Below are 123,699 nucleotides of genomic sequence, written 5' to 3'. Positions count from 1 at the left end.
GTTTCAGAGTCAGTAGTCAAGCTTTTAGTAGCGTATTTCCAGGCCTTAAGGAGGCAGATGTTTCTGAAGGGGAAACAGGATAAGAATGGGGAGACTGATCTGCAGCACTGAGATCTTCACATGGAAACAAACTTCGTGATTCTGTCTCATGAACCAGGCCTTGATGGATGGGGCCTGGTCTGAGAAAACATTCAGGTGCCCATGCAGGTGGTGGGATAGGAAGGCTTTGCTGTGTACGAGGGGTCTTCTGTCTGCAGTGGCGAAGTTGAGTTTCTTCACCAGGAAGGAATCGGGCATGTTGTGTGAGGCACTAGATTTCCTGTCAGGCAAGAGCTGCTGAAGCTGGAGTCTTCCCTTCTGCTTTGCATCCACTGCGGAAACTTTGGTCATGTCTTGTCCCATGGAGGACATGTGTGGCATGAGGGTGTGAGCAGCTCACGGCCTGCATGGTGGAGTGTTTGCTCTGAAATCTCCTCAGAAGCATGTGCTTAGCAGGGAACTCCACACAGAGAAGTCGTAGATTCTCTTCCTCTTTTGAAAATACAGAGAGAGGGCTTCTCGTTATGTGATAAATCGAGCTCAAGTGATGAACTATTCCCACAGTGTAAACACAGCCCGGGAAAGGGGTTTTGTTTGTGGATTTGGGCTCTTCTATCTCCCTGACTTTCATATTGACACCGTTTAAAAAAACATATCCACAGGCTGGTCTTGCTTGGACCTTGTAAGGACACTTTGAACAGAGAGGACCCAACCCGCAAATGTTTTCCTTTTTGTCAAAGGTCACCTAAGGTCACATACCAGGAGCTCCAGGGAGAATCCTTCTGGACCGTGACTACCCTTGAGAGGGAGGGACACATTCCAGAAGAGGCTAAAACAACTCTCACCTGACAGGACCCTGGCTCAGGGTGGTAACTGGCGTAGTCAGGAAGTCATGTAGGGTCAGGATTTCTGTGACTCAGGCAGAGTGGGCCTGTGTTCTATCACTCTTTAAAAAGTTGATGCGAGGTATATACAACACAAAGTCAGTTAATTTACAATCTATATTCAGTGGGACTTAGTGTATTTAGGATGTTGTAGAACCACCACCTCTGTGTAGTTATAGGATATTTCCAACACTCTCAAAGGAGATCTATCAAGTTCTTATTCCTGTTCTCCTCCTTCTATAATTCCTGGATGCCTCTAGCATACTTTCTCTTGCTTACAGGTTTACGTATTCCTGATATTTCACGTACAAGGAACCATGCTATGTGTGATCTTTTCGCTTAGTAATGTAATATTTTCAGGCTGATGTGTTAGTATTTTTAAAATATCTAACAATATTCCACTTTAGATTATTCTACATTTAGTTTGCCATTCATCTGTTGATACTCATTTGAATACAATTTTGTAAAAATAAAAAACCTCAAGAAACATGTTATGTAAGTATCTTCTAGATAGAGTTTAGATATCATAGACCTGGTTGTCTAATATAGCAATAATTTCTGCAGTTCAGACCTTTCGTTCAGCTATGTCTGGGGAGAAAGAGCTCTGGAGAGTTTAGCAGGACTGTTTGTCAGTACACATTGCCTGGCACAAGCTCTCTGCCCTTCGGTCAACCCTTACAGAGATTGTCTTCCTTTGTAATCCTGGCATTAAAATATAACCATGAGCATTATACATGGCCAGATGCATGGGAAATAACTCAGACACAATTAATACATAGTGTGTTTCTCTCCATTCCCAGTCAAATAATCAACAGTCCATGATTTCTGTTAAGTTGCGCTTACAAGTATGTGGCGATGACATACCACTACTCACATGTCACAAAGCACGAAAGTGATATGTTCTATCTGTATTGAACTCATCTGGCAAGTGTTCACAGAGTGGTTTTTTTTTTTTCCATCAGATGCCAGGTGCTGTGTGTTCTAGAGCACACATCACTGTGTAAGCTACGGTGGGTGCTTTAAAAAAAAAGTCAGTTCAGTGAGAAAAAAGGAGGCAATGATTTTGGTACAATCTGATAAAGAAAATGGGAGAAATTTTCAACCAGGATGTTAAGACAGGATGGAAACAGTGTCTGCCCAGCTGGGCCAAAAGAGCATAAAAATGCATCTAGATTTCCAGTGCTGCATAGAAAGGGTTTTCTCATTGTGAGACAGGTGGCAGACTTCTCAGATTCATATATTTTAATAACTAGAAGGGCTGGTGACAACTTTTAGTATTCCTCAGAAAAGGATTTAAACATGGTCTGAGGTTAAGGGCAATTGGCTATTTTCAAAGATATATCCGGATTTCTCGGTAGCAGGATCCACCAGGCTATCTTCGGCACTTACTTCTAAGTCTTCCATAATTTCCTTAATAATATTGGCCAAGTCATAAATGGGCTTCAATTTTTTGGTATGAAACATCTTAACCCATCTTCGAAAGGTTTGTTTGATGGTGGAAGAGGCGATTTGATAGGCTATTTCTTTAAAAAGCTTACGGGTTATTTCTGCCAACCTCTTGTTCAGGGGATCTTCATCCCGAGCCACGCGTTCAATAACTGTAACAGCAATGGAGTCCTTAGTTCAAGGTCTCTAACTCCAAGAAGCATTAAGTCTAAGCAACCACCTTTTACCAAGATGCTCTCCCCCATATTCTCCCCGTGCAATTCTTCCTCTCTTTACTTGACTAATAAGATCTATTAAAGAAAAATATAAATGATTGCCAAATTTATGGCATACATATGTGCTAAGCATTCTGCTCGATATCATAATGAGAGACTTGTGTTGGTGATAGTCGTGTAACACACTGCTTACCAATAGAAAACTGATTAAAATTAAGATTATCATAAAATAAAATAGCACATATGTTTTAATATAATGAGTCAATGTATATTCATTGTCATAAAAAATGCACTTATGACAAACAGCCTTAAACTTGTGGCAGTTCTGCCTCCGTCATCCGAATGCTGGAACTACAGGGTGAGCCATATTATTATTATTATTTAGAATAAAAGAAATAGAATGAAGAAGGATATTTTAGAAAAGAAATGGAGAGAAAGAGAAGGGGAAGGAGAAAAGAACAATCTTGAGAGGGGTTAAGAAAGAAGTGTAGTGCTTGGCGTTTAGTAAGTCGTCAGAAGTGTTGAATGAATGAAAGTGACTGATTGAATGAAGGAGAGCTAATGATGAACCAGGTGGGCACAACTCTTTATAGCACCTGGCCCACCCAGGAGGGAGATGCTGATGTGTGAGGATACTGCATGAGTACAGTGTGGAAGCACGTGGGAAATCCTTGAACCTCCAGCAATGCTGTTGTGAACCTGAAATTTCTCTGCACAATAGTAGACTTTATAAAGACAGACAGAAGGAAGGGAGGGAGGGAAGAAGGGAGGGAGGGAAAAAGGGGCAGACAGCTATCCTAGCTATTTTCTTTAAGCTGTTTTTAGATTCATTTATTGTATTTTATGCCTATGAATTGTTTGCCTGAGCATATGTATGTTCAGCATGTGTACTTGGTGCCTGCAGAAGTTAGAATAGGGTGTTGGATCCCTGGAAAGGTGTTGTAGATCGTTGTGGGTCACCATGCAGGTGCTGGCAGTTGAACTTTGGCCCTCTGCAAGAACAAGTGCTTCCAACTGCTGAGCCATCTCTTTAGCCCTGCCTCCAAGCTATTTTCTAATAAGGCAACAGAGAGACACAAAAACAGAGTGATACCTATTACCCATGCCCTTAGAATAAATAACAGTAGCCTTCTTTAACTCCTCCCCCTATGAATGTAATGTATGCTAATACTCCCTAAAATGTAAAATCCACAAGGAAAGAGCCAACTTTATTGACTAGGGTAGCCCAACAACTACATGGTGCTGTCACACAGGACTTGGTAGAAAAAAAGATTTGCAGGATATGTGAGTGTGGTGTGGGACCATGGTCTGTATTCTGCCAATTATATTTTAAATAAATGCTGATTGGCCAGTAGCCAGGCAGGAATTATAGGTGGGACAACCAGACAGGAAGTAGAGGTGGGTCAATGAGAACAGGAGAATTCTGGGAAGAAGGAAGCCATTCCTCTGCAGTCCTCTCCTGACCAGAGAAGAAGCAAGATGTGACTGCCTCACTGAAAAAGGTACTGAGCCATGTGGTTAACACAGATAAGAATAATGGGCTAATATAAGTTATAAGAGTTAATAAGAAGCCTGAGCTAGTGGACCAATCAGTTTACAACTAATGTAGACCTCTGTGTGATTTCTTTGGGACTTAACGATTGTGGGAACTGGGCAGGAAAGAAACCCTGACAACATGAGTGAATGACTCCTGAACTTCCAATAGCTTCTTAAGGCTCTGGCATGATGATTTAGATCCTAGACAATAAATGGGATAAACTTGGAGAATTAAACAGGGACAGTAAGAAAGAATAGGGAGAGAAACAAAAACAAATGCCCCTTAACCTAGTCCCTCTCCTGATTTTCTCCCTCGTGAACCCACTACCACCTGATTTCCATCCTGTAAACTCTATATAGAAATCTCATTCAACTAGAAACAAAAGAGTGAACTTATTTCGATTTATACACAAAGACCTCAGTCTTACCCTCAATCATGACATCAACTTCATCCCTGAGTAGTAGATGTGCTCCGGATTTTCCCAAGTACCCTATGTGTAAGGGATAAGCAAAGTTAGGCCCAAATAAACTATTGGCTACATTTCCATTGTTATCTGGCTAGATAATAGATTCTCCTTAAAATATCTCTTAGGGATTTCAAACAATTATTATTTAATGAAAAATTAAAACGTGTCTGAAAAACGACCACAAAGTGAAATTACCTCAGCTACATATACATTCACAGAAGACCTTCACGAGCCCTTTACAGTTTCCTTCTCCACATTTCAGAATGGATTTTAGGGCTCTACTATCCTTATTCAACATAGCTTTGTGAGATGCACCCACACTCCTTTTTGAAGAAAGCTCATGCATTGCCATTTTTACATGCAGAGCGAAAATTCCTTGAAAGACAACCTGGCTATTGACTCATTCTGTTCACGTATCACCTGTTGTTTACTGCTCTAGTTGGCAGTAGGACCACAGAGAAGAGAGCCAAGGATTAACTGCTCATGGAATAGTTCACTTTGTTCAAAGCATCAAACAAGAAGAGTCACATGACTAAAGCGTTCATATGAGACAAGTTAAAAAGTGTCACATGAGTAAGGAGTCACAGGAGAGAAGTTAAGAAGAGTCATGTGAGTAAAGGGTACAATTACAAGGTCAAACCTCAAGTGTCAGGCAAGCTGCATGTGGTGGGCAAGCCTCAAGTGGTAAAAACACATTTTTTCCATAGAGGCATATAAACAAATGGCATTAGCCAATTGTAATTAATAATCTGTAGTAAACTCACTCCTATCCAGTACACCTTAGAGGGGTACAAAAGCAAAAACTAACAACAATTCTGTTTTTGAAGAAACTGTGGTCATAAAACTCTTGTCTTGGTTTCTTGGAGTTTTCTTCCAAGCACTCAGAATTCCCCTCACAGGACGCCACTCTTCATTGGTGTAACCACTTATAAGTAACTTCCTACCCATGCTCATGCAGACACCCCTATTTAAACTACCTCACACATAAAAGGTCTGAGAAGTAGGAGGAGGTCTCATTGGGGAAAAGACTCTCTGTGAGAGGTCAAGAGATTAGATGGGGCAACAGAGAGCAAGGAGGAATGCAGAAAACTGTCAAATAAAAAATAGAGTTGGGGTCGAACTCTTCCCCTGCGTGGGTTATGAGTCTCGGCCCCAGGGCACTGGTTCCCATCCCATGTCATCATTAAAGCCTCATGTGATTGCAGCAAAAAAAATAGAGTTGGGAATGTAGCCCAGTGGATGAGTGCATAACTATCACAATCCCCATAACCACGAGTAACAGTAACAGCAATAAGAATTCTTTCTGCATTTCCAGGGGCATTACCAAGAAGTTCTTCTTAAGAAAGGTAAAATTTCAGAGCATCACTATGATGAGAAATCATTTCCATTTCCTTCCAAAAGGATCAGAGCAACATAACACATCATAGTAAAACAACTGGGACTCCAGATTCCTAGATGCCCATCAACCGATGAATGGATAATGAAAATGTAGTACATTTATACAATGGAATATCATTCAGTTGCTAAGAAAGATAAAATTGTGTAATTTTCAGGTAAATGGATGGAGCTAGAAGCACTCAGTCATTTTGAGAGAGGGAACTCATACCCAGAAAGACAAACATTGTATGTTTTCTCCTATGTGGAAGGAGCTGCCGGCTGCGTTCCTGCCGCCCAGCTCCCAGCCACCTGACTAGCTTATGCCCCAAAATAACAGCACGGAAACTGTATTCTTTTGAACACTGCCTGGCCCATTATATCTAGCCTCTTCTTGGCTAATTTTCACATCTTGACTAACCCATTTCTAATAATCTGTGTAGCACTAGTCTTACCGGGAAGGATTCAGCATGTCTGACCTGGTGGCTGGCTCCATTGCGTCTGACCAGAGAGGAGAGGCATGGTGATTGCCTCACTTCCTCCCAGCATTCTGTTCTGTTTACTCCACCTACCTAATTTTCTGTCCTATCAAAGGGCCAAGGCAGTTTCTTTATTTTTTTTTTTTTTTTATTATATATTTTTTTTATTCTTTTTTAATTAAAATTTCCAACTGCTCCCCGTTTCCCATTTCCCTCCCCTCCTCCCACACATTGCCCCCTCCCCCCTCTCCCCTCCCCTATCCCCACTCCTCTTCTCCTCCCCCCAGTCCATTCCCCCTCCCTCTCGCTACTGAAGAGCAGTCCAAATTCCCTGCCCTACAGGAAGACCAAGGTCCTCCCACTTCCATCCAGGCCCAGGAAGGTGAGCATCAAAACAGGCTAAGCTCCCACAAAGCCAGTTCATGTATTAGGATCGAAACCTAGTGCCATTGTCCTTGGCTTCTCATCAGCCTTCATTGTCCGCCATGTTCAGAGAGTCCAGTTTCAACCCATGCTTATTCAGTCCCAGTCCAGCTGGCCTTGGAGAGCTCCCAATAGATCAGTTCCACTGTCACTGTGGGTGGGTGCACGCCTCGTGGTCCTGATTTCCTTGCTCATGTTCTCCCTCCTTCTGCTCTTCATTTGGACCTTAAGAGCTCAGACGGTTGACCCAAATTGGGTCTCTGTCTCTCTCTCGATCCATCGCCAGATGAAAGTTCCTGTGCCATTCTCCTTGGCCTCTCGTCAGCTCTCATTGTCCGCCACATTCCGAGAGTCCGGTTTTATCCCATGTTTTTTTCAGTAGCAGTCCAGCTGACCTTGGTGAGCTCCCAATAGATCGGCCCCACTGTCTCAGTGGTTGGGTGCACCCCTCATGGTCCTGACTTCCTTGTTCATGTTCTCTCTCCTTCTGCTCCTCATTATAACCTTGGGAGCTCAGTCCGGTGCTCCAGTGTGGGTCTCTGGCTCTATCTCCCTCCATCGCTAGATGAAGGTTCTATGATGCCCTTCAATGGAAGAATGGATGAAGAAAGTGTGGAATATATACACATTAGAGTACTACTCTGCGGTAAAAAACAATGACTTCTCGAATTTTGCATGCAAATGGATGGAAATAGAAAATACGATCCTTAGTGAGGTAACCCAGACCCAAAAAGAAGAACATGGGATGTACTCACTCATAATTGGTTTCTAGCCATGGATAGGGGCCACTGAGTCTATAATTTGTGATCCTAAAGAAGCTAAACAAGAGGGTAAACCCAAGGGAAAACATATAGATATCCTCCCAGCTATGGGAAATAGTCATGACTGATGGGCAAAAAATTGGAATCTTGGGGGTGGGGTGGGATGGGGATGAGGGGTGATGGGGAGAGAAAAGTGTGAAGGAGAGGATGAGGGGAACTGGGGGAATCGGGGTGAATGGGGATAAAGAAAGGTTGGATAGGGGAGCAGGGAAACTCATACCTTAGGTAAGGGAGCCACCTAAGGGGTGACAAGAGACTTGAACTTGGAATGGCTACCAGATGCCCAGGGCAATGTCCCCAGTTAGTTCATTGGGGCACCTGAGGATAGGGAACCTGAAATGAACCTATCCTATAATCTTACTGGCAGTTTCTTTATTAACCAATGAAATCAACTCAAAACAGAAGACCCTCCCACATCACTTCTACATGCAGATGTTAGTTCTTATGCTTTAGATAAGAGTGCTTAGTTCATAACATCCACAGAGGTTAGGTAGTTAGTAAGAGCATACAAAAGAGAAGGGGATCTTCCAAGACAGTGAAAAGAAAATAGTCTTGCATTGCTTTTTTATGAAGTTGTGAAAATGTTATGCTTAAATGTCAACTTTTTATGTTCTTTGCATTTTTTAACCAGATTGTTTTCTAATTTGGATTTTAATTTGTAGTGTTTTTTTTCCCATTGGAAAGCATTTCAAGTTTACAGAGTTAGGAATATTTTCTATGACTTAGTTTGTGACTTTCACTGTGAAAGTTCTACCCTGTGATTATCAAGAACATTTTTCTATGTTAGTTTGTCAAATTATTTTGTAATTATGGTTTCAGGATAGCATTGACTCTTCTTTGACCATCTGGAATTTGTTTAATGTAAGAGTGAAAAAATTATGTATATTGATTTACCAGATGTCACTACATTTAAAGAATATTCCATATTTTCATCACTGTTAAAGTTTGTGGCTCGCCCTTTAATATTATATAATGTGGGGGTTATTTCTTGATGTTATTTTGTTCAATTTTTTTCCTGTCTGTTCCTTGCATATGATATTTAATTACTATAGCCAAGCTGACATCTGGCACAGATTGTCTCCAGATTTTTTTAGATTGGAATCTTCACTGTTCTTGCACATAATGTTTTATATTATCTTGGGTGTGTGTATTATATTCAATGTATCAACTTTGAGAACAAACTGTTGATATATGTATAGGTTTTTAAAAAGCATTGAACTTTAAATCTTATTCCTTCTTTCTCAAAATAGAATTTACACTCTACTCATTTTTCCAATATCATTTTCAGCAATATTTGTACGTTTTCTTCATGTTGCAGTGCACGCACTCAAAATTTGTTTTTCTTCCCTCCTCGTTCTCTCAATCCATCCTCCCTTCTTCCCCATTTCATTCTCTCTCATCTTTTCCAGCTTCTGGAAAAAACTTCTTTTCAAGCTCTCTCCTCCTATCCCACCTCCTTTCTTCCTTCTCTTCTTTCCTCCCATTTCTTCCTTAATCATTTTGTAATTTGAATATAATTAGCCCCCATAATCTCATAGGGAGTGGCACTGTTAGGAGGTGTGATCTTGTTGGAGTAGATGTGGAACTGACAGACAGGCCACTTAATGTTGCCTTCTGATCAAGATGTTCCCAGTACCATATCCTCCTGCACACCACCATGTTCCCTGCCATGATGATAGTGAATTGAACCTCTCTGATCTGTAAGCTGGCAATAAATTAAATGTTTTCCTTTATAAGAGTTGCTGTAGTCATGGTGTCTCTTCACAGCAATAAAAACTGTAAGACACTCATTTTCTTTCCTTATTTCTTTTTTTCCCATTATAAATAGTATCTTTTGTTTATGTATATTTCAACCATTGATTTATAAGATCTGTGAGATTTAAATTACATTTTAAATTAAATATATATTCAAGGAACTATACATAATCAATATCTATTCTAAAGTATCACAGGAATTTGGACCCTAATCTCACCTGTGTGACCTTTGCTCTGGTGGGGGATTGGCTTATTTCTACTAACAAGGCAGATTTTCTCATTTGTGGGTCACAGCTGTTTTCCTTTTCTTTGATGGTTATGTATCTTGCCTCACACTTTTCCCCTATGCTGTAAAATCTTATTTTCATGGTTTTTGCTTGTTTAATCAGATACACCTGTATATTTTTAGATACATTCAATCTTTATTTTAAAGTTTTAGGTTCACAGAATTATTTATTGTGAGTCTCAAATGTTTGGTAAAAAGTATATTTTCTATATTTTTCCCTCTTCTTTTCTGTGTTTTTCTCTTCAAGTACTGCTTCAGGAAAATGATGCTGCCCTTTTATGAAATCGTGATTTATTGGGGAGTCCATAGTTGTTACACAAAGAAATGGAAAGCTCCAGGTTATTCAGGAGATTGTACTGGTTTGAAATAGAGTTATTACAGAACTCTCTGTTTTCTTTCCCTCCCCCAACCCTGCTCTGTGAACATCGCAGATCAGAATCCTACTGCCCATCTCGGTTCAGTTTGTCATGTATCTGGACTGTCCTGATTCTCTACAGGGTGATATGACCATGAATGTCCTCATTCCTTTCTGTTCTTGATGGCATAGGGTCCTAGATATGGACAAGGGGCGACCTATCCCCAGCCTTGGAATTCCAGACTCTCACAGTGAGAATGTCATGAGGAAAACCACCACTGCCATTGGTCAGATTTGTCCAAGATCAAAACTTCAGTTGTCTTCCCCTCTGAGTGGCTTTCTGGGTTTCTCCCATACATATTTTATTTTTAAACTTTACTGGATCTTTAGCTCTTCCTTATTTTTTGTTGTTCATAGTTACAGGCATTCAGGTTGTGCTGAACATGATGCTTATGTGAAGTTTTAAATCACTCTTGCTATTTAGATAGTGATACAGGTAGTGGAGGGAATGATATCACATTTTGAAATCTTATTATTCATCTTGTTGAACACATTTTATGTAATAATCGATCAGACAGATATACCTACTCTGCTGTAAAATAGAACTTGATTGCAATCACACATACTAACCCCACTCATCATATTTATCTTTATATTTATCATATTCATACCTATTCACCATGCCAGGTATTGTCAATCACAAAGATTTGTAAATATTTTAATGAATAGCTTTAACTTAAACCCTATTTTGTACATTCAAAGACAAATTAAGAAAAAATAAATTTATTTACCTACTAATATAATGGCTCCTCTCTTCAGAAAGTATCGAGAGCTCCCCAGGAACCCTAAGGTGTCAGATATTAAGTCTGTAATGTAACTTTCATAAGAGGGAAGCTAGGAATAAAACAGGAAAATTACTCTCTTAACTGTTGATAAAACATATGTGTTTCCTCCAGAAAATAGTCAGTGAGAGATCTTAATTACTTAATTGCTAGTATGAAATTAAGACCAATATAAAACTTGGAGATTTGTCTGTATGAATTCTACTGTTGGAGCTGTTGGCAAGGATTAGTTTCTTTATCATATCCTTCCTGATGTTTCTAATCTGGGGTTGTCATCTTCTCATCCCCACCTATTTACTCTTGTTCATGCTGGGTTTCAAAAGACTAGCTCATGCAGTCATGGCAAAATAATTCCCATTTTCCTTTGGTGATGTAGAGTCTTCTACTCAAGTTTATGACCACCCAAAGGTCAAAATGGGAGGAAGATAGAATGATCAATGTTGAAAATGTGAAAAATTCTCTTTCTTACACCTAAAGTTTGTGCTGTAAATGTAAATATTTCCTTTTCTTCACATTCTTTCTACAAGCTCCTCCTGTTCACCCCTGCACCTCTCACCGTGTGTGTAACCTTAAAGTTGTGCTCACAATAGTTAAAGCAGAGGTCTGCTTACAAGGTTGTTACAGATGCTGAGAACCACTGACTCAAAATTGTAATTTTCCTCTTGGAGCAGATATGATGTTGGCCATTTTAGTTGTGAGACACAGATAGTTAATGTATATCGGCAAGCCTGAAAGAGAGAAAAGATCAGTGAGATTTGATTTGTTGTTACGTAAAACACTGTGCTGGGTTTAATTGGGAGAAATAAGATCATGTAAAAAATTTTAAGAAAGAAAAAAGCTCTTACATTCGCAATTCTTGTTTCCGTAGACTCCAAAAACAGGATCATGGGTACAAGGCTTCCTAGGATTATATGGTTCAGCATCCATTTGTATTGGTTCATATCCACAAGTAATTCACCAAAGTGACGAATGGCCATGCACTGAATGCCACCATTAACCTGGAACATGCACAGAAGAAAAGACCAAGACTTCAGTTGAGCAGGTCAGTGCTACTCTCTTTAATGGTGGTACATATATGCAGCATACATACATACATACATGCCTGTCATTTTTAGTAAAGATTGGGCTTGTTAGAGTTTCTTTTCATGATAAGATCTGACTAACCATTATCACAATAGCCAAGATATAAATGCCCATTAATAGATGAATGAACACACAAATAATCTGAGACATAATAAAAAAATAAAGATCATCACTGCAACCAGTATAGCTAAATCAGGAGGACATTACACCAAGTGGACTCAGCTAGTCATAAAAAGGAATGCTTTCTGATCTCACATACTTTGTCTTCAACTTGAACTTACAGGAACAGAGGCTCAGGTGTTGTGGGATATTTTGATCACACTCTGACACTCCCAAGACTGTCCAGAAAGTTTACTTTAAATCAGAGGGCAGAGCAAGTTCTTAGATGATCAAATTAGCCATAGAGGTATTAGAGAATGAAGGACATATATAGAGAGACACAGGAAGTGGTAGGGAGGGGTTTGGAAAAATTCTCAGCCTTTTTTGGATCAAGGAATAGAGAGAGAGAGGAGGCCACTGGTTGCTTCTCCTCTGCTTCTTTGATCATTCAGGTTCTTACCCTGATGTCTGACTCTCCAGCTTTTATTGATAAAGAATAATTAGATAAATGATTAAAACTGGTGTTCAACATAGGGCATGAGATCACAAGGCAGCCACTCTCTGCTATGGCTAGCTTTCCCACCCTCCCTTCATGCCCTCCATGGAAACCTGGGATTTTCCCATTGCAATTTCTCTATGGTAGCCTCCAGCTGATGCTGGATCCCCAAAATCATTGAAGTTAGCCACCCACAACATTCTGTCATTCTGGTGGCTGCATGCCTTCATTTCTCACCACATTCTTTTGTACATCCCCCTGTGTTGTCTTTTCAGGCTACTGGCTCCTTCTTCCCATGGGTTGTGGGCTTCCCCTCAACACCCTCATTGGGCTATTACCACATCAGGTGGGCCCCTTGATTCTACTCAGGCTTTTACTGCTTCAGCCAGTGCCACACACTCTTAGACCCCAGGTACACGCTAGCAGCTGCAGCTGCCCTTGGCCAGGCTGTGCACTTCCTGCATTCTCTACCCAGCTGTGCAGTGCAATAATAACCAGTCTCACACTTCATTGTTATTGTCAGCACATCTGGTGAGATACTTGGGAATTTTTTGTTTGTTTTTCGAGACCGGATGTATTTCTCTATGTAACAGCCCTGACTGTCCTGGAACTCAGCCTGTAGACCAGGCTGGCCTTGAATTCACAGAGACCCACCTGTCTCTGCTTCCCTGAGTACTGGGATCAAAGGTATGCATATGCACCACCACTGCCAGGTGACACTTAAAAATTCTTAATTAAATTAATTAATTAATTGAATTAATTAAAAAAACAAAAACTGTTGCCCTTGTTAAGAATGGGGAACAAGGGAGTGGGACTGAACCAGCTACCTAAAACAGAGAGCGAACAAGTTCCACCCAGAGCAGAAGCCAGGAGCAAATCCAGCCCCAGAAGCCAACCCAGTCCCAGAACACTGGCGGATCAGGATTGAGCCAGTGACCAGATCCTCCACTGGAACAGGTACAGGTACAGGTACAGGGAAGTAGACCGGAGCCAGAAACCTTTGCAGGACCAACTCCAAGGCAGGGACTTCTGCAGGAGGGTTTCCAGACCAGGATTTACAAAAACAGAGCAAATCCTGCAACCTAGGCCAAAGTAGGCCTGAGACAGCAAACTTTAAGTGAGCAGAGCAAAACACAGAAGCCCTGAGCTATCTCCAGGAACACAGAGTAACCAACAGGGTAATTAAAACTGTGACACTGACTGTATGTACCACGAGGACCAACCATCTGAGCTTTGGATTCACTGGCACCTAGAAGATTATTCGACAGAATCTCAGACAGCCCCAACCACACCTATTAGAGGAAAAGATGAGTAGAAAAGGTAAGATCACATGTTACACCACAAAGAGCAACACAACACCAGTAAAACCTAAAGACCCTACAACAGCAAGACCTGAACAACTAAATATGGATGAAGCAGAAGAAAATAACCCAAAAAGTAACTTCAAGATAATGTTTGAAACTCTAAAATAGGAAATGAGAAATTCCCTTAAAGAAATGGAAGAAAGGGGCTTGTCCCTGACCAGCAAGTGGCCCTGATCCTGTACCAGAAGATCCATCAGAGAGGTGAGTGTGCTCCTGACTGGCTGGCAGATGCCTCGGAAAGGTAGCACAGACACCCCTCAACCCCCTAAACTTTCTGGTCATTCTGCAGGGGCTTCTCTCCCTGGCTACTTCCTCTCTCTTCCTATCCCATCCCAGCTTGCTCCCAGGCACCCCTTCCCTTCTGTGGGATCATAAGATCCCCCAACTCAGCCTGTTTTGGGGCTGAGGCTCTGGGGACAGGGTGGTGAGTGCAACCGGTCAGGAGTTCCTTTGTTTCACTGAGCCTGCAAACAGCAAGCTAGTGCTTTTGTCTGTGAGGTCCCTGGTCAGCAAGTGGCCTTGATCCTGTACCAGAAAATCCATCAGAGAGGTCCCTGGCCAGGAAGTGGTCCTGATCCTGTACCAGAAGACCCATCGGAGAGCATTTGAAGGAAGAGATGGGCAGGCGCCAATGCAAGAATTCCTCCAACAATCTGAAAAACAACATCATAACACCAGAACCCAGCGAACATACAGCAGGAAGACTTGAACACCCTAATCCAGAAGAAGTAGAAAAAATAGACATTATGAACAGGATCTGAAAAACTCCCTCAATGGAAGAATGGATAAAGAAAGTGTGGAATATATACACATTAGAGTACTACTCAGCGGTCAAAAACAATGACATCTTGAATTTTGCATGCAAATGAATGGAAATAGAAAACACTATCCTGAGTGAGATAACCCAGACCCAAAAAGATGAATATGGTACGTACTCACTCATCTGTGGACTCTAGCCATAAACCAAGGTCATTAAGCCTATAGTTCACAAGCCCAGAGAAGCCAAATAGCAAGGTGAACCCAAAGTAAAACATTTATAGATCCTCCTTGAAATTGGAAGCAAACAAGATTGCAGGGCAAAAGTTGTGAGCATGGGGGTGGGGTCATGGGTGAGGGGTGAGGTTGGGGGAAAGGGGAGAGGAAAGGGAGAAGGGAAGGACTGGCAACAGCTTGGGGGAGAGGGAGAGTGGAAATGGAGGAAGGACGGATATAGGAGCAGGGAAGAAGATACCTACATTAAGGGATCTATTTTAAGGTTGGCAAGAGACTTGGCTCTAGAGGGGATCCCAGGTGTCCATGGGGATGTCCCCAGCTAGGTCCTTGGACAGCAGAGGAGAGGGTGCCTTGCCCCACTATCACACTGATGATTATCTCGAATATCTCCATAGAATCTTCGTCAGGCGATAGATGGAGATAGAGACTCTCATCAGAGGAAGGGACTGAACTCCCAAGGTCCAGTTGAAAGGCAGGAGGGAGAAGATGAGCAAAGAAGTCAGGACCGCGAGGGGTTGGTCCACCAACTGAGGCAGTGTGCCTGTTCTAATGGGAGCTCACCAAATCCAGCTGGACCGGGTCTGAATGAGCATTTGGAGAATGTCTCTATGCCTGGATACCTGACTTATCTCAATGATGACCCTTGACACAATTCCCTGCAAATGTTTTTTCTTTGCTGCCCATATGGTAATCAGGTGACATGCTCTAGCTATTTTAATAGGGCCATGCTGCTACTATAGATGAATGTCTATATGATAGAAGCATGCCACTTAATGAAAATTAGGTGACTGCCCAGATACAGTCCCCAATCCTATATAACCTCTATACACTAGAATAAAACAGAGCTGCCTCACTGAAGGCTATTTCTGTCATTTTCACAGAGACCACACAAAGCTCTCACTTGCTACTTCTGCCCCTTTGTTCTCATGGATTGGTGGCAAACAGACCATGAAGAAAGAAGGGGCCCCACATTTGAAGATGAGATAGTTATAGTTACAGTTTTCCTTGATACCAAATTCAGAATATGAAATGAACTGTGCAGGTAGGAAAGTGGGGAGAGTGTGGGAGGAGTTGGGAGAGGGGAAAATATCATCAAAGTATATTGTGTGAAAAAAAATTAAATAAAAAGACAATTCAGATTGTGTAACAAGTGAGTTTCTTAAATATACGAAGATAGGAGGTAAGAACATTTAAAAAATATAAACTAGTATAATCTGTGTAAGGTCGGGGAGTCATTGTATAAAAGCACTCAGAGTTGTGTTAGGCATGCTGTGTTCAGTGCTAGAATCCTGAAAACTAATTAGAAGTTTGCACATTGGCACACAATTTAGTTTCCAAGGAGTAGTTGTTCCAAGTAGGGAAAGATAAGGAAGCTGTACTATTGCAAGTTGGAGTATGAAACTAATTTAAACAATTACATCAACATATGTTAAGGAAGTATTTATGATTTAACCTTGAACATATTTTTAAAATATACCAACTGTTTTATCAGCTATATGACCTTCTGTGAATAATGAACTTGTTTGCCTCACTTTCCTACATGGAAAATGGATAAAATAAGAACACTCAAAATGCACAACTCTGTGGTGAAATTCTGTTTAATTAAAATTTTATCTGTTTTCATTTACATTTACTGGGTGGCTAAAGATGTTGAATATTTTAAACATATTTCTTGGCTATTTATATTTAATTTTTAAAAACTCTGCATAGTCTCATACCTCAATTTTTAAAATTGTTACTTTCTTATGAATAGTTTTTTTTTTTTAGTTTTTTGTATATACTAGATACTAACTCTTTGTCAAATATATAGGTCCTAAAGATTTTTTCCATTATGTAGGCTGCCTTTTCACTAGAATGATGACAGCCTCTGCTGTACAAAGCCTTTTATTTTAATGAGGTCCTATTTGCAAATTGTTGGTTTTAATTTCTACACTGTCTGGGTTTTATTCAGAAAGTCATTTCCTGTGCCAATGAGTTCAAGCATATTCCCTACTCTCTCCTCTATCAGGTTCAGAATATCAGATTTTATGTTGAGGCTCTTGATCCATTTGGAGTTGAATTTTGTGTAGTGCGAGAGATGAGAATCAAGTTCCAGTCTTCTACACCTATCTATCCAGTTTGAACAGCTCTATTTGTTGAAGATGCTATCTTTTATTCAATGTATATTATTGGCCTCTTTCTCAAAAATAGGTATTTATAGGAGTGTGAGCTTATGTTTTGGTTCCTTAAGTCTATTTCATTGATCAATATGTCTTTTTTAAACATAATTTTATTGATTCTCTAGGACTCAATAAAACATCAAGCATCCCAATCCCATTCATTTCCCACATCTTTCCTTTACTCTTGTAGCATCTCCCCTCAAAGATTTTAAAAATCAATTAAAACAAAATAAAACAACAAAACAAACAAACAAACAAAAGCCACATTGCTTCTCTGCCTTTCCTACCTCTCCATCATCTCTTCATTTATCTTAGTGGCATTGGGAGCTGTATTGTGCGATGCAGTAAACCCTTTTGTCCAAACAGCTTTATTTGTAAATGTTGATTGTAACATTGGACAGGTTCAAGGACTTTGGCCTCTAGTATACCATCAATACTGAACCTTCTCCAAAACTCCCTTCAGACATCCCTTTGTTGCCTTGAGTCATGCAGATCCTATGGGTATGGTTCTGCAGGACTGGTACCTTGCATGTCCCAGCAGGTCATAGATGTGCTAGATGCTGGGATGGGCCAACTCAAATCCCTGGATATGGGCCTGGATGGTAGTTAAGTTGATCAGTCCAGGCTGCTGTGACCATGAGAGGCAGAATCAGCTCTTTTTTTTTAATGCCAAGGCCATGTTATTTCAACTGTGTAGTGTAACTTGAAATAAAGGATAGTGATAGCATTAATATTTTTTAAGTGATTCAGGACAAATTTGGCAATTCTGATTTGTTTGTGTTTCCATGTATATTTTAAGGTTAAATTTTTTAATTTCCATGAACAATAGAGTTTAATTTTTGTCAGAATGGTAAAGATTAAGAATAGTTTTGACAAGTGCTGCTGTGGATGTGGGAAAAGGAGACACTTATTTTCCACTGGTGGTTCCTCTGTGGAAACCAGTGTGAAGGTTCCCCCCACCAAAACCAGAAATATATCTACCATGTGATCTACCTATATCACTCTTGGACATATCCCCAGAGCACTCTGTATTTCTTTTATGGAGGTTCTTGTTTATCCACGTTCATCTATTCACAATAGCCAGGAAACGGAAACAGCCTAGATGTCCATCAACTGGTGAATGGAAAGTGGAAATGTAGTATATTTACACAACTGAATATCATTGATCTATTAAGAAAAACAAATTATGAGGCCCAAGGCAGTGACCTCCATAAGAGCAGATATAAGGGAGCAACTGCTGAGGGAGCAGGCCAAGCCAGACACCTCTGTGGGTCCTGGCCCAAACCTCAACATAAAACCAACCACACTGAACCTCATAGAAGAGAAAGTGGAAAGTTCACTTGAACACATTGGCACAGGACATCACTTCCTAAATATATCCCCAGTGGCACTGACACTGAGAGCAACAATTAATAAATGGGACCTCCTGAAACTGAGAAGCTTCTGTAAAGCAAAGAACATGGTCAACAAGATAAAATGACAGCCTACAGAATGGAAAAAGATCATCAACCCCACAATGGACAAAGGACTGATCTCCAAAATATACAAAGAACTCAAGAAATTGGTCATCAAAAGAACAAATAATCCAATAGAAAAAATGGGGTACAGACCTAAACAGCGATCTCTCAACAGAGAAATCTAAAATGGCTGAAAGACACTTAAGGAAGTGCTCAACATCCTTAGCCATCAGAGAAATGCAAATCAAAACAACTCTTTCATCTTACACCTGGAATAATGTCCAAGAATAAAAACACTAATGACAGCTTATGGTGAAGAGGATGTGGGGTAAAGATGGAACTGGTACAGGCCCTTTGAATATCAGTATGGCGATTTCTCTGAAAATTAGGAAACAACCTACCTCAAGACCCAGTAATACCAAAGGATGCTCAATTGTACCAGAAGGACATGAGCTCAAATATGTTCATAGCAGCATTGTTTGTCATAGCAAGAACCTGGAAACAACTTAAATGCTTCTCGACCAAATAATGGATAAGAAAATTGTGGTACATTTACACAATGGAGTACTACACAGCAGAAAAAATAATGACATTTTGAAATTTGCAGGCAAATGGATGGATTTAAAAAACATAATATTGAGTGAGGTAAGCTGTAGTGATGAGGTGAGCAGGCCTGCTTTTCGTCCCACCCGGCTCCTGCATGGCTAGCTTAGCCCCAGAAATAATAACATGGAAACTGTATTCATTTAAACACTGTCTGGCCTGTTAGTTCTAGCCTCTTATTGACTAACTCTCACATCTTGATTAACCCATTTCTATTAATGTGTGTAGCACCACAATGTGGTGGCTTACCGGAAAGATTCTAACCTGCGTCCATCTTGGAGAGGAAAGCTATGGCATCTGTCTCACTGCCTTCTTCCAAGAATTTTGTTCTGTCTAGTCCACCTATCTAAATTCTGTCATATCAAAAAGCAAGGCAGTTTCTTAAGGAGCAGTGGGCGGCATTCCTGCTGCCCGGCTCCTGGCTGCTTGGTTAGCTTCTGCCCCGAAATAATTACACAGAAACTGTATTCATTTAAACACTGCTTGGCCCATTAGCTCTAGCCTCTTACTGACTAACTCTCACATCTTGATTAACCCCTTTTTATTAATGTGTGTAGCACCACGAGGTAGTGGCTTACTGGGAAGATTCTAACCTGCATCCATCTCGGAGAGGAGAGCTATGGCATCTGCCTCATTGCCTTCTTCCTCCCAGCATTCTGTTCTGTTTACTTCGCCTACCTAATTTTCTGTCCTATCAAAAGGCCAAGACAGTTTCTTTATTAACAAATGAAAGTAAAACATAGACAGATGACCCTCCTCCATCAGTAAGCCAGACCCAGAAAGACAAATATCATATGTACTCACTAAGTGGCTTTCAGACATAAAGCAAAGAAAAACCAACTCACAGGCCACAACCCCAGAGAAACTAGACAACATAAAGAACCCTAAGAGGGACATACATGGATGTAATATACATGGAACGTAGAAAAAGACAGGATCTCCTAAGTAAATTGGGAGCATGGGGACCATGGGAGAGGGTAGAAGGTGTTGGGAGAAGAAGGGAGGGGAGCAGAGAAAAATATATAGCTCAATAAAAAAGACAAAAATGCTTGTTTTTTTTCAGATTATAGAAAATATAGTTGGTTTTGAAAATATGTTATGTATTAAGGAGCAAAGAGTTCTTTATGACAAGTAAAATACATCTTAAATGTTTCTATAAAAAGGAAAAACAAATGATGACATTCAGAAATAAATAAATGGAACTGGAAAATAGTGAGTCGATAGAGGTAAATATCATGTATCTTCTCTCATTTGTAGACATTAGTTTTAAACTTTTCGGTGTAATGTTTCATTTGGAATGCTTATAGAGGTCAGGAAATTAGTAAGTGCCATAGAAGAAGGGCTTTAAAGTGGGGATATGTAGTAGGAGCCGTGGGCTGTGTTCCTGCCGCCCCAGCTCCTGGTCGCCTGGCTAGCTTATGCCCCGAAATAACAACACACAAATTGTATTCTTTTAAACACTGCTTGGCCCATTATATCTAGCCTCTTCTTGGCTAACTCTCGCACCTGGACTAGCCCATTTCTAATAATGTGTGTAGCACCCCAAGGTGCGCTTACCGGGAAGATTCTAGCCTACGTCCATCCTGGGTCGGAGCTTCATCACATCTGCCCTCAAGAGCAGAGCTATGGCATCTGAGCTCACTTCCTCTTCCTCCCAGCATTCTGTTCTGTTTACTCCACCCACCTATGTTCTAACCTATGAGGGTCAAGCAGTTTCTTTATTTTTAACCAATGACCTTCCTCCATCAGGGATAGAAAGCAGTAGCAAAATGCTTAAAAAATGGATTACAGGAACACAAAAGGTTAAATTTGTATGGGAGATGGGAAAACAGGGTAAAGGAAGAAATATGGGGAATGTTATTTAACACTAATGGTCTTTCAAAAAAAGTAATATAAAATCTACTGCTGTAGACACTTTCTATGTATGTATGTTTATATGTATTATATATGCATTTTTATATATGCATACTAAAGTAGTCAAAATAGAGCTACCCTACAATGGGAAGACAGTACTTCTACTAGGCAACACAGGCTAAGAAAGGAGAAGCTCAATGGCAGGATCTTGGCTAATGAGGTCTCATAGATCCATAGGCATTACAGGCTATCGCCAGTGCCTGAAATGACCACTCAGGACATGACTCTCTTGCTGAAGACAACATGTACTTGACCCACAGAGCTTGGAGAATTTGAACTGGTACTCTTTTGGAAGCTCCATTCCTACTGGATAGTTTTTTATAGTTCCAGAAAAGAAAAGGGAATGTCCGATCTTATCCAGCTGTGAACATGTGAACTACAATAACATCTGGCCTGGCAAGATATGCCCATTGGTGCAATAGTGGCATGGTTATTAATTAATCAAAAAGCTAATTGGATTTAAGTCTAACCAGTGCCACTTTCAGTCCAAAAGCTTGAGGCCAGACAAGTCACAGACCCTAAGGGAATACCTAATACTATTCTGCTGATATATCTATATATCTCTATCTCTATCTATCTATCTATCTATCTATCTATCTATCTATCTATCTATCTATCTATATGAAAATGACTCCTCACTACTGGGAGTTTAATTCCTGAATCTGACTTTGAGACTTTCTCCACTTCAACTGTAAATTTCAACAAAGATTCTTAGTCTTGAAAGAAAAGCTGTGTTCTATCATTTTAAACACTATTATTTAATGTAATTGTTATTAAGTGTTGCCAGTCTTCCTCTCTTCTATTTTCCTTTTTAATTAATATAATCTATTTAAGTTATTGAAGAACAACTCTACAACTAGTTTAGGCTCAGAGTTGAGGTTATGTCATGTATCAGTTTTGATGCTTAGTTACTTAGTTCTTTGAATTGGGCTTGTTTTCAATAGCTTTCCCAGACAGCAACTGAAGTCAGTTAGCAGGAGTCTGGTTCATAGAAAGCCTCTCTAAGTTGTTCTTTCTTCTCACACATCTTCTGTGTTTACAGTATGATTATTTTAATATGACAGCACTAACAAGTGGGTATGAAAATAAGACAAGAAGCTAGGAGGGGGACCTGTTGGGAAGACATAGAGAAAGTTGGGTGGGTGCTTATATTTGGTTATATTTCATTATACACATCAGTGGTTTTCAACATGTGGGTCTCGACCCCTTTGGAGGTAGCATATCAGATATTCAGCATATCAGATATTTACATCAAGGTTCATAACGGTAGCAAAACTTACAGCTATGAAGTGGCAACACAATAATTGCATGGTTGGGGGGAGGGTCACCACGACAACATAATGAACTGTAAGGGTTGCAACATTAGGACGGTTAAGAAACACTGGTATCCATGAAGGAAATTCTCAAAGCTAAAGAAAAATTGAAACAAAACAGTCTTATATGTTAATAACAAACATTTGAATAACAAACATTTACTGCAGCCGTTGTTCCCTTCTCATTAGCATTGAGAAAATTCAAAGTTAACAAAGCATTATGTAACCTATTTCTGAGGGTGTTTTCCACCCCTTTCTGTTTGTTCAACATATCCTTTATAGTTCGATTTGATCTTTCTATGACTGCTTGATCTGTAGGATTGTATGGTATACCTGTAACATGCTTGATATTGTAATAATCAAAAAACCATTTCATTTTCCTAGAGACATAAGCAGGACCATTATCCGTCTTGTTTTGTGTAGGTATACCCATGATAGCCATGACTTCTAATAAATGAGTGATTACTGAATCAGCTTTTTCTGAACTTAAAGCAGTTGCCCACTGAAAGCCTGAATAAGTGTCAATGGTGTGATGAACATATTTTAATTTGCCAAATTCTGCAAAGTGGAACACATCCATCTGCCAGATTTCATTCCTTTGGGTGCCCTTTGGATTAGCCCCTGCAGGCAGTGGCGTTTGATTATAGAAAGAGCAAGTAGGGCATTTCTTTACAATCACCTTAGCTTGTTGCCATGTAATAGAAAACTCTTTCTTCAAACCTTTGCTATTAACATGATGTTTTTTATGAAATTCAGAGGCTTGTAGCACACTACCAATCAATAATTGATCAATTTCTGCATTCCTTTGTGCTAGAGGACCTGGCAGACCCGTATGGGATCGGATGTGTGTTATGTACATAGGGCAAAGCCTGTTCCTGATCAAATCTTGAACCTGGAGAAACAATGAGGTTAGTTCTGTATCATCAGGTATAAATTCAGCAGTTTCAATATGTAAAATAACTCTTTCTGCATATTGTGAATCAGTAACTATATTGATAGGTTCTTTAAAATCCCTTAGCACCATAAGAATGGCATATATTCCACCTTTTGGACAGAATCATAAGGGCTTTGTTCCACCTTACCCAAGTCTTCTGATTTGTAACCTGCCTTCCCTGATTTATTGGCATCAGTATAGAACGTACGGGCTCCAGTTATTGGAGCATCACGGACCATTCGAGGAAGAATCCAAGAAGTTCTCTTTATGAAGTTAAGCCTCTTGCTTTTTGGATAGTTGTTATTAATGTCTCCCAAAAAATTAGCACAAGCTCTTTGCCATGGTTCATTATCTTCCCATAATTTCTTTAGTTCATCATCAGTGAAAGGCACTATAATTTCTGCTGGGTCTATGCCTGCTAGTTGACGAAGTCTCAGCTTGCCTTTTATAATTAACTCAGAGACTTTTTCCACATAAGTTTTCAGTTTCTTACTTGGTTTATGTGGTAAAAAGATCCATTCCAAGATAATATCATCTCTCTGCATTAAAATTCCTGTAGGAGAAATTTTTGATGGTAGTATGATGAGAATACAATCGAGCTCTGGATTCACCCTGTCCACATGTGCCTGTTGTAATTTTTCCTCAATCATTGTCAGTTCCTTTTCTGCTTCAGCTGTTAATTCTCTGGGACTGTTTAAATCTTTGTCACCATCCAAGGTTTTGTTCAAATGAATTATTAGATCAGGTGTTATCCCAATAGCTAGTCGTAGACTGGAAATGTCTCCTAACAGTCTTTGAATAACAAACATTTGAAGTGTACAACTTTGTAATCTTGTAGCAAAAACAGTGCATTTTAATGGAGTGCCATAATACAGAACAGGAAAATAACTTCAAAGCAAAATTTGAGTGAAAGAGAATTTTAAGTCCCTACTTTTTGACAAATCAGTTTCCAACTGAAGGATTTTTTTTATTTGTTTTTATTCTTTGACAGTTTCATATATGTGTATGATGAATTTCAGTCATTTTTTATCTTCTGTCATTTTCCTCCTTCTCTTCTTTTTGATGAAGACCTTGTGTTCCTCTGCAATTCTTCTACTTTCACATCTCATTTGTGTAGTGGCCCCTAAATTTAAGAGAGACTGCTTGCATGAGTGTGGGCAGGAAGTTTCTTATTGGAGCATGGGTAATTTATCAGTGGCTATCCCCCTGAAGAAAGCTACATCCTTTTCTCTAGACACCACAAACTGGCTTAGTCCCTCAAAGGAGGGTGGCCCTTATGAGCTCTTCCTCCTTCCTCGATGACACATTGACGAGCTTAAATCTTGTGCAGGTCTTTTGTGCCTATCCACAACTTCAGTAAGTTCATTGGCACAGTGGCCATATCATGGCCAGATGATATCATTTTTGCAACACTGTGCTCCAGTCTCTGGCCCTTGTGTTCTTTCCAGCCCCTCCTATGGGATGTTCTCTAAGCTTTGGAGGGGTGAACAAATAAACTCTTAACTTTATAATAAACCTACTTCTGTGACTGTTTTACAGGTTGAGAAACTGATGCACAAAGACTCTGAAGAAATATCTGTTATCACCATGATATCAAAGGTAGAAGAGGGATTAACACTCACCCAGCCCAGGTCCAGTGTTGTTGTTGTTTTTGTTTTTGAGACGTGGTTTCTCTGTAGCTTTGGAGCCTGTCCTGGAACTCACTTTGTAGACCAGGCTGGCCTTGAACTCACAGAGTTCCCCTTACCTCTACCTCCTGAGTGCTGGAATTAAAGGCATGCACCACCACTGCCCAGCTTTCAGTGTTAATCAATGTATCCACTAAGCTGAAATGTATCCAGGGACAGATAGCTGTCTTATGCCGGCTTATTCTAGGATATAAGATCATCCTGCCATCTGGGGCACAAAAGCTAATGGTCTTACACAGCTAATCACATGATGTCACTCACATGATCCATAAGAGGGCAGTAGCTGGAAGCGATCCTGACACACACTGTAGAATACATGGCCTTGTCCAGTTTGCTCAAAATGTTTCGGAGAGTGAGCATGGCCCGGATGATAACAGTGTGCTCTTTGGAGAGAAAAGCATCCAAGATTGGGAGTAACAGGTTGCAGACACTTTCTATCTATGCAAGAAAAGAAGAGAATGGTAAAACTTTGGGACTAAGAGACTTGAGCGGATAATTGGTATGTATGCTTCTGAGTTTAGCATGTCAACTTACAAGTCCTCTTTAAAACCGTTAAAGGTTTTTGTAAACTAAATGCTGTAAAAAGTCATTGTTAAAAAGGAATCACATAAATTTATAATTAAGTATAATCAAAAGTAGTATTAAACATGATCAATTCTAACATCTTTTGCTAGTATGTATTTTAATATTTTCTACATACTTAAGGCTATTTATGAACTGTATGTGGATGGTTGGAAGAATAAATAAAGTCATATTATGCATTCCTGCACAATTCCATGTTTTATAACATGCATTTGAAATGAGCCATGGTAAGAATATTCGTATTAGAAAAATTTTTTATCTGGTTTTTCAGAGAGTTGGTACTAAATATTTAACCAACATATCTGCTACTGTGGTCTCTAAACATGAGAGTAAAATGTTTAAAGAGAGGAACTGAAGAGCCCCAGAGGCAAATCAGAACCAAAGAGAACAGAAGGGGAAGAAAAAGTGGGAGATATTAAAGAAGCAAAAGATTAGCTCTTCACAATATACATATAGTCAAGAGTTAGGGACTGAATCCATGCCTAAAGGTACGTTTGTCTTTCTAAGAAGTTTAGATCTGTATTTCTCCACCACTGTCCTTCTTACCTTGGCATAAAATCTCCCTGTTATGAACACCATGAAGAAGAATTTTGAAGAAAGCAGCAAATAACTTTCTGTTTAATAAAGGAGCAAAAATAAACCCTCTTAATGACTAGTATGGCTTTTTTAAGCATATGGACCACAGCTCATGAAATTAAAAATGCAAAAATAGTTATTCACAAACAGGCTTGAAGGCTATGATCAAATAGATAAAGATTTATTTTTAGGTCCACTATTGAATCAGCGTTGATTTGTGGGTGTCTACAGATTTAGGATTGTGCAAGAGACTTTGAAATTTGGAATAACAAGACATGGGTCCTGATTAAATTTATTAGAACTGGAAAGCTGCTCACACGAGCTTGTGAGAAATGTCTCTCACTATCACCTAGGGACTTAAACAGACAGACCTGTGAACCACAACCCAGAGTTTCTGGTTCTCAGGCTTGAGGAGGGCACAGCAATTTGCATCTGTAACAAGTTTCCAGGTGAGTCTGATTCAGGTGGTTCGAGGACCAGACTTTGAGCATCACCGTTACAGAAGAAATGCTCCTAGATGGGATGGCCTTCAGAGTGAGGAGCCTGCTAGAGGTCAGAATATTTAGTGAAGTCTGACTTGAGGTGATCGTTCAAAATGGCAAAGAATGTAATCACATATAGGTGAAGGGAGAATGTCATAAGTGGATGGAAGAGGTCTGGTGGGTACCCCAAGAAGGAAGTCAAGGAGAACACAAATACAGAGAGGGAATCGACAGGTGTCTATGATTTGACCTGTAAGGGGGGTACTTACTCTGAGCAATGATTCTAATAAATTCTGAGCACAAGACATGGCTTTATGGAAAAAAAAATATAAATAAGGTGGACAGAACCCACTAAGCTGATTTATATTCTCTCTATTCCACTGAGTTTCAGACTTTGATGGTTTTAGCTGTACAGAAACTAGAAAAAGCATCAACATTTCATAACAAGACATCCAATCATGACACGCATCACACTTCACTCACATACTTTGCTGAAAACGGGTGCCATGCTTGCGATTTTCTGAAGGCTCATTTTGGTAACTGAAGGATTGGAATCATTAATCCAGTTTCTGAAGAGAACCAAAAATTCCTCGGGTAATGATTCCTTGAAGAAGTTGTTCAGTAACTTTAATAAAAAAAAATGCAGTTAATACATTAATGAGTAGTCAGGACTCCTTCCCACCTCCCCCTTTGACTTTATATATCTTTTTTTTAAAAAAAAAATTACTAAGATTCTGGCAACAGCTTTATGTAATAAGATATAGCGTATGAGGCCTGTCACTCAACTTATTTATGGTAAAATGTCTTAGCTTCAATATGAAGCTGTTAAAAACAAAAACCAAAAGTCCTGCTTTTTACGTGCTAAATATCTGGTGTGCCACTAAACATAGTAATGAACTCAAGACAGCAAGTGTACAGGGTTAAAAGTTAAACACTGCAGCCTAAACAAAATCTATACAAGACATAAAGTAGCTGCTCTCACTGGCTACTTAACCCCTTCTGACTGGTTAAAACCTGCATAAAACATCCACTTTAGAATTGTTAGCTATCAGTTCAGAAGGTACCAGTGTCTACTAAACACTTCCTCTCCAAAGTCAAAGTGTAGGCAGGCTCAAATCAAATGACATAACACAATCTAACCCTAAAAAATTCAGGCAGGTATTACTGAAGTGGAGGTAAATACCAGAGCTGTGGGGCCTTTCCAATGCTGCAAAGGGCCGAGTATCTCTGGGTCATCAAAGCAGCATACAATGGATATCATTAACCTCAGTCAAGGGCAGGACTGATGGGGTCCAGCTCTGACCTCCCAGGAAGCATGGCGACTGTGTCCACAAGAGTAGTGTGAGATCAAAGGCGCACTGTTCTGGTAGCTAAAGAGATTGCAAACCACCTCCCTTTAAAAGTTCCTTCCCCAAGTGAATCAAAATATACATGGGGAGAAATTAAAATACACTTATCTACAGCATAAGAATTTTGAAATATTACTGTAACCCCTACTTTGAAAATTTCCCTAGAGTCACCTTATTATTTCTGGTCACATCTTGGAGATGGATTCAAACTGTTTCTGTTGACGTATCCTTAAGTACATCTAGTAAAAAATATTAGCTTTATTTCAAATATCTGAACCACTAGTATGACTGCAAAGTATGGTTTCCCAGAGTCATCGAGCACTGAGAGAGAGGAAAAGGTGTTTAGGCAGCAGGCAACAATCATGGCCTTTCATACAGCAGCATTCAAGTGGCTACTGAGTAGTCCAGGACAAGTCTAAACACATGCGCGTTACTACGTATGCCACAATCTTCACAGTTAAGAGCTCCTTCAATGTTGCACCCTGTAAGAGACCCTGGTTTTCCTGATGCTGTGATGAGTCTGAACTGAAGCTGGCAGCCTTCTTTTTCTTTTTCTTGCTGTGTTTCTTATGCTTCCTTCTCATTTTGGCTTTATCTTTATCTGTTCTCTTGCGTGCTTCCCCGCTTTTCTTCCTTTTCGCCTGCACCTCTTCACACCCCAACTCTGACAATGACTCAGAAGTCAGCTCTATCTTCATACAGCTTTCTTTATTCGCTGAGTCCTTTAGTGTCCTTTTCTTTCTCAGTCACATCCTTTGACTTCTTTCTCATGTTTGAACCATTCTTGCTGTCCGAGTCAGAGTTCAACACTGAGCTCTCAGGAGACTTATGGCAACGATTCTTCTTTTTCTTCTTCTTCTTTGTTTGCTTCTTATCCTCATCTTCAGAATCTGAAGAAGTGCTGGAAGAATCAGAGCTCAATGAAGAAGATGAATACCTACCAGATTTCTTTTCTTTTTTCTTTCTCTGTCTTTTTATTTTTTATTTTTTTGGATGAGCTCTCATTTCCACTTAATAATTTTTTCTCTGTGTTTTTTCTAGCTCTTTTTTCTGATTCTCATTCATTTTTTTCTTCAAATTCAGCCAAAGCTTTAGAACCCTTATTTTTCTTTTCTAGTTGTTTCTTTACTTCCTCCCAGTTAGGCCATGGTCGATTCAGATAATCCTGGATTGTTGGCCCTGAAGATTGGATTGGACCCCTTGATGGATTCATGTAGGCGTGCCTTTGTGATTAAGTTGTGACTTCAGGGAAGTCACGAACTTCCGTGGGCATAGCAGTCTGGAACACCCCGGAGCCCTCATCTCTGCATCCCCTGCCCCCATGCTCGGGTTGCATGGTGCCTTGACCTTGGCCTCTCACCACCGGTGGTCCTCACTGCAGTGGGGAGAGCGGCCCCAGGGCTTGGACTTTATATATCTTTTACTTTATTAAATTTTCATGAGAAAAATACTTAGGCAGATGAGATGCTGGAGTTTTGGTTTAAGTTTATTCAGGGAATGGGAATGAAAGAACACAGTTGGTTACAATGTGCTATTAAAACTTACTTCAGCAAAGAATATTATTGTGACAATACTGTCTTCTGATCTTCTAGGACCTTCTACTGCAATCTTGTAGACATAATGTAGGGTCTCTGGGAACTGTGGGAAGTTACATTCACTGAGAGTTCTTTAAAGGAACACAAGACACCAAATTAGCAAAGAAGAGAAATATCCTGCATTAACAAGGACAAGGACAAGCTATCTGTTCTTACTGTTGACTACCCAGGTTAGAAAGAAAATCTTTTCAAAAAATACCCTAATCTAAGGTAAGCTTCAGCATCACTACAAAGCTAGAGAGAAATAATTCTTTCCTTATCGTCATTCCTTTTCTTTTATCTCTTATTTTTTCCACATTAAGAGAAGTCTTATTTTTACATAAGCATCCATTAGTCCTTGACCAAAGAGAGAGAAGAAATACATACATATATATGTCTTCCTTTGGGGACAACTTTGAGGTACTTCAGAGAAGGGACAGTAAGTTCAGAATCATTAAATCATTTTCCAGGAACACTTAGTTGGTGGCCAAGCTTAGATAGAAAACTTTGAAAGTCTGAAAATTGTCTTCGCCTGTATGGGATCATATTTTAATGGACTGTCCATATTTTCCTTGCATTCCCACCTGTTGTGGGAAGCTGCGGGGTATGTTCCTGCCGCCCCAGCTCCTGGTCGCCTGGCTAGCTTATGCCCCGAAATAACAACACACAAACTGTATTCTTTTGAACACTGCTTGACCCATTATATCTAGCCTCTTCTCGGCTAACTCTCGCACCTGGACTAGCCCATTTCTAATAATGTGTGTAGCACCCCAAGGTGCGCTTACCAGGAAGATTCTAGCCTATGTCCATCCTGGGTCGGAGCTTCATCGCATCTGCCCCAGAGAGGAGAGCTATCGAGCCTGAGCTCACTTCCTCTTCCTCCCAGCATTCTGTTCTGTTTACTCCACCCACCTATGCTCTAAACTATGAGGGCCAAGCAGTTTCTTTATTTTTTAACCAATGACCTTCCTCTATCACCTACCTTTGAAAACACCTGTTTTTAAAGTTGCAAAAGGTCTAGTTTGTCAAAGTCTATAAGGATAGAAATGGATTTCCCTACACAGTCCTGTTGTAGGAACTCATCCAGTTGTGGGATTTTTCTTAGAACTCCATCTTTCTCCAAATGTTTATATAGTCAAAGTACATGAAAAGTAAATCAAAATGATAAAACTTACTAGCTACATTCATTAATAAATGCTATGTATTTGGAAATGATCTAAGTCATATGATGTGACTTCTTTTATCTGTTGGGTTTTGCCAATTTAAAAAAATCTACATAAATACAGTTTTCATTTAAAAACATATATCTCCAAAGTACATATGCCCACACAGTTACAGTTTTAGAAACATCTAAAGCCCATGGGCCACAGAAAAAGTATTCTCTGAGTCAGTCACAACTACAAAGACTCTTTCATGACACCGAAACCCTATATTCTCTGAATTCTTGAATTTTATTGTGATTGTCAGAAAATCTGATCCCTATAATCAGAAGGGTTAAATAAAAACAAACTGAACAACTCCTCAAAAATATTACTACTGCAGGATTTTTTTTTTTAAAAAGTATGTTCCATTGTTTTTTCCACAATATGATTGGCTTACTGAGCATGGACCTTTGGTAGATTTCTCTAAAGCTAGAAGGCATTTGGCACTTTTGAGTGTCCACAGAGCAGAGATCAGCTAAAATCAGAGAGTAAAGCATCACATTTACCTTAAGCTCTTTGTATGTAAGAGAGGCTATTTTATGGGTGGATGAAGAAGAAAAGAAAGGGAAAAAAAGAAAAGAAAAAGAAATTGTCTCAGAATAAATCTTTTAAATCACCAAAAGATCAAAAATCAAGTTTCAATGTAGGCTGTTAGGGAAGCTTTTGGGAATGTGTTCCCACATCAGAGCCTGGAGGTAGATGCAGAGGAGAAGATGGGGAGCTAGAGTCCTACCCAGAGTCCCCTGTTCTTACTTGGCAATGACCTGGATCCCGTACTGGTGATCCATGACTTGAGAAAACTGGTCCCAGAAATTTTTTTTCTCTAGAGCATCGTGCACTTCTTCTAGTCCAGAGCAATTCAGCAGAACCTTTAGGCCGTCTCGTACGTAGCTGAGGCCCAGAGAAGAAGAGACAGTCTAGGACAGTGACCCACATATAACTGAGTACATGCAACTTGACTTTCCATCTATCTCAGCAAGTATATAGTTTTAGAGAGAAGGATGCTTCAGAGGATGGTAATTGTTAAATGGTTTTCATCTTCCCTGATGAACAGTGTGTAGAAGGAGCGACGGGATGCGTTCCTGGCACCTGGCCGCCCACATGGCTAGCTTTACACTCGAAATAACAACACACAAATTGTATTCTTAATTAAACACTGCCTGGCCCATTATCTGTAGCCTCTTATTGACTAATTCTCACATATTGCTTTAACCCATATTTAGTAATCTATGTAGCACCACGAGATGGTGGCTTATCAGGAAGGATCTTAACTTGTGTCCATCTTGGAGAAGAGAGCTATGGCGTGTGTCTCACTTCCCTCTTCCTCCCAGAATTCTGTTCTGTTTACTCTGCCTACCTAATTTTCTGTCCTATCAGGCCAAGCAGTTTCTTAATTAATTAACCAATGAAACAACAGATAGATAGAAGACCCACCTACATCAACAGTGCATGGATCGCAAAAGTTAAAATATAAAATGGTAGCACATAAAATTTAGGTTGAATCACATTAACAAGCTTACTATCTTACCCAGAAATGTAATGACTTGGTAGAACTATCATTTTTCTTTGGTTGGTGGGGGGGATGTTCTAAATAAGCAAGATAGGTTTCTGTCTTCTTAGGGGTGGTTTGGTGTGTATCTTTTCTAGAGGACAATGAATGGATTAAGTATCTTAACGAGATCAGCTGTGCTCTGTTTGGCTTAGATGGTCATACTAGACACAGCAAATAACTGACAGTTGTACTTTGACTTTCCTTTCAGGGCAGGAAAACTAGCTTTCTTGTCCAAAAGGAAATGGTGACCTTTGTCCTGAAACATAGGGCAATTGTCACACTGCTCTCACCCACATCATATCCACATCAAACTATGATAGCCTTCCAGTTTACAATAATATTTGCACCCACTCTTCTGTTTTGTGTGTGCAGCAACTCTGAGAGGTTGCTATTGGAGCATACGGAATGGCAGAGTTTGAATAGGTCTTGCTTTGGACTGAATGGCCCTTTTTGCTTCTTCCTCTTCTCATTGACCTGACAGCAGGAGCGATGGGAACAAACCGTGTTCTGAGCTCGTGACTCTTCTCTGTGGTGCAGGTAGAGAGGAGAGGTCCTAGTGAATGGTCATGTCCTCAACATGATTGCTTTTCTGAAGGCACACTACCCTTAGAGTGGAACAAATGTGAGCAGAACCTCCCACGGTCTTATAACAAGTCCCACACTAACCCACGTGAGATGCTGGACCCTTCTCTCCCCACAACCCCAAATAGCATTCTCTTACAGAGGTCTGTCCTTGGCTGTGTCTTTTAGAAGCTGGCTGCAGTAGAAGAGTTGAAGCATGAGGGCCATCAAGAACTCGGGGAAAAGCTTGGTCACCACTTTCCTATAGGAATTCACAGGTAGAAATGTGCACAGGGCCTGGGATGCCTATTGGGGAAGGAAAATGGAATTAAAAAAAGGCAACCGTCTCCCTCCAAACATTGTCAGTCATAAAGAGGGCAAGAAAGACTGCACACCTTCCCAGACTTCTTCAGCACGCATGTGTATTGGGAAGCAGGTAAGGAAATTCCAAGGCACTGTTACTGGTTCCCTCCCAGCCACCAAATTTGTAGAAAGAAAGCTGATCCTCATGGAGGGCTTATATCCTAAGGTCTCCTTCCTGTGTAGCCATGAGGAATAGTCTGACTAGTAAGCAAAGTCTTCATTAGGTTTCTTAAAACCCCAGGGAAGTGATGCAGTCAACAGAAGGTACATCAAGTCATCCTTGAATAGCTTGAACCCTGCATAGTGACCCCGACAATAACCACTACCATCCATACGCACATCCCAACACCTCATATCAATAAACAATGGCACCCCTGTTCATTACATTTTTCTCATGGCCCAAACATCACCACACTTGGGAGGAAACTGGTAGACAGAGATGATATCAGTACCGACACGACCACCGAAGTTTCTATGACTTAGCTGGTGGCTATCTCTCTAAAGTCAAGTACAGGTCTGCCCTTGGGAAGTTCCCTCAGATTCTTTGGCCTTCTTGCCATGTCAGTTGCATCCTGATAATTTTGAATGTAATTGGTCCCCATACGCTCATAGGAGCGGATTAGGAGGTGTGGCCTTGTTGGAAGAAGTGTGTTACAGTGAGGGTGGGCTACTCCCAGTGTCACAGTCAGCTTCCTGTTGCCTTCTGATCAGTGTGTAGCCAGGACCATGTCTGCCTGCATATTGCCAGGCTCCTGACCATGATGATAATGGACTGAACCTCTGAACTGTAAGCTGCCACCTGAATTTAATATTTTCTTTTATAAGAGTTGCCGTGGTCATGGTATCTCTTCACAGCAATAGAAACCCTAAGTAAGACAACAGGATTTGTGTTCTGCTCTCTGTCTTTCCAAGATGCATATAAGTACTATCTTGAACCATCCCAGGATTCTGATTTTAAGCCATTTCCATATGGAGGTGTGCCATGTCCTACTTACCTTAAACCATCCCTGTCACCCTGTCTCCCTCACATACACTACCATATATTTATAGTCTGAATATAAATATTAATTCCTTATCTTTGTATCTTGGCAGATTACACGCGCTATCATCAAGATGTATCACACAATAAATGTGTTTTAGGTGGATGCATGCATGAAGGAGACCGTGCCAAAAAGGCGTGGCCTAATCAGTGAGGATAGGGGATTCACCATCAGGAGGACAACAGGGAGCAGAAACACTCATGGCAGCATTTACCGCCACAGGCATCAAGTTGGTGGCGTCCAGGGAGAAGCGCCTTTTTTCTACCAGGGTTTCCTCCAACTCCCCAGGCTTTCCTTTCAGTATGGACAAGATCGTCTTTAGCACTTGGGGCGCGACACTTGACTCGGTGCTCGCTGCTTGCCACATCAGAAGCAGAGCCCTGCAAACACAAGGTGTTGAGACCCAGGCTTGCTAGTCGCTGTTCTAAGTTCCGCGCAGCCAGTAGAAGGGAAGTGACACCTCCTCCCCCACAGCGTAGGAACTGTAGAAGTGGAACCCTGGGATTTTTCTAAGTTCTTCTAATGCACTTGTTAGAGCTGCACTGGCCCATAAGCTCCAAGTAATCGGCTCGGTTCCTTAAGATTTCTTGTGGTCCTAGGTCATGAGTTTCAGATGAACAGTTAATGGGCCGAAGATTCTCAGTCTTAGTAACAATAAAATAAATTTATTTTATGTTTTTACTTGCATATATGCATGTGGATGTCTGTGTGTGTGCACACACATGCATGTGGGTGCCTACGGATGACAGAAGAGGGCATTGGATCCCCTGAAGCCAGAGTTACAGGTGGTTGTAAGTCACCCAGTGTAAGAGCTCAGAATTAAACTCTAGGACTCTGTAATGGCAGCTCTTAACCACAAAGCCATTTCTTTGGCCATTATTTTAGTAATTAACTTTTTTTTATTCTATTGGTGGGTCTAAATAGCGTAAGTTTATTCTTTATAAATAAGATAATCTCTATGTCTGGGAGATTTTTTTCAAGGAAAAAAATGATTAAATTAACACAGGCAAGAGAAACTCATTATCTTTTTGAAGCAAGTTTCCTTTGGTAAGATTTGTAACAGCATATAATGTAACACCCTCCCCACAGTGACACTGATAAAATCTTGGGGTCCTACTGTGTGCTAACCATTACCCAAAGTTATGCATTACATATGAACATACTTAAATCTTATAGCCAGCATAGATGGTGCAAAAAAAAGGAATTTTTTTTCAGAAAAAGAGATTATGCCTAACTACAATAAAGAAAGACTTTAGCTTGGCCATATGACCATGGAACTTGTGGGTAAGTGTTTACAGAAGGGCAAGATGCGGGATGCCTTACTCGTCTGCAGGGACTGGGAACTCCATGAGTTGAAAGATCACCTTCTTAGGGGATGCTCTTATCAGCAGGCTGATGACCCGCAGCAAGACATTCTTCATGGTGTGGGAAGAATTCCAAGTGAGCTGCTCATAAATGTCGTCCACAATTTTAGACACCTGGAAGAAGAATCTTTGTAGGTCAGCAAAACTGTCACCTTCTTTGTTTACCTTTAAGCCTAGCTATTTCTTGGTTTTATGAACTCAACCTTTATTGGAAGGACCAATGTAGCAATTAGCATACAAATAAGCAATAGCTGAAAGTATATTTATATTATTACAAGCAAAATATTTAAGGTCAGGAACTATAAAGTCAAGTAGTTATGGATATCAGGGGAAATATCTTTTAAAACGTAGCTGGGTTGAGGCGATAAATTGCCAAACCATACTTCTGTTCCGTTTCTCTTTGGCTAGTGATTTGCTGTAGTAGAAGCTAGTTTTACACCCCTGGTTTTCTTTTTGACTTTCCTTCCTGCCTCCAGCGATATGCTATGGCTTTTTCTAGGCTCTCTGAGTGCTCTCTCCTGTTGGAGAATTCCATCTGGTTAAGAAGATGACCACAGACCTCCCATTTCCCTCAGGTTGTATTTGCTCTATGGAATGTCTTGCCCACAGCAGCTCTGAGAACTCTCTACAATGCGGTCCTTTATCTGGCCTGCTCTCTGAATTTGAATGACTCCCCTTTTCTACCTTCTTTCCCAGCCCATGATTATATCAGGAGAGGAAACTGTGAGTCCCATGTGTCCATCATTGTCAGGACTGTCTTCATGGGTCTGTGACCTAAGGGTTTGTATGGGGATCCATGTTCAGATCCTCTCAGTCTCGTCTAAAACTTAGATTTTTTTTTTCATTTTAAAGTTTTGCAGTTTTTGAGATTGGGCTTTATAATTCAATTCCAATGGGACAATTACAGGGTATCCTTGTAATATTGTGAGATTTGCATGGTTCCTGGTGCGGGACAATTCTATATTCTGTCAATTATATTTTAAATAAACAGTGATTGTCCGATAGCCAGGCAGGAAGTATAGGTGGGAAAACAAGACAGGAAGTAGAGGTGGGATAATGAGAACAGGAGTATTCTGGGAAGAAGGAAGCTCTTTCTGCAGTCCTGTTCAGACACTGAAGAAGCAGGATGTGACCTGCCCCACCTAAAAAGGTACCAAGCCATGTGGCTAACATAGATAAGAATAACAGGTTAATACAAGTTATAAGAGCTAATATGAAGCCTGAGCTAATGGGCCAATCAGTTTATAACTTATGTAGACCTCTGTGTGATTTTCTTTGGGACCTAACGACTGTGGGAACTAGGCAGGACAGAAACCCCAACAAGCAAGCCCTCATGTTACAAGTTCCTGCAGCCCAGTTACATGTAATGGTCATTGTGCTTCTTCATGTGCATAGGATTGCCATAATTTGTGGAAGTCCAGTGGGAAAACAAACTGGATACCAAAGGCATTTAACTGCAACCACTTAGCTGGAAAATGATGGCGTAGAAAGGAAGAGGTTTTTTTTTTTTTTTTTTTTTTTTTTGATAAGGTGTGTTTGAGCCTAAAGGCTGCTATTTTGGCTAAACAAAGGAGCCCCAGGTGAATATCTATAACTGGACTAGAGTTTCAGGCATATTTCACTGTACTTGGCATTTATCTAGGTATCGAAATCAGGTCTGCATCATTGGCCAGCAAGCATTTTACCCACAGTCATTTCATCAGTCTGAGATGTGAGGCCTTTAAGAGATGACTATGTCTTGGGCATCAGTGCTTATGAGGTTACTATGGTTACCCTTAAGAGTAGGTTCCTTGCTCTTGGGGTAGGTATATGATTAGAGAATGAGTTTGGCCCTTGCTTCTTTGTCTTGCAATGTTCTCTTGCCTTTCCTACTTCTCCCAGCAGATAGCACAGCAAAGAGGTCTTTGCTAGGTAAGAGCTATGGGTTTCCCAGAATCAAACACTGTAAGAAACGAACCTCTATTCACTATAAACTGTCCATTCTAAATGTATTCTGCTTTTGTAATACAACAGCAATCTATTTATTCTTTCAATCTTTCCTTATTTGTCAGGACAGAAAATTTGAAGGCAGAAAATTCTAATAAGATATGTGAATGACAATAAGTGAAATAAAAACAGTTGAGTTAATTTTGTGCAACTCCTGGTAAAACTGACATGCTTATTCATGTATGAACTATACAATACAAACCTCATTATTTTGTTGATTCTGCATTTAAGTGAATTGATGTGGGAGTGTCATATAGCAATCTGTTGATTTCATTGGTTAATTAATAAAGAAACTGCTTGGCCTGATAGGTTAGAACATAGGTGGGTGGAGTAAACAGAACAGAATGCTGGGAAGAAGGGAAGTGAGCTCAGACACGATGCCACTCTTCTCCAAGGCAGACGCGATGAAGCTCTGATCCAGGATGGACGTAGGCTAGAATCTTCCCAGTAAGAGCACCTCAAGGTGCGACACACATTAATAGAAATGGGCCAGACAGTGTTTAAAAGAATACAGTTTGTGTGTCATTATTTTGGGACATGAGGTAGCCAAGTGGCCGGGAGCTGGGTGGCAGGAATGCCAGCCCGCAGCTCCTACTAAAGTTAATTATTCTTATATTCATAAATCCAATTGTCACTATACAAGTACATATGGACACAAGATGCTAATAATGAAAAAGTAAGTTTTCTCTTCATTTAGACATCTAATAGCAAATAAAAATGTCATAAGGAATTGAGAGAAAGAGGTCATAAAGTAAAGGGAATAACCCAAAACTTCCATCTTTTTAACTTCAAATGAGATATAGTTCTATATTTCATATTGTATTGGGCTGCACAAATTCCTTACCCAGTGTTACTCCAATATGAGAGTCTTTGAAATGTTTCTTAAATGCTACATGGGAGACTTCAATTACAAAAGTATTTGTTATTAATACAATTCTCTATTAAAAGCCAGCAAAGTAAACATGGCAAAATGTTCTAATTTTTCATGATTGGTAAATGAATATTCATTATAACAGTGCCGACAATTTTCCCTGTTTGAAACATTTCACAAAAGCCTCATCTGATTAAAGTGACTCAGTGAACAATAGCAAGAAATTGGGATATAAAAAAATAGATAACAAAGCTGAAAAGTGGACTTTTGAGAGCACTCTCTGTTCTCCTTAGCTCGTTGCCAACTACATCACCATGGTGATCTTCTGAGCATGATATTCCAAAGTCAGCGTCAGTAAGGATGCAGCCTCCGAGGCTGTCTCATCATCAGGAGAGGAAAGTTTCTTCAGGAGGGTCCACACAAAGTCAGTCAGAAAGGTGGGTAGTAGTATTTGTCCCACACTCTGAAACCAAAAGGACATTTGTGACCACCAGGGTAAGCGAGACACCGAAGCTTAGATATTTGGGGGTAAGGCAGAGTTCTAGACCAGGCAGAAGTATAAGACATTCATGAACTATGGAACCTGCTTTTTTTAATTAAAAAATGATGGAAAGTGTGTTTGTGGTAGTGTTCGTGTAATGACAATCAAAACTCAGGTATTATACAAAACCCAGGTATTATACAAAACTTACTTCTGCTTTTAAAATAATTCCAGTGCTAAATATTACCAAGATGCCTTCAACATGTGAGAAACAAATGTGGTTCACAGAAGATCCTGGAGAGATAGGCTGAGAGAGTCAAGGTGATGTGAAAGATACATTTTTCTTTTCAGTGAGACAGAGAGAGAGAGAGAGAGAGAGAGAGAGAGAGAGAGAGAGAGAGAGAGAGAGAGAGAGAGAGAGAAATGGGGAGAAAAGATGAATGAACGTGACCCAACGCAGAAGTTCCATATGCCCATGACTGAGGTCTAATGATTGCTATGGAAACAGCTCCTTTTGAAGTTTGAGGACTATCCACAAACTATAAATGATCACAGGAGTAGAAGGGATAAAGGTGTCACAATTTCTATTTTTATCTTTTCTTTTTCTGCCTTTGTATTTGCCATGCAATTGGCAAATACCCTCTAATCTCATCAATAAAAGATGATACTTGCTGCCTTTAAAGGGGTGGAGTCCTGAAGTTGGATAGATTTTGCAGGAGCTATGAGCACTTGCTGCTCTTGCAAACGACCTGAGCTCTCTCCCCATCCCCACACAGTGGCTCACCACTACCCTAACTCCAGTTCTGGGGGATAGGATGCCCCTTTCTGACTTCTGTAGGTACCAGACAGCCATATGATAGAGCAATAGAGTCAGACAAAAACAGAGAGATGAATTACTGTTCCTTTTGCTCAATAAGGCAGGTCTGAGGTCCAAGACAACAGACTGCACCCAGCCCTCCACCGCTATCCTACAGCTGCTCTACAAACCAGTGAGGGATGATAACCTTGGAAAGCTGTGGAGGAAACCCCAAGTCTACTGTGGCTGGGGGAGGTAAGTGAATTGCCACAGACTGTCCTATTTGAAGAAAGTCAGAGTAAATTGTAAAAGTTAAATTTTTGGAATATTACTGGAAGTGATACTTTCTTCATTGAAATATTTGTTTACTCAACAATGGTTTCTCTAATTTCTACCTAAAATTACAGGGGAAAAAAAAACAGTTCCCAATGAAATCTAGAGCTGGTATTAGAAGATTTTGTCTTATAAAGCTGTGGATATGACACTAGGTTGCGTGAAAAATTAGAGTTTGTGGGGACTGGGGAGATGGCTCATGTGCAAGCATTAGGGCCTGAGCTTGGATGGCCAGCAGTCATGTGAAATCTGGGGACTGGTGATGTGTATCTGTGAGCTCCGTGCTTGGGGCTGAAACAGACAGCTAGATCCTTGGAGGCACTGACTAGCAGGTCTAGCTGAATCAATCAACTCCAGGCTCAGTGAGAGACCATGTCCTAAAAAATAGAGTATCAAGACAGACATCTGATGTCAACTTTTGGACTCCATGTGATCATACAAGGATGGATGCTCCTCTCCTCACACATGTACATGCATGCACATATACATGCACACCCACACACAAACATGCCCATGGGCATCTAGAATCTAGAGATCACCTCATCCATTTATTACTGTTACATTGCAGTGCTATGCATTCCTGATGCCACTTCAATTAGTGACTGGAAAATATACTATAAATTGATATTTTATAGCGTGTATATAAAATGCTATGTATTCACGTGTTATACATACTAGTTAAAAAACAAAAGCAAAATCTCTGCTAATCTTGCCATGGAGCAGGGTGAGGGAGTGGGCGTGGCCAGCAGGAAGTCCCACCCTAGCTGAGGAGCTGTTGTCATTGGATAGCTGCTGGGACGAGAAGGGCCAGTTTTAAGACTATGGCCTCTGGTAGATCAATCACATTTTAGGGCAGGCCCAGCACTCAAGAGTAATTTGCACAGAACGAATTGCACTTGATGTATTTTAATTTACTTTTATTTGAGTAAAAAATAAACAGGACCCAAGATTGGGTGGGTAAGGAGGTAATGGTGGATCTCTGAAGAGTTGGGAGAGGGGAATGAATGTGAACAAAATATGTTGTACAGAATTTTCAAGGAATAAAAATATTTTAAAAAAATGTCGTGAAGAACAGCATTTCACAAACAGATGAATTATTCTGAGTTTCTTTCTATAAATTTCTGTGAGTAAAATTACTAGTTTGTATTGTATGAACTTGTTTTGGTGAATGATATGTTCATGATCCTCTGAGAATTATTGATGAAGTCTTGGCTTCACCAACAGTTATATAGAAAACAGAAGTGACGACTTACAAAGCATCTTCATGTTCAATACAGTCTTCACACGTTAGTGCTGTTTTGTACCCAGCTCTCTTAGTGAACAACCTTGCTGTATCTCTGCTTGCATCTTTTGAACTTGACCATGGTCTCTTGAGTGCATTGGTACAGCTTTGGATTCCTCCCACCCACATGTGGGTATTCTTGTAAGAACCTTGAATTCTCTCAGCCCTGTTTTATCTACTCTGGAGGTCTACATCTGTGTTGCCTAGTCATTGCTCTTCCATGCCTCGATACCCTTGAACTTTATGTTGTTTAACAATAAGAAACTGAACAACAAATCCTAAACACATGGTTCTAAGACACTCCAGCCGAAGGATTTATAAACCTGATAAACACTGAACTCAGATGAGAGAGAATTCAAACCCAGACGTGTTGCTAGTAAGTCTCTGAAGCCACTGGGGAAAGACTCCCATATTCAATAGCCTAATCATGGTGTTCAGAGATCTATCCCCTGACATTGCACTGGAAGGGAGAGTGTATAGATGAAGAAGGGTTTGTTCGCAAGCTTACATAGCTTCCCAGTTTCCTTTTGGAAATGGACATTTTCATACTTAACTAGTCTTGCAAGTTTTGAGGTTATGTATGTAAGAAAACCCCTTGTCTTTGTAAAGAAGCATCATCAGGTTTGTACACACACACGCGTGCACTCACACACACACACACATACATACACACACACACACTGCAAACACCTGTATGGTATCTTTTGACCATGTATATCATTTAGATACATTGCTTTGGCATGTTCTAACCATGTCAACCATGGGAAGAGAACCACTGCACTATATCTGAAGTTTGGAAGGAAGAACACCCTAAGTCTTCTGATCCTAGAATATAGGCTAACCTGAGGATCCTTCCCAGAACTTATGTTTTACTGTTGGCTCAGTATGTCTGTCTGAAAGTTGACAGCCCAACCGGGACCTAGTAGTGGGGAGCCTTAGAAGGTAAGAAGTTTTAACTGTGAAAACTGAAAGAGTTACAAATCTTAATGGTTTCTCTAGGATTAGCATAGGGTAAAAATTATTTGCTTAATACTGAGACTTATCAGTGCACTGTGTAAATAGCCTTTTCCCCTTAAGATGATATGTTTATGCAAGTCAGGCTGGCCTTGAACTTGCCATACTGATGTTTCAGCTTCCAGAGTGCTAGGATTATAAGTATATATTATTATGCCCAGCCCTTTTTGTAAAACTTCTAAATTTTTAAAAAATAAAATCGAAGTTAAAATGTCATTCTGATATTTGTGGGGGAAATTATTACATGTTAGAAAAGAATTGTTGACTCCATTAATTTCGTCAAAAAAATTTGGAACTTATCTACATATAGAAGTCTCATTAAGAAACATCTATATAATTTATGTTTTATAACAAGTAGTATGTTTTAATTTGCTGTGTTTGAAGATAGTAGACATAGTTCTTAAGTGGCAAGAAATATAGGGAGTCACATGCTCTGTGCTTCAGTCATTTGTATTTCTGAATAAAGAAAAGGACACTGAAGTTATTAAAAACATTAACTTGAAGGAAATAAACTACGAGTAAGGGCAATAACACATTTAAAACTACATAGAACATACCTTGGCAATTTTGTTTCTGTCTCCTTGTATGTCCTTGGGTAGCAATTCAAATTCAGAAGCTATCACCTTGGGGTTATCGGTTTCTCCAACACTTGACCTGTGTTTTTCAATGTTAGCTGTGTTAAGGAAAAGAATATAAGGTTTTCATTCAACTACTGTTTCAACCTAAGATGTAGTTATTTCCAGTTTTCTACCCAATTCTGGATGCCTGCTAAATGCTGATTACTTAACACTCTGCTCGTGGCCTATTCTCATAAAGGCTTAAGGCGGCATGGATCCAGAATTTAAAGCCCTTAGATGAGGCTGTTTTTAACACTTGTAATTTGAGTTTTCTATATTTTGTCCCCATGATCATCCCAAAGAATCTGTCATTTCTTCTTCCTTGCTTTTTTTTTCTGTTTTTAAAAAAGATTTATTTATTTATTATATATACAGTGTTCTGCCTGCATGTCATAAGAGGGCACCAGATCTCATTATAGGTGGTTGTGAGCTACCATGTGGTTTCTGGGAATTGAACTCAGGACCTTTGGAAGAGCAGCCAGTGTTTTTAACCTCTAAGCCATCTCTCCAGCCCTTTTTTCTGTTTTTTTTTTTTTTTTAATTTCAGCTTTTTTCCTGTTTGTTGTTCCTCTTTCCTGCTTGCTCCAGCTTTCTTTGCTCTTCTCTCTCTGATTTTCTGAGACCTTGTCTTTATTCTAAGACAGGCCTATCAACCTATGAATTACCCTCCTAGTGCTCCTTTATCTGCGTGCTGCACATTTGGATACATTAGATTTTTCACTTTCATTCAGTTCAGAATTTATTTCCTGTATCTTCTGTATTTGAATTGCAGGTTATTTAGGAGCATGGCATTTTGCTTACAAGTGCTTTGGGGCTTCCAGATATTTAGTATTTTGATTTCTCATTTAAGACCATTTTGTTGAAAATAATTTAATTATTGTAGCCTAAAATATATATCTCAAGGCTTATTTTTCTGTTGCTTGTGCAAAATTCTGTAAATGATTTTCTGTGTGATTACTCATTGCTGAGAGAAGGCTGTTGAACTCTCTGACTGTAACTGTAGATTTTTTTCTTTGTTCTTACACTTCTATTTTGGTAAATTTATTTCTATTTTTTATGATAATACATTTTATTGCTTTTAGGCACCTGGGTGTTCAGGATTATTATTTATGCTAGTTGTTCTATTATTGTATCATTATAAAACTGCTCTTTCCCCAGAAACATTTTCTGCTCTGAAATTTATCCTTTTATATTACTATAGTCCATATATTCTTTTGATTACTATTAGTATTTTTTGGTCTGTTCTAATTAATGTTGTGTCTTCCTATGTGTCTGGAACTAGCTCCCCCTATTAACTTGTGTTTTAAAATCTTAAATGACAAATAGCATAATTTAAGCATAGATTTTCTTCCTAATACGACAAAACCCTTCCACATGACTTGTGAATTATGAGATTTTTAAATTCTGGTTTATACATGTTTGGCACTCAATAGAGCCTTTGCCTGCTCCTTGAATCTTTCTCTGTTATAGCCATTAGCTAGAAAACATGCCTCTTCTAAATGCTTTATTTGTAGAACTTCTTCCTCTCTCTTCCTGACCTGTTGTCCTTGCCTGCACCATCAATGGTCAACATCGATCAAGAAGTATAGATAGATCTTGAAGTACCAGGTATTCAATTAAAAAATCTCCTCCACAAGACTGAAGTAATGTTTAAAGCCGTAGTTTAGACAGTAAGGTCACAGATCTTGACCACAGATTTAAGTAATGTTTAAAGCCATAGTTTAGACAGTAAGGTCACAGATCTTGACCACAGATTTACACATAAATCATAGGCACAGGTGCTTCTTCAAAAAGTCAAATAATTAGAGGAGGTTTTTAGTAACAGAAGAAGATGGCAAGGCATACTTACAGTTCTGACATATTCCGATGTAGAGGACGTAATTCATCCCTGTGGTTGCTAGCTGTACGACTGAGGGGTTTTTGTGGGAACACAGGAGTGAGAGCTCTGCTACCAGGAGACCTAAACACGGGGCATCGATGCTTGGCTAATTGGATAGCAAAGGAGAAAGTTCATTAGATTTGCATTGTCAACATTAAAAGTTTGTAATGAATCTGGTGCAGGATTCCCCTGTGTATGCTGTGAATATCATTGGTTAATAAAGGAACTGCTTTGGGCCTATAGCAGAGCTATAGAGGAAGAGAGCTAAGTGGAGAAAACTAAACAGAATACTCGGAGAAAGGGGGCAAAGTCAGAGAGAAACCATAGGAAACTTTACCTGGTAAGCTATGGCCACATGGTGATACACGGATTAATAGAAATGGGTTAAATTAACATGTAAGAGTTAACAATAAGAAGCTAGAGCTAATGGGCCAAGCAGTGATTTAAATAATATAGTTTCTGTGTGAATATTTTGGTTCTGAGCAAACGGGACAAACAAGCAGTTCCAACCGGGACAAACAACAAGCAGTTTCCTTACTACATGGATCCTCTTAAGTAGGAGGGTACCATTTAGCAGCAGTTTTGAAGCTATGGGTCCTGACCCCTTCGGGGATGAATAACTCTTTCACAGGAGTTGTCTAAGACCATTGAAAAACACAGATATTTACATTAAAATTCATAACAGCAAAATTACAGTTATGAAGTAGCAATGAAAACAAGTTTTTAGTTGGGGGTCACCACCACATAAGGAGCTGTATAAAAGGGCCATAGCATTAGGTAGGTAGAGAACTGCCGCCCTAGAGTCTTAAAACCCTGTACACAGGTCCCTGGGCTCTACTGTTGCAGCTCAGTTGATGTGGGATTCCCCTATGTATGCTGTGAATACCATTGGTTAATAAAGAAACTGGCTTGGTCTGATAGGGTAGAACAAAACTAGGTGGGGAAAACTAAACTGAATGCTGGGAGAGAGAAGGCAGAGTCAGAGAGAAGAAATGTAGCCCCACTGGAGACAGACACTAGAACTTTACCCAGTAAGCCACAGCCACATGTGATACACAGATTACTAGAAATGGGTTAAATTAAAATGTAAGAGCTAACTGATAAGACGTTAGAGCCAATAGGCCAAGCAGTGGTTTAATTAATACAGTTTCTGTGTGATTACTTCGGGTCTGAGCTGCCAGGCAGCCGGAAAATGAATAAGCAGTCCTCTTTCCTTCACTGTGAAATGAAAGCAAGCATTGTGTTTGTAACAGGTGCTGTAGGGACAGTGGTAGTGTGTGTGTGTGTGTGTGTGTGTGTGTGTGTGTGAGAGAGAGAGAGAGAGAGAGAGAGAGAGAGAGAGAGAGAGAGAGAGAGAGAGAGAGAGAGTTGGGGGTTCCTAGAGAGCTGCTTGAGATAATTGTAATTCAACATCAGTTTATAGTTCCTAACCCAGGTAGCAATCAGTTGGTAGCAAACGGCTTGCTGGAGGAGGGAGAGAGCGATGGGCAGAGATCTGTAGGCATCTCCTATTGGTGTTCTGCTCAGTTCTGAAGTTTTGAAGAACTTCAGACTATTGCAAAGTTCCACTTTGCCCATAGGAAAATGCTCTAACTGACTCTCGGGGAAAAGGTGAAGATGTTGTCTTCTCAGAGTTTGTTGATGCTTGCCAGAGAAATTGATTTTGAAAAGAACTCACAAAAACGAAACCCTCAAAGCATACGCTTTTCCTTCCCAAGCTGTTGTAACAAGCGGTTGGTGCCATCCCTCCCTACAGTTCCTTTGATGCATCAGCTAATTGGATATTTATATTTTTGTCTTGAATAATTTGTCTGCTTCGATTAAAGGCAACTACAGAAACACATAAAGATGATGAGATGGCGGGTGTGTGTTTTTATGAAGATATGAATACCATTTATCAAGTTTGTGGAAGATAGATTTTTAAAGACAAAGTGCTTCATCAGTCTGTAGTTTTGTACACTAGTGGTATGTATGTCAAGATATTTCTTGTTAGCAAGATGATTGATCAGTGTCCTGGGTTAATGGTTTTGGTGCTTGCTCTTGCAGGTGTTTGTGGAAGAAGTTAAACTCCAAATGCACCTTTTAGAAAGATGCCAAGACCTGGTCTATTTCTTTCCACACTTTCTGTGCCATCCGCTCTGTGTCTGTCCTCCTGGTGTTGCTGTGAGTCCATGTGCGTCCCAAGGCCATAACTGAACTGGGGGCCTCAGTAGGAGAAGGGAAGACAAAAAGGAGCCCCTTCTTCCTTAGGTGTTCTTAAACTCTTTTCACCCACACTTTGGTGTGACGCTATCCTGGTACATTCCATTTTAGGGGCCCTACAACCCAGAATCTCTAAGTGAGTAACAGGACCCATCTAGTTCTAGGGAGATGTGCTCTCATCCCCTGGGTGGCCCGTTCTTTGGTTCAGCCTGCCGACTTTCTCAATTCTATGGACTGGAAAGATCTTAAGGACCACTCCTGAGTAATGAGCCTAAGAAGTGGTGATGGTGAAAATTTCGTTCTATGTTGGACCTGATAAATAAATACTTCATAACTTAGGTCACTGAAGCCAGGGGCAGACTGTTTACAAGGGAGTTATTAAGGGTACAGCGCATTACAGTTTTTGCCTTTCATACTCTCTGGTTATTCCTCCTCATGAACACATGAATGTAACTTCTGAGTTTGCAAAGAAAGCAATTGGTAATTTCTCTCTGTAGCATGGTAGGTGTGGCTGTCTAGATTGTTATCAGGGCAGGTGTTAGGGTTGGCCGAGGGAAGAGGAAGCCTACTGCTGAACCACTCAGAGTCCTTACAGACGACATCAACTACAGTTTTTAAAATTCAGGCTTTTGGAGAACTTTTAACAGGCTATGCTCCACTTTTGTGGAAAATCTACCCAAAGAAGAAAAGGCCCAGAGAGAAGTAGCTTTGCTGCTAAAGTGAAGGACTTGTGATCAAATTTCTGCCCTCTCCCTGTTTAGTGTAGACATTTACAGATCCTATCTTTCTTCAGTTCCTTATCCTAGAAACAATGATGGATTTAGGAGCTAGATGTCAAAGGGAACCCCTTCTAAGTATTTCAGCAGTTTCATCTGGAAGCTATACCTTCATCTAACGATCAGATTCCACTTCTACTTTCAACACCAGGTGGACAGGTTTTGTGTATTTATTCCCGATACAATAAATCCCAATTTAACTCAAACACATGTTGTTTTAAGCTACAACTCTTTTGGTAGAGTCACTCCTTCCCTTTTTTTTAAATAAATCTTGTAGTGTGCGTATGTGTGTGCGTGTACCTGTGTGTGTGTGTGTACGTGTGTGTGTGTGTCACAGAGCATGTGCCGAGGGCAGAAAATAACGTGTAGGAGTTGGTTCTCTCTTTCTGCTGTGTGGGTCCTGGGAATAGAACCCAGGTGCTAGGTTTGAAAGCAACTGTATTTCACTCGCTGGGGCACCTCTAATGCTCAGGCTTTTATTTCCTGCTGCATGTGGCAGAGCTATCGTGTTGATCAGCTATTTTATGACAAACAGTTTGGACAGCCACTATTTCTCCTCAACTCCCGCTCTGCAGCTTCTAACATCCTCTTTCTACTAACTAGACTTTTCTGTCTTTTATCATGGCCATACACAAGACTTGCCATTTTTAGCCATTGTGAGGTATGTAATTTAGTGACATGAAAGTCACTCATGATGCTTTGCATCTAGTTCCAAGTGTCTTCAAGCAGATAGTCATCCTTTGCCTGCAAAGCAGCTACTCATGTCACTTCCTTATGGGTTCTGGCACCCACACGTCTGCTTTCTGTATATAGGTTTCCCCACTGTAACGCTTACATAAAGGAGATTATGCCTGTGAAGTTGTTTCCCGCTGGTATGAAGCTTTGGTTGAGTGATATGCCATTGTATCATGTCACATCTTTTTAATCCATTCATTAATTGGTGACTTTGGGATGCTTCTACTTAGCTATTTTGAATTTTCCTGCAGTGAACTCTTTCAAGCCAGTGTTTATGTGAACACTGCATCTCTCTTTTTCTTTGTCGAGTTCATAGCATTTGTATTATGTTCAGCAACTCTGAGTGTTTCAGTGTTTGGTATTAAAGTTTAAAATTTATTAAAATATGGTCTGTGACTAAGTAAAAAACTTCACTGCAGAGTCATGCTCATTTCAATTATTACTACTTTTTAAATTCCTCTCCTCACCACCTTTGGGGGAAATAAGTCACCATCTGGACTTTGAATGACATATTTTGATAGAAATTTTTTCTCTTGACTTAATTTGTCTCTTTTAGTTATAGGGTTTTTTTTTCTCAAATATCAGGTAACTTTTGATTATCTACCCATGTTTAAGAATGTAAATGATAAGCCGGGCGGTGGTGGCACACCCCTTTAAACCCAGCACTTGGGAGGCAGAGGCAGGCGGATCTCTGTGAGTTCGAGATCAGCCTGGTCTACAAGAGCTAGTTCCAGGACAGGCTCCAAAACCACAGAGAAACTCTGTCTCGAAAAACCAAAAAAAAAAACAAAAGAATGTAAATGATATGTAAGACTCTCTTGCTGAGAATACTGCTTGCTTTGGTTGCAGGATACAGATAAATCAAGTTAGGACTGAATTGGAATCTCGCTTCCTGCTGGCTAGCATTCATTACGCCAGGAGGCCTTATACAAGATGCAGGACAAAAAAACATTATCAGTGCTTTACCTAGCCATGGACTCTGCACACTATAAAACTGATCTATCAGACAAGATATGCGCATGGGTGAAATAATGGTTCAGCCAACTGGTGCAGGGCGTAACCAATCACTTTCATTGGATTTGAAGCTCTTCCAAAAGAGGAAATACATGCCTAGTACTATCGTCCTCAAATGCCTGTGTTGAAGGGGGGCACAGACTGTATTGGGAATCTTCATCACCAACGTGTTGCTAAAGAGACACGTGGCCAAACATGTGCTCTTCTAAGTATTTTTGTTTATGCCCACCTAGTGGCGCTTTCCTCAGCCGTGGTCAGAGGAGCTGCTCTTTGCAGCAGGCCATGGTCAACATGGAGACCCTTAGCTGGTCAGAGTGCCAAGAACAGTGACCACGGAGAACCCAGCCCTAAAGAACACAACTCCATCCACTCTCCACCCTGTTCCAAGCCCCAAGACTCTCGGAAGATAAAGAGAAATGGTTATAGGACCCAGAGGACAGGGAAGATTGCTTAGAAATACTATTCTCCGGATAGGCTGTGGCTGTCGCAATCATGAAAAAGGTAGCTTCGCCTTCCTGTACAGGACTTGAGCAAAATGATAGGGTATGAAGGTGGGAGGGAGACCACTGTGGAAGGAGGTGAGCAAGAGGGGAGCGTGGTAGGGAATCACAGGGGCATATATATGTATATATATTGTACATGTGTGTGAAATTGTCAAAAAGGTATAAAATGGGGAAAATTCCTGTAATAATGCTCATGGTGGAGGTTGATTGGAAGCAAGGCTCATCACCTAGGCACTTTGCTTTGGAATGGTTAAGGCTTCCCCCCTCCCCAGAATGCTTAGCAAAGGTTTTCAGGGGAAAGTAAGTCCTCGTTTGTGCCTACCGGCAAGCTTCAGCTTATGTTAAAGACAGGGACACTGAGTCTTTAGTATAAATTTTCAATTAATCCTTTCAATTAACACATACATTTCATGTCCCTCTGTTTTCTTGGCTGTAGATTTCCCCCACCCCCGGTGCTTTTTACAGCTGTGCAATCCCAGTGCCCATGGCTGCTACCCATGAGCTCCTCTTTAAGGGGTATTGCTTATCTCTCTTTGTTTGATCTGCCTTCTGGAGTTCAAAAGCACTATCTGCATGTATGCCTTTATGCCAGAAGAGGGCATCAGATCCCACTATAGATGGTTGTGAACCACCATGTGGGTACTGAGAATTGAACTCAGGACCTCTGGAGGAACAGTCAGTGCCCTTAACCCCTGAGCTGTCTCTCCAGTCCCCATCCCCCCTTTTTTTGTTTTTTCAAGACAGGCTTTCTCTGTTTAATAGTTCTAGCTGTCCTGGAACTCACTTTGTAACCCAGAGTGGCCTTGAATTCACTGAGATCCACCTGCCTCTGCTTCCCAAAGGCTAGAGGCAGGCACCACTACCACCCGGCTAATTTTTGTTTGTTTTGTTTTGAAACAGTGTTTCTCTGTGTCTCTGTGTCTCCTGGCTATTTTGGAACTTATTCTGTAGACCAGGCTGGCCTTGAACTCATAGAGATCTTCCTGCCTCTGCCTCCTGAGTCCTGGGACTAAAGGTGTGTGCCACCACTGCCTGGCATTCATCTTTAAATGTGCCAAAGGAATGAAGATGGGAGCCTTCTTTCTATTAGTGGCCCAATATGACATTCCTAGCTTAGGTGTTTCTGCCTGTAAAATGCAGCCACCTTTAACTGAATGAACAGGGAATTTGTGGAGTGCAGAGGTGCTTTTCTGCTCTAATGGCTACATGGTCATGTGAGGGGAATCATCACTTTAAAAAGTATTTTTAACAAGACACAAGTGGTAGTCAGGATTCTTCAATAGTCTACCTTGGCAAGAGTGGTTTATAGAGGATAAGTCTCCACCTAGTACCTGGACAATACCGTAGCACAGAGTGTATAGTTACACATAATTAGAAAAAAGACAAATACTCTTGTTCCAGATACTCAGAGAGACACGTTAGACCTGTCAGAAGCCTAGGTTTTAATTTATTAGCAGTAGTTTGGATTATGTTGTTAAATGAATGTAACTATTATAAATATATAAATGTCTTATATATAAATATATAATATAAATATAGCTCTAGATATGTTTTTATAAAAATTTTATTGATTTAATCGTTTTTCTAAGACTTTTTTTTTTAAAAAAAAAAAAGCTAGCTTAATGAGGTTTATGTCCTCAGGACCATAAGTCAGCAGCTGGATCTCTAGCAACGCTCTGAAAAATGCTGATGTGCTGCCACCTGGTGGCCTTTTTTGACCACTGCAGACCATTTCACTATTAGGCTATTCCATTTGGACTTGCCCAATCTGTTTTAACGAACAATGAATGTGTGGTTTTGCGTTCACACCTGAATGTGTGTGGTTACATCTTTTCATACCTGAAGTGTCCCGTGAGCAAAGGAGCATGTCCTATGCCCAGTAACGGAGAGAGAAAAGGGAGTGGTAGCATAAGAGACATCTCCCAAATGTCTGACCTACTCTCTGGATGTGGCTTAACGGAATCTATCAATATATTCAGAGAGAAGCGTGTGATTAGACTGCAGACAAACAGCTGGCATCAAGTGATTGCTGCGTGGATAACATGTGTTAGGAACTCAGAAAGTAAATGCGGAATGAGCTTTTCTTAATCCTAAGCCTCATTTAAATAATTAAACGAACAATTAGTAGAGCATATATAAAAGTTTTACATGCAAAGACAAACGAAGGACAGATTCAGCGAGATTGATATTACATCTCTTTAGCCTCAATCAGCCTTTCGGCTGAGAACTGCACTGTGACCCTGCGAGAGGTTCACCAGCCAGAGACATCTAGTTATTGTACCTAGACCCTTGACCATTTGGAAATGACTTAGAGGATAAATTAGAAAAGGAGACACCGAGATAAGCATCTACAAGAGGGAAATGTCCACAGTGTGAGGTTTCTGAGAAAGAGGACAATGAGGTAGTCAAAGCAGAAAGCTTGACAATTGGGACATCTCTTCAATTTCCATGTGAAATTCAACAACCAAGCCTGCTAATATCCCAGTGTTTGTGAAGCTGTGAGGGAAAAGGACACGCTAAGAATACAAATCATGTTTTAATGAACCTTAGCTACTCACATCTTTCTCCTAATAATTGCTCCACTAAGCATGTCCAGATACACATCCAGACCTACACAAAATGCTTTATTTAAGATAGAAAAATCAAAATGCATCTTGATAATTATCAACCAGAAAGTAAGATACATCAATCATAACAAACTGAAACCTTTAGACACATGTCGCATTTAGAAATGTGAAATAAAGCTACATGTATTGAAACATCAATGGGACACAGTGTTTACAAGCCCGATGAAGAACCGTAAGCAAGCACAGGGCAACTGTGGTAAAGCAAAATGAGGCAGACGACACGTGGCTCGAAAGGGCGCATCACACTGACAGGGACAGAGTGTAGTAAGAGAAGAGTAAGGGAAGGTGAAGACTTTAGTGTGGTTAACAGTAGACAACTCAAGGATTAGTTGTTGGGAGCACAAAGGTCCTTGCACTCACAGATAGCAGCACTACAAAACCCTGGAATGTTAAACACATGGGGCTGGGGCTGGAGAGGTGGCTAAGTGGTTAAGAGACCTGACTACTCTTCTAGAGGTCCTGAGTTCAATTCCCTACAACCACATGGTGGCTCATGACCATCTATAATGGAATTTGATGCCCTCTTCTGGCCTGTAGGCATACAGGCAGGCAAAACACTCATATATTAAAAAATAATAAATAGCCGGGTGGTTGTGATGCATACCTTTAATCCCAGCACTCAGGAGGCAGAGGCAGGGGGATTTCTGTGAGTTCAAGGCCAGCCTTGTCTACAAGAGCTAGTTCCAGGACAGGAACCAAAAAGATATGGAGAAACCCTGTCTCGAAAATTCAAAAAATAATAATAAATAAAATTAAAAAAAATAACACCCACGGTGTTTTATGTTTTCAAGAAAATTATGCACAACCTATTTTTCTCTCCAGAAGATCAGAAATGCAGATGGTTAGTAGCCTGGTGATCCACACTATCTGGACAAGCTCCCATGTGCAGTATGGGAGTTGGCTAATAGTCTGGGTGATCTTTGCATTATCTGTATGGCTAGGGGTACCCCCTAACTCCCACAACCAGTACTGGGTGTGGCTAATAGCCTAAATGACCTTTACACTATCTGGTGATCAAGACCACACCAGATCCTTAAGATAACACAGGTAGCCTAGCTCTAGAACCCATCTTCTTAGAAAAAAGGACATGCACTTTGAGAAGAGTTTTGATAGAATTGTGTTGTCTTGTGCACAAGGGACTGTATTACACAGGGAAACTTTGCCCCCAAAATCATACTATACATAAATATGTTTACAGTAACTGCTTGGGGTCAGACTGTAGAAGTTTGAACCAACATTAACTAACTAACTAACTAACTAACTAACTAACTAACTAACTAATTAATGTTGAACCAGATTTCCTTCCTGCCTTATGTGGATTGTTACTCTATAGGCCATGTCATTTACCAAGATCCCCTCCACTCGCCAGCTCCACAATTAGTTGTATACATTTAAAATAAAAGTCTTAAAAATACTTTAGAAAACAGGAAGAAATATGTGACATTACCGATAATGCTGGGTCAAGAGTCTAGAAAGCAAAAATCTAGGGTTCTAGCATGCTCATAGTATGTGTATAAAGTAAAATGCTGTTTACTCAATCACTGAAAAAACACTGCTTTAGCTGAGTCACAGTTATGTCGGGTGTGGCCACTTTCTAGATAGCCCTGTCTACCATCCCATTGGTACTAAGCCAGGATCAGTGATCTCAAGCCCAAAGGCCTGTAAAACAGTCCTGATATGGGAATTCCCCTCTGTATGCTGTGAATACCATTGGTTAATAAACTTTGAGTCCATGATAGGGTAGAATAGAGCTAAGCGGAGGAAACTAAACTGAATGCTGGGAGAAAGGAGGCAGAGTAAAAGAAGAAGTCGTGGAGCTTCCACCAGAGGCAGACATGCTGGAACCTTGCTGGTATGCCACAACCCTCGTGCCAAAATATAAAATACTGGAAATGTCTTAATACTAGATGTAAGAGCTAGCTGTCATTACACTTAAGTGATTGGCCAAACAGTGATTTAAATAATATAGTTTCTGTCTGATTATTTCGGGAGTCTGGGTGGCCAGGAAATGAACAAGTGGCCTCTTACAACACAGCCCTCTAGAAACTCAGTCTCGAGTTGACAGCATTCCTGAAGTCAGTGACTTACATATTTCCTGACTCTCTTGGCTGCAAAGATCAGCACTCTGGTGATGATCATCATGGCTCGTTCTTGCAGGTACTGTTTATTCTGATTTATCCACATGGCCATTTCCTGTTGGAAACATAATGGCCATTTTAGAACCACAATATTTTCATTTTTGAAAGGTTCATCTTTGTAGTTTCCAACTTTACCAAGGCAGGCAGCGGCACCTATTTATTAGTCCATATTTGATCTCATTTTATCTAAATCTACACCAAGATCCCAACCCTTCAACCATTGTATGACTTTCACTATTATATTGACACATTTGTGTTTTATTGATTTTATTCAACAGTTACTAATATTCACTATAATCCAAACTTTCAGGTGTCATTAAATGTCTTGTATAAGACTATGATGTTATGCTACCTCTTTGTTTAAGTTCATATTTTCCCTTTAAAAGTATAGTATTTGTATTTCACCTTTAAGAGAGTACTGAAATTGCATCTGATCTAGAAATGGCAACTTACTTGAGAACTGTTCCATCTCTTGATTTATATATTCTGGAGACAGCATCGTGGGTTCTGTGTGCCTGCAGAACTACCACCATGAGAACACTGCTAAGATTTATGGTTCATACCTCCCAGAGATGTGGATGGAGCCACACCTCGATCTGCTTGGGTCACAGCCAGGAGAGTGGAAGATCCAACCCACTGTGGTGGCACTATTTCCTGGGTGGGCAGTCCTAGTCTATATAAGTGGAGAAAGCTAGCTGAGCATAAACAACCTAGCAAGCAGGCACCACAGGGGTATCATTCCTCTTTGCTCTCTGAATTCCTGCCATAGTGACTTCTCTGCAATTGTGGATTATAGTTTTCAATTGTAAGTCAAACAAACCCCTTTCTCTCTTAAGCTGTATTTGCCAAGGTGTTTAATCACAGCTACAGAAATCAAACTATGACACAGTCCTTAAATCCAGCAGTGGTGGGACAGGAGGCAAACAGGTCTTCCCACAGAGTAGCCATTGTTGTTTAGACTCAAGCTTATACCAACACTGTTCCTTTCCACTCCCAACTTCCACAGAAGACACAACTTCTCAGTAGTCATTAACACCATTTCCTAAAATTTAATCTTTTAATAACTCAAATAAAGGAAATGGGTAATGATGGAGGAGGGTCATCTGTCTATCTGTTGCTTTCATTGGTTAATTAATAAACTGCTTGGCCTGATAGGTCAGAACATAGGTGGGTGGAGTAGACAGAATAGAATGCTGGGAAAAAGGGAAGTGAGGCAGACGCCATGGAGCCAGCTGCCAGGTCAGACATGCTGATTCTTCCCGGTAAGCCACCAACTCGTGGCACTACACACATTAATATAAATGGGTTAATCAATATGTGAGAGTTAGCCAGTAAGGGGCTAGAGTTAATGGGCCAAGCAGTGTTTAAATGAATACAGTTTGCATATTGTTGTTTCCAGGGCTAAGCTAGTCATGCGGGAGCCGGGTGGGACGAAAAGCAGGCCTGCTCGCCTCTTCACTACAGGGTAACTCTGTGAGTTATTTCACACCATCAAAAGTCTAGAGAAAAATTCCAGCCTCCCAGTACTAGATGGAGAGACGAATATGGCCAATTAGAAATAAACAGAACGTGCTGGACTATTTATATTGTAACAAAACCATTTGCTTTGCTTTTACCTTTAAGATCTGTATCTTGTAGAAATCTTTAGACACTAAAATAATAAGAGTATCTTCATACATGTTGAAAATATTTTCATATAAATTCTGAAATACAGAACAGAAATGTGCAGTTAGCCAGCCAACCTTAAAAAATATTTCACCAAATGTGTATAGCTTTGCAATTTAAGCACCCTAGTTTCCTCTGTAAACATAAGATGAGAGAGGAGGGGGGAGGGGGCAGCTCTGCTGCTAAGACCTGACTCACTAGCATCTTCAATCCCTCATGAGCATCCTCTATTGCTCATTAGCAACTTCTATCAGTTGCAGCTTCGGCTTATGGCTCCCATGCACCATGTAGAAATGTGGACAAGACAGAAACCACAAATGTTGCTGATCTTGATCTTAGGCTCCTCTGTATCTACATTTTTATGTTTCTGCCCCCATCCTGCCTTTTAGAACTCTTCTACAAGTTCCTTTGCCTTGCTAAACCAATTAAGTCAAACTATCTTCACTTATCTGTTCCTATAAACCTTGCACAATCTGTTAAATCCTTATCGTCTTGAGGATGTCAGGGATATGGGTTAGTAAGACAAACAGCAATGCAAGCAGGAGATTCTAACCACAGGCGTGTGCCATGGAGCTTGCTGTGGTGTGTGCCAAGGTCTTATCATTAGACAAGGAAGGAAGAGCCTACCTCCAGGTCCTCGGCGTCCTCAGAGTTCCTCCCCAATGCTTGAACTGTGCTTAGATCTGGCAAGGAAAATACCTTTCTGAAAGATAGCTCTAATATCCCCAACTGTGACTCAAACTGCAGCAGTGGATCAACGAAACTGACAAGGAAAAGGAATATAATGGAGTCAGTGAGATTTCAAACGTGACCTAACTCGGTTGGAGTTTTCTTAGCATAAAATGTACAGTTTTGGGTTTTATGTGACATGTAGATTTTGATGTTCTCTTAACAATAGTGCATTAACTATAAAAAATGATCCTCTTTGAAAATATGGTATACAGTTATTTAGAAATCAGAATCTATTTACCTAGAAATAAAGTTATAGACTGATTACATGCCCAGCCAAATCCATAAATCCCACAGTGTACTTCAGATAATTGGGCAGTATTATTACCACATTTTTCTAGCCTGTGATACTCTGTTTTACACATGTTAATATTTCTTATGTTGTGTGCATCTTCAAGTTGATTGCAAAAGAAACCTGTCCACCACCAACCAAACAATATCTGATTTTCAACAAAATCCAGAAACTCTAAGAGAGACCCTAAAAAGGAAACAGTGTTTGCTGAAACTGGTGAATGGAGAATGATTAAGGGTTTATTATGTTTTAAATCTGTAACACTTGCAAGATATTTAGTTAGTGAAATCAGGGATCATTATAGCTTACATACCTAGAGTTCATGGACAAGATAATGGATTGATCACTTAGCAGGCCTGAGTATGCATCCATTAGCATTTCAGCTTCAAACTCCTAAGGACCACAATAAAAAACAAAAGCCAATGAATCAAGAATTACAGAACAGTGATATTCCCAACACCATGGCTAGGTCTCCCTTTTACAGAGAATGAAGGAAGCAGATCAGATGGTAAGAGTTTATAGGATTAAAACTAGAAGTTCTGTGAGTCAGCCACAGTGTTGGCAGCTTTTTACAGCCAGCCATTCTGCTTTTATAACATTTCAGACTATCTTTGTATGGGATGCTCTTTACCAGGTGTGTGTCTATATACCACTGAAAAGCTGAGTGCAATCCATTCGGTATAGGGTCAACCTATGGAAATGTTAGCTAGGTAACTGAAGTTCAGTCAGGTATCAACACATTGCAAAGTGATGAAGGAGGAGATCTGAAAACACCACCCTCCCCTCAAAAGATCAATGAAGTGAAACTGAGATTTCAAAATGTTTTGTTTTTAGTGCCAACAGCCTTGATACTAGGCTACTGTCTCTACCACCAGACTTAGAGTTTTCTTACTGGCTCTATCACTTAAGAATTACGTCACCACAGGAAAGTCACCTTCTGCCAATTTTTGCTTCTTTTCAAAGTGGGAATAATTTAGCACTTCCCCTAGAGGGCTGTTATGAGGCGTGGATGTTTGCTCATTTTAAGCATTCAGAGATGCTAACTAGCATGCCTTGAGTGTTTCCTGTGTATTAGCTGAAGTTGTTGCTTGAATGGCGAAGGTTGCTCTGTCTCTCTGTGACTCCCTCTGTCTCAATCTCTCTGTCTGTCTTTCTCTCTCTTACTCCCTTCCTTCCTAATCTGAGGCTGTACCTCTAAAACTGAGGGCATTTTTCCTTCCTTCCCCCTACCTGCCGTTCCTTCCTTGCCTGCTTCTTTCTTTCATCTTTCTTTTTTCATTCATGACACAATATCTTATCTCCCTCCTGTTGGTCCTCACTTCTGCTCCAGTAAGTGGTATAAGTAGCAGTAGCAGGTAAATCCCTGTTCATGAGAAAGTCATTCCCTTAGGGCAGTGCCATGCATGTTCTGTTCTTTGCTTTCTTGTATATCTGTGCTCCATCTTCTTCCTGGGATGCACTTTGATTTCAACTGGTTATTGCTGTCCTACAACATCCATTTAAGTCTTCTCTAAACACAGGTAAATTCGAAGGGCCCTTCAAGCATGCACACATCTCATTGAACCTGCTGTACCTTTTTTATAAGTTACTGACATTGCTTAGCAGTGACTTAAATCACTTCTCTGTTGGACTCTGAGCAATTTAAAAGTAGTCTCTGAATTTCATTTTGTGCTACATCTCAAAGCTGCAGCGTCATATTGGACATGCTCCAGGTACTTTAAAGCTGCTTTTGAATAAATGAGTGGATGAGTGGATGAATAAAATACCAATAATTTCTTTTTTTCACCCTTTGAGTTGGGAATGTTGGAAAATAATTTCATGTCATAGCGACATTAAACTCATCCATCAACTGTCACCAATCCTTTAACTTTAATTATCAGTGATATTTTTATACCTAGGATTATAATGAAACTATGCATAAAAGTTTTAATATCTATATTGGCCCATTCCTGAAAGATTACACATTTTATTTTGGTGGTGTTCCTTGTACTAATTTTGACTTAAATATTGATACTAAAATGGTGATAGAGTTTGTTAAAGGTTCAATAGTTCAATCCATGTTTTTTTGAAAAGCTGATGGATGAATACTCATTAATACAGCGGGTATTTTACACACTTAAAGAGCAAAGAATATACAATTAATTCTCTGACCTCTAGTGGTGAAGGACAAGAAAAGTGTCCAAAGGCCTAGGACAAAAATCACCGAAGATAAATAGAAAAAGAAATGCAAAGCAGGATGACACATGAACAGTGAGATGATGTCATGTGAACTGAAGCTGGGAGGGAGGGGCTGCGGTTTGGTGATTTCCACAGTAATGGTATCCGAGTGCAGAGACTTGGAGAGCCATCAGGCTGTGGTGGTGGGTGGAGAATCAGTAGGCTTGGGTTAGACCCTTTAGGCTTGGTGCTGAAGGTCATTTGCAGAAGTGCTGGAGAGTGATTGAGAACATAATGCTATAGCGAAGGATAATGTAAGCGATAGTTCCCCACCAAGCTGTCTTCATCTGCCTATGCAAATGAAGTATTAATTTCAACATATTTGTAATAGAGACAGTGAGTGTGAGTTTTCCCTGAGGAGGAGACTTCTGATGCATTAAGGAATGTCCTAGAATATCACATACCACTTGGCGCCACTTCATAGTGGACTGCAGGGTCTGGAGACGAGACACTAGGCAGACAGAGGAGAGGGTGTGTAAGGGTTGGCGTGATTCTTTTGTCACCATAGATCTTATCTCTAAAACTAAAGTTGTACCCACTTGGATGGTAAGACCACACACATACAGATGCACACACACACACACACACACACACACACACCCGACAGATAAATCCATTATGTGTATTCCAGAGCAACACTTAACAGAAATTAGTAAATGCTAGATTGTCACATGGAAAAGCAATGTGTCAGAACTAAGTGGCATTTATTCTAGACAGAGGGTGTGCAGAAGCCTAGGGTCCAAACTATGATTCTAATTTTAGCATTAATTTTTATAAAAAGAAAACATTCATGATCATTTTCATTGTGGCAACATTTCCTGATAATGCTTCAATCTACTCTTGTTGACTATTATGAATGCAATAGATATGTAGTTGATTTCTTAAAATTGTGAACAGAAAATAGTCTTCTGTGTAGATATCACCCAATATATCAAAATGTTATATATATATACATATATATATGTATATATATTAAAGTTGTCCACTTCTATTTTTTGCATATGATCAGGGAAAACTTGTATTACTTCTCTTCTTAAGGAATTTATACTATCATACAGTGAACTGCAAGTGCTATGAATATCTTATTGGGCAATAAGAGCAGATTGCCTGTGTTCATGGGTAGGGTTCAATATCTGAATCTCCCTGTCTGTATCTTACACACACACACACACACATACACACACACACAACCACATACACACATACCACACACAAATATGTATAAAATATACCATACATCCACATACAGAGAGACACACACCACAGAGATAGACGCATTCACACCACACACATACCACACATACATACACACCACACACACACACACAGAGATACATAGAACACACACACATAGCCACACACACATTCTCACCACACACATACACAGACACATTACCGCCACACACAGAGACACACACACACCAGTATCCCTCCATCCCAATAGTTCCTCTATCCTAGTAGTTCAGGCCCAAAAGCCTTACTTGTGCTTGAAATTTCTTGTACCATGCTGCCAGGTGAGTTAGAATCTTCCAACGATGCTGCAAGAGAGTGCAGGGCATTAATACTCAAGCTGGGCCTTTCTGCCCGTTGGGTATTACTCTGTCCATTTGACACTACATTGTTATAAGATGTGAAGCATACATTAATTTCCAGCTTCTCTAGGTCCAAACTAAGCATGGGCTCTTCATGCCCTCTGCTCAGGGTTCCTCTTTCCCAGACACAACGGTGTGAGCTAGGACTGCTGTCTCATCAAGCTGGGTGGGCATCCTCTTCCAAGCTCACGTAGGTTATTGGTATAACTCATTTCTTGGGCCCCTCAGGCCTGCGCCTTGTTCTCTGGTGGCTGTGGCTCAGCTCCTAGAACCCACCTCCCATTCCCCATCATAAAGACCATGCCATGGGCTTCCCACACTGTCTTGTTTCCAACAGACTAGAGCAAGAATTATAGGGCTTGTGAGGTTAACTTGGGCCCAATTGGATATTCTCTCTTTAGATTAATTCAAAGACGATTTACCATTGCCCTTCATTATAGCTGTGAAACCCTTCGTCTTAATGAGTAATGAAAAGAAAAGCTAGTACATTCAGAGACTCAGTTCTAATCTTAATTTTATGAGTCAGGACTGCTGGGACCAACAACATTGAGGTTTGTCTTTAAATTCTTTTACAGACTTTTCACTGTATTCATTACAAATTGTACTTTCTCAGTGTGTGATTCTTTGTAAAACAATAACAGCAGCAGTAACGAATCCATATCCACCACCTCAAAACCCACTTGCCCTCTTCTTACTGTTCCCTTCCCAGTAGCCATATCCACCACCTCAAAATCCACTTGCCTCCTTCTTACTGTTACCTTCCCAGTAGGAATTTTCCCTCTTTTTCTTTTCAACCTTCGGAAAGATTCCATTTGTAGCTGCTACCACTATAAACTGTATTGCTGGGATTTAGTTATAATTTAAACAGATTTATGCCTCTTAATGATATCCAATCCATAACCATTTATTAACTCAGGGGAATGTCACCACAGTTTAAGTTAGGTTTTGTTGTTGTTTTCAAATCTTTTATTACATTTTCACAGTGTGTGTGTGAACAAGAGAGAGACAAGAGACAGAGAGAGAGAAAGAGACAGGCAGGCAGACAGATATTGAGACAGAGAGACACTGAGACAGATAGGCAGACAGGCAGAGAAGGGACAGAGGCCAACTCACAGACAGTGTTCATGTGCTTTTTTAATATGAAGGCTCTATATTTTTGAAATAATGATTAACTGAGTTACTTTTTATTCTTTAGGCTCTATATTTTTGAAATAATGATTAACTGAGTTACTTTTTATTCTTTTAAACTTTAGGCGGAACTTGTTACTTCCCAAGTAGGAACAAATACAAGATTTTCCCACTTCTATTTTCTCCCCTTTCTCACTCCTCATAAACTCTTTGACTGTTGCTTAATAAAATCTCTATGCCTTTGTGTTTGTATTGTATTACTTGATTAATAATCATCTCTAAGTGTTAGCATGAAGCAATCACTATGTAACATTTACACACAGTTTGCTGATGGTACTATTGTCTTTTTCTGTGCTTTAGCCCTGGATTTCAAAGAATTATTTATCTTTTAGAATGTAACTTTAAGAGGGTATAGGTCACCACTGATGGTTTTAAGGTCTCTAGAGGGACAGTGAAATTTGTTATTGATCATTCAAGGCAAATTTTAGTTAAGTATCTTGACTTGTGTATTGCTGATTAGTGTGTGTGTGTCCAATTCTTCAGGTCCTTTTAGCTCTTCCTGTTCTTTCCTGCATGTTTAGTATCTTTCTGGCAGCTTCCTTAGTTCTATTTCTAACATGGTTCTTATTCTGGCTTTTCCTCTACTTCTCCAAGCTGCAATGTTTGTTCTCTAAATTCTTCAGTCTCTACTTTGAAGCTCACTTCACACGGATAAAATCCATTCATTAAATGTGAAGATCTTGCTTACTTACTCTTTAACAATATGTTCCCAGTTATTTAGTTGGCATTTGTTACTTCTTTTTTAATGGAGTCCCTGTTTCTATCCTGCATTGTCTCTTTCTAAGGGTATTTCACATTTGCAATAAAGATGGAGCACTCATGCATCAAATGCTTTGCCTCATCGGAGGATCACCTCAGACCAGAAGTAAATATGTAAATTTGATAGTTTACTTTTGATTAACATATCTCAATTGTACTGAATAAGGGGTTTCATTACGGTGGTCTATGCATATGTACAACATGTTTTTATTACCTTCACCGCATGTTGCCCACTCTCTTCCGCCTCGCCTGAAGCTGATCTTTCTCTTTGCAATCGTCCCCTCTCTTTTATGTCTTAAAGTCCAGATTCTGCTCCCGAGAGAGCACGTGGGATATTTGTCTTCTGAATCTGCCCTGCTTTGCTCCACATGATGCTTGCTAGTCCTACAGACTGTTCTGTAAATGACGTAATTCTTTATGACTGAACAATGCTGTCCATCCACTGATGGGTGGCTAGACTTATTCCAGAACCTTGAGCTTTCCTCTCTGCCTGCTAGTTTGCTGACAGCCCTAGAATGACTGTAGAATTGACCTTCCGCTGCCCATTCTCTGTCTCAGTAACTTGTCCGTGGTTTCCTGTTTAGCCCAGTCTCACTAGCTTCCCGCTAGTCCGTCATCAAACCATGAGTACATTTCCTTCCATTTCTCTAAGGTTGTCATCTTTTCCTCACTGTTCCCATCACCTGAGACAAAGGCATCATTTGCATGCAGTAGTCATGGACCTCGGTGTGGATAAAGTTTCATTTCTGACATGTCATTTCACTCTCAAACCCACCGTTACTTCACGTAACAGGAAAACGTGCATATTTTTCTTTCTAAATAAATATTCCATGTTTCATGAAAGGAAATTAGTGATAGATCAAGGCTTTGTTTTAGTGGAATTTTCTTCCTCAAAACTCCCACATGAAGTTCTAGGAAAGTTCTAGAATTTACTCCATGATATAAGTTTTACTATCCTGTATTTATGTGTGGTTTATTTTAATAAATGATGACCTATATTTTCCTTCATGTTTTTGAAAGTGGGTCTCTCTGTCAGCTTACACTGGTACCGAACTTGTAACCCTTTTGTCTCAGCTTCCCAAGTGCAGGCATGTACCACCATACCTAGTGTACTGCCATGCCTAGTGTACCACCATGCCTAGTGTACCACCATACCTAATGTACCGCCATGCCTAGTGTACCGCCATGCCTAGTGTACCGCCATGCCTAGTGGTGTACTGTCATTCCTGATATACTACCCTATTTAGCTCTTTTATTAATCTGTCTAGTCTCTTGAGTTTGCCACTATCTGATGAATTTACTGAAATTTAGCATTAGTGAGGGAAAAATGTTTTCTGAAGAGAAATAAAATTTTAGAATGTAACTGTTTAGGGAAGACATTTTTTTCTGGGGGGCACCTGATGATAGCTGGTGAGGTTACAAGTCAACCCAAGGGCACCCAATGTATGCAAAGTAGAAGATAAATGATCTAAGACAGAAAAGAAGTAGACTTTGTAATGGTGGATTTTGTGTGCCAACTTCCCTTAGTTATTGGAGTCTCAGCTAGGTGTCCCTGTGAGAGTGTCTGTGGAAGCGAGGGACTGCCATTTCAGTTGGTGAACTGTAGCAAGCAGGCAGCTGTTGCTAGTATGGGCGGGCATCACCCAGTCTGTTGAGGACTGCAGAGAGTGGAGCAACCACCAGGTGCTCAGTTTGTTTTCTGTCTGGCGGTTTAGCCAGGACACTGATTTTCTCCTACCCCTAATGTTCTTGGTCTCACACCTTTAGAACTGACTGCAATGTTCTCAGTTCTCCGGCTCTCAGGATCTCAAACACCACTCTGTGCCATTGAGTTCCTGGGTTTCCAGCTTCCACACTGCAGACTGTGAGACTTTTCTGCCATGAGTCTCTGGCAAAGTAATTTCCTAACTTGTCTGTAGTTTTTTTTTTTTCTTTTAATAAAACAACAATAACAACAAGTACAAACCAGGAGAAGGGGAAACAGGAAAAGCCGGCCTTTGACTGCATACAGACATAATGAAACTACCACTTACTTGTCTACAATTTCTCTGTAATTTCTGATGACAAAGCAGTGAAGAGAAATCCTGTTACACGAAGGTAAAGTGCTTTGAATAGTTATCAGCAAGATTTCTTGGAAATGTTGACACCTGTCATGGCAACCAAATGTTTCAAAGATTCCATTCTAGAATGGTTCTGGCACTTGGCCAGAATGTGCTGACATAGGCACAGGGTTCCTGATTCTCTTGGTCACGACTCAGGGGTACTTCCTGATTTCTAAAGAGAAATTCTTTATATGATTCAATAGAAGTTGGGTCGATTGGGTAGAAGGTTCACAAAGATGACCTAGTGGTTAATTAGTGAATGGAGCATTACTCATACTTGATTTTGTGAAAATACAAACCAATTAATTATTATTTTGCAGTTAATAAGTAAAAAAAAATGAAATAAGAAAGTAACAATCATTTTAAATATTGGCAAGGATTTTTTAGAAAACTGAATTTTCTTGCTCAATTGCTGGAAGGACTAATGGATATAAATAAGTCTAGAGCAGTTTATGGCAAAATTGAAGCCTACAATCTAGAATTCCCCATTGTAGGCCCATTGACTACAGAAGGATTTATGAAATTCATGTACAATGAGCTATGGGAGCCAGTGTTTATTTCAAGATTCTCTGGTCAGCAAGGCTGATGCTAAGTTGGCCTGTGTGTGTACCTCATGGCTAGTAGGACCTAATTAAGATCCTGAGTATCTGCGATTGCGGGCCTGCACCGACAGCTGTTACCTTCTTTCCTGATAACTGCGTTTACTGTCGCAAATGTTGTCTCTGCAGTCTATAATGCTTGTTGTGTTACTGAGTTATTGAATAGTATCCTTCATTTTTACCTATTATAATATTTATTTATTTATTATAGGAAGTTCTACTACCAAAACAAGCAAACAGAACTTTTGTCCAAATGTCTTCAGTCCTTCAGTTTCAGGGAGCAGTTTTGCTATTTTTAGAAATACTGGTTAATGCTTTTTTTCTGGTGCTTTGAAAATGGCCTCCCATTGCCTTCGGTCCCTGTGGTTTCTGATCACGGGTCATGTTACCTTGATTGATGAGGTCCTGTTCTAATACAGCGCCTTTTACTTGTTTCTTCCAGAGATCCTTTAGAACTCATCAGAGATTCTCTTTGAAGTTTGCTGAGTTTCTTAGAATTGATGGTTTTCATTAGATTTGGAGAGTATTGGGCCATTATCTTAACAGATTTTTTTTTCTACCCTTCATTTTCTTCTCCCTCTGAGTCTTGTATTATGCATAAGTTAGCATACTTCATTTTTCTCTATTTCTGTTCTTTCGGCTGGATAGCAATAGACATATCATCAAGTTTACTGACTTTTTTCTTCTCTTATTCAAATATGCTATTGAGGTCCTCAGTGAACTTTTAATTTACATTGTCTGACTTTTCTCTTTTGTGGTTTCTATTTGATTTACCATAGACAGGACCTCAAGTAGCATTTGATTGTTTTATACTTTTTGTTGGACATTATTCTTGTACTTTCAGCCATATATGTGTGTGTGTGTGTGTGTGTGTTCTTTGGCTATATTTATAATGATTTATTAAAAGTCTTGGGCTAAGGGCATGTAAGAATAGGGACCTGAGTTTGAATATCCAGCACCCACATAAAACGTTGGGCACGATCACACACGCCTGTTCTGTTAGAGCTGGAGAGGCAAAGATGGGAAGACCCTTGGAGCCTGCTGGCAGCCAGTCTTGTCAGTCAATGAGCTCCAGGTTTAATGAGCGACCTGGTGTCAAAAACTCAGGTATAGAACAACACAGGAAGACATTGGCTTTCACACATACACAAACATGTACACACGCATACAATCCACATACTTGCTTAAATAGTTCAAGTCTATTCTTCTCTGTGTATAAATGACTTTTTCCTGTGTCTGGATGTATTAAAGACTATAAGGCAGTATCTATTTGTTGTTATTCTTGCTGTTATTGTAGATGGGACTTTTCTTTATTTTATGAATGTAGCAAATTTTCTCACTGTATTATACTGTTGAGTCTGTCGTGTTTGTCATATGTGACTACTGACTTCTTTGCACACTTAGTCCTCTATTGATATTATACAGACTTCCTAAAAGGCTTTGAAATAATTAGCCTTAGAGCCTTCATCAAGACAATGTGTGCATATGTGTGTGTGTGTGTGTGTGGTGTTCAAATGTCTTTAGGATTTCCAGCAGTTCATACCTCTGCCTTGACTTCGACTTAGTGAGTGCTGAGTCACAAGTTCAGAACACAGTGAGAGCCTAGGGTTTCTTGGGTATGTCTTTGGCATGTGTTGAGCCCTGCACATGTACATAACCTCAGGGTGCCCAGGCATATACCAGTTTCACAGTTCCCTGTGGATAGTTCGTCCTGTGACTTTTGTGTTTGGTCGGTTGCTCACTTGATGCACTTGGTCTTGTCACTGAAGGCAGCTGACAAGCCATTCAGTTCTCCTGGCCTGTTTTATCAAGTGGTATGAACAGTGCTGTTGCAGGAAGCGAGCCTTGAGTCAGAGCAGATACAGACAAATGGCTGCTTCTTCAGGGAGGAGGTAGAAAGTCAGATGGCTTCCTGGAGACCTGGTGGGACGATACCAACCTTTTCACCTCCCCCTAGGCTGGCTAGGGTGCTATTTTCACAGTCACTTTGGTTGTGAGGTTGTTGTTAAGTCTTTTGAGAACTAGAAATAGCAAGATGGCAACAGGCTAAGTAAGTCACCATGGAACCAATATTTTCACTGAATTTCAATTGTTTTTCTTGAGATTTTTAAACTGAAGAAAAAATTATTTCAGCCCTTGATGTCTACAAGAATTCTGGAAAATTTTATTTTGATAATTTGGTTTTTTATTTCATTGTTTTTTATAAAGGAACAGGATTTTCTAGAGTCTCTTCAAAATTCTACCCTTTCCATAATATTGTAAATTTGTTTTTTTGCTTGCATTTATGGGGCTTCTAAAGTGTTTCTTTGTACTTGCTTTTTATTTCTACCTTTATGGGATGGTTACAAGTTTCCATTATAAAAGACTGAAAATGTTGCATGTTTGTTCCATTATTAAAATGATTCAGATCTACCCATCCAGCCCATGTGGGGAGAGTGCATACCATGGACCCCTACCATGGACACTCACCTTGGAGATTTTTGCTCAATAACTCTACCACTATCAAAAATGAAAAAGAAGGAAAGAAAGAAAAAAACCAAGGATGGCAGCATGCATCCTGCAAATATTTACTCTGCAAACCTGGGAACCTGAGTGTGGAGGGATCGGGTAACCTCTCAGGACAAGTGCAGAGCATCCTTGTAGCCACAGTAGTGAGCATTCATAAATCAGGGAGCAATAATTCCAAACAAGGACAGTACTAGCATAACCAGCCACTGGGAGGTGGGTATAACATTGTTTTTGATTACAAAACATTGCTGGAAAAATGTTCTAAGGGAGATAAACTGATCTCTTTCTGTAGTGGAACTCAGCAGGAAAAATAATGTATGAATATCATACAGCTAGGTATAAGTAGCTTTTAACCCAAAAGAAAAATGAATTTGGGTGAATAATAATACATAACATAATTTAAAAAAAAACATAATATGGGATGTAAGATAATACTTTTAATATGGAATAAATTATTTTGTGAAAAACAAACTGGGAAATAAACACAGAATCAATGTCGCTGATGCTAAATGGGGCCAGAATGGGGAAGGGCATCAATTTTTGCCCATAATATTTTCATTTTTTTTAGTATAGAAAATCTTGACACATGAATGTTTGCTGTATTATTTTCACTATATAAAATTTAAGAAGAAAGTTATATTGGACTGGAGCCCTCTGTTCTCTGGGAATTCCTTTGACTTCGTCCAAATTTTTATGATCTATGAGTGGAAAGAAAACAAGAGACAGGAATGACACACATGACTGCGGAGCCTCAGTTGGGTCTGCTGGGTGATGGTTTTGCAATGGTTGTGCAATGTGGAATGTCAGATTCTGGGTTTTATTCTGCTTTTTTATATATAAAAAATAACCATAAATTAGAATAGAAGAGAAAAATGTGTATTTTTGCTGGCATCTTCCTCTTAAACCTTTATAGTGTGTGTTTTTCTGCTCTGGCCTGCTGAGGGGAACTGCCCACAGCTTTTCCACTCCCCCTCTTCACTCCCAGGGTTGCCTGGTAACTCCTTTGTAGTTTTTGAGAGGAGCAGGGAACTAGCTGCATTCTAATTGTAAAGACTGGAAGAGATTTCTCATGTAACATGGAACCACTAGGTGTCGCTCAAGATAAAACTTGGGACAGGCAATTAGACCGTGTGTGTGTGTGGGGGGGGGGTGGACACAGAAAAGGAAATCATGTTAATGGTGAAACTAATGACACACTGAAAAGTGGCTTCCTTCCAGGCCAAAACCCACAGGAGATGGCTTCACACTCTCTGTGCCATATCTGTGTAGTGGTTGGAACCAGACTGTAACATAAAAGTAATGAAATAAGCTCATAAAAGTCAAGAAATACGCCATAGTCACGACTCTTTGTCAGGACAAGGGGCGACAGTTCCAAGTATTGAGTCTGCAGGAATTTCTTTCACAAATGATGTCTGGAGTTTCAACAGTTGCCCCAGGTGGTAATGAGTCAAATAACTTGGCAACTCTGTAGACAGGGAGGATTGAGATGTGATGTTTTTAGCACATCCTTACACTGCTTGTCTGAAAACTGTAACTGGCATTCATTCATTTCTTCATTCATTCATTCATTCATTCACTCATTCAGTGTGTTATTTGTAATATGTGTAGGGTGAGCTAAGGGAGAGAATTAACACTGATTTAGACTCTTTATGCTTTCTGTTGCATTGTTTCAATTATTATTTATTTTTAACATAATTTCACCATAAACCACGTCTTCATTTTGACGATTGGTTTATACAGGCAATGTTTCAGAATCTGATCACCAACAGCCTTGACTTTTGTTTCTCACTGTCCTTTTCAACTTCAAGTGAAAAGCCTCCTCCCAGGGATGACGGTGACTTTGCTGGGATATGCTACTTTAATGGACTGAAGTGAAGTCACATTGAGTAACAGAACTACAGTTAGCAATTTAAACTCCCTGGTTTCCCACAGTGACCCAGCTTTCTTTACTCAAAACACAGTTCTCCTTCCTCACACTAGGGCGGCAGCGGCAGCACACAGCAGGGGAGAGGTGAGCTCATCCCTCTGCCTTCTAAGGGGAGTTGGGCAGGAAACGGAAGAAGAGGATGTGAAAGGAGCTCCTTCCGTTTGAGCGGCACTTGCAAGCTCTTCTCAGTCTTAAGGAGAACCACAGACCTGCAATTCCTTCTATGTAATCTAAGCATTTCCTCCAGGCTGACAGTGCACGCATGGACGTTTTATAGACTTTATTTTCTCTAATTGAGGCAATTTATTAAATAATAAAATCACCCTGTTGGTCCAGACTCCAACTCCCAATTTGCCAAGCACTTGGACTCCAACACCCAGCCTGCCAAGCGCTGACCCCTCCCACAGGGTATTTAGGGTCGCATCTGAACAAGGAACCCGTGGTTTTGGGTGTGCACGTGCGCTCCCTCTGTCTTTCCCCTGCCATGCTCCCGGCCACTGGAATCCGCTGTCTTATTAAACTCGGACATTTAATTTGGCTTAGTCTGGTCTGATTGAATTCCTTGTGCCAGCGGAGAGGCTCTGTTAGAAAATATTCTTAACAGTTGGAGGTTTCCCACAGAAAGGGTCCATTTTTCCTGCGGGCTCAGGGCCCAGGGCTGTGCTGGAAAACGCCCTTCCCATGCACGACCTCTGCCAGACTAGATCAGCTTTGGACTCGGTGAATTTCCCTTTTTTTGCTCTATGCCGGTAGGGTCCCCTGGGGTGACCCATTCGTTTTTTGGGCCTTAGTTGAAGTCGTTGAAGTCTTGGCCGTGCCGAGAGCCTGATCCACATGGAGAAAGCCAAGCCTTTCACTGAGATGGGACTTGCGTGTTGGGAGACGTCCCTCACCCACTTCTCATGCACCCCTGCTTGTGACTCAAGGGTTCTGTTCGGTGGACGCATCGCAACAGGCTTCAGTCACACAGACAGGAGCTTCCAGTGGGTCCTTACAATTCCAAGTCAATTAATCAAACGCCCTAAGCGGCCTTTTACAAAAAATTCTTTTAAACTGGGGCTATCTAACTTAACAATGCTCCAAAACCCCGTGGTTTCTAGATGCCTACTCTTGTCCCACCTTCCGCCTCTTCTCCGCTGATTCGTACCACATGGTTTGTCCCGTCCCCCTCCACTTCTGCCCTATTAGCCAGCAGGGCTCTAACACTGTACCCAGAGGGGAGTCCGGCTTTCATCCGGTTTGGATTCAGGGATCTAAACACAAGTCCCTTTCCATTGGCCGAGGACAGTGGAGGTCTAACCGCACCAGGATTTTTACACAGGTTTCTGTCTGCCCCACCCCCTCTAGCTGTCTCTTGTGCTTCCCCGGCAGGCCTAACTATAAGTTGGTCAGCTGACATAGGTTTCCAAAAGTGCTTTATGTGTCTGTTAGAATGGTGTGGCCACAGTATGTTTATGTAAATATGTGTGTTTTCGTGATGTGCTTACTTTAAGTTTCTGTATATATGTGTGTTTATGTTAAGATCAGTAAAACTTATATCTCCAGATTACAACAGCTCTGGGAAAATACAAAATGTGGGTAGCTACCATTTTAACCTCACCACCATCTTTGGTAAGGGAAACCACATGTGCTAGTATTCTACCAGCGTTAATAAACTGTAACTAATTGGATAAAATACACATCTAAATTTAGCCTAGTTTAAAATAACAGGTAATTATACATGGTGAAATGGTCTGTCCTGTCTCTTTAAGAGACAAACCACACCCACTTCCCTCCCCATCCACTGAGGCAGGTAGATCTTTCTGCATCTCTCTCTCTCTTTCATCTCCCTCTCAGAGAGGTAGCTTCTGTCTCTTCCTTCTCTCCCCCCCTCTCTTCTTCTCCCTTTCTCCCTTCCCTTCTATAACCACTAAATAAGTATCTAACCGCACTCTGTATGGCATGCCTATCCATGTCTCTGTCTCTCCCTGTCCTGGACCAACCACTGCTCAGGGACCTGCAGCTGTCCCTACCTGGGACTGGCTGCTCTCAGGGCCTTCTGCCTGCTGCCACATGGCCTGCTACCACCACCTGGGGATCTGCAGCATTTCTGCTGCCTGCTGCTGCCCGGGTTCCTGCAGCATTTTTTGTTTGTTTGGTTTTGTTTTTTTCGAGGCAGGGTTTCTCTGTAGCCTTGGTGCCTGTCCTGGAACTAGCTCTTATAGACCAGGCTGGCCTCAAACTCACAGAGATCTGCCTGCCTCTATCTCCCAAGTGCTGGGATTAAAGTGTGTGCCGCCACCACCCGGCATGATCCTGCAGCATTTTTAATAATCCATTACAACTGGTTCTCAAGTGCCTTTACAGATCTGATGCAGCTTCCACAGCATCCTTTAGCTCCTCCACAAAGACAGAAGAACTTCTGCCTCCACGCCTAGCCTTTGGGTTTGGCATAACCCACACAGAAGCAAAAGGCAGCCTTTTACCTCTCCAGCTTTCTGGTTGCTTTACCCAGAAATCGATCTGTTCATCCTGCCAAGCCAGGTAGACTAAATCTTCCCCACACAGGAAAAATGTTTGGGTCTCTGGTACTCAGCAGCCAATGGCAAGCACTGCTTCTAAGACTGGTGTTCTCTAAGGACAAGGAGAGGATTGGGGATTGCCCACATAGCTAAAATGCTGTCTCATTTTTGCTCTTTTATCCCTCCCAGATCTGTCTAAGGGCATTTGACAACTTAGGGTACTGTTCTTTAACAGGTTTCATAGTCCAGGATTAACAGGTTTCAGGTGTATCTTCAGAGATTCAGAGTTCCTAATTTACTTTAATTGTATTCTAAAATGTTTATACCTTTTAACCTAAAGCAGTAGCCTTTTGCTATGATGTAAATTGCTTCCAGTTTTCTCACAGGTTCTTGGAAAAGTTCTACTGCTGTATCAAATTCAGGTCTGGTTAAAAAACAAAAACAAACAAACAAACAAAAAAACAACCAACCAAACAACAACAACAACAACAAAACCCCTACGTCTCCAGGGCCTTTTGCTAACCCCAGCCAGTTTCAAGCATATTTTACAGGTCACTCCTGCTGCCTGGGCCAAGACCAACTCACAAAGCGTTCTCCAGATTATGCCAAGCATCTGCACCAGCTCCTGGGACTTTAACATTGGTACCAACTCTCGTAGATGAAGGACACCTACCTACTAAAATCTGGTTGTATATGATACACCCAAGCCTAATGTGTCCAACCAGGACACTTCCCTGTTCCATTCTTTCTGGCAGTTAAAGCATAGGACCAGTAATAACAATATTTTCTTCTTCCTCAAATAGCAGCTGCCTGAGGACTCCAGGATGACTACAAACTCGATGCCACCCCAGCCACTCCTCTCGCTGAGTGTGAGCATGCCAACTCCCAGCTCTCCCCTCTCCCATGTCACCCCATGCCCACAGGAAGTATCCAGACTTGAGCCAATGCCCATTTATCCAAAGAGAGTCTAAAATGCTGGTCATAAATATCACCTCAGCTCCTTGTCACACCCCTATATCCAAAGAATCTGGAATGTTGGTCTGGACTCCAGCTCCCAGCCTACCAAGTGCTTGAACTCCAACTCCCAACCTGCTAAGCACTGACCCCTCCCACAGGGTATTTAGGGTCACACTTGAACAAGGAACACATGGTTTGGGATTTGTTTGTGTGCTCCCTGTATCTTTCCCCTGCCATGCTCCTGGCCACCCGGGTCTGCCATCTATTAAACTCAGGCATTTAATTTGGCTTAATCTTAGTCTGGTTGGAATTCTTTGCCCTGGCGTAGAAGTTCTGTTAGAAAATATTCTTAATACACCCTCTTTCTCAGTAGATGGCTGCTTGGGATAAAGATTGCATTTCTTAGCTTCTCTACCCTGATATGTGGTCCATGAACAAATTCTTGGAAGCCTTTTGAGCAGTGGTTCTCAACCTTCCTAATGCTGTGACCTTTTAATACAGCTCCTCATGCTGTTCTGACCCCCAACCATAAAATTTTTCCATTGCTACTTCATAACTGTAATTTCGCTACTGTTTATGAAACATAATGTACATGTCTGATATGCGGGAGAACTGATATGTGACCCCGGTGGGGCATGTGACCACAGGTGGAGAACCAGTGCTGCTCTTGAGGTTTGTGTTCCTAGCCTCCTTGTGGCAGGGGTGGGGTAGAGTTGGGTCATGGAGTGGGGCAAGGGCATGGTCCCTGCACTGTGCCATTGGGTGGCAGCCCTGTGCTGACCTTAATCGTGGAATTGCTTTGTGGTCTGGTGCAGCGGACTGTGGATTTCGCTCACGTGAGAGGGAAGCTTCTCACGGGCTGCTCTAGACTTTATCACTTGCAGGAAGATGTGTTCTTAATTGACAGAGGAATACGGTAGGTTAGACTTAATGATATAAAGCACCCGCTGTAATAAGATCAAGCAAGATTAGAACAATATGCTTTATTCTGGCATCTGCATCCTGAGTTCTGCCTGCCTTATTAGTGCCAATAACATTCGGTAAAGATCTGGAAGGGGAGGAGAAAGGCACAAAAATGGAAATAAAAGAAGTCTTTCCCACTGAAAGTCATTCTTCTAGAAAGAGTTGGCTGTATGTCTCCAAATGCAGTTTGAACATTTTCTATAACTTGCTAGTATCTAACATGTGTTCATACATTTTATATTTACACACTTGTAAACACATATACACTTATCATTTATTTCCTTCAGTTTATACCACATACTTGTATACATGTATGCAGCTTACCAATCAACTGGCTGGAGTCCTTTCTCTCTTGGCTCCAAATATGGCGGGGGAGGAGAGGCCTTTTCAAAGGGTCTTTTTAGTAGCTGTCTTATCTCTTGGCAATTGACAGCAGCCAGTGGTGGCAGCGAGAAGGTGGGGCAACAGTGCAGCAGCCGTCCTCCCCCTCCCCCAGGCCTTTACATATGCTAATAGGTCCTTTGTGGATCTAGGAAACACAAATTCTGAGTTGAGGACTACACCTGGGTTGCAGCTTCCAGGTGAGCGAGATTCCTTAGACCTTGACAGCCACCAGTGTTGGGCTCTTGACCTCTGTGTTCAAACCCTTGGCCTTAAACATCTGTCAGTTCCCGGGACGCTGGAGAGCAGAGACTGGTTTCTCTTCCCTGGCTCTTAGCAGCCTTTTCCTTTCTTCCCCCACACCTTCCCTCCCTCTCTGTCTCTCCGCCACAGCTTTCTTCTTCCTGCCCTGGATCTGCTCACACTGGTCAGGGGCTTCTTCCTCAGCTCTCCAGCAGCTCCCAAAGCCTGCCTGTATTGTGTAACTGTCTTGCTGCCCACTGCCTTCACCCTTGTCACAGCAAGGCTGTCTCTGCTCTCTCTGTCTTCATGGTGCCAGCTCAGGCCACGGCACTAAACACAGGCTAGAAAAGAATACTAGAAAAAAGACTTTTCTTGCACGTAGCGTTGTATCTTCCAGGGAGGCAGAATACGAAGGTCTCCCAGAGGAGTCATTAAATGAACAGGGTGTTTGAAGAACTCAAACAAGAAACGGAGTTTGTGCTTTTAACCAATTTCAGTGTGTTAGATTTCTACATTCCCTAATGTCTTTGTTTTTTTCCAGGGAAATTAGCCCCAGAAGTGCTTAAAATAAGAACTTAAATAATTTATCATTAGCATTGTGATTTTAACTGATTTTTAAATTATTTTTTCAGATTATAATATAATCGCACTATTTCCCCCCATTTCCTCCTTCCAAAACTTCTCATATTCCTCTCCTTGATTTTTTTCAAATTCATAGTCTTTTTTATTAATTGTTGTTGTTGTTGTCATGTGTGTGTTTTTATTTCTAAATATATAAATGCAACTTGCTATGTCTGTTTAATATTATTTTGCATGTATGTTTTTAGGGCTGACCACTTGTTAATGGATAACCAGTTGGCGTTCTCTTCCCTGGGAAGACTATTTCTCTCACTTTCAGCTCTCCTTACTTATTTGTAGATCATCGTGTAGGGTTGAGGTGTTGGGGGGAGCTGTGGGCTGTGTTTCTGCCGCCCCAGCTCCTGGTCGCCTAGCTAGCTTATGCCCCGAAATAACAACACACAAACTGTATTCATTTAAACACTGCTTGGCCCATTAGCTCTAGCCTTTACTGGCTAATTCTCATATCCCGATCAACCCATCTCTAATAATCTGTGTAGCATCAGTCTTACTGGGAAAGATTCAGCATGTTCAACCTGGAGGCTTGCTTCATTGCATCTGCTCTGGAGAGGAGCGGCATGGCATCTGCCCCAGAGAGGAGAGGAAATGGCATCTGAGCTCACTTCCTCTTCCTCCCCGCATGCATTCTGTTCTGTTTACTCCACCCACCTATGTTCTAACCTATGAGGGCCAAGCAGTTTCTTTATTATTTAACCAATGACCTTCCTCCATCATTGAGGCCTCCTGAGGTTTCTTTCCCCTACTCCCCAACCCTTGTCCACGTTAGCCTGTCTATTGGGGTCATCGCTGTTCAACTTCTGTTTAGATAGTCATGTTGGTGAGATGTTATGGGTATAACTTCTGACATTCCCAAGAGATACAACCATCATCAGATTATTTCCCAAACCATCATAATTCCTATGCTCTAAGTATTTGTTTTTATAGCCACAGGTAAGGGCAGTCTTCATTTCTCATCAAGAAAACTTCTCGCAGAAGAGACCATTACAGAAAACCACAGCCAATCAAAACAAAGAGTTGTAGAACCCAGTTCTATCTCTACAGCATAGTTTCTGCTCCTAGGGCTCAGGGATCATTTTGGAAGAGAGAGTGTAAAAGTCAGAGGAACAGGGGATTTGATTTGAACATATTTTTACCAGTGCTTAACACTTGCCCAGTGCTGTACTGAGAAGTGAACCAGCTCCTTTCTGTCTTTCATGGATCAATAATTTACATTTATGCTCTTATGCCATGCATTACTCTTCACATATGTCAATAATCACTCGGCTTTTCACTTACCACATGCTACCTGTAAACTGGGTGTGCAGTCTATGGTCATATGGTTTCCTCTGTGAACTTGGGCTGCTCTTCAGGTCCCTGAGCTGACAAACATTGTTATTTCCTTATTGAAATCCAAGGGAGAATCTGCATAAATGAAAATTAATAAACAAACCATGTTACCAGGTTTTCCTTATGCTTGACTTCCTAGAGTCCTGTATCATGAGGATGAATTTATTTGCCTACACTGAATTATGAAAAAAAGTGTAATGGGGTCTTGTTTTCCTGCGAAAGTCTTGTTCTCAGGTGACTAGAGAATGTTTGCCCTGCAGTTTAGCAGTGTGTTCAGGAGCAAAGGATTGCATTGCCACTGCTTTCTTTTACAAATTTATATTGCACGTCACTATTCTAAAGTGGCTTGCTAGTCTGAAGCAAAAGAGATGCGCAACATATTGCTTAGTATAAGATTTGATCATTTAACCTAACATTTCCTAATCCCATTTGATTATGGAGTGACTCTGCACACATATTGGTTCTGACAGAGCAAACTGTTTATCCTGGGTAGCAGGAGTCCCCCCAGCTTCCAGTGGTCAGGATCTCTTAACTGAACCTTAGTGTCATTGAGTAATGGTGATCTTTTCCTAGCTTGCAGATACAAGTTACACGAATGGAATTTCCTTACTTTAAAACTGATCACTCTTTGCTCGTATATTTCGTGCCAATGATTGTCTGCTTGACAAATAAGTAAGCAATAGTAAGCATTATTACTGGAAAGAAAATTGAAAACAGAAAATCACACATACTTTTATGGTTTATTTTTTCCAAAATAAGAATTTCTTTGGCTCTGCTTTTGTATTTACATATATGGTATCACATAGTTAGAAAATTGCTCTTGGACCTGTTGTTAACATATGTTTTGGCTCTTCTTGGTAAATCTCAAAAAGGCCCGAATACGTAGAGAATATGCTCCCTGGAATGAGTGATGGGCATGAGGAAGAGGGAGGCTTGGGCAGTCCTGAGAGAGGGAGGAAGAGGAGACAGATGCAAAGTTTTGCTTTTTTTGTCCTCAAAAGTTTCAATATGTCCACTGCTGGGCTTTAATGAGACTTGTCCCTACCAAAACTCATGGGTTTAATCCCCATCAAGAAGGACTGAGACAATGGGATGCTGATCTGACTATGTTGTAGATCTTGGCAGAGGTAGGGTCTTTGGCAATGATCAGGATTAGATACAGGCCAGGAATGGACCAATATTAATCCCTCATTATTGAATAATGTTATTAAAGGAGGATGAAGCAAGAACAGCTCTCTCTCTCTCTCTCTCTCTCTCTCTCTCTCTCTCTCACACACACACACACACACACACACACACACACAGACACCTACATAACCAATCATTCCATGTCTTTCCCTTTCCATGTAACATGCCACACAGTCTTCAGATTTTGCCAGCAAGAAGGAAGAAGGCCATAACTATATATGACCTCATAATCTTGGACCAGAACTATAGGCGAAAATAAACCTTGTTTCTTTATAACTTAGTATGTAGCACTGTATTAATCAGGGGAAAAATGATTGATCCATTTGTGTTTCCTATGTTTATGAACCATTCCAAAAAGCCTTATTGTTTCATTTTCTTATGTTTCCTTTTTCCCTACAATTATGTGTTCATGAGTCAGTCAAGAAGCATCACCCCCCCCCCTTTCCTTCCTTTTCTCTTTCTTTGTTGTTGTTGCTAGGAATAGAACCTAGGACCATGTGCATGCTAGGCAGCTTCTCTTCTACCGAACTACCTAACCAGGGCACCTTCTTTTTGCTCTTTTCATTAAATGTAAATATATTAAAATGTAAATATGTGTTTTAAATGTATTAAAATGTAAACATGTTTAGGACGAGTAAGGACATGGTGATTCTTTTATTTCTTAATATTTAACAAAATTAATAGTGAGTGTATACAACTAGAACCGATTCCTAATGGAAAGAGAGATCTGATACGGGGTCCCTTCTTAGCATGGCTGTTATAGTGCAATCCTATTATACTAGAATATATATCTATATTTATATATGTACTTAAATATGTGTGTGTTTGTGATTACACATATGATAAAGTATATATTAAAATTTAAAAATTTTAACATTTAAAAAAATTATAACCAATAGCAGGCATTAAAATATTTAAGTTTTACACGTAAAAGTGTGGAACTTTGACAGGGAAGAGGCTAAAAATATTGCATTTGCTTTTCAACATGAGGAGTCTTAGGATAACTTACTGAATTTAAAATAAAACTCTTGTAATGGAAAATAGAGATAAAAGGGCTATATACTCTGTCGTATTATATTTTATGGTAAAATTTGAGAAGTTCTGTAAAGAAATTCAAGATTCTTTCCTGGCAGTCTTCAAATAGGAAACATCTCTAATGGGCCCAGGACTCCATCATCACGTTACTTGTTAAAGACTCGTGTGATACACAGAACAGAAGGACAACATAAAATAATTTATTCTGAACTTTTCTATTATCAAATTTCAAAAGTAGACCAAAATCCCACTTAATAAAAGCAAGTAACAAAAACAACCCTTCGAACTTACCGTCGACTCTAGTGCTAGCATATATAGCTGAGGCAATGCTTACGCTTGTGTTTTTATGGCACTGAAAGCAATGGAGGTATCAGGGATGCTTTGGTGCAAGTCTGAAAGCTGGAGAACAGAAGAGAAGTGAGAAGAAGGCACACCATTCCTGCCTGCACAGAGCTTGGACATGAAATACAGACTGGCAGAGAAAATATAGGGTATGTGGGAACTTTGTGTGCTAAAAAGCAAAACAAAATCTGGAGTTGGTGGAAGAAATTTGGGCAGAATGGAAGGGTAGGTGGAGTCTGTGATTTTAAATCATGTGCTGAACAAGGAGTGGCTTCAGTGAAGAAGTGGCACTGGGGCAAAGCCTTCAGGAAGGGCAAGTATGAGCCGAGTTTATTATCGATGGGAGAACATCCTAGAGGGATGAGCAGGTGTAAAGAGAATGTGGCACTTCCTAGAGGCTGTTAAGACCACATCAGGTCATCAGTGAAAGAAGCAAGCATGGAGCGTTAGGAGAGGGCATGAGAAAGGACATCTCACTGCTGTTACAAATGAGAGCTGCATCACTGAAGAATGGGCAGAGGAACAACACTATCTAAGCTGTCATTATATGCAGCACACCAGGCCTGTCTGCGCTCTGTGTGCTATCGTACAGTTCGTGAACTGGGCAAGGAGCTGGAGATTGAAACACACAAAGACACACTGAAAGGCAGAGACATGGGTCATCCTTGAAACAAGAATGGCCCAAGAATATTCCCCCTTACTGTGTGCCAGAGTCACTTATATAGAGATCCTTAACTGATAGCCATGCCCCAGTCAAACCCACCAGAAACCACTCTCCTGCCATGAGGAACATTTGAGGGTTTTGTGCTCAGAGCAGCTGCAAGCATTACAAGTTGTTTACCAGAAATTCAGGATCTGGGGGGTTCACAGCTCCCAACAATTATACTGCTGTTTGGAGAATAATCTGTAGTTGGTCTAATGGATAAGTTACAAGGCGATTGTAAGATATCAGGGTGAAGGTGATAGTAACAAACCAGAAAGGAAGCAGAGAGAGCAGGGATACTCATCAGGTTCTAGCAATTGTGAATGCAGGGCTTCTGTGTTAGTGCATGGACAAGCTCTGGAGATGGGTGAGACCAGCTACCGGCAGGAGATGGCAGAGCTCTTCTACCCTGTGGGTGCATGGCAGCAAGAATTGTCGGGAGGGCAGATGAGTACACAGACATCTTGGCAAAGTTTTGTGTAGATAATTGGGTGTATGAAATCCTTTATCATGTCAGATATCTCAGAGGACTCTGGAAAAATGTAAAGACTGATCTATAAACAGTGCAGGGAAAATCAGTGGCTTGTGGGGAAAATAAGTTCAGCACCAGCATTGCTGCATGGAGCAGCAAAGAGATTCAAGTTTGATTTAAGAGGTAATTTTTTTAAAGAAGAGATAAACATCTAACATCTTTATGTATTATATGCAGAAAAATAAAGGGATTTCTGAAGTGTTCCTAGAAAACATTCTTTCTGAGCATGAATGTGACAGGAAAAATTCTAAGAACTGCAAGTATCATCAGGTTCGTGTACATTCAGTTTAAAATATCAATCAAAACATATCAGGTCTTCAATAAGAGGTCAAGAAATCAGAATTGCAAAGATTATATCCAACAAAAGTCAGCAAAGGTCATTAAGATAAAAAAAATCTATGGGTTTTTGTCCATAAAGGTAGTGACATTTTAAATATTTGGACGCTAACTGATGGTTATTAAAGCTTAGCACCCCCACCCCTTTATGCCTTGCCGCAGTGTGTGGGCTGCAGAGGATTGTACTCTGTGGGCTGACCTGCTCCAGTCAATGCTGATGGCAGCATCAACCATGTCCTTACTATTATATTATCTGAAAATACACATCAAGACTCTTGTAAGAGCTCACATTCTGTTGACACATCATTACACTTTAGGGAATCTAAGAGAGAAGCCCATTCAGAATTTGGTTCACAAAGACTCTCACCAGAAGATCCTACATCAAGTGACAGGAATGAGGATGGCATAAGCAAGAGGCTGTTACTTGATTGAAGGATACCTAAGGTGAAAGATAGGATGCAGCCACTAAAACTATGACTATGATAATTTTCAAAGAGAAGAAAACCCTCATGATATAGTTTTAAGTAAATGAAGTTAGATTTTAAAACTACATAAACTATGGATATAATTTCATAAGGAAAATGACAAAAATAGCTTCCCAAATCCCAAAAGAATGGATATTTAATATTCAGGGTTTGGAATAAATAGGGAAGGATGATTTTTTTTTAGGTCTGAGGGGGATATTCTGGGGGCTCTAAACAGCATGGATTGACAAAAGCATCCTGGAAATGAAGACAGAATCCAGGTCTAGGAGGATACATAAATCACCTTACCTTAGCAAGTGGGCTGCCAGGAGCCACTGTCATTACTCGTGTGGAACAAATCCTGTAGCTAAAAACTGAAGCATGGCCTTATAGGTGGGATTCAGTACCTTCCTTAATTACTGTGGATAGACTCAGTCTAATTAATGTGTGTAGAGGAAAGTGCTCAGTGATCTCTGAGATGTATTCCAACTCTTTTTCTGAACAAATCTATCGACCTGCCCCTGCATTGTCCCAGTGTCGGCTGAGTAACTTAGATTAACTGATTAAATTCTCTCCCTCTTTTGTACCCATTCTCTGCTATTGCTTTCTGATCAACCTGGAAGCTTCCATGCAAAGCCCCATCTCTGACATTCTGTTTCTCTGTCATTGTATCTCCTCTCCTTCAAATGAGATTCTAGAAATAGTATATAATGCCTTCCCAGCAAGGCTTTGCTAATCAATTTCTGCACTTCACATTTCCCAGTCATTAAAAACTTTTCTTGCCAAGACTGCCCATGGATCTCCATAATTTGCATGTCCCAAAGAGGCAGAGCATGTTACACTGCACGTCAACCTGGGTATCTCTATTGCTCTAGGTACCTTATAAAGTTCATTAAGCAGCTTCCTGGGACACCATTCTCATTTTTCTGTCCCTTTTGATTATTCTTTATCACGTTACTAGCTCTTAAACATTCACTTTTCTTGGTCACCTATCTTTGTGCAATGTCCTCTAAGTGAGAAGCTGTCACAGGACAGTGGTTCCCCATCACTTCACACCAGAACACCAGTATCTACTCTTCTTTTCCCCCTTCATTCTAGCAAGGAGGAGAGAGACTGCAATCATATTGACAAAGTGTTGATGTGTCTGGATCCTCTACCAGAAAGCCTTGGTTCAAATCCAGTTGTGACATTTGCTAGTTGTGGATTTAGGGTGAAGTATTGACCATCCCTTTTTCTCATGTTGCTTTTTAAATTTTTGTTTATTCCATGACCATATCATGCATGAATTCAGTGTGTTAAAATCATATCACCACCTTCACCTGTCTCCTGCTCCTCCTCTTGCTCCTCTTCCCCTTCCTCCTCCTTCTCTCTTTTTTCTCCTCTTCCTCTTACTACTACTACTACCGCAGCTGCTGCTTCATAACCCATTAATCCAATTATTGCTGCCTGTATGTTTGTATGCTCACTGATACAGGACATCATGCGCTAGAGCATGGCCAACTTACTATGGGCTACACTACTGAGGAAAATTGACTCACCCTCCCCAGTGCTCATAAACTACTAATAGCCTCTTATTCTCCTTCCCTGGATATTCTGGAGTGTTGACTGATTTGATATTAGGCAGGTATTGTGTTCATAACCATGGATGCCGTGAGTCCATGTACACAACAGGCCTATTACGTCCAGAAGACATTATTTTGCTGCAGTCTTTCCCTTCTCTGATGTCTCATTCTTAACAATGTTTCAGTTCCCTCTTTTGGATATTCCCTGAACCTTGATACAGATAGGCCTATGATACAGATGTGTCATTTAAGTTTGAGCACGCCATGGTCACTTATTTTTTGCACTTTGACCATTTGTGAGGTTTCAGTTTGTGTAATTCCTGCCTTTCAGTGTTATTGTAAGGATTACCTGATTCAATTCATCTGTGGCATTTAAATATCATTAGCATAAAGCACATGCTTTGTGTATGTTAGCTATTAGCAAAGCAAAGATTCTCCTTCCCAGAGTCTGAGAGGTTGGGGCACCTACCACTGCTACCTGTCTATTCAGCCTCTTCACTGGAGCAGGGACTTTTAGGTAAAATAACTATCTCTTTGTTATTGTGGTTTCTGTTGTTATCTTTTGTCCTTTTCTATTGAAAATAGATTTTTTTTCATATAATATATTCTGATATGAGTTCCCCTTGCCAAACTCCTCCCTACCTCCCGACCCACACAAGTCTTTCTCTCTCTCACTAGAAGACAAACATGCACCTAACACATAATAAAATAAAGTAAGATTAAAACCAAACAAATCAGAACAGGATAAAACACACAGAACAAAAAAAACCAAGAAGAATGAAATGAAGCATATAGATGCAAAGACTCACACATTTACACATATAGAAAATATCTCTGCCCCACTGGCTGCTCTGAAAAGCAATCTTTGCATTGTTCCCGGTGCTGCTCGGCGCTCGCTGCAGCCGCCTTCGCAGCCCTCCTCCTCCTCTTCCTCCTCCTCCTCCTCCTCCTCCTCCTCCTCCTCCTCCTCCTCCTCCTCCTCCTCCTCCTCCTCCTCCTTTTCCTCCGCGGTGGACTCTGGCAGCTCTCTCGCCACAGTCCTCGAACTTGATTCGTCTCGCCCCTCGCTGCAGCGGATCACTGGCGTGCCCCACCATGTCAGATGCGGCCGTGGACACCAGCTCCGAGATCACCACCAAGGACTTGAAGGAGAAGAAGGAAGTTGTGGAGGAGGCTGAGAATGGAAGAGACGCACCTGCCAATAGCAATGCTAATGAGGAAAATGGGGAGCAGGAGGCCGACAATGAGGTAGATGAAGAAGAGGAAGAAGGTGGGGAGGAAGAGGAGGAGGAGGAAGAAGGTGACGGTAAGGAAGAGGATGGAGATGAAGATGAGGAAGCTGAGGCTCCTACGGGCAAGTGGGTAGCTGAAGACGATGAGGATGATGATGTTGACACCAAGAAGCAGAAGACTGACGAGGATGACTAGACAGCAAAGGAAAAGCTAAACTAAGGCCGCCGTGACCTGTTCACCCTCCACTTCCCGTCTCAGAATTTAAACGTGGTCACCTTCGAGTAGAGGAGCAGGCCCCACCCGCCCACAGCGGGCAGTGCCACCCACATTGACATGCGCTCTTCATCAACCCACCAAAACCACAACATGAATTTGCAACGGGGAGGAAAAAACCAAAACTTCCAAGGCCCTGCTTTTTTTTCTTAAAAATACTTTAAATGGAAAATTTGTTTGTATTTTTATTTACATTTTATATTTTTGTACATATTGTTAGGGGTCAGCCATTTTTGATGATGACAGGTGACCAGACCAGCCTTCAGAGCGTTCTCTGTCCTACTTCTGACCTTACTTGTGGTGTGACCATGTTCATTATAATCTCAAAGGAGAAAAAAAAACCTTGTAAAAAAAACAAAAAACAAAAAACAAAAACGACAACAAAAAAACAATCTTATTCCGAGCATTCCAGTAACTTTTTTTGTGTATGTACCTAGCTGTACTATAAGTAGTTGGTTTGTATGAGATGGTTAAAAAGGCCAAAGATAAAAGGTTTCTTTTTTCTTCCTTTTTTTTTTTTTTTTTGTCTATGAAGTTGCTGTTTATTTATTATTTTTTTTGGCCTGTTTGATGTATGTGTGAAACAATGTCCAACAATAAACCGAAATTTTATTTTGCTGAATTGTTCTAAAAAAGAAAAAAAAAGAAAATATCTCTTAATTAGAACATATTTCCAGAATCACTGTCTTTGAGTTTGAAGATATAGAAAAAAAAAGATACAACTTACTTGATATGGAAATAAGAAAGGTTTCAAGTAAAGATGCTAGAGAAGAATTTATGAGTATCTGACAGTGGGATGCTTGTGGTTCTAAAGTAAAATTTCTACAGAGAAGTTGGACTGGTGCCTCACTAGAGCCTTCACCCCTACTGATGAGTCTTCATGGTACTGGGAGATACTCTGTGTGCAAACAGAGGTGAAAAGTAACCATAAACTCAGCTGCAAACCCTTTGATCTGCAATGGTGACCTGTCTGCAAGATGTGCTGGTACAATAATGGCACAAATGTTGTGGGAGTAACCAACCACTCGTTGATTAGATTTAAGGCCCACTCTATGGGATCGAACCCATGCCTGACACTGATCTGCTTGCCAAGAGACTGAGACTAGATAGGTTATGGACCTATGGGAAAATAAAATATGATGGATCTGCTGAAGGAGCACAGCAATAAAATAATTCTTAATGACAGTCTGCTATATCAGTGTCTTGTTCATCCATCATCAGAGAAACTTTGCCCTGCAGTAGATGGAAACAATACAGTGACTCACAACTAGACAATGTGCGGAGAGTGAGAGACCTTGGAACACTCAGTCCTAAATGGGTATCTTCATAAAACCATTCCCTCAGAATTGAGGGAACTATACAGAAGAGGAAGCAGAAAAACTGTAAGAACCAGTGGGAATAGATGACAACAAAGAAATTGTGTCTTACTGATACAACAGGACTCATGTATGAACTCACAGAGACTGTGGAAACATGCACAGGGCCTGCACAGGTCTGCTGTGCAACATTTTCCTTCAATATGCAAACATTCCATTCTGCATGGAAGCTCTTTAAGGAGAGATGTAAATAATTCAAAATAGCTTCAGGAGGTCCCTGAAACTGGCTAGATTCACAAGGCCCCTCCCTGCCAAGAGTAAGTGATAAAAGCTGATAGTCTGTCTCAGACAAGTCAAGGCACCAAGAAGACTCTGATATCAGTAAAGCTGTTTGGAAGATGTTCAGACCTACTGAGGCACCTGGAAAGAATTCTCTTCAACCCGTCGAGTTGCTTACAGGCTGTACAGCACGCTCGATTCCCAGCTTTTTTTTTTTTTTCGAGACAGGGTTTTGATGGAGGTGGGTTATCTTTTTATCTGTTGCTTTCATTGGTTAATTAATAAAAAAACTGCTTGGCCTCTGATAGGGTAAAATTAAGATAGGCGGAGTAAACAAAACAGAATGCTGGGAGAAAGAAGCCGAGTCAGTGAGTCGCCATGATTCTCCCACTCCAGACAGACGCAGGTTAAGATCTTTCCTGGTAAGCCAGCTCGTGGTACTACACAGAGTATTAGAAATGGGTTAGATCAGTATGTAAGAGCTAGCCAATAAGAGGCTGAAACTAATGGGCCAGGCAGTGTTCAAAAGAATACAGTTTCCGTGTAATTATTTCGGGTAAAGCTAGCTGGGTAGCGGTGGGAAGCAGCCCCGCGGCTCCTATTTCAACAGGGTTTCTCTGTAGCTTTTTGGTTCCTGTCCTGGAACTAGCTCTTCTAAACCAGGCTGGCCTCGAACTCACAGAGATCCGCCTGCCTCTGCCTCCCGAGTGCTGGGATTAAAGGCGTGCGCAACCACCACCCGGCGATTCCCAGCTTTTGTGAGCTGTCACTCTTGCTTGGGTTGGCTTTGGTGTTGAAGCTGTCTCTGAGTTATTTCTGCTTCTATAAGTAACCTCTCACCTATAATCCTCTAAGTAACCTCAAGAAATCTCAGTGGTTCATCGAGTTGGACTCTAGTAGAATTTGTACTTTGGTCTTTTGTGGGATCCCTATTTGGGATGAGTAGATTGTGTGTGTGTGTGTGTGTGTGTGTGTGTGTGTCTTTCTAGGAAAACTTTTGTCATACAACAAAATCCAAACCATACAGGCTTCCATCCCAGCTGAGAAGGGGAGTAGACACAAGCTCTTATCCATAACCAAGAAACTATCTCCATTTGGCAACTGCTTGTAAAGGAAAAATTGATTTCTCTAAGGAAGCCTCACTGGGAAAAAGAACCACATGTATGGGCAGGCCCCTAGCCCAGCAGTACAAGGCCAACCCAAAATGAACTCAATGGTATTTTGGGGCTTAAAAAAAAAGCCTATTGGTTGTTTGCTCTTTATATTAAGGTTTTTGATTTTGTGTCTCTATGGTACATGTGTGTATATGTGTGTATCTGTGTGTGTTTATGTATCTGTGTGTATGTGTATCTGTGTGTGTACCTGTGTGTGTGCATTTCTCATACTCTGTTTGCTCAGCTTATTTTTCTTGTGTGTTTGAGACTGTGATCATAAGATAGCGTCTGAAATTTTTATTTTCAATAAAAAATATTTCAGAAAAAGGTTAAGTTTCTGTAAAGATGAGGATTGCCATGTCCCAGTCCACAGATTCCAGCTGAAATCTCTAACAGCATAGTTCTTAAGAAAACTCATTTTATCTATAAAACCATTCAGTCCAAGAAATACTTTACATGCCCACTCTACTTCAAAGACTACGGATACATAAAAGTTATTTTGGGAAAGTGTTAAATAAAACTGTGTCCAAACACCTCTCACTGCTCTGACAAAAGCTCTCTGAGTTTTTTGTAACACCTTTGTAAAGTGAGGAGAAAGCATTGCTTCTAGACTCAGCATGTGTTTTTATATGAATGTTTTGCTATAACAGTATCACTTTGGTCAGATGATAACACCACACACACACAACCTCTCTAGGAGTTCAGAGGCTAAGAGAACTTCTTATTCTTGTGTGGATGTGTGAATGACTCTGGCATATAGGGGGAAGCCTAGGGAAATGTGATGTTTAAACAGCAGTCTATAGGACGAGCCTTTTGAAGCCAATAAAAACAGCCACTCAAGAAAACCTAAGAAATATGTGTGCTATACCATAAGAGGATAGTATATCTGAGCACTTAGGAATTATCACCATAAAAGAAGAGAGTATGAAAAATAACTTTTCTAATGCAATTGGCTATGATCAGGCATTGGGTAAGGGTACTTGCAGGGACCCTCATGATAGGGCATGGGACCTATCAAAAAAGAGAGAGGCATTGGAAAATAGATCCTCAAGATGGCTGCAGTAGCTCAGGCAGCCATGCTCATGTTCACTCACCCAACCCTCAAGTGAGGAGGGTTCTTGATTTGCTGAATCCTATCAGACGATTCCTAGCAAAGACCACAAATTACCTCAGAAAGAACTCCAAGCCATTTCCTAGCCACTGAGAACCACTCTGCAAAAATTCCTTTCAGAGCACATAAAAATCTGAACCAGGTGTATCCAGAGGAATTTATCCTCTATATTGTGCCTATCTCCTCTGTTATAGCTGGTTTAGATTGTGAAACCGGGAAGACAGTAGAGTGTGCATAGAAGAAATCTCTCACTCGCTAGATAGCTGTTTTTTTCCCATTGTGACATGCTATGAGACTGTGAATAAGACAGGTCAGGCCAACTCAGTCCTTGATTACCCAGAGCCTGTGTAGCACAAAGTCATCAGCAATCCTTTGTGTATACAAATGTGCAAGGTTGCCTAAGAATGATGACGAATAAGCATTTAGATTATTTCTCAATGGGAAAAAAATCTGTTGCTGAATATTCATAGCACTACCTATGAAATATTCTTTTTTTTTCATCATTAAGATTTTCTTCCCAGTTTTATCTAGGTTGTGACAAATTGACAGTTAAACCTAAACAGTATATATTTCAGTGATAAAATAAGGAACGGAATAAATGAAAGCCTAATACATACTAATAAGGTAAAGATTATAAAAGGATTTATAAAATATTCTTGAAGACAACTGGAATTACATGTGTGCACAAGCAAAATGCAGCTTGCTTATAGGCTTGCAAGGACTATGAGCTTGAGTGTGTGGAGATATCCATGAATAGCTTCTACAGAACCTCTAAAAACAATCTCTCAGCAGTATACACAAAATTATGGAAGTGTATGACTACATTCATCTATCCATCTTCCTCCCTTTCATTTACTAAGGAGAAAAACCAAGCTCAAGTAATTTGCTAAAGTAATTTATGCAAATGGCAGTTCAACCATCCTGAGATGGCAGCCTGAGAGATTCTGTTCACACATGAAAGCAATTATTATTACAAATATTAAGTATCTCCTTTTGAGATTTTAAAAATTGAAAACAGGAAGATATCAGTACAATGAGCAGAGGATGGTTGGAGCAAGCTGTTGACTCCTGGGCTAATGGTAATGGAATCATTCCTCATTGTGAAGACTCTTTATCAAAATCAGTTTTTCAGAGTACTTTGTGAGCAAGCCTTTCATTAATGATGACTAGAACCATCCATCCAGTCTTCTAAGTTTCCTTTTTATGTGAACTCTCATGGCTACTGAGATCCCTATGAATGGTCACTCAATGAGTCCAAAATAAATAGCAGTAGCATAGATTACTTTTTGAGATCTATTTGGGGATCTGAAAATGCCATTAATTCTCCTTAAAATTGAGTAATTGTCTGTGTTACTTCAGTGCCCTAATGATTCAGAGGAGCATTCAATATCAGCACTTTCTTTCTGGGAACCTGTCTTCAATGACTGTCCACTTTCTGTGCTGCTGGGAACCAGTTTTCATCTGGGAGGCACCGGGGAAGCAGAGGGCATTTCAAGGTCACACCCAAACTCAGGTTTCAGTTGACCTGTTTTCCTTGGAATATTTCAGAAGCTAAATTACAGACTTGTTCCTCAGGGAATTAAAAGTTGAAGCTATTATTCAAGCCTCGTCTTGTAAAGGTGGATCTTGTTGGTCAAATGGGCCTTTACAAGTTTGTGAACACCTTTTCATCTCCTCTCCCTGGAAATTTGATAGTAAAGAAAGTTGAGAAATAGTTATCTCTCTAAAAACATGTTTTATAAACAAACTAAGCACTTATCGCAGATGAAAACAAGAATGTTTCCATCGTAGAAGTACTTTTGAACCATCCATTGTCCCCTTGATGTCACATCTTTCCCTATTCCCTTTCAGATATTTGTGGCCACTGTTAGCTATTACACTAAAATACCATGTTATAATTCATTAATTGTTGGTGGCTATGTGCAACCTTAAGCTATTCCAATAAATCTTTCATGCCTTGTTACATTAAAATTCAGTTTTCTAACTTGCCTGATCTTATTACATACTAGTAATTTGGAACATATTAGCTTACCAAGTTACATGGATCTTTCAGACACTGACACATAATCACTCTTATTAATATAAACCCTAGTACCATCAGAAAAGTCTTTAAGTATTGGAAAAATTTCAAGTTTATGGTGGTGGACAAACATTTCCAAGATCCCACTCTTCTCTCCAAACCTTTAATTTAATCATTGGCAGCAGGTAATTGTTTTCCCTGAAGTGACAGAATCTATTCACTTTTGAGAAAATATCTGCCAAATAGCCGGGTTTGGATAACCACAGTCTGTCACTCTTTCCAAGTAATAAAAGATGTTTCATGGCTAGAGCAGAGAGCTCAGTTCACAACTCAAATAAGCTCATCAGTGTTTTCCCTTGAAAATGCGATGCTATCGTGTTTCCTCGTGCAGCAAGCATGCGTCACATTAATTTCCCATTTAAGGACATTATTGACTTGAAGTTGTTCATGTTTGTCTTTTGTTGGTTTTTCATGTGTGGGAATGAAGACTGTGACTAGTGTAGTCTGATATGGCTGCTCTGGTTTTACCCACAAATGCTTATTATAAAAATGCTTTTGATTTCATGACCCTTTCGACAGGTCTTGGGGTTCCCTGGGTTTCTACTGAGAACACTTTGAAAACTCTTCCCTATAGAATAAAATGTGTCTATATTAACATCTGCCTATGTATGGTTTCAAATAAAAACACACAACAACAAAGAATACAGGAGAGCCAAAAAGAAAATTCTTAGCTTAGGTTCAAAAAGGAGAGACTCTTCATCTACCTGAGTTATGTCAAAAGCAACTTTTAGTGAGAAGGTATTTGAATGCTTTTAGAGGTATGCTATAATTCCAGGTTTTTTCTTCTAGTTTCAATATAGCAGAGGCAAGGGTTTACTTGTCTGAAAATTCCACATTATAGTCTATCATTGAAGGGAAGTCAAAGTGGAAACTTAAGCAGCAAGTCATGCCACATCCACAGTCAAAGAGAATAAATACATCTATGCTTACTTACTTACAGCTAGCTTTCTCATCTCCTAAACTGTGCAGAACCTCCTGCTTAGGGAATGATACTGCCCAGAGTTGGTTGCATCTTCTTACATGAATTGACAATCAAGATATTACTCCATAGATATGCCCACAAATCAACCTGATCTACGCAATTCATCATTAAGATTTTCTTCCCAGTTTTATCTAGGTTGTGACAAATTGACAGTTAAACCTAAACAGTATATATTTCAGTGATAAAATAAGGAACGGAATAAATGAAAGCCTAATACATACTAATAAGGTAAAGATTATAAAAGGATTTTTTACATGTAAAATATAAATTCTCCCCATCACGAGAAAATTCTTAATTTAACACTTCACTGAATAAATTTAGGAAAATATTTCAAGTTATTATAAGTATAAAGGATAGTTACCAACTTTATTCTTTATTTCAAAGACAGGTAGAAATCTGCCTTACCAATCTCAGTGATATAGAAGAAATTACTCCCAAAGTAATGTAGAAGACAATGAACTTGTGAGTGAAATCCGTTAGTCTTTATTAATAAGTGGCAGATCAAATGGAGAGCATATTTTGGGCATTAACACATTTAACATTTATGGAGAATGTTTGCTTAGTGAAGGAAAATTATAAAGAATATTGGTTTTCACTGATATTTTCATATATACACATACTTAGATAGCATCTTTCTCTATGTTGCCCTTCCTTTTTTTTTTTTTTTTTTTTTTTTTTTTTTTTTTTTTTTTTTTTTTTTTTTTCGAGACAGGGTTTCTCTGTGGTTTTGGAGCCTGTCCTGGAACTAGCTCTTGTAGACCAGGCTGGTCTCGAACTCACAGAGATCCGCCTGCCTCTGCCTCCCAAGTGCTGGGATTAAAGGCGTGCGCCACCACCGCCCGGCTATGTTGCCCTTCCTTACTCTTATGGCGGATGGCTTCCTTTTTCTAATACTTTGTCTCTACTATCTTGCCTTTATTTTTGTTCTAAACTCAATATATGAGGAAAAGAGGAAAAATTGAGATACCTTTTATAATCTGACTTGTTTCACCTAACATGATCTCCAGTCCCATCTATATATAACATTCAAAAGACATAATTCCATTCTTCTTTATGGCTGAATAGTACTCCACACTTTGCATATATTCCATATTTCCTTTATGTTTGCTTCTATTGATTGCATCTGATTTCACAGCTTGGCTATTGTGACTGGTACCACTGCAAACATGGTCACCCAGTTACTGCTTCTCTAAGCCTGGTTCTGTTTTGTAACTCATTACACACCAACAGAATTTCAGCTTGACTGCAGCTATATCAGTTTAATATTATATACAAATCATTATTTAAATCACTGGACTTTTGCCTTGTTTTCTAGAAAGGAACTTCTAAAACTCTTGGAAGTTCCCAACTTATAAAATGTCTTTGCTCTTCTTCATGGTGGGCAACTGAAATCAAAGGGAGGCACCTTGTGATAGATTCCTAGTTTCAGTTTCAAGAAGAGAGCTGGTCATCCCAGAAAGGCAAACCATGTGATCAGAGATGGAGACTGAGCCAGGTGGTGTCAGCTAGCTTTCTGAGCAGGGAAAGTAGGTTAGAGACAGAGTCTGACCACATGCGGAATGACTCCATCAAGCCTATGGAATGAAATTTCTGAAGAGTGACAGTAGTGTGAGCTTCGTTGTTAGTGATGCGCATTGATGGCCCAAGAGGTTGACAAATTATGAGGACAAAGTTTCATATTTGGGACCCCAGCAGGCCTCCCCCTCCGGTTGACTCTCTTTGGCTGATCCTGAGTGTATTCTTCATAAAACTTGAACTATACATGCAGCAATTCTCTTCGTTTGGAGGATTGTGCTGGTGAATTGTGAGCCTGAAGGAGTCTGCTGAAGCCTCTAATTCATAGCCAGTTGATCAGAAGTGACAGTGTCCTGTAAACCACAGAACTTGTGACTATTGTATGGAGTGAGGTCATATATGGGGAACTCCACCCTTTCCTGTGACATTATGAGTGACTACCTACAAGATTTACATTGCATATCCTATGTGGTTTTGTATTTTTGGCTTTAAGATACTTACTTATAGGTTAGACCATGATTAGATTGCAGTCACTAGGAATGTCTAGGCATTTCACTGTATGATAAAACTTGAGCTTAATTTAAGTATTACCATTTTGAGCCGTCTACTACAAGGTTCTCCATCAGTTTTGCATCTAATGGTTGAATGCAAGTTGATGACCATTGATTACCTCCATTGTTTTATTAGAGTTTGTAAAATTGTGATTTCTACCTCTATTTTTGGCTTTCCACCCACTAGTTGGAATTCTGATTCAATAATTGTCCTTTCGAAACCATTTAGTTCAAGATAGAGCTGACACATCTCTCTGCCTGTGTTGACTTTGAGACTGACAAATGTGTCTTACCTTTGGTTTCTGAAGTAAAATGCAGAATCTGAAATAGCCGCAGTAGATGTATGTATTCAATTTGGGGAGAGACAAGAGTGTGGAGAACATGCTGAAACACAGGAATTTACATGTCATTCTTTCAACAACTCATTAGCTACTCTGACACATGAAATGTGGTTAGCTCAGTTTCCAGATTAAGCACTTAAGCATCTGCTTTGACTAGGATGCAATTTTTTATTCATATATTCAAGCATGTTTGCTGAGACCTCACTGTGTGCAAGGTGCTTTGCGATCAGCAGCTATGTGGATGCTAAACAAAATGAACAGTCTGCCTGCCATTCCTGGGCTCCCAGGGTGTGGGGGGTGGGGATGGGGGAAAATAAAACAGTTACACAAGCACTGTGGATCTGTTACACATTATCATCTGTGTATCATTAGTCATATTTATTTAATTCATACGTCATTCATGCATCATGGTGTCCAAGAAAGCCCATAACAGAAATTTCAGAGAGGTTTGTCATGGATTTTTGTTTCTTCAGAAAAATCTATGTTGAAATCCTCAACCAGCCAGCACTAACACTTTATTTGCTCATGAAACACAAAGAATGAGCAGTTATCAAAACTTCAGCAATTTTGTTAGAACTTGCTAGAGAATGCTATTGTTTTAATGATCTGTATATAGCATCATAGTAGATTATGGTTAGCAAAATGGCACTGGGTTGTTATTGAAAGACTTTAGGAAACAGTGGAAAGTTCATGTGCCAAAAATCTCAGCGACTGACCTGTTATCTTCCTAGCATTCTGTGCCTGAAAGTGGGAAGCAAAACTCGACAATGGAAGCTATAGAAATGAAGAACTATGCTAAAACTTTCTTATCTATTTAACCTTGACTTTGCTGAGCTAATATACTTCAGCAACATATCCAGTATCTAAACAGATAGAACCTATTGGTTGAAAGTGTCAAAATGTTTATATTGTATTACTGAGGAAAACACATAGGATTTTGAAAATAAGTTCAAAGTGGCGCAATCTAAGATGGTTCAAAAACAGAGATCCCTAATTTGACCTTTGCATTTAAGGATTTCCTTCTCTCATTGGAGAAAGAATTGATATTTTAAAGCTGCACACGGAAAATAGAGGAAAACAAGAAAACATATGCAAGAAAAACCTAAGCACATTCTCCACAACCAGCTGCTTTGTAAAGAGCTGTATTAGGAAACCATTGGCCTCCATCTTTGTAAAGAGCTGTATTAGGAAACCATTGGCCTCCATCTTCAACACTGGGATTATTTTACCTTCCTTACTAGAAATGAGAGGAACTAGTTGCCATGACAACTGGACACATTGGAATTCATCCATGAAAAGTCTTGGTGTTCCTGAATCGAGCTTAAATATGGATCTCTAGAACTATCAGAGTTAATAAATGATTCTGTTAATTCTGATGATCCTGATTGTGAGCTGTTGTTTCAATTTAGGAGACGAACACATGAAGAAGCATTCCATGTGGCTCCATGTTGGACAGCAGTTACAAAATTCATTTCAATCTGTGGGTAAACTGCTCACTGTACAATCGTGAAGACCTGAGGTCAGACACCACCCCACTTCCAGCACATGTATAAAGAACTGGGTGTAGCAACACTCACCTTTGCTCGCAGAAGCACGTGAAGAAAGTCAGACCCAATGCTAACTTGCCAACCAGTCTAGCCAGTGAGTAAATTAGGAAAGCAGTAGAGAATAGCATGTAATGATGACCTTTGGCCTCTCTGCATATGCATGCATGAGTATGTGCACCCTCACACATGTTTATACATGCTTGCATATACCATACACGTACATACACACCAAAAATTTAATCACATGAAGTTTAACGAACAGTGCGACTCTCAGGAATGAGCAAATGAGTGGATACTGATAAGTAGTTATGGAAAAACTAATAAGTAAATTGACTAACAACCACCATCAACTCCAACATCAGCTGCAGACTGTATCATTCATACACACCATCAAACAGGCTCTTTTTCTGGTGCTCGCTCCTCTCTACCTCTTGGATGACGTATATAGCAGGTCTTAGTTGCTTTGCTGATCATGCCTCGATATAATTTTTAGTCATTAAACTAATCTCAGTCATTAATTTTATCTAATTTCACATAATAAGGGCAAGTCCAATCTTTACCTCCAACAGAATCCTTAATGTAGTCCATCTTTCCTCCGGATGGCCAGATGTCTCTCTCTCTCCCCTCTCCCTCTGTGTTTAGCCCTTCTCAGATTCTCTTATTTTAAGATGATTCAAGACTGTCCTTCAGGGGAAACTTATTGTTGCATTTCCAGGGCATAAAACAATGGCCGGCACTAGTATTGAATGTGTTATTTATAATTAAGTAAAGATGGCCACAAAAATTTTAAGTAAATGATGTTTAATTTTTCATTCAATTATCCACTATATGCCCATGAAGTTCATGTACTTTACAATGTCTAGACTATGCTTGTCCTCCCATGGGTGTCTCACCATCTTCATGGCCAGTCTCTATTGGTTATACATTGGTGCACCTGGGGAAACATTGTTCCCATTACTTTCAACATAGATTGGTTTTAACTATTATAGTACTCTGATGAAAATCAAACGCAATGGAAACAAATTACATACTATGAACTCTTCTTTATCGAGCTTCTTTAACTCTTCGGATGCTCTAGAGCCGCTGCTTGCAATCTTCCATTGCCTAGCTGTTCCACAATGTGCTCACTCCTCTGTTGATAGGTATTTGCGGTTAATATTTAGGTTTGTAATTGTTACCAACAAAGCTGCCAAATATTTGACTTTGAAAAAGACTGATAGTTTCCAAAGTGGTCCACCATACAATATGCCTGCCAAAAGTTTATGAGAAATCACATTGTTGTGTATTCTCGTGAATGATTGATATTGTCAGTTTCTAAATTTCAACCATTCTATTGTTTATGGATTTGTATCTCATGGTACTTTGAATATGTTCTTATTTAGCAACTAATGATTAATATACTTTTTAATATGCAAAGTGGTCATTAGCATCTATTTCTTATAAAATGCTTTTCAACTTGTTTGTGTATTTGTTAATATGAAACATATATTATATTGTATAAAATATTATAAATACACAAAACACATACAGTATGCATATGATACATATGCATTTATATAATGTATATGAATATATGTTATTTTCTCCCATTTCTCTCATTGTTTTTTCTTTAAAAAAATCTCTTAAGGTTTTTAATTTGATGACATTTCTGTGACTCTTTCATCATTTATGATTATGCTCACTGTATCCTGTCTAAGAAATTATTCCCTATATCCTGGAAGCAATTTTCTTTTTTGCTTTGCTTTCTTTTAGGAACCATGTAGCTGTGAATTGTAAGTTTAGAGATATAATCTATTCCAAAATAATTGTTTGTATGATATGAGGTTTAAGTTGAGTTTCACTTTTGCATTGGGTGTCCAGTTGGATCAGTACTATTTGCTGAAGAGATATCCTTTCTCCCCATTCATTTGTTTTTGTATTTACAGACAAGAAAATCAAGAAAAGAAGGATGGAAGGGAAAAGGAGACAGAAAAGGAGGGAGAAGAGGGAAGAAAGAGAGAGAGAGAGAAAGAGAGAGAGAGAGAGAGAGAGAGAGAGAGAGAGAGGTGACCTTTGTAAAGTATGGGTTTACCTGTGAACTCAATATAACTTATTTACCTGTGTTAAAAATTAACATGATTCTTCTTGATTGCCTTAGCCATGTGCAAATTAAACATTCTTATTCTAAAAATCTCAAATCTGAAATATCAAAAATCTGAAACTGTTTTAATGTCAAGAAAGCAGAAGTGAAAAATTGCATGTCCAACTGTCTGTACTAGGCTGTAGTGAAGATGCAGGCACACTATGCAAGTGATGTGTATAAAGCAAATATGAAAGACAAATGAATGTTGTGCTTAGCTTGGATCCCGTCTCCAAGATGCATGCATGTAAATATTTCAACACCTCCAAAATGGTCTAAAATCTGAAAAACTTTTGGTCTCAAGAATTTTAGAGAAGAGATATTCAACATGTATTGGTGTGTGTGTGTGTATAAGAAGAAAACATTGTATCTTTTCATATGAGTATACAGTGTGTTTGGCCACCCCCTTATTACTCTTATCCAGGCCTTTTTTAAAGATAGCCTCACTTCCTTTTCCAGTCTGACTTCTGCTTTTCTCTTTTAGAAAGTCTTTATTTCATATATGGGATAAAATATGCAATATCTGTTTTCTGAGTTTGCTCTAATTTACCTAAATGATACCATTTATTTCTGGTTTGAATTCCATCTCTTTCCTACAAATGATAATATAATTTCTTTAAGGATGAATAATGCTCCATTGTGTGCATGTGTGTGTGTGCATGTACGGAACATGTTTTCTTTGTCCATTCACCGGTGTTTGGCCTCTAGCTACTTTCCTTTCATAACTTAGCCATTGTGAGCAGTGCTTCAATAGACATGGTGTGAACGTTTATGGATGTTTTTGCCTCCTTGGACTATGTCCTGGAATGATATATCTTGGTCATTTGATTGCTTTTAAAAAATGTTTTGAGGAACCTTCCCACCAGCAGTGTATAGGGGTTCCTTTCCCTGGTTTCAGCTCTTGGGTTCAAAACCTTGATGTATTTTTGTGCAAAGTAAGGGACTTGGATATAATTTCATTCTTCTGCATGTGGATGTCAGGTTTTCTCAGCATCATTTATTAAAGAAGCTATCTTTCTTCCAGCAACTTTGCTTAGAGTCAGACACCTGTGACTGCAGGAGCTTATTTCTGGGTCCTCTCACAGGGTTTGTTGAACTATGTATCTCTTTTTGCGCCAGTAGTCTGATGGTTTTTTTGCTACAATTTGGAATCAGATACTGTAATTCTTCCAGCATGATTCTTTTTGCTTGGGATGGCCTTGTCTACTTAGGGTCTTCTGTGCTTCCATGTGTTTTTTAGGTTTCTTTATTACAGTGAAGAATGTCACTGGAGTTTTGACAAAAATTACGTTGACTCTGTAGATCTCTACCACAATATTAACTCAATAGTTTTATGTAATAAAGAGCAATATAATCAATATCAGTTAAATTAATATCCTCTGATGAGTTTATGGTAAAATTACTAGGACTTCTCATAGTAATTTACATTCTCCTATAGATTTTTAAAGCTAATAGCCAGCTCAATTGAAAGAAAACCATAAGACTTCATTGCTATAGCTTTGAAATCATAATTAATACCTCTCCACTTATTTATGTTTTCAACTGCTATTAATAATGTTCATGCTTTATGTGCATATATCACTGCAGCTGGCTGTACACTGAGAGTTAGAAAACTACTCTCTTATTTTTTTTTAAATCTTATTTTCTAAATGTCCTTTTTTTAAAGAGCAGATATAGCAACCCAGCACATCCTTCTTGCACCTTGTGACCTTGGTAAATGCACATATTAGCTTTAGCAGAGCGTTCTCAAGTTTCCTGGGGTTTTACACTGTCAAGATCATGATACCCAGGAATAGTTTCTCCTTTTTACTGTATTTGTCTTTTCTTTGTCTTCAGCGGGCTCAGATTGCCAGCACAGTGTTGAATAGATGGGACAAAGTAAATCTTTTCTATGGTATGCTCCAGAAATTTATACTTGTACAAATAGGGTTTAATCATAAGCCACAAACACCCAAGTCAAGACTTGACCCATCCTGGAAACATCAAATAAAAATTGTGAGCTAAACAACTCTTGAGGACACGCAGGGGTGACCACCATCCTGGAAGGCAGCTGGGATCCCTGAAGTCACAGACTGCCATACTGCAGCAAGGGACAGTTTTCAGAAAAGAAGAATATTTCAAATTGACAGCTTGACGGGGAATTCTGTACACTAGGAAGTAGTGAAAACTGGGCTGGAGAGGTGGCTCAGCAGTAAGAGCATTGGTTACTCTTCAGTAACTGGAGGTTTCTCGTCCCACCTGATTCCACAGACACTTTTAAAATAGCCACTCAGAGGCTTAATATTAATTACATACTGTTTGACCTATTAGCTCAGGCTTATTACTAACTAGTTCTTGTAACCTAAATGAACCCATTTCCATTATTCTATATTTTACTATGAGGCTCGTGGCTTGATGCTTCCCTGGTGGCTACTTGATGTGGGATTTCATTGGTCAATAAAGAAACTGCCTTGGCCCATCTGATAGGGCAGAATTTAGGTAGGCGGAGTAAACAGAACAGAATGCTGGGAGGAAGAGGAAGTGAGCTCAGATGCAGGGCAGCTCCTCTCAGAGCCAGACGCGATGCAGCCAGCCACCAGGTCAGACATGCTGAATCTTTCCCTGTAAGTGCACCTAGCGGTGCTACGCAGATTATTAGAAATGGACTAAATCAGTACGTGAGAATTAGCCTAGAAGAGGCTAGATATAATGGGCCAGGCAGTGTTTAAAAGAATACAGTTTGTGTGTTGTTATTTCGGGGCATAAGCTAGCCAGGCAACCATGAGCCGGGCTGTGGGAAGAGGCCCGCAGCTCCTACAACAGCTACTGGCTCCTCCCAGACATCACCTTCTTTTTCCCTTTATCTTTGCTTGGATTTCCCACCTAGCTGTATTCTGCCCTGCCATAGTTTTATTTACCAACTAATTAAAGGAACACATATTCACAGTGTACAGAAGGACATCATTCCACATCACTCTTTCAGAGGTACTGAGTTCAATTCCCAGCAACTATATGGTGGCTTATGACCATCCACAATGAGATCTGGTGACCTCTTCTGGCCTGTAGGTAGACAAACAGGCAGAACACTGTATACATGATAAATAAATAAACCTTTAAAAATAATGAAAATTACTTTAGACTGTTAAGTTTCATGAAGTCCCATTTACTAATTGCTCGTCTTAAGCCAGTTCTCTCAGGGTCCTAGACAGAAAGTCCTTTCTTGTGTCACTGAGTTCAAACATATTTCCAATTTTTCCTCTTTCAGGTTCAGGATCAGACCTGAAAGCTCTACTGTGTTGCCTACGTGAGGTGCAGGGGCCCCTCTCCCGAGCGTTGCAGCTGGTGAGGTGCAGGAGCCCCTCTCCCGAGCGTTGCAGCTGGTGGGAGCAGGAACCTCTCTCCTGAGTGTTGCAGCTGGTGAGGGGCAGGGGCAGCTCTCCTGCTCTTAGGACCTCAGGGTGGGTTCTCGCACCTGCCACACCACCATGTGGGCCAGATTTCCCATGCTCGCGTTCTAGGGGCTAGTTCACCAGCACTCCGTGTTAATAGGGTCAGCTCTCTTCTCCACCACAGGGGGCAGGGACGGGCAAAGGGGTGGGGGAGGCATCTTTCCCTTGCTCTCACCCATCACATGGCAGCTGAGGGAGGTGTGGCCAGCTATTCCATTCTCACACCCTCAGGACCACCTGACCCATGCCTCTGCCAACAGGGTCAGCTCTACTGTGCTGCCCTGAGGAAAGCAGTACCACTTTCCTGAGCACTGCAGCTGCTGGGGGCGTGGGTCAGGTTCGCCGCCTGCTGCAAGTGTCGAGGGGCAAAAGAAGAGGGCATCCTTCCCCCATTCTTGCTACCACATGGCAGACAACAGGGGCACAACCTGCTCTCCCATTTGATGTAGGATTCCCCTCTGTATGCTGTGAATAGCAATGGTTAATAATGGTTGATAGGGCAGAACTTAGGTAGGCAGGGGTTGGGGGTGAACTAAACTGAATGTTGGGAGAAAGAAGGGCGGGGTCAGAGAGAAACTGTGTAGCCAGAGATAGACTCCAGAACTTCTTCCAGTAAGCCACAGCCTCGTGGCGATACACAGATTCATAGAAATGGGTTAAATTAAGATGTAAGTGTTAGCCATTAGGAGAAGCTAGAGCTAATGGGTCAAGCAGTGATTTAAATAATATAGTTTCTGTGTGATTATTTCGGGGCTGAGCACCTGGGAACAAAACAAGCAGCCCTCTTACAACACCGATTCTCATGCCTTCTGTGTCAACTCGCCCATGCTCCTGAAAACAGGGTCATGTCTATTATGCTGCCCAGGTGAGGTGTAGTACCCTCCTCTTAAGTGCTTCAGCCAGTGAGGGGCAGGACCAGTTAGCTCTCCCTAGTGTTGCAGCTAGTGAGGGGCGGGGCCAACTCTGCACAGCCTTATCCACTTGACCTTTGGTCGTATCAGGAGCCATGGACATCAACACAGACAATGGCTGTATCAGGGCCATGAACCCAGACATGGGCCATAGCAGCAGCCCAGGAGCCACCCACCTCTACTCACCCTCAGCACTTTCACCCCTGAAGATGAGCCTCTATTCACAAGAGATGAACCATTCCCCTCACCCCCCACCATTCTACACCATACATTTGCTCACCATAACAGCATAATAGTGTCCATCTGCTTGGTGTCTCAAGGCGCCAAGTGCGGAGCCCAGGGCAGACCACCCCAGACCTGCGTGTGGATCCCTTTGCCCTGATCAGCCCATCATCTAGCCATTCATTTTTATAGTCATGATTTATTGCATGATTTGTTCATTTCCATGCCTACTGTGGCTTCTGGCCCTCCACACTTCCTTCTTTCCCTCTTCTTTCAGGATTGTTATATTCCAAAGGTATTTCAGTTAAATATAATTGGAGGCCCATATACCATGTATCAAATATCTAATAGTTGTACAGATAGACCAGAAGCTGTGAACAATTTATATTCTACCCTCTCTATGACAAATATACTTTCCCCCAAACCTGGAATGCCGTGATCAGATTTAGGCTTCTTGGAATACTCTATGCTCTATTCTTTCTCTGTATCTTACTCAGTAAAGGGTCTCACATACTCCTCTATGGTTCTGACTGCTCAGATATCCAGTCTCCTGCTTCAGTGACCGCACACAGCCACCTCTTAACCCTGTAGCATTGGTGGCACTCATGGGATAGCAAACATGGGAGGAGATCCATGCAGAATCTAAGTGTGCTCAGGGTTTATTATACATAAAGTTCTGGGATATAGATATTTTGTAGAGCCTAGAGAACACAGACTCTAAGTGAGTACAAAACTCTACCTTGAAGGTAGAGGCATCCAAGAAATACAGGCAGAGAAAACCATGGCAGTCAGGGAGCTGCCTGACTGAAAAACAATGAAGTTATCAAGTCTAATTTTCTAATGAATTCAGTGAGAAGTTCTGCATGGTAAGCGTTTTTCTCTTTCTTCTTAAATAGAACAAGAACAAAAATAGTTTGGTTCCACAAGCGTTTTCACCACTTTCAGTACCCTATTCCTTTGTCTTCCTTGATGGCTATTGTTCTTGTTTAAAAGCTGCCTTTAATCTTACTGTTATTTTTGTGTGCATAATTGGTTTCTCAGTTTCCACTCAGTGTGCTTTTCAGACAAGATCAGGCGTGTTCAGTGTGGTATGGCTGTAGACTCAATGTGCTTTTCCACCATACGTTGGCTCCTGTTGTTTGCGGACAGCCAGGTTCATGGTTTTATAGACTCTTAATACCAGCCTCTAATTGTCACTTTGGGTGGGGGGAGATTTGTTACTGCCCTCTCTTGTCTCTTTTCCACCCCCTGCTTTTGTGTTGGTCCATCAGGAAGAAATGTAGCCCACATGGTGGACTCTGTAGTCTCTATCCTGGCTGGCTGAATAGGTTGACTGTTCTCCAAAGACCTGTGTATTTAAGTTAATTTGGAATATGCTAAGAAGATAGTGCATGAAAATGACTTCCCAAAGCAGCAGTGATGCTCAGGGTATGTATGCATATGATGTAGACAAGGACAACTGAAGCACTAGTGTGTTGTTCCTTGTTTTTTAATTTAGGCTTTCTCAGTTCTTGCCTTCCTTAGAGATTCCTGAGATGGGGGTAAGGTAAGATTTAGACACACAAACCTCCTGAAATTCTTAAATCCATGCATTCTTAATGCAATCAAGGTCTTTTGAGGCCAGATGACATGACATCAGTTATAAACTTATTTAGGGACGTGCCAGGAAATGGAACTTAGCTAACATTACTAGTTCAGGTATATGTCTTGTCCTGTATTAGGTTTTCAGCTTTTTGTATGTATACCTTGAGTCTGTTACCCTCAAAGAATGTAATTTTCAGCCCGGTGTGGTGGCACATGCCTTTAACTCCAACACTTGGGTAGATCTCTGTGAGTTTAAGGCCAACCTAAGCTACAAAGTGAGTTCCAGGACAACCAGGGCTGTTACAAAGAAAAATCCTGTCTCGAAAAGACAAAGAAAGAAACAAAAAGTAATTTTTTGATCTGGATTCTCTAGTGTTACTTAAACTGTATAAAGACAGAGAGCAGAAATTTTGGAGGCAGGAGGAACTGAGCTCTAATTTTGCTTCTATCATCTATTAGCTCTGTAGTCTAAGATCATTACTTCTCTCGGCCCCCCTTTCTTCATCTGTAAAATAAGGATAAAAACATTTGTTCACTGGGTCAACCCAAGGTTCCTTAGCCCAACTCTTGGACTATGGTAGACACCAACCACAGGGGACTAATCCTTTTGTCGCTGTAATTGTTAGTATTTTCAACTGAATGCATTCACGTTTATTTCTCCCTACCTTCCCTGCTATTCATTTGCTTTGTAAGAACACTTGTTCCATGCATGCACATCTTCCTCTTCTTCCCTCCCTCCCTCCCTCCCTCCCTCCCTCCCTCCCTCCCTCCCTCCCTCCCTCTCTGTTTCTGTCTATCTATCTGTCTCTTTTATGTGTGCACTAAGTTTAAATGTATGTTTTCTGGGTAGGGATACATGCAGTTTCTTATGATGATATACTGTGCATATTGACTGAGAAATAAGGATTGATATTATCAAGCAGCAAATGAGAAGCTGACAAATGCGAACTATTTTAAGGCAGAGTTAATATTTGCAGTTTGTTCACGGCCCATTAGCCTGCTGAGGCCCTGCCGTGTCCCAGCCACTGATCCCAGCCTCTAGGACACAGTGCCCAGCTCCAGCTTGGAGCACATTCCTTCAGGAGGGATTCGGTGCTGGTGTGCTTAGATGCTCAGTTGCTGGTCGCTGGGCAATGAGCATGTCTTGGCACTCCTTCCTAACTTTTTATTATCTCCCTCTGCCCTTGCCTTTGTTGCATCACCCTGTACTGTCTCTTAGATGATGTTCCCACAGGAATTTCTGACTGATTTCTGGAAAGTTTGAAATGGAACTAAATTAGGAAAGCTTGAGGGGATTTTGTTACACTTCTATTTGAATCATCAGATGAAGAAAGCCTGGTATAGATGGGTGGTTTTCTTTTCTGCCAAATCCATCCAACCTGATAGGATAACTTTCAACTCCAAAGGGGAAAAATGCATTACTGACTCTCATGATTCCTGGGAAATGATTAGAATATATTCTTCTTGGATGGAGCCCATGAGATCTGAAAACCACAGATATGCAAGCTTCAGGAAACTCAGCTTAAAAGTTATAGTTGCTATTAAGGGCCCAGTCAATATAAAACTTCAGGAACTTCAAGGGGGAGATGGAGATGAGAGCTGTCATTTCCCACATGATGAGGTGGTTTCAGGTTTTCAAATACGTAGCCGTGAGTTTGGTGAGTTAGCGGCAAGCCTTTTCTAAATGACACTTGGAGCAGTCATGTAAGATAACAGGAAGCAGATGTGGAAACTGACTTTAACACAGACCTGAGTTCTTAATCACATCCGGGAATTTACTAACTGATGAGTCCCAGCAAGTGATTTTCCCATCCATAAATTCCAGCCCCTCCTCCGAACACAGAGACATTAAATATCGGCTTCCCTGGGGTTTGTTTACTTGTTTGTTTTGAGGATTAGGGGAACTCATGTGTGGAAAGTATTCATCACAGCAAGTGGAACGTATTAGAAACCCAGTAGAAGCAGGTTTCTTAGATGGTGGTCAACATGCTCGCTGAGTTAAATTAATCAAGTATTTATTAAACGCCAAGTCTGCACCAGACATTTTGCATCTAGGCACAAAGATGAAAATGGCACCGTCTAAGCACTGGCTCTACCTTCCAGTTGTTTACGGTCAGCGTGCTGTTTCTTTATTTTTATTATTAGCCATTGGGAATCTGACTCTATTTACCATAAGGCTTAGAGATCTTTTTTTGTGCTTCCGTAGATCCCTAACTTTAAAAAAATAATTTTTAGGTTAAGAGTTTAATTATATTTATCCCTTATCTTTCCTCCCTCATAACCCTCCCATAAACCCCTGTCTGGTCTTCTTCAAATTCAAGACCTCCTTTTTCACTAATTGTTTATTGCATGCGTATATACTTACATACTCTAAATATATCCTATTCAGTCTGAATAATGTTACTTGTATGTATGGTTTGTGGACTGGTCATTTGGCACTGGACAACAATTGATGTGTGCTCTTCAATGGGGGAGAGCACCTCCTCCCCTCCCAACTTTCCTTGGTTTCCTGTAGCTCTTTGTGTAGGGTTGAGGCTTTCCCCATCCAATTGGGCACATCCATTGGTATCATTCTTTTCAGCTCATATTTGGCCAGTCATGTTGCTGAAATTTTTATGGATATAACTTCTGACACTACTAGGAGACACAAACTCGCAATCAATTTCCTGATCTCTGGCCCTTACCATCTTTCTGGCCCATCTTCCACAATGTTCCTTGAGTCTTAGGTTCAGGGATTGTTTTGTAGATGAATCCAATAGGACTAGGCACTGCAACTTTGTACTTTGATTGGTTGTGGGTTTCTGTAGTGTTCTCTGTCCATTGCAAAGAGAATTTTCCTTGGTAAGGGGTGAAGACTACACTTACCTGTGGGTATACAGACAAATGTAGTAGGGTTGTTGTTAGGTTTGATGTTGGTTTAGGAAATCAGTGGTTGTATTCTCCTCCAATACCCTTACTGAGTAGTTGACTAGATTTCCAGTACCAGGCAGTTTTCCCTCTTGTTGAGGCAGCCTTACATTCAATTAGAGAACTGTTGGTTATTGCAGAGGCATGTGAGCCACTGCTGCACCCTCGGGATTATGGTGCCATTCTGGTCATTGATGTTGTACAAATGGAATCATGGCTAGGTAGGGCTGTTGGTTGCCGCTTTCACTTAGAAGCTTGCATGGTGCCTTCTTGTACCATGAAAGTTGGTTCTCAGGGAGGAGGCATTGAGGTCAGTTCAGCTCAGGGACCTCTGGACCCTGTGTCTGAAGTGCATGGTGTCTTCAGCAATAGGGACCTACCTTCCACCTCTGGGGGTAACCAAGGACAACAGCAATAGTCTATATGTTTCTGGAGTCTCTAGGACAACCCTGACAAACAACTCAAAAGAAAACTTCTCATGTATGGTATTGGAGGTCTTCATTGGGTAGATTTCCACTGTTGGAAGAAGAACCATTAACATAGATGAAAACGGTTCATTAAAACTATCTGTGTATATTTACGTACAGAATTATGTGTATATATTTTTAAAAGACAGTAGTATGATTCTTTGTACCTTTTAAGACAATATATTTTCTTTTTTAGCCATTTAGAGACTGATCATATTAAATAAAAGTTCCTAAACAGAAATTTTACATATCTTATATTAATGTGTCTCCAGGGTCTAGAGAAGTGTACAATTCAGCAAATATTGGTTGAGACAATGTCTAAGACATTGTTCTTGTAATTTGAGACATATGAATGCCTAAAACAGTAAAAAGGGAAATACTTAGAAACTTACAGTCTGCATGAGTGAATGAATGGATGGATGAGTGAAGTTAATCTATATTCATCAAAAATTGTTACAAAACAACTTTTTGCCCATAGGTAGAAATTTCCCTTGAATAATAGAGGCAGTTCAGAAACAATAGCCTCTTAGGTAGGCTGATTTTACCTCCACCCACCTCCTCAGACACTGCGTCTTGCAAGGTCACCAAGGCTTCTTGCAGCTTTCCCGAGAGTGGTGTGATGGTCTGAGAAGATATTCTGGAGTTCTTTGGAGAACTGGGCTTTTAGTGACGAAGCTTAGGATTGCTGATGTCCCATCCAACAAATGGTTTCATGGGTCCTCACCCTGGAAGGCAATACTGGAACACATATGGGGGCGGCGAGGTTTGCCAGCTCGCTTTGACTAGTAGGTGCCTATCTACCGCACCTCGGGTCTGTCTCTGCAGGAAATGTGTGCCTCCCTCATCAAGAAAGTTGCCAGCATTCACAATTGGGACATAAACAGGCCAGCAGGTTCTGATTAATCCAAATTGGAACTATTCAAACAGTCACAAAAAGAGATCTTTTTCCCTGAAGGAATTTACATGTGAAGAGAGACTAAGATGGGAAATAAACATTTCTATAATGATTAAAGTTAATTGGCTTGAAAGGATGCCTCTGAAAGAAATGCTTTCTGGTTTTAGTTCCAATCTATTTCGGGACAAGCCTGTTTTTCATAAGGTCGGTAACTGCAAACAGATACTCTCCTTCCATTGGAAACAGATGGCATGGGACATAATTAAAGAAGCATGCCCTGGCATCTCGTATGACTGCTTTCAATTACAGCATTTCAAGAGTATTAAGGGGAAATATTTTAAACAAGACCACTGCAAAAATAGATTTTGTCATTAACTTTGAAATAATATTTGACTTAAGGCTGAAATTTCCATGTGCCAGGTCTGAATCTCACGGGCTGATGCTGATTGGTGAGGGAGAAATTGAATCATTATGGTCATATCGTTCAGGGGAAGGGTTTTTTTTTTTAATGCAGAGGAAAAAATGCATTTTTCTTCTGGTGAGACTCATATTTTAATCTGCACTTGAATTTTGGTTATATTTCACAACCTTGAAGAACTTCCCTCGTGAAGTCCAAGGTTTTCTGTCTGTACTAATGTGAGAGTTTGTGTGTAGCCGGTTCATACAAGCCTATGCCCCACCATGGAGTATGTTCCTATATCTTATAGCCCATGCTGCTAAGACTACTCCAAGCAAGCAGCTGACCATGTAAAAACCCAAACTAGGCAGTGTGTAAAGCTGACAGATTGCCTGACCTGATGATGTTTTATTTTTTTAAAATCTCTGGTTTGTTTATTAAAATTTTTTCATTAGATATGATTGATAAAGATTGTGATAGCGATATCTATATCACATTCACAGTTTGCAAAATGGTTCAACTTTATTGTGCTATGTAATATTTAGAATGGTGTTACTTCCCCCTATTAATGCTAGTGAACATCTAACTCATGACAGGTGCTGTTTCAAAGGATAAAACATTGAGAAAGAAGCACATTCACTTACTTCTCAGAGTCTATGCCTGAGTGATGGACAGAGACAAGTGAATAGACAGGTTACAATAGAGGATACCAAGTATGATGGAGAAACATGATCAAGGGTCATGGAAGCACTAAGCAGGGGTACCAGGCTCAAGGAGTAGCCTGTCCCCAATGATTTAGTTTTAGAAACTAGAGAGCAAAGCATCACAATTGTACATTGCCTTAGTAAATGTAATGGTTTGAAAGAAAATGTCCCCAAAGGAAGTGACACTATTAGGAGGTGTGGCTTTGTGGGAGTAGATGTGGCCTTGTTGGAGGAAGTGTGTCACTGTGGGGGCGAGCTCTGAGGTCTCTTTTGCTCAAGCTTCACTAGTGTGACAGACACTCAGTTCACATCCTGTGGCCTTCTGACCAAGATGTTGCCTTCTGATCGCCATGTCTGCCTGCCTTGATAATAATGGACTGAAACTGTAAGCCACCTCAATTAAATGTTTTTCTTGTAAAAATTTCAATGCTCATGGTGTCTCTTCATAGCAATAGCAATCCCAACTAAGACAGAAGTTGGGTAATGCTGTGATAGGCCTAACCTTTTTTATTTATTTATTTATTTATTTATTTATTTTTGGAGGAATTTGGACTTTGGTACTTTGGGTTTGGAAAACAATGCTTTCCAAAAGGCAATGCTTTAAGCACTGCTTAATAGGCCATACTAGTGGGAGCATGGAAGACAGTGGTGCTGAGTGTGATTTAATGAACTAAGTGGGGCTACTCCAAGAGATTTCAGAGGAGAAGAATTTTAGTACGTTGCCTGGAGATCATTCTTGTGATATTATGGAAAAGAAAGTGGCTGCTTTTTGCCCTTTTTCAAGAAGTTTGACCAAGGCTGAAGTGAAGAGTTTTAGATTAATTCCATTAATAGAAGAAATCTCAGAATGGTTTAGTATGGACTCTGTCATGTGGTTATCATGTGTGCAAATAAATTATTTTTAAAACCTTATATCTTTATTATTTATTACCATAACTGGGATAAGGCTACAAATACTTAAGCCATCCATTCGAAGAGAGTCTTATGGAATTGTTCCCAAAGAATCGAAAAAAAAAAATAGAACACAAATTATGTTGGATAAATAATGAGTGGGAAAGTTTCCACTGAAAGGCAGAAACAGAAAGAGGGAATTCCAGACTGGATAAGGGAAAAGGAGTTTAGAATTCCACATCATGGTGAAAAGTGACAGAAGAAAAGCCTTCGGAAAAAAATTAAAAATTCTTTAGGGGGGCGTTTTTAGCTTAGGCTAGACATTAGTTTGGGGTGATGAATGTGTAGCTTCAATTCTTCCTAATTTCTTTCAGACTTTGCATTAGGTAATGTAACTTGCTTTGGCTATGCAGATAGAACTTACTGGCCATTTATGGGTGCAGTTTACAGTGTCCTCTTTCCTTCCATAAGGCAGGTGTGATTAGGTGAGCTCTGGAGTCCTGGGACAATGAGAGATGTGGAACTAAGTGACCCCAGCTGGCTCACCAACCCTCGAGGTGAAACAATGCCTTCTTAGAGTTCAGAACATATTCACCATATCAATCCAGCCCTGCCATCCAACACACCTGTGAAAATGCAAGATTGTTCCTCTAAGTCACTGTGATATGGTGATTTTTTCCATTCAGACATATTGTAGTGAAAGTTAATTAATAATTATTTGGGGGAAGAAATGCAGATGGACAGAGGTAAGAAGAGCATTGAGTTAGAGTTGGGCCTCTTTCTGGTTGTTTTCTACAATCTCTAAACAGAGGCAGCTCTTGGGGTAAATGGCTGGATAGCCAACAATGGAGTACCTCTCCTGGCTCAGAGAAACGTAATTACTGCTTGTTTGAGTGACTGTTCTCAAAGTTTAGAACCAGCACACACATTTGGAGGTGGCAGAATCGTTGTTGTTGAGTCACAAATACTGTAGATATCTAAGTCTGATTTTTAAATTTGCCAAACATGGTCCAGAGAACATGTAAATGCCTTGGTTGTAAAGTTTCATCCCACTTGTCCTTTTTCCCTAGGAAATTTTAATAAAGGGATTTTAGCAATCTGAAAAATCAAGTGATTGACACTTTTGTGGTTCTTTCCTCAAATCCCCTCACATTGCCTGAAAGCCTTCCAGTTCTTTCTTGCCAAGATCTCTTCCCCGAATGCTGGATTTAGATCACACAACTTCTACAGCTCTTTGGTGAGATTATTAGTGCTAAGGCTTTGAATGACGTATCTCCCTCCGCATCAATGCCTTGGAGGATCTAGCCACTTAGGGGATATGAAGGCAAATTGTGCCAACACATGAGCATATTGGATAAGGGATTGATGGAGAGTAAGTGATTTATTTGTTTCCCAGATCAATGATCTGCCCCTCTGACCTGGTTTCTCAGAATAATACATTTGTGCTAAACAGGGTTACAAATTCAGGGCGGTTGCTAGACAGCCTAGTGCAATGTCCTGTCACATGACTTAGACTGCACTGAAGAGTTACACTCGGAAACTACCGAAAACAACAGCTAGAACGTTATCTCAGCACCAGCGGTCTGAGCACGAGCTGCCTCTTCATTCATGTCATTTCACATCAGCCTCACCACTGTCCTCTGGGTGCTACCTCTCACTAATCTAGAGAAACTACACCAGCTCAGCTAAAAGTCATCAAGTGAGATCTGGACGTGAGAACACTACCCCTTGGCCTTTGCATTCGTTACTTTGCTAGGAGGTGTTAGTTGGAAGTGTGATTTTGGATATTCTCTCAAAGAAAAGACAAGAAATATCCTTTCTATGTTCTTGCAACTAAGAGAAAAAAAATTACAGTTAGAGAGTAGTTGTAATCTTCCTTTACTCCAAGTTTCTTTTGATGGAACTCCCAAAAATGCTTTAAATGGCTTAATCGTCATCAAAGCGGACCCCTCTTTTCTCACTTACCCTTCCCATGTGGTTTCTTTCAAGGGTCACCGCTTGAAACCTTCAGCCAGTTTGAGTTTTTGTAAGAAATAGAGGGAAAGACATTCAGGAAGAGGCACAAAAGCTATCATGACCTCACCCAAAAAAGTGTCCCATGCTCTAGGATTTTATCAGAAATTCTGATTTAACAAATAAATCTCATGTATTTAATTTCAATGATTTCTTCTTTCTGAAAATAAGAACGCATTCCTCAGAGACTACCTGAGACTAAGAGCTATAAATCACTGTCTTGGTCAGGTCAAGGGTTTGAAGGGAGTCAGCCCCAACAGTTTTCCTTTGTCAAACCTCCGCCCAGGTTCTACGGCTGCAATGAGCCACAAGTTTGGGTATTTTGTTATTGCTTTAGTTTGGCTTTTGTCTTTTAAAAATGACTATGAAAAAAGCATTGCTCCAGTTTATTTAAAGGCATTTGGGGGACATTTCCCCCTTGGTAAATGCCACAAAAGAGACATTCTCATGAAAGCTTCACTGAGAGATGGACTATAGCCTGGTGACGGATGGCCTCTGGGAACAGTTATGAGAGAGAATGTGGAGGCAGGACCAGTAATTATGAGACACCAGTGTGTGTGGTGGGGGAGCAGAGGTTGCATACATGTGAAATATTCTGAAAGCAATAATGGGAATGGAATGAGAGGAACAGAGAACAAATGCTTTGAAGAAAAGTAGTTCTCACCATAAAAAGCCATAGAATACATTCACATCTGGTTTAGCAGAAAATGCACTCATCTTGGCTATCCTTGAAACTATATTGAAAATTTGGACATATTACTCAAAGCTTTGTAAGAGTAGAGATTACTGGAGTTTGAGTCTTGCCCCTTCACTTGTGATGTGAATAACCTTGGACCATTTCCTACATCTGACTCATTATTTGCAAAATGGAAGGCATGAATCAGCTAGAGAAATGCATAACATGTATGACAGAGGCAAGAAATCCATTATGGCCAATAGAGCTTGAAATATAATGTTCATACCACAGGTTTCAGTCACTTGATGAGCACCAGTAAGAGATAAATGATAGTGTCTATCACAGAGCTAAAAAATGATCGTGTGACTTCATGGAGTGCCTGCAAAGAACACAGCATTTTGGCATGTGTGGGGTCCTGAGGGGGCCTGCACCTCCATAGTGGAAGTGGGTAATAAGGGAGGAATACCTTGAGCAGAGGAGATGGCTCAGTGGACAAAATGCTAGAATATTAGCGTGAGTTTGGGTTCTAGCACCCACATAAACAGCTAGGTGTGGTGGTGTGTGCATGGAATCCCAGCACCGGGGAGATGAAGACAGGGGGATCCAGGAGCTGGCCTGGCCAGCTGGTCTTGTTGAATTGATGAACTCAGGGTCCTGTGAGAGACTCTGTCTAATAAAATAAGGTGGAGAGTGACAGACACTGACACCATCTGGCCTTACGTGTACACACATATGTGTACATTCCTCCTTGTTCCCCCTCTCCTCCTCCTCCTCCTCCTCTTCTTCTTCCTCTCTCTCTCTCTCTCTCTCTCTCTCTCTCTCTCTCTCTCTCTCTCTCTCTCTCTCTGTATGTGTCTGTCTCTCAAAATATTAAGAAGGAGGAAGACACTTGGGGAATTACCTTTATATCTCAGTGAAGTTCAGGCTACAGGTATAATTTTCAGGTAAATTTAAAATGTTTTATGCTATTATTTTCTTTCTTTTTTTTTGGTATTGAGACAGAGTTTCTCTGTGTAACATCCCTAGATTATGCTATGATTTTCATTAATTTTATTGTGTGTATGTGTGTGTGTGCATGTGCGCATGTGTGTGGTGTGTAAGAGAACATTTTTGTCAGGGCATGGGGGTAGAAGCCAAAGAGAGCTTGTGGGAGTTAACTCTTTCTTCCTATTATATGACTTTCAAGGATTGAACACAGGTTCTAAGGTGTGACTGAGCCATGTCACAGCCCCTTGAGATATAACTGACTGGGCTCAAATATTGGCTTTGATTGTGTGACTTGATGATACCCTTTCCAGTCTCAGATCTTCATCTACAGAATGGGAATGAAAGCATCATCTTGCGATCCCTTTTTGGACAACAGATGACTTACAAGGAATGCTTAATGGTTTGTAGTCATCTAACACGCGGCAGCTATTGTTACTTAAAAGGTCAAAGCTCCCTGAGAGTAGAAATGAACCTCATGAATCTTTGTCATCTTCATTGTGTTTAACACAATGCATGTCCTATATTAGGTATAATAAATCTTCATTCAATAGATGAATAGCTAAAAAGTCTTGTTTAATGTTCTTGACTTTGGCTCTAATTGCCATCATATGAGCTTTTGTTTGATTTAAGATTTTTTTTTCCTCTAAAGGACCAACTGAGTACCACCTTTGACTTCAGAGCATATCTCCAAGACACAAAAGCCACAATAGACATAAATTGGCTGTCATGGGCACGTAGCTGCTAATGACATATTCTGATGACACTTAAACATTGGACATACTTTTGGTTTGGAACTCAGACATCCGCTCATTTCCCAGCACTATTTAGTCTGACAAGTCACATTGTGAAAGTTAGTTATGTCTTTGAACTTAATTTCCTCATTCATAAATAATCACCTGTATCGTCGATGTGAAGATTAGTCAAGACAACCTTTGTCTAGGGCTCGATGCAGAACAGGCAAGGCAGATTTTCGAAACTGGGTATATCAAGCCAGAGCTCAAACTCCTGATATCACATTTCAAAAAGGATTTTAATCTTATTGAAGAAAGGACCCATATCTTATTCAGAACTACTTTGCATATAACTTGGTACCTAGTGTGTGGCAGGTCAAAGTGGAATCGTGCAAATCCATACTTGTGGCACTGAATTGCTTCCAACTGTTATTCATAAGCTGAGAGAATGAAGACCATTTCTCCTGGAAAATGTAACTTTAGGTATAATGAACTATAATTAATTTACAAAAATAAAGGCATACCAAAACAACTCCCCTACTAAATATTATTTGAGCAACTGTCAAAAATAATAAAAAAGAACCAAAGGCATAGATAAAATATCCCTTCATTTTAATAAGGCTGTTGGCAAATTGAACAATGTGGATTGGGTTTGAGGCAAATTAAGGAGAGCCCAAATCCAATTAAACTGGCTCCATGAGTGGGTTGGCTTTTGGGCCCACATGTTTTGAAGCATGTGTCAGGAACAATTTATCCAGCAGTTTAGTAACATGACCGAGAATCCAGGTTCTTCTGTTTTCTTTTCTGACCTGACAATAGTGTCTGCTTCATCTTGCATGTCAATAGCTCTGGTGAAAAGTGGGCTTCATTCTTTTCACGCCTACCTAGAAAAACAATGTGTTAAGAGAACATGTCATTCTAAGTGAGAGAACATGCCATTCCAAATGTTGAACATCGTTTTGCCAACATAATGTGCCCATTCCTTACCCAGTCTTTGTTGTCAGTGATATGCTTTGCATGGATAGGGCATGACCAGGGGTCCTGGAAAGGGAGAGGTATTATGTCTGTACTCGGGGACCAATTCCTCACATTTTCTTGTTTCTACATAGGGGTGGGAGAGTAGTATGGAGAAAGCATGGTGGGACAAGTGATATGTCTCCAGCTATGTGGATATTGTTCGTGTACGTTTTAGTTGGATCTGTTAGTAGTTTAAGGATTAACAGATTAGAGAAATGTATATATCACATACTCCAAGAGTCTTCCTCTCCTTTATTCCATCAGCCTGGATTGGGTTAGGTGAACTTCCATCCTGCTATCATACACAGATACACATCATTTCACATAAATCATCACGTGAATTATACCATCTATGTGACCATTTTGCTATCAACTTATAAAGCTTTTGAAATCAGATCTTTTTATTCATTTGTCTCCTCTTCAAGAACCTGACATTGTCATAAACTTAGAGCTCAATTTTCAAAATATTTAGTAATCAAACCAAAGGATGGGCTTTAAGAGGGAAGATTTCAAATCTTAATACACAAGGTAAAGAAACTCCCTAAAAATGCAAATGTATTGTGAAATTGGCTAGCTGTGTTCATTACATAACTTTAAAAAAATGCACACTGGAATAAGGTCTAGTTAAGATTCTTCCTTCTCCTGGAATTCAAAGATTTTCTGAGTTTACTAATGCTGATTCCAGTGTATACTTTGTGATGTGACCCAGATGTCTCTCATAGAAGTCAAGACATGCTGGGGAACAAGACGGTCCTTGTTTGGCTCATGAGAATTTGGGCCTTCTTTGCAGAGGCGTAAGCTCTAGAAAGGAATAATATTCCATTCCTCTTGCCAGTCCTTGCTGATTGTGATCTGACATGAACTTGGCATTCTCTGTCTACTTATGGGTTAGATGTCGAGACAACAAGAAGCATAAAGAAGTTTCATGAGCCAATATTGTAAAAGGGAAGCGGAGAAATTTCTTGCCAGCTTGAGTGATCAAGTGATCTTCAAGGAAAATAAATAAAAGCAGAGGTCGATATAGGGGATGCTCAATGCTTACCTAGTGTTGAGCACTGAGCAGGCCTTCTGGCTAAGAGGTAATGTGTATTTAGAAATAAGATTCCTGCCTACATTAAAGTTTAGAGTTTGGTTACATATTTGTTGAGCACATATGCATAAATATACACACTGAGAGACAGTACAAAGCAATATTCAAGGCTGTGGGGAATAATGAGAACATAGAGAATGGGCTATATGAAGTTCCTCTTTCCTCTCTTGCTCCTAACATGTGGTAGCTTGTTCAGTTCATTCTGTTTCTGGCATTGATGTTCTATTCATTCTATTAGAACTGACTTTCCTGAGTCTGTGGCCACCCTGATTATTCTGTGCAACTTCAGCTCTGACCTTTAGAGTCATGTTTTAACACCATATTCTTAGGTATAAAAGTCACACACTTCTTTTTTAGTGGCCATTTATATTTATTCCTGTGTTGTATATTAGGCTTAATATTTATTTTATTTTTGATAGCTGTATATCTATCTATATGTAGGGGGAAGTTTCTGTCCCATGAGCCACACCTAAATAACCACACAGAGACTTAATATCAATTATATAAACTTGGCCATACCTTAGGCTTGTTACTAAGTAGCTTTTACAGCTTAAATTAGCCCATTCCCATTAATCTACATAATGCTATGTGGCTTGTGACTTTACCTGTCTTCCAACATGTCTTGCTCCTTCTTCATCTCCTGGTGACTCTGCCTTTCTTCTTCGCAGTGGTCTCTGTGTCTGGCTCTTGCCTATATCTGCTAGCTAACAATTGGCTAATTAGCTTTTAATTAAACAAATCAGAAAGCACCTTGTCAAAGACACATCTTCAGAGTACAAAAAGATTATTTTACAACATTTTCCCCTTTTTGTCTAAATAAAAAGGAAAGGATTTAACTATAACATGTTAAAACTATATATAATAATAAAAATTATTGGGTAAGAATTACATTTACAATGTTTAGTCCATATGTATTTTGCAATTTTGGAGAAAATACTCCATTATTTGTCTTATCTTGTCAAGTCCAAAGGTATGTGTCTAATTTATCTTCTATCATAACTAAGGAAGGAAAATTATAACTAGGACTATCTCGTCTTCAATACCATAAAAGATCCCAGAATGATATAAAGATATAATACATTAGTAAACATAAAATGCATTACAAACAACTTCCATAGCAATAAAAAATTATGGAAACAACTGACTGCCTAGACAGTCACCCAAGTTTTCTCTACAACACTGAGCTTCCATCTTTGGCCTATAGGCCTTGTACATCTGACAGACATTTCTGAGGAGCAGGGAATTTTGAAGAACTGTCTTATCTTGTCTTGGCAGAGCTTGTCAGTCACTTTCTTTTATGTCCTGATGATCCAATTTTGATAGTATACTGTCATGAATTGAGCCAAGGGCAGTTTCTTTTCCCAGTGACTAGCTGTCGCCATAAAAAAAGCAAACTCCATATGGAGTTCTTAGATGCCCATCATCTTCTCTAAAGTAAATAGGTGATGCCAGGAGCAGATGTGTCTCACTGTCATGAAAAGCTTTATGTTATTAAAACATTTTAAATGCCATATTCTGTAGGTCTTTGAAGTATGTGAAGACTATCATCTATCTATCTATCTATCTATCTATCTATCTATCTATCTATCTATCTATCTAAATATATCTGTTTAACCTTGAAAATATGCCTAATATTTCTTAATACAGGTTAAAAGTCATCTATAATAATCATATTTATATATTTATATATATTAATATAATCATGCATTATATTTTTAAATGAGCTGCAAAAGCACAAACTCCAAACAATAGTAGAAAAATACATACAGTATAACAAAAATAACCTTAAATTTATATTATTAATTGTAACATGCAGGGCCTGCTTGTTGGAGTTTCTGTCCTGTCCGGTACCTCACAGCCAACAAGCCCCAAAGAAAAATCACACAGAGATCTCCATAAGTTATAAAACTGATTGGCCCATTAGCTCAGACTACTTATTAGCTCTTGTAGTTTATATTAACCCATTATTGTGGTATATGTTAGCAACATGGCTCAGTACCTTCTCAGCAAGGTAGCTCACATCTTGCTTCTTCGGTGATCTGGGCAAAACTTTGGAAGAGCTTCCTTCTTTCTAGAATTCTCCTGTTCTCATCATTCCGCCTCTACTTCCTGTCTGATTGACCCACCTATACTTCCTGCCCAGCCAATCAGCATTTATTTAAAACATGATTGACAGAATACAGACAATTCTCCGGTACCAATTAATATTTTGAGATTAGTAGGTTTTTTTTTGGATTAAAGATTCAATAATCTACCATTTTTACTCATCATTTCTATATCCTCCCTTTTTTTCCTTTAGAAAGAGTTCTTTGAATTTAACTCTTTTGTTTAGATATTCTTTTTTACTATAATCAATAACAACTTGTATCCAACCCATCTGAAATGATAACAAACATCCATAACTCATCTTTTGGGAAAGTAGGTATTTTTTTGTAGATTGCTTCCTGTTGTCTGGGGGTGCTGAAATCTTTGGGGAAACCTTGGTAAAATCAGAATAATTGTTAAGTCTTGACTGGAGTAGTTTGTGAGGCTGGACCATCTCAGTCAGCAACCTTGAAGCTGTTTTGAATGTAGAATTTTGAGAAACAGTAACAGAGGTATTTTGAGAGGCTGGATCACCTGGGCTGTATGTTTTCGTTGGTGTCTGGTCCCTTGTTCTGAAAATACAAAAACTTTTAAAGGTAACATACATGTCTGTGTTAATATAAATATAGACTGTGTGTTGTACAGAAGTTAGCTGAAGATGATTTTTTGTTTTAGGTTTCAGCAGGTAAAATATACATTACATGTTTTGTAGTTTTTCTAGATTTATTTCTTTATGTCTGTGGCCAGGATTTTCAGGGGATCTTCCTTGATCAAACCAGATCCATATCAACCTGGAATGAATTTATGGCCTCGCATTTCCAGTGGAAATAAAAGCACAACCTCTCCCCCAATCAACTTCCATTTTGAAGTGAAGATAATATATATATATATATATGTTTATATATATATATATATGTTTAATCCAGGAGCTTTCATAATCAAATGCCTCATAGCAGCTGCCACTTGTTCATCAACAATCAAAAAAATTCAAAGATAACAAAATAATGAACAGAATCCAGATTCTGTGTATTTTCCATCTTTATGTGGCTCATTATGTTTTTATTATTTTATTCCTTTTATAAGGACTTTATTATTTTTAAACTATTTTTTTTAGTCTATGTACATATATCCTTCTCTTCTTTCTCCTGAGTCTAAGTATATTCTTAAACACACTGTAACTGTTTAGAGGGTTTTTCTGTTTGGATTTGTCTTTACTGACCATCTGTACTGTTCTCTGACTGTAGGAGATGAATGTCAAACTGCTGTGTCAGCTGTTGGCACTGCTCAGTTTAGTGTACCATGGTAGCAGTCGGTGACTGGATCCTCCCCGCTCGGTTTCCTGAGAGCTTAGCCTGGTGGTGAAGGTACCAGTGGGGCCATGTTTACAGCCCTGGCCCTGGGAAGTTGTTGGGTCCACTGTCACTGAGTATGGAAAAAGTGTGCCACCTGCTGATTATAAACCCATTCAACAGGCTCCAAGGCTACAGAGAAACCCTGTCTTGAAAAAACAAAACCAAAACAAAGCAAAGAAACATTTAAGTTGTTCCATAGCAGGGCCTCTTAAAAGAGCTAGTCCTGTGTTTGCTGCTAGCATTGAGCCAAGGAAGCCACCTCTTAAAGGAGCTGCACCTCTGTTTCTAATATTGGACCTATCCAAGAAAAGGCAGTTATCAGGAAGTCACATTTAGCTCCATTTTTGTGAGCTCAGAATCTTTTTTATATCTTAAATGTATATGATTTATTTATACTGTATTTGTTCTATATTTTTATTATTTCTTTTTCTTCCTTCCTTCCTTTTATTCTTTCTTTTTTCATGCCAATCCCAGTTCCTTCTCTCCTCCCACTCCTCCCCCTTCTCCCACCCTATTCTCCATCTGTTCCTCAGAGAGGTTAAGGCCTCCCCCGAGAAGTCAACTAAATCTATCCCATCATCTCTCATTGAAGCAGGACCAAAGCCCTCCCCACCTCCACCCCCTGTGCCAAGCTGAGAATTTAAGCTTTGTTAAAATTTATGTGAAAATTCCAGTTGCATGCTGGAACACCATATGTAGGCAGAAGTTTCTGCCCTATCAGTAACTCCCAAATAACCACAAAGAGACTTAATATTACTTATAAAAGCTTAGCCCTACTTTAGGCTTATTACTATCTCTTACAGCTTAAAATAACCAATTTCCATTAATCTACTTAATGCCACTTGACTCACGGCTTTACCTGTCCTCCAGCATGTCTTACTGTTTCTTTGTCTCCTTGTGAGTCTGCCTTTCTTCTTCCCAGTGTCCTCTGTGTCTTGCCGTACCACCTATACCTACTGCCTAGCTAATGGCCGATTAACATTTTATTAAACCAGCCAGAAGACACCTTGGCAAAGACACATCTTCACAGAGTCCAAAATGTTATAGCACAACACCTATACAGAGTATACTGTGATCATATCCATGCCCAATTACCCTTTTCTCTCTGCTATTTACTTCCTTCTTCTCAAACAATCCCCCTTCCAACTTCCACATCTTGTCTTTTTCTTCTTTTTTTTTTTTTTTTTTTGAAGATGTGCACAAATGCTGTGTTTTGGTTTTTGAACGGTCTATGCCACAGCCAGAAGGTTGTTTCTTGGTGCTTCTTTCCATCTTCTGGCTCTTAACCTTCTTGACTTCCTCTCTTTGCTATTTCCTTGACCTTGAAAGGGGAGACACAGGCTGAGCACTCAAGAGTCACTTCTTTTAACTGCCTTGACCAGTTGTGAGTCTCTGTATTAACTTTGTCCTGTGCTGCAAAAATCCTTCCAGAGCCAGGCTGGCAGCCCCACTCTCCTATGGGTATATTCCTATTCTGATGCATTTGCTTTTGTTTTATCTTATTCTATTTTGTTCTGATTCTTTATGCTTGTTTGTTTCCTAATAAAAAAGAGAAAGGGAGAAAGGGTGTGAGTCTGGGTGGGAGGGAAGGTGGAGGAACTGGGATGAATAGGAGGAGAGAAATCTATAGTCATGTTCTATGAAAAACCTATTTTAATAAAACATGTAAATATTTAAAAGGTATTTAAACTTCATGCCCAGTTAGCAAAATATTAATAGTGCATCCCACTCTAGGACTTGTGATCTCTCCAGCAATATACTCAGTAAAGGGTATATATTCTCTCCCTGTGGAGTGGGCCTCAAATCCAGTCAAAAAGCAATTGGTTGTACTGAAACAGTCTTGCCACTGCTGCTCCAGAGGGCAGATCTCCCAGCAGGTCAGAACTGTAGCGCACAGGATCAACAGTTAAGAAAGACCATTGATGATTTTTGTCCCAGTGGTTTGCTGGTACTATAAGAGCTTGCTAGCAAGAAGGATGCTTCCAATTTAGTTCCCACTTGAATCTCTGTGCCTTGTATCCAAAGTGTATGGTGTATCCTGCAATGAGGCCTTCCCATACAGTTCTGGAGGCAACCAAAGGCAATAGCAACACCTTGTATTATTTTGAGAGTCTCTGAGGGACTCTTTGGTCAACAATTTAGAGAGCCACCCTACTCTTGGCATTGGAATTTTCTGTTAAAATTGTTGACTTCTGGGAGTAGAGCCATCAAGCCACGCACGATACCTCTACTTAAAAAAAAAAAAAACAAAAAACTAAGAAATTGTGTATGCTGATTAGTTTATATAGTTCTAGGTTTTGGTGTGATTCTTCTATACATCTTTCATTTTGGTTGACCCTCCCCATGACTTAAACTTTTCCTCTGTTCTTGGTACCCATCCTGATTTAAACCATTGGTCCCTAATATTTTGCACACTACTTTCATATCATACTTTCTCACATTGCTACTCTGATCACACTGACATGAGCATCACTGGCACACGGTGTATATTTTTTCTTTTCTTTTTTCACTAACTTATGAGGTTTTTCATATGTTATTTCTAGAAAGTTACTTATGCGTATATGTAAATACATAGAAAAAAGATCTAGAGACAGATGTAAACTCATTCGCTCTGGTAGGGAAGGCATTACGACCTTTATATTTTATTCCATACTCGTCTCTGTTGTTGTTTTAAATAACAAAGAAAGACCTAGGTAAATTTTTAAAATATCTGAAAAGAGAAAAATAATATTTCCTCTTTTGGGGCAAGCAAGCCCAGGGAATTGCTTAGGAGCCTGGAATTCTATTTGGGTTCTGCTATGTCCTCCCTCTTCTAATAATGCTCTTGGCAACCTGACTCCTTTCCCTGCATGTTTTATAACATACACATCCTTCTCTGAACAATGTGCCCATCAATTTCAGACCTCCACCTGCATCAGGGTATACACACACTCAACCCTAAACAGTGAGATGAGTGTCTCTTCTTCTAGTAGCAAGCAATCTTAGACAATTTCTATTCAAATATATCCCCAATATATTTGACTATGAAAAAAGGAATAGAAGGATTCAATCTGGATTGGTTTGGGGTGCATGCACAGTTACGCAAAACGGGGTCCTCAAGTCAATTTTTATGGATGATTCTCCATTTACCATCTCAAGCATATGCATAGTTAGACATGCATATAATT

General features: G+C 40.2%; 2 protein-coding genes and 1 pseudogene across 2 annotated transcripts; 1 reads left to right on the top strand and 2 right to left on the bottom strand.

The window, feature by feature from the left end:
* Positions 1-2,216: 2,216 nt before the first annotated feature.
* Mroh9 (maestro heat like repeat family member 9) lies at positions 2,217-61,333 on the bottom strand. Its single transcript, XM_057769129.1, has 21 exons — positions 61,309-61,333; positions 60,232-60,278; positions 57,924-58,003; positions 57,217-57,352; positions 56,541-56,627; positions 54,875-54,979; positions 44,900-45,035; positions 42,991-43,106; positions 38,841-38,990; positions 35,630-35,784; positions 34,521-34,686; positions 33,064-33,209; positions 31,544-31,681; positions 29,560-29,680; positions 27,153-27,290; positions 25,287-25,463; positions 11,768-11,920; positions 11,534-11,650; positions 10,872-10,974; positions 4,549-4,611; positions 2,217-2,521 (listed from the first exon to the last, which is right to left on the bottom strand). Exons 1-21 carry the CDS (start codon positions 61,331-61,333, stop codon positions 2,217-2,219), a joined length of 2,664 nt encoding a protein of 887 aa, XP_057625112.1.
* LOC130874488 (protein FAM133B-like) lies at positions 28,407-29,227 on the bottom strand (annotated as a pseudogene).
* A 23,408-nt stretch (positions 61,334-84,741) lies between the features above and the next one.
* On the top strand, positions 84,742-85,536 carry LOC130874861 (prothymosin alpha-like). Its single transcript, XM_057770393.1, has one exon. It carries the CDS (start codon positions 84,770-84,772, stop codon positions 85,100-85,102), a length of 333 nt encoding a protein of 110 aa, XP_057626376.1. The 5' UTR covers positions 84,742-84,769; the 3' UTR covers positions 85,103-85,536.
* The last annotated feature ends 38,163 nt before the right edge of the window (positions 85,537-123,699 follow it).

Source organism: Chionomys nivalis, chromosome 5, assembly GCF_950005125.1.
Source record: "Chionomys nivalis chromosome 5, mChiNiv1.1, whole genome shotgun sequence".
Taxonomy (NCBI): domain Eukaryota; kingdom Metazoa; phylum Chordata; class Mammalia; order Rodentia; family Cricetidae; genus Chionomys; species Chionomys nivalis.
The sequence above is the reverse complement of the archived record's forward strand: the minus strand, read 5'-3'. Positions and strand labels throughout refer to the sequence as shown.

What these genes read in the sequence shown, in the direction of transcription:
- Mroh9 (XM_057769129.1), bottom strand. Translation starts at nt 61,333, where the DNA reads ATGGTACAAGAAATTTCAAGCACAA. An exon ending in CATCGGAATATGTCAGAACT is followed by an intron (nt 43,107 to 44,899) that starts GTAAGTATGCCT and finishes TCCTTAACACAG; the next exon opens with CTAACATTGAAAAACACAGG. An exon ending in TGGCACCCGTTTTCAGCAAA is followed by an intron (nt 25,464 to 27,152) that starts GTATGTGAGTGA and finishes TTTCTTGCATAG; the next exon opens with ATAGAAAGTGTCTGCAACCT.
- LOC130874861 (XM_057770393.1), top strand. Translation starts at nt 84,770, where the DNA reads ATGTCAGATGCGGCCGTGGACACCAGCTCCGAGATCACCACCAAGGAC.